The sequence below is a fragment of the Salmo salar genome, chromosome 20 (genome assembly GCF_965601325.2).
Source record: "Salmo salar chromosome 20, fSalSal1, whole genome shotgun sequence".
NCBI lineage: Eukaryota > Metazoa > Chordata > Actinopteri > Salmoniformes > Salmonidae > Salmo > Salmo salar.
In genome coordinates, this window is record NC_138310.1 from 45,809,754 (window position 1) to 45,953,932 (window position 144,179).

A 144,179-nucleotide genomic window follows, 5' to 3' on the forward strand; every position below is an offset into this window, starting at 1 on the left:
CTGTTCAAAGAGCAGCAGCCTATGAGCCTCCTGCCAGAAGTCTCTAACATGCAACGTGCATCTGTAACTATGATGAGAACACTGTCCAAAAAGCCATATTCTAAGAGTGCCGACAATGTAAACAGTATCGATAAACGGACTGCGCCTCCCGTTGTTTTGTCACAGACAGTAAAGCCAAGTGCTAAAGTAAATGCTCAGTTGCCAAGAACAACAGAGAAAGGAGTTACGTTTTCCACAAAACGTATTTCTGAAACCACAAGTAAGTTAGACATTTATGTGTCCGCCATGATGACAACAACAACACACGTCGATGTGAAAAGGTCAACCGAACAAAGACTTGCAGTAGGTCGCGGTGACATCAAGTCGAGTGGTGACACCTTTCGAATCTTTGCAGACAGTGCTGGGAACCTTGAAACACCTAACGAATTGAAAAATGTGAACATACTAAAGCTGAAAAACAACAAAGGACAGGAGTCTGACTTCTCTCAGCCTCAAGGTTCTCTTGAGGAGGTGACAGAAATGACAATGGACAAGAGCAGTACTGTTCACCATGGGATAATGAAAAGCACAGAAAGACTGGCTAGAGAGGAAAAACGCACGTCTGCAAACATGTCTCCCTCCCATCTTTTAATTAAACTGTTGGGAGCAACAGCACACAGAGACATTCATCGGGCTGAAAATCTCTCTGAATTGCTGGAAGAAGAAAATAAGTCATTCTCCAGCCAAGCGCCAAGTCATAAAATGCCAGTGCAGACTGTGATAACCCCAAGCCAGACACTATCACGAATTGTATCTTTTAATAAGAAACCACATATTGTGTCTAAACCACAACAATTCTCTACCCATAGGGTCACGCTTACAAAATATGCCAATGCATCAACAAAACATAAGCAAAGCAATCAGCAAAGACACTCAACAAAAGGAAAAAAACAAGTATTTATGACGACTTTCTCGCGAAGCACAGTCCCAGGCCCTCCAAATCAAATCAGAAATGTGAAAGTAACATTTAACGACTCTCCAGAGATTGTGAAATCAACATTTTCTACACCTAACAGTGTTGGAAATCTGTATTCACTTACCGCTGCAAAATCATTAATCACAGTTGGGCAGTCAACTATTCAGCCTAATATTGCAATAAAGACGTCTAATTCCCACACATCAATAATTCAACATGTTTCAGCTCGAAAGCATCACATAAGCATTTCGACATTAACAACATCAGGAAACTCAGTCTCTCAGTCCATAACTGTTGGAAAACATCTGCAACGTGAACGACCGGCGACACCTCTCTTTGACATTGCTAAAGAGGACATCGTGACCTCTGACATCACTGAGGCATTAAAGGGGAGTCACCTTGTTCCCCTTTTACCGCCTCGTCCATATAATGACACATCAACTAGTCCACCCACCGACGATTACTCGCCCACAGGGCCACTTACCGCCAGCCTGGCTTTGCATCATCGCCAAGGGCAATCTTCTTCTGAGATAATGCCTTTCGACGCTCCATCTCAAAGCCAATGGGACTCGTTTACAGATTCGGAGGAGAAAGTGGAACGGCATTCAAATGCCTCACATGCTTCTGCCGATAACGAGCAAATAAGCCCTTCAGAGGCTCCAATAGTGCATGAAGTGAAAAGTGAGCAATCTGGGTTTAGCACATGGCCGGCGCTGTTCGCTGCCGATAGTTCAGCTGGCACCAGCCACATTAACTTAACCCAATCACGACCTGATGAGACCATGGGATTGAGGGCCAAGGAACACACCCTGCCAAGTGCACTACTGCACCAGACCACTAATGGGGTCGGGAATGACCATGCTTTGTCTGGAGTAAGTCCAGCGCATGAGTCTGGTAGAAAGCTCCTGGGGTCTGGGAGTGGGTCAGATCCATTGGCCTTGCACCAGAGGATTGGGTTATCATCCCCTGATCTCCTCACTGGGTAATTATCACAGGATACTTAATTTAATTAACAAATTAATTTATTATGACATTAAAAAGTGCATTCTAATATTAACATTCAACATTCGTTAATCAAGTTATTTGAATTGAATTGGATAGGTAGTAACACTTTACCTTAAGTTGCCCCTATACCTTAAGTTGCCACTATACCTATGCAACTACACAGTAATACCAATATTTTTTTTAACATGTATTTGCATTACAACTGCTTTTAAATTATAGGTTTCATGTTTGTTCTAATCTGTTTTCAGATTAGCGGTAATTTCCGATGATATTTGTGGCACTGGCAACTACACGGCCGAGATGAACTTGAACCTGGAGCACGACGTTCTGCCCGGAGACTTTGTCCCGGCTCTGGGGATTCTCCACGTGGTAATCAAACTGAAAACCAACAACAGCCAGGTGAACCTAGAGATAAAGTCCTGCTGTCTCTCGCCCACTGTTCAGCTTGATGAAATCAACACCACTTGTTGTGTGTTTTCCAGGTAGGTGTTCATATTGTTGTGTTTCATATATGGAATATCTCCAGCAGCCCTACTACCAACAGCTCCAGAATGGGACTAAACTGTCAATACTGACTAACATTCCAATCAAGTAAAATAATGTCCTGGAATCAAATCAATCCCGCTTGATCCAGGTTAGCAGGCATGTGTTGAATGTTGGAATATTTTTTTCACCATATATAGACAGCACCTCCAAAGGCTTGCTTGCTGATTGGCTTATTGCAGTTAAGCAGCATTTTTGGGATGGATGGCAAATGAAACACTTAGAGAGCGCATAGCAAAAAAAAAAAATGTCTACCAACAGTAAATAAACTCTTTAGCTGTGGACTACCACCACTGCCTATATATAAATAAAACTTCCTACAGGGAAGTTTTATTTACTTGGAAAAGTGTTGACAAGAAAGAGGGGTGTCTTTTTAATCCCCCAGTTAGGATGAGGATTGAAGGACAGCGAAACATGTCTCCTTGCGGTCAGGTTTGCTCCCAGACCATTCGGAACTCCGCTTTAGTCGGCTGAGTAGCCTATGGTTTCCAAAGATCCATCTTTTAAGTCTGAAAAATCCCTGAATTAGTGCTGAATATGCTTTTATCAAATGACTTGTCTTAAGATCATATCACATAAACACATCCTCATAACAGTTTTAGGAGAGGGGGCATTTAACCTCAAATGGCAAGGCCGTCACGATCAATATGAACAGGACGTCAATGATAACCACCAAATCCATTGTTCCACTCTTCTTTACTTTGTGTTGACTTGCTGTTGTCGGAAACATTTGTGACCCTTGCTATTTGAATTACACTCACCGTCAAATTCACTTCAAAACAAAGTTCAGTGTTGTTCCTATCACACGTCCTATCATGGATCCCATGTGGCTCAGTTGGTCGAGCATGGTGTTTGCAACGCCAGGGTTGTGGGTTTGATTCCCACGGGGGACCAGTACAGGGGAAAAAACTAAAATAAATGTATGAAATGTATGCATTCACTACTGTAAGTCACTCTGGATAAGAGCGTCTACTAAAATGTCCTGTGAATGTTTTTCTGCTCCTGTCGACCGATACTCACCCCCCCCTCTCAGTCCCACAGTTGTTGTGATTTGTTGTGTGAACTTCCAGGTCACCACTGAGCCCGCGAGGAATCAGGCTGTTACCCAGCATCCTGTCAAAACGTGCCAGCTTCACCATCAGTCTCTTCCAGATGATTAATTACTCCATGGCATACCTACACTGCGATCTGAGCATCTGCCTCAGGAACCATACCGAGTGTGAGAGGGTGAGACTGGGATGCTAGTAGTAAGGCGAGGCAATTTTATCCCTTGCACCGGTCAGTTAAGGAAGAGGTGGGGGGTATGGGATGTAAGAGAGAGGAAGTTGTGCAGAGTAGACTACGGTTTGGGCACACAGGTCTGAATGTCACGTTGTGGATGATAGGGAGACACGAAACAAGTCTGTGTGATGAGTGTTTCGTGGGGGAAATGGGGGAGCATGTGTTGATATTTTGTGAACTGTATGACGTAGACAGGGAGAGATTGTTGTGAAAGGGTTAGAGATCCTGGACAGGGTTGGGGTTTGGGTGGTGTAGTGGGGGGAGGAAAGGGGAGGGAAGCGGTGTCTAGGGCTCTATTTCACTTTTCTTAGAGCCATTGGGGGAAACAAGGAAACTTACTGAGATACTGAGATGGAGATGTCCCGCCCATTGGAATAGCTGTAGATGGCACATGCTCATAAAGCTACATTTCTCTCAATTTCTATTGTTTAGCCTGTAGCCTAGCCTAGCCTTCAAGCTGATAATAGGCCTTTATGTGTTGTTTAGTATGTTGCCTAGCATATGACCTAGTGTGCTGCCTTCAAGCTCAAAATAGGCCTTTATGTGTTGTTTGAGGTATATAGCCTTGCATGTAGCCTTCAAACTAAAACCTCACTATTGTTAGAAGATTAATTATGTGTTGTATAAAATTATTTATTTCCAGTGACATTGATATCAAACAACAACAGCTGAGGCAACATGTTTGAGGCATATTAATAACAGAGGAAGGATGTACAATACACCACGTACCTGGAAAGAGACCCAGAAACATCGTAATTACCGGTTATCTCCTCCAACTCATCGTTTTCCATGCACACACGCCATGTTTTTCTCTGTTCTAACTGCAGCAGTGTCTTCAGCCCAGAGATCTCTTCTCTGAGGAGGGTCCAGAGGCTATCACCAATCTGAGGAACCGCATATCCTTTGGTCCCATGTTGAAAGGAGCAGAGAATTCTTCTCTCCCAGGGGAGATGGGTAATTATTAGCGCGACTAAGTAATAAAATGTGATCAGTCTTTGATAATACGCTCAAAAGATCCTTATCAGAGAGGAAATTAGTGCCTGCTGTGTGTAGACTGTGGATGCATCACAAATGGCACCCTATTCCCTATGGGCCCTGGTCAAAAGTAGTGCATTATATAGGGAATAGGATGGCATTTGTGACGACTTGTGTTACTGTATGAATTTCAGACACAGCAGCAGAGATGGAGATTATGCTTGTCATACTGGGGATGGTGGTGGGGTGTTCGCTGATGACGGGGACACTGCTGCTTCTCTGGATGGCCTATAGACGGCGGCGGGCCGATTGGATGGTTTACTCAGAGTCCAGAGCGTGCTGCGGCTGCCTGCGTAGAGGAGACATGATCTTACCATAGCCAAGTAGGAGACGATGGTCAATCACGTCAGCCTGCAGACCAGACCAGACCCTGGCCAGAATCAATCCAATTCACTCCTATCACACATGACACCCGGGCAGAGCTTCTGTGGTCCCATATCTCACTCCCTTCACCGACGCAGTGAATGTCTTACCTTTACACTGTAGTAATATGACACAGAAACACATGTACAGAATACATTACCTGATGGTGGATTATCTCGGTCAATTTTTTTGCATGGCAACAATTGCTAATTCACCAAACAACTGTGCACAGTGATTCAAGATGAATTGATGATCGAGAATGTTTTATGATCATGTGAATTTAAACATGATGTGCGTATTGTGTAAACACCATATTATTATTGCTAGTCTCTTGTACTAAGTCCTCTAACCCTGCTACTATCTGGAAGTAATTGTTTGTTAAAAAAGTTTATTATCCTCTCAATGATTCTCAATCTTCATCTCAAGCATGACGCATATTATCATTCCAATTCTGGCCAAATGCTTTTAAAAACAATACAGATCACTGGCTACTCTCACGAAGACACAAATTACACCGACAATTCATTAACATCTCTGTCTGCACTACTTCATCATGCACCATATTACCTAAAATGCTACAACAATTTGTTCCTGATTTGCCACAAGCTCAAATGATTAAACAACTTCCACAATGCTCAGATAGATGCGTGGATGACTGGTCCTTTCATACACATGCATGAATAAATGCTAATTAATATCCTTGTATGCAAAGCTCATATACAGTGTTCACTGTAGCATTGCCAACAGAACAGAATATGAAATGTGTTGGTACGTAATTCATCACTTCTTAATTGTGTTTGGGAAAGTAAACAGTTATGTCCCTGTGCACACCATGTAGATGAGATACAGGTACCCTACTCAACAACCAATTAGAGTGCAAAGGAGGACTAGAAGCCAGGGGCCTTACCCAATCAAATCTCCTTGCATGAAAGAGCTTGTTTTAGTGATTGACTGAGGTTTGTATCTAAGGACACACCCCTCAGGTAGCCTCTTACGACTCTGCGAGATTGGAATAATCATTGGCAGATCCCTTTGGTGGATCGTTCAGAAGCCAATCCCAATAGTATGTTAGCAAGCTGTATTGTAGCCAAAATGTACTTTTGTAGGATAGCTGGAGGCAAAGTCTGTTCAGAGGGAGGTCTGCCATGGATGCCCTGGTGACAGTTAGTACAGAGATAGCCAAGGCCCTGAAAATAAAAGGCATGATGAATGTTGTGTATTTTGACATTGAAAAAGCTTACGATACCATGTGGAAGGAAGGGTTGTTGATCAAGTTGAGTGCGTTGGGCATTGGAGGATGTCTGTATAACTGGATCATGGACTTCCTGTTTGATCGGGTCATACAGTTGAGGGTGGGGTCAGAATTGTCCATGTGGTTTGAAGTGGACAATGGTACTCTTCAGGGAAGTGTGGTTAGTCCAGTGTTGTTCACCCTGATGATAGATTACACATTTAAGGAGGTGGAACAGGGAGTGGGTGTGGCCTTGTATGCTGATGATGGGGCTATATGGAAGAGAGGTGGGAATGTGAAATATGTGATGAGGAAGATGCAAGAAGCTGTGGGAGTTTGGGAAGATTGGTCTCTAACATGGGGGTTTATGATGTCTGTGGCCAAGTCCTGCTTTGTGGTGTTTTCTATGAGTACGGTTAAATATGTTAGGCTTCAAATATACGGCAGGATATAGGCAGGGTGTCTGAGTTTAAGTATTTAGGTATGTGATTTTACGAGAGGCTTATATGGAAGAGACTTGTTGAGTATATTAAAATGAAGTGTAGGAAGGTGCTGACCCTCATGAGGACAGTGGCAGGATACGATAGGGGGTCAGATAGACAAACACTGCTGTGTATGTATCAGGCATTGATCAAGTCATCTTTGGGTTCTGGGTGCTTTGTATATGGATCGGTAGCCAAAACGGTACTACAGCGCCTGGATAGGATACAGTCAAGGGCCCTGAGATCGGGTGGCAGGTAGCCTAGTGGTTAGGGCGTTGGACTTGTAACCGAAAGGTTGAAAGATTGAATCCCCGAGCTGACAAGGTAAAAATCTGTTGTTCTGCCCTTGAACAAGGCAGTTAACCCACTGTTCCTAGGCTGTCATTGAAAATAAGAATTTGACTGACTTGATTAACTGACTTGCCTAGTTAAATAAAGGTAAAATAAAAAATAAAAAAATGTGTGTGGGTGCCTTCAGGATGACATCTGTTGAGGCATTGCAGGTGGATTGCAGGCAGAAAGTTGTAGAATATGGACTGGGGGAGAGTGAGATAGGGCTGGCAATTGCATTGGGGAACATTCCTCTGTGGCTGTTTCTGAAACCAAGTGTGGATGTTATTGACGGTAGGAGAGACGGTGTGTGAAGAAATATACAGTATAGATTAATTGGTTTTATTAGTTTTTTTAAGGACATATACAGATGGTTCAAATGATTCAGTCAGTGGTAGGGCAGGGGTGTATGTCCAAGATTTTAATGTTAGAGTATGTAAGCGGTTAACTGATCATGTGTCAGTGTATGCGACCGTGTCGATGGCCATGATGATAGGTTTGAGAAGCATGGAGGAGGTGAAACCACTCAAGAGTGGAGATCTGTTCTGATTTGGCTGCAGTGTTGAGTAGTGTGAAGACAGGCAGGTTGAATAGGGGAGACTTGTTTGTGGAGATGATGGTGCTGTCAATGGGATTGGAGAGGATGGATGTGGTAGTAAGCTTTTGATGGGCTTCTGCCCATGTGGCTATGGAGGGTAATCAGAAGGCTGATGTGGTGGCTAAGTGTGCGGTGAGGAGCGAGTGGGTAGATATTCAGGTCACGTTGGGCCGCAGGGAGGTTAAGTCCTTGATCCGGGCAAAACGTCTCAATCTTTGGCAAAGGGAGTGGGATGCTAGTAGTAGTTTATCCCGTGCACTGGTCAGTAAAGGAAGAGGTGGGGAGTATGGGATGTAAGAGAGGTTGTGTGGAGTAGACTACGGTTTGGGCACACAGGTCTGAATGTCACGTTGTGGATGATAGGGAGACATGAAACAAGTCTGTGTGATGAGTGTTTCGTGGGGGAAATGGGGGAGCATGTGTTGATATTTTGTGAACTGTATGACGTAGACAGGGTGAAATTGTGAGAAAGGGTTAGAAAGGCTGGACAGGGTTGGGGTTTGGGTGGTGTAGTGGGGGGAGGAAAGGGGAGGGAGGTGGTGTCTATTTAACTTTCTTAGAAGAACAGGACTAATGAAGAGAATTTAATGTAGGTAGGTCGTGACTGGCCTCACACTCCAGTACAGTAGGTGGCGGTGTATGCACCTTAAAAGTTGGATGCAAATGTAATCTCCTCCTTCAGTAGTCTTCTTCTTCTTCTTCTTCTTCTGTGGACTTTATATGGCAGTTGGCAACCAACTTTAAGATGCATTACCATCACCAACTGGACTGGAGTGTGGACCTCAGTTCATCTTTCAATCACCCAAGTGGGTATATGCGCCTCAAAACCAATGAGGAGATGGGAGAGGCGGGACTTGCAGTGCGTGAAGTTTCAAAAATAGAATCAAGTTCTATTTTAGTGCCTGGCTATGCAGACACTCATTGACGTGCGCCAACAGTTGAGATGAAATTATTGAATACATTTAAAAAATTTTTTTAAATGTATTATTGAATAACATGTATGTGTACATTTATTTAGCAATACTCGCGCTCGCAACGCTGGCGGTGTGGTCAGCATGTAACGTTAACGAGCTAGCGTTGCTAACTGAGTTGTTTTATAAGAAAACGGCTGAGGTGACTCAAACCCTTTAGCTAGCTAATATTAGATGTGTCTTTTACATTTAAGATAACTTTCATTGAAATTGGTGGTTACTACTGGTTCTAGATCCGATGGGAGAGAAATTGACCGCCATTGTTTGGTAAGGGCTCGAAGTGATATCACGCACCCAGAGGACTCAAGCAATCACCAAAGGATAATAATGACTTTGCCTCGGGCTATCCTACGACAGGAAATTTGGCATACAGTAGTTGGCAATTTGAGCTAAATGTGTGTCTCGAGTAACCTGGGGAATGGATGTAAGGCTGGACATTTCATTTGTGGAGTATTGGCAAAATGTACTATTTAAAAGATATATAACAGTTTTGAGTTTGGACGTTTATTACCTACCAATTGACAAAAAAGTCCCGGAGGTAGCAGTATCCCAATGAAAAGCTATTTGTTATCTCATTGAGTTGTTTAATGATAGGCCTATCACTCTTCATTATTTTTTTCTATTAATAAAGATGGATCACATTGTATCTGTCTCTCATGCATACACCCCTTTCAAATTAACAGCTGCCATGATCCATAGCATCCCGTTGTGAGACAAAGTTTTGAGCCAGAATTGCATAAAGCGTCACTATGTGTTTACTCTCTCCCTGGACAGGCAAAGATAAATGAAAAGCAGCCAATAGGCAGACGTCGCCTTTGAGATAGAGTAACTCCATATGTAAAACACAGATCGCACACACACACATGCACAGCGCATGCAAGAACACGAACACACACACACACATACACACACACACACACACACACACCACACACACACACACACACACACACACACACAAAGGGAGACCAGCGCAGACAGCCTGGAGGGAGAAGAAGCTGAGCAGATTTAGGAGGCAAGGGGAAATTGTGTTGAAGAGAATTTGTTAATAAAAAAATCCTTAATGGCGTCTTGTAATTGAAAGGGTGAACAAAGTGTGCGCAGCTGGAATCATAAAAGGAGAAATAGTCTCAGGATCCCAACCTCCAGGCATTTTGAGACACATGAGCCCAAGTCCAAATGAATCAAGGGACCGTTAATACGAAAGCTCCTCAAAACTGCACTGCAGGGAAGGAGACGGATGCAAAAGAGAGACGGAAGGGAAGATGAAAACAATCTGAGTGTGGCAGAAATTTGGAATGTGCTTTCAGTAGTTCTGAAATATCCTGAAACTGATCATTTTGTTTTGTTAACGTGTGAATTAAAAACAGCAGGAGGTCATGGTGTACAGTACCACAATGTATAGGCCTCTAAGCAAACCTCTCCCCCATACACATAAATGTAGGGGCCTATCAATAAGATAGGCCTATCAATGTTACATTTCTAAATCGTTCACAAAGACCCACTCAGTCTCAGACAAATATACCTTGTAAAATGTTACAAGAGTGTAAATATGATATAAATGTGCAAGCCATAAGCACAACAACATGGGTGATAAAAGGATAGCTCGAGGAGGATATCTTTATTTGATCATCTTCCTGAATTGACTTCACATGCCCCCGGGCCACTCATAAAGGATATCGCTTCACACCTTTCCTGAAAGATAGGCTAAACTAATGGAGCAGAAAGGTAAAGACAGAATGTTTGTGCCAAATGTCACCCTATTCCCTATTTAGTGCACTACTTTTGACCAGATCTCTATGGGCATCCCCTATTAAGCCCTGGTCAAAGGTTGTTCTCTATCTAGGGAATGACATTGTTATGATGGCATTGTTACGATTGGAGACTGGCGCATGTGCAATCCTCCTGCGACAGCCTCTGCTGCATCACCCGAAAATCTGAATATGCAAAGCACAATGATGTGCAATTTGCCCAGCGCTGTATGTGCTGTCGTCCAATTAGTTACCAGGCATGTGCGTAAAGCTTCCGTGGGGACTTTTCTTTTGACTCTGAGTGCAGTTCCTCTGAGCACAGAGAAGACAAGTGTCATACAAATGAAACGCGTCTCTCTCTAGGAAGATTCCAGACAGGAGAAGTTTCACAATGTGACATTGTTTTTGTTCATTGTGCAGAAGAGGCCCCGGCTATCAAGGATGACTACGCATGTGAAGTCTGAGAATAAATTAGAGTATAATATGAGATAATGTGTCGGTGTCCCACAGAGTCTGAAAAATCATAATGAGCATATATGCTCTCTCTAACAGGTTTTTGAATGTCGTTTTCAGTTGGTCCAAGAAGCTGACTCTTCAGCAAGTAGTTCATGTATCATTACAGGACAAAATCAAAGTTTGATCAGATGTTTTCAGACTTAAAACGTTTTCTTCTGATAACATACTTTGACGTCCGAGGCCGTCTGTTTTGTAGATCCAGCGATATGACACAATCCAAAATGAGTGGAAAAGAGAATAGCCATATAATTTCCAGATTATCTTCCTCATAGCTTGAAAATGTGAATTCATTTTAACATTGGACCACTTTTCAGGTGAAAATGGCAGATTTTTTCGTGTGATGTTCCTTTCATGCTGTGTCATCATGCAGAACATGAATGATGGTTTCATTTCCATAATCGTAAAGTAAAGTATTGCTGGCAATCAAGTGTCAAGTCAGGCAATTTTTTTTCTGCTGTGCACACAATTTCTCTTAACCTGCTAAGGTCGATGTCCTCTAATTAACATAATAAAAAAATTCCCATACAAATCTGTCAGTTTAAGCTGGAAATACTGTAGCAGTTGTTTTGCATTGGATGCATCTCAATCCACCACATCCACATCTGCAGTGAAGGGTGAGCGGTGTTTGTCAGACCATGAGACATTCTCACAAAATCATCTATAGCATCTGAACGGCCTACAATATATTATGACCCATCAATAGAAAGATGAGACTCTTACGAACATGATGGTGCTCTCTGTTTTCCTCCACGACCCCCACAAGTGTATTGGGACTCGTCTGAAGTCGGTACAGCCGATCTGACAACTTCTGTCTGTAGCGTCCAAACCGTTTGGGCTACACACTAATATGACCCCTCTGTGTAAAGGTGAGACTCTCATGAACACGTACTTGTCAGTTGTTTTGCTCTAGGGAAGTATACAGTATGTGGAGACTGTTTAGGGAAAAAACAAGGCATTAAATACATGTAAAAAATATATATATAACATTTCCTGATCTTATATCTTTCATATTTAGGATAGACACTTCAGAACAAACTTCCTTTACATTTTTTTGGGGGGGAACTATCTGTTCTTCTATGTAGTGAATCTGTTATTCAATGCGTTTGAATGGGCAAATAGCAGTAAGGCCAATTATCAAATCATTTTTGAAAATATTTTTTTTATACTTCAAGGGATCTTAAAATGTATATATCAACTATCAAAATTGTCATAAGGATGACCTTCTTAAAACAATTAAAACAATCCCTCCCCCCGGCTTAGACTCTTATGGGTTTTTAATTCTGACCGTTTTTTTAATTCTTCCTGCCTGATTGCAGTCCCCAAACGTAAAGTACTGCTGGACAATACATTTATCACACAGTAATATCTGTTTGGATGGATTGCATTGGATACCCTCCAAAAACGGAGAAAATGGCTATGATTAGAAAAAGTACCCATCATTATGGATGTCTCTATTGTGATTGGTTGATACTCTGTCAAACACTGTCAAACACTCATGCGCAAAAGCTCATCATAGCACTTGAGTGAGTATATACACTACAGCATTCCAGGTATTAGAGCTACCTGGTTTATCAGGTTTCCTTCTGTCTCTGGTGGGAACATAAGCTATTTTCTTGGCAGGTAGTGCAGTGGAAACCGGTCTTGTTACATTGCTATGCAAACAAGCAGTGACATGGCACCTCCCACAACCCACCGTTAACCACTATCAAGTCTTAGACACACTCGTTCGCTGCTTCGCCTCCTCAGTAGTTGTCTACACACTTCATGGACAAGGGAGACCCCACGGAGAAATTATTCTGAGTTGGTGTGAGATTAGAGACGGTGTTGTGACACACAGGAGGAGCTCTGCCCCCATGGATCATGTTGAAGGGGGCCTGGAGAAGTTCAGGATCTTCAGGAAGGAAGACTTTGAGGCTGACTGGATTAAGGTGACGGAACGCAGCTTTGGCCAGGTCTACAGAGTGAAACTCAAGCTTTGGAGGGAAAAGTGTGCCCTGAAAAGCTTCAATACCACTCTTACTGGCACCAGTCTCTACAGGTATGGTTAATGTGGCTTTATTACAGGCCTTGAAGATATACTCTAGAACAGAGCAGACATTTCACCAAATAAATCACATCATTTAATTGCCAGTTTTTAATGGAATAACAATCACTAAAAGAGAGCACATTTGGGCGTTTGAATAATTAGCAGTTTGCAGTAGTGGTCTAATTACTGGGAAAATAAATGTGTTAGATTAGAAAGGTTGAAAGTGACAATACAAATCGTTGGGCTGACGCTGCTCAGGTGTGGAAAAAACCTGTCAACCCCCCTTACACTTATCTTTTCTTTATTTGTAGGAGAATGATAGAGGAGGCATCCAAGATGGAGAAAGTGACATTCAAGTACATTGTGTCCATCTACGGGGTGTGTAATGACCCTCCCTCCATGGTGATGGAGTACATGAGTAATGGCTCCCTGGATCGTCTCCTTAACAGCCACATGTTGATGTGGCCCAAGAAGTTCCAGATGATTCACGAGGTCACCATGGGCATGAACTTCCTTCACAGCATGAACCCTCCACTTCTCCACCTGAACCTGAAGCCTTCAAACATCCTTCTAGACGATCACCTCCACATCAAGGTGAGGATAGCTCCACAGAGATGCTGGTATGCCGTTTAAGCAGCTATTCCTGTTTAAAAAGTGTAATGAGTGAGACGAGGGTCCTTAATGATATCTTGACTATCTTTTAATTAGGCATGCAAACATTAAAAAGTGTAAGGCTATATCTGAATAAGAGTGCAGTGGTACGTACACAGTAATGATTATCTGTCTGAAGAAAATTTCCCTCCAAAGATTTCAGATTTTGGCTTAATTAAGTGGGAGGAGGCTGGGAACAAGAAGGAATTCATTGAAAATTTGACTGCGAGAGGAAACATTTTCTACATACCTCCAGAGACATTCACCCTGTGCCCTGAGCATCCGGGAACCAAGTTTGATGTTTACAGGTGAGGTAGTTGCCAAGGACGAATTCCTACAAACTCTCACACACGCCCACTATAGAACTGTGTTAATAGGCTAGTTTTTTCTCTCTCTGTAATAGAAAGATTATGAGTTACTAACTAAATATTTCAATAATTTCTTCAGTATTTGATCCTAAAGTCATAGATTGTTTTCAATATAGTTTCTAATGATGTATAATCTTTGATAATGTAATTTAGATTTAATGTACTCTGAACAAAAATATAAACGCAACAGGTTTAGTGTTGGTCCCTTGTTTCATGAGGAGAAATAAATTATCCCAGAAATGTTCCATACGCACAAAAATGTTCCATATGCTCAAATGTTGTTCACACATTTGTTTACATCCCTGTTAGTGAGCATTTCTCTTTTGCCATGACAATCCATCCACCCGACAAGTGTGACATATAAAGAAACTGATTAAATAGCATGATCATTACACAGGTGTACCTTGTGCTGGGGACAGTAAAAGGCCACTCTAAAATGTACAGTTCTGTCACACAACACAATGCCACAGATGTCTCAAATTTTGAGGGAGCGGGAAATTAGCATACTGACTGCAGGAATGTCCACCAGAGCTGTTGCCAGATAATTGAATATTAATTTCTCTACCAACGTCGTTTTAGAGAAATTGGCAGTAGGTCCAACCGGCCTCACAACCATCCCGCCCACATTCGGCTTCCTCACCTGATACCAGCCACCCGGACAGCTGATGAAACTGTTGATTTGCACAACTGAAGAATTTCTGCACAAACAGTCAGAAACCGTCTCAGGGAAACTCATCTGCATGCTTGTCGTTCTCACCAGGGTTTTGACCTGACTGCAGTTCGGCGTTGTAATTGACTTCAGTGGGCAAATGCTCACCTTTGATGGCCACTTCTCCACGCTGGAGAAGTGTGCTCTTCACAGATTAATCCTAGTTTCAACTGTACCGGGCAGATTGCAGACAGCGTGTATGGTGTTGTGTGGGCGAGCGGTTTGCTGATGTCAACATTGTGAACAGAGTGCCCCATGGTGGCAGTGGGGTTATGGTATGGGCAGGCATAAGCTACAGACAACAAACCAAATTGCATTTTATCTTTGGCAATTTGAATGCACTGAGATATCTCACCCATTGAGCATGTTTAGAATGCTCTGGATTGACGTGTACGACAGCGTGTTCCAGTTCCCGCCAATATCCAGCAACTTTGCACAGTCATTGAAGAGGAGAGGGACAACATTCGACATCCTGATCAACTATATGCGAAGGAGATGTGTGGAGATGTGTCGTGCTGCATGATGGTAGTCACACCAGATACTGACTGATTTTCTGATCCACGCCCCTACTTAAAAAAAAGTTATCTGTCACTAACAGATGCATATCTGTATTCCCAGTCATGTTCGGCTATGAAAAGCCATCTGACATTTACTCCTGAGGTGCTGACCTGTTGCACCATCTACAACCACTGTGATTATTATTATCTGACCCTGCAGGTCATCTATGAACGTTTGAACATCTTGGCCATGTTCTGCTATAACCTCCACCTAGCACAGCCAGAAGAGGACTGGCCACCCCTCAGAGCCTGGTTCCTCTCTAGGTTTCTTCCTAGGTTCTGGCCTTTCTAGGGAGTTTTTCTTAGCCTCCGTGCTTCTACATCTGCATTGTTTGCTGTTTGGGGTTTTAGGCTGGGTTTCTGTACAGCACTTTGTGACATCTGCTGATGTAAAAAGTGTTTTATAAATACATTGATTGATGTGAAATCCATAGATTAGGGCCTAATAAATGTATTTCAATTGTCGGATTTCCTTATATGAACTGTAACCCAGTAAAATTGTTGATGTTGCGTTTATATTTTTCTTCAGTGTTATTAGATATATGGAGAAAGAACCACATTGAGTGGTCTTACGTGTTCCTTGTTTTAATTTAGCTTCTCTATTGTGATGTGGGAAATCCTGACCCAGAAGAGACCTTATCAAGCTGGGAAACGTGAGTAGTGGTAATGCATTCTGATTCAAGTATCAGATAAAAAAATAAAATAATCTAATCACAGACACAGTAGTGTTTGACAAAGTTCAGGTAGTTAAACTATACAAGCTTATAATCACATTTTACATTGAGAGGACATTTTTGAAAATCATTTCTCATCTGAAAAAACATATAACTTCCTGTGTCACAGCAAGCAGTACAACGACAGTGCTGATGAAGGTGGCATCAGGTAGAAGGCCAGGCTTGGAAAAGATCCCTGATGACAAGCCACAAGAATGTGAGCAGATGATCACAATAATGCAACGGTGCTGGGATCAGGATCCCAGAGAGAGGCCAGATTTCTCAGGTAACACTCACCTGATTCCAGATCTATTTGTGCTATAAAATACTGTAGAATAGAATAGATACGTTATTGTCCATTTGGTTAAAAAGAAAATTAGTATTCTGCTTTTTTCCCTACCTCAGACACACCCACATGTTGAGAGGCACATGGTCAGCCATTGTGCAGTGCAAGATGGAGAGATATTTTTGGGGCTAAGTGGCTTACTCAATGGCATAATGGTAATGATCTGACACCAGCAGCCCTACAGTAGCAAATTCAGCTCACACTTTTCCATTGCCCGGCCTGGAACCTTTGGTTACTGGTCCACCTCTGTCTACTTACCGCCAAGCAACTCTTATGGTCATTGTCATCAATGCCAGACATAGGAAAATATCTTAGATCAGGCTGGATAACATTGTGTGTCCCTCTCCATACCAAACCGCAAAGAACAACAACAAAACAAACTATCTTCGAGACAACAAAAGTGGGAGAATAGCCACCCCTTGTTACGATCAGAAACAGTATAGAAACAGAATGGACACCACTTTTTAATCAGAAAAAGTGAAGAAAGAAATTATGAAGGGCCTCCTTTGTTGTTTCCAAGTGTCATAGGCTTCCCTTTTCAAAGAAAAATAAACCTTTTAAGCCTATAGCTATACACATTACCCATGTGATTGCTCCAGCACATTGTTTCTTCAAAACAAGGCAAGCCCATATGTTGGAGATTGACACAATATGGCTGAACATGTTGTGTGGACTTTGTTCAGTAAACGATCTTACACCGGCTGAGGCCCAGTGGCGATTTTAGCATAAGCCACTACACAATACAACACTAAACAATACATTCATTGCACTACAACCATAACAAACGGTGCCCACAAACTATTAGGGCCTACATACAGCTGTCCCAACAGCAGAGTCCCAACACCTTACCACCGCTACACCTGGCTATCAGCGGAGCCTTGTCTGGCAGCGAAACAGTTCATTCAGCCTCATTTACTGCCTTCTTAAAAAACATAGCTGATATGGCTGACTTGCTTCAACAAATGTGGTTTCTACTGACAATTCAGATGTACAAACTCTGGCATAAGGGAACGACGAGCAAATAAGAGGCAATTTGTAATTTCGATTAAGACATTAATGAGCAAGCTAGGACGGACGTTGTCAATATAACTATTTGTTCAGCACTTTTGAAATGTACAGCAACAGAATTCAGAACATGTTCCATTCTTACAGAGTTCTCCCTGTACACCAAGTCAGAACTGTAGGATAAATAACTGGGGCATATAAGCAGACAATGAAAGCTCTTACAATATCCAATGATTACGTTTCTCTACAACAGGCTACATGTGCACGTGCACCACCAAGTCAGAAAAGTAGGCAAAATTAAGATTATTAGCATGAGGTACATGGGCTACTAACAGCTCACTACACAACATACACATAGTATTACTTTCTTAGCTACAGTATACATATCTCTCTGGCATATTACATAATTTATGCAGGAGCATACAATACATTTTTGGACTCACCTTGTTGTGCTGTGCTTACTTCCTTCCAAACCACTCATTGTTGAATTTGCAATTTACAACTTGTTGTGTAATGTTTATGTCAAATGGCCGATGAGCACCAATACGTTTTATCTATCATTTCTCTTTATTATTTGACAAGAATTTAAAAGGATTTGCCAGTAGATTGGCAACTTGATTCATGATGAAGACTGCTATCTAAGATTTTGAAAGTATGATGTTAACATGATCAGTCCAATCAAAGCTACTGTATATATAACGTGATTTGATGTCATTTTATCTGTGGCCAATGACCTTGAGCCTTCTTGGATGGGCACTTCTAATGTAACTCTATGTCAGCACCCAAAGGGCTAGAATTTTCGAGGTCTTTGCGGTGACGTAGTATCCCCATGAGTGACAGAACTCTGAGCCAATCATGGTGCAACGTTCCATATTTTCTGCTGGCTTGCCCCACCACCACAGAAAGCACTGAGCTAGGCTGAAACACCTGCATGTTGGAGCTGCTTTACTCAAGTTAACAAAAAAGAGACCATATTTGAATGCGGCTTTATTAACTTAATTATTGTTTTTACGTTGTTTGCAAACTGATATGTGACACGTATTAATGCCAAAATAAGATGCAAAACAGGCAAGCCCAAAATGTGGAGCTCTAACCCAGCTGCCCTGAATGACGGGTCACCACTGCTGAGGCCAGATGCTCAGACGGGTAAATGTACCAGTGAACTACCAGAATGTTGGTAACTTTCAAGGATGTTATGGCATTTTCATCACATGACATCAAGTGGCCTTTTTGGGTACTTTAGATTATCACATGGGTCTTTAATTAACTTTGGCCCACTGTGTGGCATTATCTGTCCCACTATTGTTTGTGGAGTTATGCTCTGATGAAGGTCGACTGACAAAGTTTAGTCTTTATCAAAATAAATGTGCATCTGACTGGAAGTTTCTCCTGTTTTGCATTTTGCCTCCAGCACCTTCACTATTTTGTTTTCACATGTAAAATATATAAAATGATAAAATAAGACGATTTTAAAATAATAAATGGAACGACAAAGCTGTAATGGACACATATATATAAAAAAAGGAATACTTTATATGAATGCATTTTTAAAAAAGGTATTAAAGTATAAATGTACTAAGTTTTTTTATTTATTTAACTAGGCAAGTCAGTTAAGAACAAATTCTTATTTACAATGACGGCCGACCCCGGCCAAACCCTAACCCCGACGACGCTGGGACAATTGTGCACCGTCCTATGGGACTCCCAATCACAGACGGTTGTGATACAGCTTGGAATCAAACCTCCAGCACTGAGATGCAGTGCCTTAGACCGATGCGCCACTCGGGAGCCCTTAAATTACCATAGATTGCTATAGATGTCCTGTTAATTACCGAAATTACAGAAAATTATGGTAACTTTGGTAAATTACCGGTTGTTTATTTACCAAGTGCTCAGACATCTCTCGGACCTGAAATGCACAGCACTCAGTAAATCTGCATCTGTTTCTGCATAAAGATCATAATTATCCTGTCCAGGGCTTGTACACTGTCAGCTTTCTGATTGTAGACTTTGAGGAGACTCAGAGAGACTCGGAGAGACTCGGAGAGCACATGCTCTGTTCAATGTAATGCTCACTGATGTGAGATTTCTTATTGTAATATTCTAAAATAAAGGTCACCTATTTAGGCAAGCAATTAAGGCAAAGGGTTAAAGTGCCATGTTAATGAATACTAATAAACACCATGTGTATGCATACACTGCCGCATTGAAATTAGCAACATTACTAAGCAATTTTCCATATTACAGCATTATTATGCATAAGAATAGGTTATTTGCATTCTACTTCACATGTTATAAAATGGACACCTTAAATCTGTATGACCAAAAGTGTGCAATTGTTTCAGGGTAATTGTTCCTCATCTTCTGTGCCCTTTAGTATTGTGTTGACTACAGCAGTTACTGTATAATATGAAAAGTTTTCATAAAACTATAGTGCCTCGGATTTTACAATCTGTTTTTCCCAAGATCGAAAACACAAATGTTTGAACAGAATTGAAAATAAAAAAGTATACAGTATTCACACTTTTACACCTTGTTAACATTTTGAGTATGACGGATGCATGCACTGCATCAATCAAATCCCTCTGAATTTGAGAATATGTTTTTAATGACCAATCCTCTTTGTCTGTTTGTTTATTTCCAGACACTGTTCGAAAGACAGAAGCTCTGAGCGACATCCTGGGAATAGGTGGATGTAGCAACGGGGATAAGACACACAAACCTGATTATACCATGCTGTCGCCCAGCTTCAGAAGAGTGAGTGCTCAGTGCTGCATCCTCCATCAATGTTGAGATAACAGATACAGCATCCACCATCAATGTTGAGATAACAGATACAAAGCTCTCAAACAAAGTCTGTCTGTCTGTCTGTCTGTCTGTCTGTCTGTCTGTCTGTCTGTCTGTCTGTCTATCTGTCTGTCTGTCTGTCTGTCTGTCTGTCTGTCTGTCAACATTAACTTGTTGACGTGCTGCTATTATGATGACTACCATTAACACTTTTTCATTATATCTCCATTAAGAAATCCACATGCTCACTCGCCAACCCTCCAGGTGAGTGAATCGGGGAAACTTATGTTCCGTGTGTCGCAGTGCTTCTAGGGCTGACATTTAAAATGCAATTCTATCAAGTGTTTTCCACATATGGAAAACTGGAGAAGGTGTCGCTTTGGATCATGTGAAAAAAAATGCTTATTTAGCTCTGGCTCTTAGACTGTACAAAATGCATTGGAGGAAAGCCATGTCCCTTTAGACAAAGCCAACTTGTATGCAAATGCATGCACGCTTCAATAAACCATGGCCACTGCCACAATCAAATGAGGCAGCAGACAAATTGCTATACTGTATCAGATTGATTTGCATTGGCAATACCTCTGCCTCTGTGTCTTATCTGGTTTATGTTGTATTTCTACATTCACAGACATGAGCAACACCAGCGATGACATTCTCAATATTCTATCAAGGAAAGACTTTGAAAACTTCAGACAGGCCCTTAGGAAGGAGCATGTGTCTATGCTCTTCAAAGACAACAACACTCTTCTCCACTACACAGTGGTTAGTGGTGACACAGAGAGTGTGAAGCATGTCTTGAGTCTTGGTGCGGAGGTAAACTCCCAGAGCATCAGAGGATACACCCCTCTCATTGTGGCTGTGCTCCACAAGTTCCACGAGATATGTTCCTTACTGACGGAGCACAAGGCAGATGTTACACTCGGAGATGGGGACCAGTGGACTCCTCTGCACTTTGCCGCTCAAAGCGACGACAGCAGAGTCGTCCGTCTGCTACTGGACAGTGGCGCCCAGCCTAGCGTTAAGGAGAAAGCTGGGTGGACGCCGCTTCACCTGGCCACTCAGAACGGCCACGAGAACATTGTGCGTCTACTCCTGACGCGGCTGGGGAGCGCCGACGAGCACGAGGAGGTCCACGGGAGGACGGCGCTCCACGTGGCGAGTGTGTATGGCCACCTCGCAATCGCCAAGCTCCTGCTCAGTAAGGGAGTTGACCCCAACGGGACGGACCACTCCCTGACCACCGCTCTACACCTGGCAGCCGAGGAGGGCCACAACAGGATAGCCAGGCAGCTGGTGACAGCTGGCGCCGATGTCAACTCTCTGGACAGCCGGCACTACACCCCATTACACTTCGCCGCCCTCAAGGGACACACGGGCATCTGCAGGCTACTGTTGGGCAACGGGGCGAATCCCGACCCCAGGACCCTCCAGGGTTGGACGCCCATGCACTTGGCGGCACTGAAGGGCCACGCAACCACCGTGCTGGAACTAGAAGCCCACCAGGGCTCTATGGACCTGCCAGGAAAGGGTGGCTGGACACCCCTCCACTTGGCCTGCTACCACGGGCAAGAGGAAGTGGTGTCCAAGATGCTGTCGGCCAAGGCCAATCCCGACATGGCAGAGGATAGCGGCTGGACGGCGCTCCACTTGGCGTGTAACGGCGGCTTTTTCCCCAGTGTGCTCCAGCTCATCTCGCATCGGGCCAACGTCAATGCTCTGAACAAGAGCCAGGCCACCCCATTACATCTGGCTGCCCAGAACGGCAGTGTTCCCATTATCAAAGCCCTGCTAATGAACGGGGCAGAGAGGAGTAGTAAGGACTCAACAGGCTGCACAGCCCTATCCCTGGCCAGGAAGTGTAAGAAAGAGGAGGTAGTGCAGCTACTGGAGGAGAGTTAGTGAGCCTTTCACACTACTGTGCCGAACCGAGCCGCGCCATACCAAGCTGTACTGAGCTGAACCAAGCCGAGCCAAACATAGCTGTACTGAGCTGGTCTGGTTACATATCCACCATTGTTGCTGGAACTGTGCTAAAAATAATATTGTGAGAAGAAACTATCCGAGCCAGTACAATTTGTTTCGAGTTGGCAAGATAGTTGTAAAAAGGGTACTAGAAAGCCAACAACGGCATGTTGAAAGATAACTCTGGACAGGGTAACACTGATGTCAGGCGTAGTGACTAAGAAGTACAGTACATCACTGTTGGGAAAAGTGTATTGATACTCTATTGATTTATGTGTCTACGGTGTCTACGCTGTAATTAGGAATGTTATTCTGAATGCTCAATATTATATTACATTGTTATGCTAATTTAAATTGTTTAATTATTTTTCGAGTGCTCAAGGATTAATTTTCTTGTCTGTTGTCGACATCTATAAATATGTAATTATGACTCTGACCATGAGTGGATTATAAAATAATTTTTCATTAGCTGGCAAATAGTGAAGGTTTTTCATTCTCCTCACTGTGGTGAACAACTAACAGCACTATATCTTGTGCAAGACAAAGCTGCCAGGTTGACACATTATATTGAATAGAACTGAAATGCATTGAGAAATATATTTACATATACTTATGTTCTCATTTCCATGGCACAGGTTACCAAACATTTTTTTTTTTAAATACTCCAGCATAGTAGCCATGACCGTACTGTAACTTATCCCATGAGTCGTTGTCACAGAAAACAAACGTCGTCAGCTAGTACTCATAGCATATCAGATCTGTTGGATCTACTTCACTGACAGGTGGAAGTGACCCGAAACCTGTGTGCAATGTAATCGAAAACCTTCCCAGAACGTTTATCTCACCAGAGAGGAATGATATCAATGTGAAACATTTCAATCATTCTCACTACCACCCTCCCCCTGAGAAGATAACTCGTTTGACAGCATTTCTATCTCCCCAAACAGTATGATGATCTCTTTCTGACACCAGTGCATTTCTCCCTGATCCGCAGGATTTGATAAACCCTCCCTCATTCATAAAAGAGTGTGTGCCACACCCATCCACATTAGTTGACAGCAGACTTCCTGAAAAATGTAACTCATCTTCACCATCTAATCAAAGTTAGTCTGAATCAATGGCTCCGGCACAACCTTTTACACCCAAAGTGACACATTTCACGGTTTCCATCAGGCTATAATTCAGTTTGCAAATCCCTAACAGAATTTCTGAGGAAGGTCAGGAGACAACGTGCAACAGCAGCTAATGCCAGTTTGATTGGGCAAGCCGTTAAGGGCATTGCATCACAGCAAGGGATGCTAGTCAACGACAGGAGTTTAGATAGAAGAAGAAACACTTGCTGTCGTCCTATTTCCATGGGACATTCCTTGTAGGCGTACTACTTTCAGACAAAATGTTGCATTATTAATGAATGCGATATGTTTACACAGTCTATAGATATTAATAGTACACCAAACTACATGTACAATGGTCGGTGGTGTATTTAATTCCCCAGCGGGCTAGAGGGATATCTTTGAGTTGAGACAGCCTCTCACGGGGTTAAATGATTCACAGAGGCCTGTGGTGCTTAGCAACTGCAAACATGACTAATTCAGCCACTGAACCAGCTCCTGACCCAGGTGTGCCCCCCCCCCCCCCCCCCTCCCAAGAAAGTCTCCTCTGCCCGGGCACCTCTGGTCTTGCCCAGGTAATTGACGGGGAGTGATCTTTCAAGTCTCCAGGGTGATGATGTGGAAAACATTTTCCCCTGTCATCTTAGCCACCACTTGGCCTCTCAGTATACCAATATTTAAAAAAAATACCCCCGAGTTTAATCCCTTTTGCTGCCCAAGGTTACTATTTGGGCAATTATCATTAGTCTTTCTTCTAGCAGACCTGTCAGTATAGACACAGGTTAAAGTCACAACTGTTTTATAGGCTGATGAGTTTGAAATACTTTCACCAGAGATCCACTTGCATTGCTCAGCCAAAGATATAACAGCCTTCAGCGTAGTCTAAGTTTAAGCAGCATAGATACTGCAGAACTGCATTATAATACCAAGCAAGCCCCTCATTCTCACATTACTCAAAGCTACTTTTCCATGCCCTTGTTTTCATCAATATACAGTATATTATTGCCCTTAGTCTTCTTGTCATCATACATGCCCCTTTAAAATGATTCATATTTCCGTTTACTGCTAGCTCCTCAACAAAGTGCACAGCCCCCGACTTTCTCGCTCTTTCTCTTCCCCTCTCTCTCTCTCTCGTCTATATCTTTGTGATGGTTTTACCCATCCATTTATACCCCTTATCAATCTAAAGTCATGATATTTACTATTTCCTGACATTTTCTGAGTAGGTCGGCTTGTTTTGTGCGACGAGAGACATGCATATGTACAATATGAGCTATAGCTGCAGTGGCTACCATGCACTGAGGGACATTTCCCATTATACGATATGTTAGTGGAATAGCAACAATCAGACAGATTCATTGGTGATAACGGAGAGAGCTCCCCAGAATTGGACCCTTTGACGAATCCCTACCTGGACTTTCTGCCCAAGTGAAAATTCGGACCTTAATAAAAGACCCATTTTGCTTTCCACTTGCGGGTGGATGGAGGAGGCACGATGGTTCACTGGCTCTCTCAGCACAGGCTCAACAACCACAAACATTCAAATAGAATTTTAGGTATCAAATAGCATTTAGTGAGCAACTATGCTTTTTTAACTTTAATACCTCACATAAATTGCTTTACAGCCCAATACAATTAGGCTACATTACAGTTAGGTAATTGCTAAATGGTGTATTTACAGATGCACTCATGGATAGCTTCCAATTGGCTCTTTCATCACACCTCCTCTACCCTGTAACTACTGTATACCCTAGGTCATTACTGTAAATGACAATGTGTTCTAATTCAATTTACCTGGTAAAATAAGGCCAAAAAAAAACCTAAAAATAATAATTGCACACTTATATTCCGAAGTTTAACTTCCATGTCTATTTGTCATAGATAATAAAAGTCATACCATGACATTATGATGTATTATATGAAAGCCATTTAATTGGATCCAACATATAGAAACTTAGAAAACAATAGGCCTATTGGCAAAGTTTCCATTGCCATTCCGGTTTCTATTTTCTTCTGTTGTTTATTTTTACCGTAGCTCCCATTTGTCCGTTCCGGCATACTTTTACTGTACAGTAAAATGTCAAATGTAAGAGGCTTTCAAATAATTTGGGATGAAAGCCAACACATGGGTATACCATAATCTCCTCTGATAAATGTGTTACAGCCTTTGGTTTTTCTCTCGATTTCGAGGTTGGTTCTCTTTGGGTGTGGCCACAGATCAGCCATTATATTAACCAGATACTCAAGTGGCTGCTCTAACAATTAAAATAAATGTCTTCAAAAATGGTAGGCAGTCAGGAGGAGGCAAGATCGGGCGGGACCATTCTAACCAATGAGATGTCAGATATGTGTGTGAACAACAGTCACAACTGTTTCCACTAGTTACTAAGTTGTCTATATCATAAAAAGTCATGGTTTTAATTTAAGGTCAGGGGTTAGAGGTGTGGTTAAGGTTAGGCTTATGTTTAAAATCACATTTTAAGAAGATACATTTTAGAAATAGGCTGGGTTTATAACATTGTGGGTGTGCTAACTAGTGGTTTTTCTCAAAGTTGCCGGGATGTCACGTGTCCTACTTATATCAGCACATTCTTACAACCTAATCATCATGAGACTTCTATCAAATAAGAGTCACGTAGCAAACAAATCCATTCAATGTGTTGTTAACAAAATTAGACACTCTCATTGACTTCTATACAAAAACTCCTCGATTGGTGAGCAGGAAAAAAACGGCACATGCTGGAGAAAACAGATTTTGGGCCCAGTTAGCCCTCCCACTGCGCCTCTTCCTTTCTGGTGTGTGAGGATGATTGGAGTCATCCTCATTGACCAGGATGTGTTGCACCTGTTGTCCTCTTTAGTCAGAAGGTGCTTCACCTGTGCTAGCACAGTTGATATTTAAGGACTGCTGGCCCAGTGCTTCAGTTGGAAAAATAGATATTTTAAGGCTTGACCAGCACTCAGTAAGCCCCCCCCCCCCCCCCCCATGGATGCCTTTCAGAACTTATTTGGTCTCTTATTGGGGAACGTAACAAGTGAGACATGCACGCACACACACACACGCACACGCACACGCACACGCACACACACATGCTTAATGAAAATGCACATACTGTACACACACGTGTGCACACACACACAGACGTAACGCATGCACACGCGCATACAGGGATGCATGCAAGTCAAGGCAACACGTGACTCTTTATGTTTTCCCACTGACATTGGTCAACATTTTATCCAGCCAATGGTCTATAATGACATGTTTAGAGCATAAAGGATGTGTTTCGTCAAATTGTTGTTATTGTAATAGGAATGCATCGTGATTTACCCCCCCCCCCCCCCCCAACCTTTGTGTTTCACACATATTGTAACTGGCTCTTAAGGCATTTCGAAGCTCAAAGACATTACAACAATGTATGAAAACTACAGTTGTACAGTGAGGTACATAGGCTACAGTGAAGTGAAACTCCTTTCTCTGTCGTCTCTTCTGAAGGATTGAATTAAACAACACACAGATATGTATCTGTTTCATTTCCTCTGTCTCTCCTCTATGTCCTTCAGGCTTCAGCGAAGATAGCACCATCATGGCAGACGAATGGGATTGTTCTCCTCACGGCCTGCCAATTCCCTTTAAATATCACATCCACAACCTTTCTACAAATTCTTCGCGCACAGTCCTGTCACAATTCACACATTGAGTGGGTCCTTGCACGATGGCAATCAGACATGCCTTGTAGTCTGGATTTGGAAGGCTTGTGGATTTCACAGGACTGTCTAGAACTGGGAGCTCTTTGATGTCACGCGACAGTACTGTATGGGAAGATGGCATGACAACTTAAGACATGTTTACAGTTGAGGCAATGCATCCTAGTTTTCTGTTAACTGTCATACAGAAACGTCTATAACCAACTCAAATATGAAAGTGTTTTAATTCTTACTCGCAAATGTAAGAAGCTTTAGGAATGGAGAATAGGAAGCTGAGGATTAGAGGCTCCAGAAATCAATAGCAAATCACTTAGGATGGGAAAAAGTTAGGCTGGGCTGCCACTCCTTTTAACAATCAGTTGTCAACTGTAAACCTAATTGTCAGCAGTAGATAATATCATTACAGTTGTGAGGTTTGCAGCAGCAAAGGTTTGGACTAGTGCATTTCAACCAGAAAAACTAAAAGGAATAGAAAAATCCGGTAACTCTTAATTTTAAGGGCTCCTTATTACATTTAAATTACATGTGTAATTAGTATTGTAGTTAATTGTAATAACTCATAGTTACACTGTAAAAAATAATGTGTAACTGGTAGTAATTGCAGTCTGTCATTACAGAGGTGTAACAACAAATGCTTGTTACAAATAATTTAATTTCTTCTCAGCTGCATCCAATTCAGTAATAACTGTCACAAGGTTGTAGTCTCTTGTAGACAGATGCGCTGGGTGTCCGAGATTACAAATGTTGGAGGCTCAATAGGCTTACCTGTGAATGCGCACTCTTCAGAATCTCCACGTAGTGTTGTTGCTAGCACTTGCCCCCCAAAAAGTGTACCATCTGGGTTAACTTGGTTGAGTTTACAAAACAGATCAGATACACAACGAGTGTAAAAAACATTAGAAACACCTTCCTAATATTGAGTTTCACCCCCTTTTGCCTTCAGAACAGCCTGAATTCGTTGGGGGCATGGACTAAAAGGTGTCGAAAGCATTCAACAGGGATGCTGTCCCATGTTGATTTCAATGCTTCCCACAGTTGTGTCAAGTTGGCTGGATGTCCTTTGGGTTGTGGACCTTTCTTGATTTGGGAAACTGTTGAGTGTGAAAAATCCAGCAGCATTGCAGTTCTTGACACAAACCTGTGCGCCTGGCACCTACTGACATACCTGGTTCAAAGGCACTTAAATCTTTTGACTTTCCCATTCAACCTTCACCCTTCACCCTTTGAATGGCACAGATACTTAGTGGAGATGGTGGAAAGTTTTAAGTTCCTCGGCGTACACATCACGGACAAACTGAAATGGTCCACCCACACAGACAGCATTGTGAAGAAGGCGCAACAGCGCCTCTTCAACCTCAGGAAGCTGAAGAAATTTGGCTTGTCACCAAAAACACTCACAAACTTTTACAGATGCACAATCGAGAGCATCCTGTCGGGCTGTATCACCGCCTGGTACGGCAACTGCTCCGCCCACAACCGTAAGGCTCTCCAGAGGGTAGTGAGGTCTGCACAACACATCACCGGGGGCAAACTACCTGCCCTCCAGGACACCTACACCACCCAATGTCACAGGAAAGCCAAAAAGATCATCAAGGACAAAAACCACCCGAGCCACTGCCTGTTCACCCCGCTATCATACAGAAGGCGTGGCCAGTACAGGTGCATCAAAGCGGGGACCGAGAGACTGAAAAACAGCTTCTATCTCAAGGCCATCAGACTGTTAAACAGCCATCACTAACATTGAGTGGCTGCCGCCAACATACTGACTCATCTCTAGCCACTTTAATAATGAAACATCTATGTAATAAATGTATCACTAGACACTTTAAACAATGCCACTTTATATAATGTTTACATACCCTACATTACTCATCTCATATGTATACATATGTATATACTGTACTCTATACCATTTACTGCATCTTGCCTATGCAGTTCGGCCATCGCTCATTCATATATTTTTATGTGCATATTCTTATTCATTCCTTTACACTTGTGTGTATAATGTAGTTCTTGTGAAATTGTTAGGTTAGATTACTTGTTAGATATTACTGCATGGTCGGAACTAGAAGCAAAAGCATTTCGCTACACTTGCATTAACATCTGCTAACCATGTGTATGTTACAAATACAATTTGATTTGATTTGATACACAATCCATGTCTCAAGGCTTAAAAATCCTTCTTTAACCTTCCCTTCATCTAAACTGATTGAAGTGTATTTAACAGTTTAACAGCTTTTCACCTGGATTCACCTGGTATCACGTTTTACGGAAGACCCAGATGCAGACAGCTAGAGTCACAGATGTTAATTGACCCAAACAGGGGGCAGGAAAAATACAGGTCAAAGGAAAGCAGAGGTCCGTAATCCAGGGCAGAGTCACAAAGGTACAGAACAGCAGACAGGCTCGGGGTCAGGACAGGCAGTGGTTCGAAAACAGATCAGAGTCAGGCAGGTACAGAACGGCAGGCAGGCTCGGAGTCAGGGCAGGCAGAATGGTCAGAGCTGGGGAAACTAGGAAACAGAACTTGAGAAACATGCTGGTAAGACCTGACAAGATGAACTGGCAACTGACAAACAGATAACACAGGTATAAATACACAGGGGATAATGAGGGGAGATGGGAGACACCTGGTGGGGGTGGGGACAAGCACAAAGACAGGTGAAACAGATCAGGGTGTGACACCTATGTCTATGTCATGGAAAGATCAGGTGTTCCTTATGTTTTACACACTCAGTGTAGGTCAACCTCACTGAATGGGGTTTACCATACGGGTTCCATCCAGATTCTAATTAAACAAATACTTATAATTCATGTGTACATCACCCATTATGACAACCTGAAACTCCTTGCCATCCAAGTGAGAGGATGAACCCATAAATACATCACAGAGTACATGTAATATCCATACACGCGCACAGTCGTGAGGAAGGCGCTACATTCTGAACAGTCGTAACCTCCTTGCATCTGCAAAAACCAGAGCCTTACTTATGATTCAGTACTACACAAATTGGTTTAATTATTTATTTACTAGCTAATTAAATGGAAACACAGGATAAACATACACACTCTGCACCGGTTATTGACTGGAGACACAATACGCTGAAAACAGGTCCCTAGTGGAATGACAACAACATTGATGCTTGTTAAACCTGTTGGGGCTAGGGGGCAGTATTGAGAATTTTGAAAAAAATATTTGCCCATTTTTAACTGCCTCCTACACCAACTCAGAAGCTAGAATATGCATATTATTGTTCATGTTTGGATAGAAAACACTCTGAATTTTCTAAAACTGTTTGAATGGTGTCTGTAAGTATAACAGAACTCATATGGCAGTCAAAACCCTGAGACAAATTCTGACAGGAAGTGGATACCTGATGTGTTGAATTGCCTTTAACCTGTTGGGTCTAGGGGGCAGCATTTGCACGTCTGGATAAAAAAAATGTACCCGATTTAATCTGGTTACTAATCCTACCCAGTAACTAGAATATGCATATACTTATTATATATGGATAGAAAACACTCTAAAGTTTCCAAAACTGTTTGAATGGTGTCTGTGAGTATAACAGAACTCATTTGGCAGGCAAAACCCTGAGACATTTTCTGACAGGAAGTGGATACCTGATGTGTTGTATTGACTTTAAACCTATCCCATTGAAAAACACAGGGGTTTAGGAATATTTTGGCACTTCCTATTGCTTCCACTAGATGTCACCAGCCTTTACAAAGTGTTTTGAGTCTTCTGGAGGGAGATCTGACCGAACAAGAGCCATGGAACGTTGATGTCCCATTAGACACCTGGCGCGCTAGTTCATGTTGGGTACCCTCGTTCCAATACGTTATAAAAGAGTATGCATTCGTCCACCTTGAATATTATTCATGTTCTGGTTAAAAAAGGCCCTAATGATTTATGCTATACAACGTTTGACATGTTTGAACGAACGGAAATATATTTTTTCCCCTCGTTCATGACGAGAAGTCCGGCTGGCTTACATCATGTGCTAACGAGACGGAGATTTTTGGACATAAATGATGAGCTTTTTTGAACAAAACTACATTCGTTATGGACCTGTGATACCTGGAAGTGACATCTGATGAAGAGAATCAAAGGTAATGGATTATTTACATAGTATTTTCGATTTTAGATCTCCCCAACATGACGTCTAGTCTGTATCGCAACGCGTATTTTTCTGGGCGCAGTGCTCAGATTATTGCAAAGTGTGATTTCCCAGTAAGGTTATTTTTAAATCTGGCAAGTTGATTGCGTTCAAGAGATGTAAATCTATAATTCTTTAAATGACAATATAATATTTTACCAATGTTTTCTAATTTTAATTATTTAATTTGTTACGCTGACTTGACTGCCGGTTATTGGAGGGAAACGATTTCCTCAACATCAATGCCATAGTAAAACGCTGTTTTTGGATATAAATATGAACTTGATAGAACTAAAAATGCATGCATTGTCTAACATAATGTCCTAGGAGTGTCATCTGATGGAGATTGTAAAAGGTTAGTGCATCATTTTAGCTGGTTTTATGGTTTTGGTGACCCTGTCTTTGACTTGACAAAACATTACACACAACTCTTGTAAATGTACTGTCCTAACATACTCTAAATTTATGCTTTCGCCGTAAAACCTTTTTGAAATCGTAAAACGTGGTTAGATTAAGGAGATGTTTATCTTTCAAATGGTGTAAAATAGTTGTATATTTGAAAAATTTGAATTTTGACATTTATTTGGATTCAAATTTGCCGCTCTTGAAATGCACCTGCTGTTGATGGAGTGCACCACGGGTGGCACGCTAGCGTCCCACCTAGCCCCAAGAGGTTAAGCCTATGCCATTGAAACACACAGGGGCTTATTAATTGTTGAGCACTTCCTATGGCTTCCACTAGATGTCACCAGTCTTTACAAAGTGTTTTGAGTCTTATACTGTGAGATCTCACCGAACAAGAGCCTTGGAACGGTGGTGGCCGATTAGACTCTGGCGCGCAAGTTCATGTTGGGTACTCTCGTTCCAATACGTTTTAAAAGAGAATGCAATCGTCCGCCTTGAATATTATTCATGTTCTGGTTAAAAAAGGCACTAATGATTTATGCTATACAACGTTTGACATGTTTGAACGAACGTAAATATTTTTTTTCCCCTCGTTTATGACGAGAAGTCCGGCGGGCATAGATCATGTGCTAACAACACGGAGCTTTTTGGACATAAATTATGAGCTTTTTCGAACAAAACTACATTTGTTATGGACCTGGGAATCCTGGAAGTGACATCTGATGAAGAGAATCAAAGGTAATGGATTATTTACATGGTATTTTCGATTTTAGATCTCTCCAACATGGCGGTTAGTCTGTATCGCAAAGCGTATTTTTCTGGGCGCAGTGCTCAGATTATTGCAAAGTGTGATTTCCCAGTAAGGTTATTTTTAAATCTGGCAATCCGGTTGCGTTCAAGAGATGTACATTTATAATTCTTTGAATGACAATATAATATTTTACCAATGTTTTCGAATAGTAATTATTTAATTTGTCGTGCTGATTGACTGGCGGTTATTGGAGGGAAACGATTTCCTCAACATCAACGCCATAGTAAAACACTGTTTTTGGATATAAATATGAACTTGATAGAACAAAAAATGCATGTATTGTCTAACATAATGTCCTATGAGTGTCATCTGATGGAGATTGTCAAAGGTTAGTGCATAACTTTAGCTGGTTTTCTGCTTTTGGTGACGCCTGTCTTTGAATTGACAAAACATTACACACAGCTATTGTCAATGTACTCTCCTAACATAATCTAACTTTATGCTTTCGCCATAAAGCCTTTTTGAAATCGGACAACGTGGTTAGATTAAGGAGATGTTTATCTTTCAAAGGGTGTAAGATAGTTGTATGTTTGAGAAATTTGAATTATGACATTTAATTGTTTTCAAATTTGGCGCTCTTGATATTTCACCTGTTGTTGATAGGGTGTACCAGGGGTGGGACGCTTGCGTCCCACATAGCCCATAGAGGTTAAAGAAGAGATGGAGAGGGAGAGAGAGGGACAGAGACACTTAACATTGGTACATTCAGAAACTACTCTCACCTACAGTAACCATATACTTTAACCTGTTAGGGCTAGGGGGCAGCATTGACACGGCTGGATAAAAAACATACCCGATTTAATCTGGTTACCACTCCTACTCAGTAACTAGAATATGCATATACTTATTACATATGGATAGAAAACACCCTAAATTTTCTAAAACTGTTTGAATGGTGTCTGTGAGTATAACAGAACTCAAATGGCAGGTCAAAACCTGAGAGATTCCTTTACAGGAAGTGGCCTGTCTGACCATTTCTGGAACTTCTTTGCCATCTCTATCATTTACTAAGGATCTCTGCTCTAACGTGACACTTCCCACGTCGTCCATAGGCTCTCAGAGCCCGGGAAAAAAGAGAATGTCGTCATTCCAGCCCCAGGCTGAAACACATTATCGCCTTTCTCAAGTGGCCCATCAAGAGACACTAGCTTATGCGCGTGACCCCGACCGCCCCCGCCTTTGGGATTTTTTCCTCTGTTTGCCGAAAAGGAGATTCCCTGTCGGAATTTTACCGCTTTTCTACGAGAAAAATGACGTAAAAATTGATTTTAAACAGCGGTTGACATGCTTCGACGTACGGCAATTGAATACTTTGAATTTTATTGTCAGGAATTGCGCCAAGCGCGCGACACTTCTTTACTATTTCGGATAGTGTCTGGAACGCACGAACAAAACGCCGCTATTCGGATATAACGATGGATTATTTTGGACCAAACCAACATTTGTTATTGAAGTAGCTGTCCTGGGTGTGCATTCTGACGAAGACAACAAAAGGTAATGACATTTTTATAATAGTAAATATGATTATGGTGAGTGCTAAACTTGCCGGGTGTCTAAATAGCGAGCCCGTGATGCCTGGGCTATATACTTAGAATATTGCAAAATGTGCTTTCACCAAAAAGCTATTTTAAAATCGGACATATCGAGTGCATAGAGGAGGTCTGTATCTATAATTCTTAAAATAATTGTTATGCTTTTTGTGAACGTTTATCGTGAGTAATTTAGTAAAATGTTAGCGAATTCCCCGTAAGTTTGCGGGGGGTATGCTAGTTCTGAACGTCACATGCTAATGTAAAAAGCTGTTTTTTGATATAAATATGAACTTGATTGAACAAAACATGCATGTATTGTATAACATAATGTCCTAGGGTTGTCATCTGATGAAGATCATCAAAGGTGAGTGCTGCATTTAGCTGTCTTCTGGGTTTTGGTGACATTATATGCTGGCTTGAAAAATGGGTGTCTGATTATTTCTGGCTTGGTACTCTGCTGACATAATCTAATGTTTTGCTTTCGTTGTAAAGCCTTTTTGAAATCGGACAGTGTGGTTAGATTAACGAGAGTCTTATCTTTAAATGGCTGTAAAATAGTCATATGTTTGAGAAATTGAAGTAATAGGATTTTGAAGATTTTGAAAATCGCGCCACAGGCTGGCAGTGGATGTTACGTAGGTGGGACGAATTCGTCCCGCCGGTCCCATAGAGGTTAAACACGAACCGCCGCATGCTTTGAGTAAGAAGTCATGAATGTACCTATGTGAAATGTCTGGGATCTCCAGGGGTCTCTCGGTAAACAGGGCAGCCTTCAAAAGGGGGTTTGGCCTTTTCGCGGCACGTTTGTAAGGCTCTGATTGTCCGAAAAGGTTCCAACAAGTCTTCTATTGTTGTCTGTCTTTGTAGTTGTCCTCTATCCGGTGACTTGTCATGTAGTCCTGTACAGAACTACACAGTTGACGTTCCTTCCATTCACTCTTGAAGAGGCTTCTTTGAAGATAGGCTAGCCAGCCGTATCGATGGTTTGAGCAGAGTAACAGGATGGTCCTACTTAAATTCGCTTTCGAAGATACTTTACTTAGGACAGCTAATCAGCTATATCAATGATTGTCCGAGAGGTGAGTTTATCATCTCCATTCAAAGTTCAAACCACTTTAAACGTGCAGCTGCAGTTTCACGTTTTTCTGGTCTGATGTGTTTTTTTCTTAACCATCACTTATGCAGTTTGTTCGAAAGGGGCAGTTCCGTCAGGCTGGCACACTCCCTGATCTCACTCCGGGAGGTAACTACTCACTGTGCAAAGTTAGGTAAAACAATGATCTATTATAGCTTCTCAAATCACATCCCTCTCTTAACTAAAACACTTTCATCATTTTTTATATTACATTCACAACGCAAAGTATGGAAACTTCATATATGTATTGGGTATACTTTCTAAGTTACAGTATTTCCTTTATAATATTTTTAATGACATCACAAAATAACAAAAAAAATAACATTAGTGTTCTATAGACCGCCTCTGACCTTTCCCCACATTCTATGTTAGAAATATTGTTCCAAATAAGCTCTTTTGAACATGTTAGAGTTTCAGCGGGAAAAGTCTGTTGAAACAAAGTACATTATTTTTGGTGAATCTTGAGAGCGCAGGCCTGAATCTTCTCCCTCGATTTTCTTCCCCCTCTAGGGTGAGAGGCGGTCTGCTTTAAGTTATTAATTGGAAACCTGGTCTGACCTACTTCTCGTGGACTGATTGCGTTGACGGCAGTAGTACCTAGAGCAAATAGTGACCCTATGGCAACACCTATTGAGAGTAGCGCCCCAACAAATCGTTTTCCTCGCCTGGGCTCTGCTAGTTCTGACTGGGATACTGTGAACTTTTGGAGTTGGGCCAAAATATGGGCAGTATCCAGCTGGGCGTGCTTATTAACTGCCTGGGAGTTCCAGTCAGCCCTGGACCAAATCAAATTTGCCGCAGGTGGAATGTGTTGGCGGTACACATTCTCTGCATCTTGGCAGACACACACCATCTGCAGTTGGTTATAAGGAGTCCTGGATCATCGCGGAGAATGATTCTCATAGGGGGTCTGCTCATGAGTACATCTGCTGGGTTGATTTTGACCAGGGCGCAGAGTGTCAGGATCAGCCAAAGGAACCAACCTACAAAAACGCATAATTAGAGATATTGTATGTTTATTTCAGTTTTACATTTTTTTTTAAGAAAAACGTTTTGACACAACTAATTTAGCTGATTTTCCTATTTTGAACAGCACAACGCAGGACAATATCAACAGTGACAACGAAACGTATATCTTGTAGCTGGGAAGAGTAGAAAAGATGTTAGGTGCAACATACTGATCTCCTGGGAGGGATCATCTGAGGGTACATGAATATTTTTTTTGTACCTCTGATTTGCAAGGGTTCTATCTATTTGGGACTGACTGTCCCCCTTCTATTCCCATGGTGGGAGTGTACAACTTGATTTGGTTCCTGTGGACCAACTTGAACGTGGTGTTGTCACAGTTGTCGTAAGAACAGGACCAAGGCACAGCGTGTGTAGAGATCCACATCTTTATTCCAAAGTGAAACTTCAAGCAAAAACAAATAAATCGAATAAATGAACAACTAAACGTGACTACATGGCGCACAGGCACAAACACAAAACAATATTCCACAAACACAGGTGGGAAAAATAGCTACTTAAATATGATCCCCAATTAGAGACAACGATTATCCACTGCCTCTAATTGGGAATCATACAAAACACCAACATAGAAAATATAAACTAGAACACAACATAGAAATATTAAACTAGACTACCCCCTAGTCACGCACTGCCTACTACACCATAGAGAAACAAGGGCTCTCTATGGTCAGGGCGTGACAATACACCCCCCCCAAAGGTGCGGACTCTGGCCGCAAAACCTGAAACCAAATGGGGGGATTAGGGGGGGTGACTAGTGTCAGCTCCAAATGGGGGGGGTTAGGGGGGGTGACTAGTGTTGGTGGCGGCGCCGGTGCGGGTCGTAGCCCCTCCCAGACCCCGGATCCGACCATGGCGCCGGGCTGAACACCATGCCTGGACTGGGCACCGGCGTAGAGGAGGGCTCCGGCCCTGGAGCTGGGTTGGACTCCGTGCCTGGACTGGGCATCGACGCAGAAGAAGGCTCCGGCCATGGAGCTGGACCGGATGCCGTGCCTGGACTGGGCACCGGCACAGAAGAAGGCTCCGGCCATGGAGCGGGACTGGACATCGTGCCTGGACTGGGCACCGGCGCAAAGGAGGGCTCCGGCCATGGAGCGGGACTGGACGCAGTGCCTGGACTGGCCACCGGCGCAGAGGAAGGCTCCTGCCCTGGAGCTGGACTGGACGCCGTGCCTGGACGCCATATCTGGACTGGGCATCGGCACAGAAGAAGACTCTGGCCTTGGAGCTGGACTGGACGTGGTACTTGGACTGGGCATCGGCGCAGGGGAAGGCTCCGGCCATGGAGCTGGAGGTTCCGGACCGTTGACCGTCGCTGGAGGTTCCAGACCGTAGACCGTTGCTGGAGGATCTGCACTGTGGACTGTCGCAGGAGGTTGCAGACTGTGGACCGTCACAGGGGGTTCCGGACTGTGGACCATCGCAGGAGGTTCCAGACTGTGGACCGTCGCAGGAGGTCCCGGACTGTGGACCGTCGCAGGAGGTTCCGGACTGTGGACCGTCGCAGGAGGTTCCGGACTGTAGACAGTCGCAGGAGGTTCTGGACTGTGAACCGTCGCAGGAGGTTCCGGACTGTGGACCGTTGCAGAAGGTTCTGGACTGTGGACCGTCGGAGGAGGTTGCGTACTGTGGACCGTCGCAGGAGGTTCCGGACTGTGGACCGTCGCAGGAGGTTCCGGACTGTGGACCGTCGCCGGAAGCTCTGGACTGGGGACCGTCGCCGGATACTCTGGACTGTGAATGCGCTCTATACATGGTGACTTATCTTTTTCCTCATTCTCAAATTGTTGGTGCTTCTGTACTTCTCTTAGCAGAACTTCTAGAGAGTATCAGTCTGCAACTTTTGGAAAAGAACATTATTGCTTTGAGTGGTGTCACACAAAACTGCTTGCAGGGTATCAAGTTGCTCGCCCTTGTTTTTAGCTAGCTAAAATGTACCTAATTTACCTAGTTTTGCATGGACTTCATCATATTTATTTTTGGCTAAATCGAGTTGTTCCTGTTGAAGACGGTTTTGTACCAGGTATTTTAATTGTTCCATTCTCAAACGCAGTATCTTTTCCTTTTCAGCTTTTGTCATTAGTTTCTGGGTTTTCTCCACCTGTCCCTTCAAAGCTTGTGCTTCTGTGGTACTGGACCAATGTCCATCTATGCTGGTGGCCATAGTTCAAGGCTAAACTGGAGAGAACCTATACAAGGTTCTGTCATTGCGATCTAACATTCTCAGCCCTAGTTTACCAACCATAGCATATTTGCCAGGTTTATCTAGCTAGCTAAATGTATCTTCTGCATTTAACCCAACTCCTCTAAATCAGAGAGGAGCAGGGGGCTGCCTTAATCAACATCTTCGGCGGGTGGGTTAACTGCCTTGCTTAGGGGCAGTACAACAGATTTTTACCTTGTCAGTTCGGGGATTCAGTCCAGCAACCTTTCAGTTACTGGCCCAACGCTCTAACCACTAGGCTACCTGCCGCCCTAGCTAGTCAAGGTTACAAAACTAGCTGCTAACTAGTGTTCTAGCAAATCCCCCAAAACTCACCAGATTTCATGCAAGTCTATTCTGTAGATCAGTAGTCACCAACCTTTCTTGATTCGAGATCACTTTCTAAGACAAAATGCCTTTTTTTTTACATCCCTTAAAAAACATAAGTCTATTCAACACTAACTTATTAAAAACAGTACTGTGGTAATGAGGTTTGTCCAGTAGGCTATAAGCCCAAAACATCCTCACTGCATATATTTGCTTTGCTTGAAATGCCCTGCCAATGCATTGTTGTTCTTCTCAGACCATTTTTTAAAATTATATTTCAATATTTAGGTCCATATAAGTGTCTTATATCGGTTGAAAGCTTAAATTCTTGTTAATCTAATTACAGTAGCTATTACAGCAAAAACATGCCATGCGATTGTTTGAGGACGGCGCCCCACATCAAAATATTTTTCCACCGGCACAGGTTTCATAAATTCACAAATAGCGATAAATATTCACTTACTTTTTGAAAATCTTCCTCTGATTTGTCATCCAAAGGGTCCCAGCTATAACATGTAGTGTTGTTTTGTTAGATAAAATCCTTCTTTATATCCCATAAAGTCTGTTTAGTTGGCGCCATCGATTTGAGCAATCCACTCATTCAACATTTTTTTTACATTTCTACAAACTTCAAAGTGTTTTCTTTCCAATTGCACCAATTATATGCATATCCTGGCTTCAGGGCCTGAGCAACAGGCCATTCACTTTGGGCACGTCATTCAGGCGGAAATTGAGAAAAAATGGGCCTAGCCCTAAGAAGTTTTAATATCCCTCCGCTCTCCCTTTCCTCTGCTGACACTGACCAAAAAGAAACACTGTCTTCCAGCTGATGATGAAACCCGAGTCACACTGCATTTTTTCTGCCTCGTGCACAACTTAATGTTGTTACCCCTATCACCAGAGAAAGTTAAATATTCCTTACAAGGTTACATTATAGAAAATTATTTTGACATATCACCGTTTTAAGTGCATTTATAAACCATTATTCAACCAAGCTTAATAGGCTTACAATTTGACAAGAACAAATAACTATCTCACAATCTTAACCATAACCTTTTTATTAATGTGTCAATTATTTTGGGATTGATGGTTAAAGTAATTGACCCATTGTCAAATGCACCGTTTAATGATTTAACAAGTATTTTTTTTGTTGTGAACCGTTTGTGAACCGTTTTTGCCATTGGGCCAATACTTGTTACAGTGTAATTACATATATAATTACACTGTAATAAGGACCCCTTAAAAAGTGTTACCAAATATCCTATTAGAAAACAGTCATTCACTAGGCATGTCAAAAACGTGATTTGTTGACATACAGTGGGTTTAGCAAGGGTAAGTGTCTTGACTGCTTGGTTAATAGATAGCTACAAAACATGGCGGGATGAAAACCCCATACAGTAATAGTTTAAACCATGGTTAAAGATGCACAATGGAAAGTAAGAATGAAGGTAACAATAAAACCACAGAGAACACAAAGGCTATTTGTACTTCAGACACAATACAACATTAATCTTAGTTCAGTTGTCACTTAGTCCCCCAACAAACAGGCCTACATAATTGTATTAACCCCAAAGTCCTTCCATTCTTATTCTCCAACAATAGTTTTTTAGAAATTGTAATGTAATTCCCAGAAGCCATTCAGCAAGTTACAAAAGAGTATTTTGAGAAGGAATGGAAAAAAGTTATGATAAGATCCGATGAACTTGCCGGATTGCTTTTCCCAGCTATTTTACTGTAGGCCTATAGTGTAATGTAGCCCTAAACTGAATCAATACATAGATAACTAGATGGCTATAGGCCTATAAGTGCCAATTATGGATTATGGAAGGCTTTTGGATGCTGGAGCAGCCTGAAAATTTCAGACATACTCAGACATCCCCTTAGATAGCATTGATCGTCCTCAGTATTAGATAGGCTACCATTGATCGTCCTCAATATTGTTTTGATTGATGTGGAAGATGGAATAGCGGTTTCGAGGCCTTTCAAGGAACAAAAAAGTGACTTCAAAAGATGTTCTCCTGTGAAAGTGAAACCATAAATTCTGTCTCAGAAACACATTTGTGATTGTGACGGAGCACGTAAATGAACTACATGTGAATGAATTAACTACATGCATCAGTTGTAATCAAAGACAACTCCCATTGCAGTGAAAAATGTAATGTCTGAAGTGGAGTAAAATTTCAACTATTCATCAGATATCTGGACAGTATCCACCTTGTTATTTAACTAATAGTCTCACTGATTATGTAGAATTGTATTAAGATTCCTCAAACATGATCAAATCTCTGGGGAAATGATTGGAATAAGAGGGAACATTTAGGATGGAAATGACACACTTGTCGCAGCTGGTGCCACTTAAATATAGCTATTTCCAGAGGATGGCAGACTGTGGCAGAGCTTTTATCTCCAGCCTCAGTAAACAACAGAGGATGCACCTCATACACAGCCCAGCCCAGGTACTTGACAGTATTGATTTATACATGTGAAAAATGAATGCATAAAGGGCATCAACCAGCCGGCTCTAGTGAATAGGCAGAGGGCTTAGTGTTCGGTTGGGGCCCAGCTAGAACAGTCTTATTAACACATTAGAAAAACAAACACAACATTTGCCAGTGGCTCAGCTGTGGCAGCCTTATTCTCCCCATCACCCTGACTCTGGAGGAGGGAGGAGGCGGCTTTCGGCTTGTCTCACCAAGCATGTGATTATGGCCGGGATGCCTTGGGAGCTCTCAGAGCTCTCCAATCTTCCACCACACTCCCAACACAATTAACAACAGGCTCCACAACTCCTCTTGCAATCCCCAGCCTCAAATGAGATAGATTGTACAAAGATTTAGATTGATACTGTGCCTGTGAGGGATAAATTATTACAAACGACTCCTTCCTGACTAATTGCGTGAATTGAAGAAATTGTTCCCTTTTAAGTAAGGGTTGAGCATCTAAAGCTTAGGGACAAGTTGCCAATATTGTCTATCAGCCACAAAATCTGTCCTCCATGCTTATCTACCAAGACCTTACATATGCAGACTTTTAGGACAATAGTATGCTTATCTAATAACCCGCTAGAGTCGATTTACGCACCAGTGCATCACTCTAAGTTACATAACAAAAACTTACCCATCAAAATTTGTCTGTTTAAGATAGAGATATCATCCGGCAGTGTCACACTTCCTAATCTGCGGTGCTTAGCGGTGTTCGTCAAATCATGAGACATCCCGAAAATCAGTCTTCTCACGAAAACAACTGTGGCGTCCGAACGATTTGCTTTATGACCCTCACAAGTGTCAGGGGACTCGTCTGAAGTCGATACCGTCGATGTGCCAACTTCTGTTTGTAGCATCCAAACTGCTTTGGCTACAAACTAATGTGAACCCACTGTGGAAATGGGAGATTCTCACAAAGACAACGGTGTTCTCTTTTTTGCTCTACAACTCCCACAATTGTCACAGGACTCATCTAAATGTAACCAGTACTGGTTAAAAACAATGAATGCAATTATGAATGCCGTTTTGAGCCTACCCACAAAAGGGGTTGAACATCTGTTTTTTGATACCTAAAGTGGTCCTAAAATTCTAAATCAAATAGCTAAATGATCCATAGCTTGACCATCTTAATACAATTCTATATGTCAGCAGCTTAGCCCAACCCCCCACATGGGGTAATAGCCGACAAAACTTAACTCAACTCCACGATTTACGATGGAGCTGAGTGCCGACTAGTGTGGGTGGACTGGAGTTTTTCTCATAAACTGGAGGGACCTGTCAGATGGACCTGTTACCGTATTTGCTCTTTGGGATTGTCTAGGCCAGCTAAAGATGGTGCCGACAGAGAGGGCCCGCTACCAAGGACTGTGGTTTCTCCTTCTCCAAGGCCGAAGTGAGTAAGACATTTACGCGTGTTAACCCTCACAAGGCTGCCGGCCCTAGCCGCATCCTCAGAGCATGTGCATACCAGCTGGCTGGTGTGTTTATGGACATATTCAATCTCTCTCTATCCCAGTCTGCTGTCCCCACATGCTTCATGATGGCCACCATTGTTCCTGTGCCCAAGAAGGCAAAGGCAACTGAACTAAATGACTATCGCCCCGTAGCACTCACTTCTGTCATCATGAAGTGCTTTGAGAGACTAGTCAAGGATCATATGACCTCCACCTTACCTGTCACCCTAGACCCACTTCAATTTGCGTACCACCCCAATAGGTCCACAGATGATGCAATCACCATCACACTGCACACTGCCCTATCCCACCTGGACAAGAGGAATACCTATGTAAGAATGCTGTTCATTGACTACAGCTCAGCATTCAACACCATAGTACCCTCCAAACTCATCATTCAGTTTGAGGCCCTGGTCCTCAACCCCACCCTGTGCAGTGTGAGGAGGTGAGGGCACTCAAAGTGTTGTGTCAGGAAAACAACCTATCACTCAACTTCAACAAAACAAAGAAGATGACCGTGGACTTCAGGAAACAGCAGAGGGAGCACCCCTTGTCCACATGGACAAGACAGCAGTGGAGAAGGTGGACAGTTTTAAGTTCCCCAGGGTGCACATCACGGACAAACTGAAATGGTCCACCCACACAGACAGTGTGATGAACCTCAGGAGGCTGAAGAAATTTGGCTTGTCAATTAAAACCCTCACAATTTTTTATAGATGCACAATTCAAAGCATCCTGTCGGCTGTATCACTGCCTGGTATGGCAACTGCACCGCCCACAACCGCAAGGCTCTCCAGAGAGTGGTGCGGTCTGCACAACGCATTACCGGGGGCAAACTAGCTGCCTTTCAGGACACCTACAGCGCCCGATGTCATAGGAAGGCCAAAAAGATCATCAAGTTCAACAACCACCCGAGTCACTGCTTGTTCACCCGGCTACCATCCAGAAGGTGAGGTCAGTAAAGCTGGGATCAAAGCTGGGACCGAGAGACTGAAAAATGGCTTCTATCTCAAAGCCATCAGACTGTTAAACAGCCATCACTAACACAGTGAGGCTGCCGCCTACATACAGACTTGAAATCATTGGCCACTTTAATAAATGGATCACTAGTTACTTTAATAATGCCACTTTAATAATGGTAACATATCTTGCATTACTCATGTCATATGTATATACTGTATTTTATACAATCTATTGCATCTTGCCCCATTCGTGCCGTGGGGTATGACTTCGTGGGCTATACTCGGCCTTGTCTCAGGGTAGTAGGTTGGTGGTTGAAGATGTCCCTCTAGTGGTGTGGGGGCTGTGCATTGGCAAAGTGGGTGGGGTTATATCCTGCCTGTTTGGCCCTGTCCGGGGGTATCGTCGGTGTGTCACTTGAGTGGGTTGAGTCACTGACATGATCTTCCTGTCCGGGTTGGTGCCCCCCCTTGGGTTGTGCCATGGCGGAGATCTTTGTGGGCTATACTCGGCCTTGCCTCAGGATGGTAAGGATGAAGATATCCCTCTAGTGGTGTGGGGGCTGTGCTTTGGCAAAGTGGGTGGGGTTATATCCTGCCTGTCTGGGGGTATCGTCGGACGGGGCCACAGTGTCTCCCGACCCCTCCTGTCTCAGCCTCCAGGATTTATGCTGCAATAGTTTATCTGTCGGGGGGCTAGGGGGGCTGTTCACCGGACGTGCTCCCTTGTCCCGGACCTGCTGTTTTGGACTCTCTCTCTACCGCACCTGCTGTCTCTAACTCTGAATGATGAAAAGCCAACTTACATTTAGGTGCTGACCTGTTGCACCCTCTACAACCACTGTGATTATTATTATCTGACCCTGCTGGTCATCTATGAACATTTGAACATCTTGGCCACCTCTCAGAGCCTGGTTACTCTCTAGGTTTCTTCCTAGGTTCTGGCCTTTATAGGGAGTTTTTCCTAGCCACCGTGCTTCTATATCTCATTGCTTGCTGTTTGGGGTTTTAGGCTGGGTTTCTGTACAGAACTTTGTGACATCGGCTGATGTAAAAAGGGGTTTATAAATACATTTGATTGATTGATTGATTGATTGATTGATATGCCGCTCGGTCATTGCTCATCCATATATTTATATGTATATATTCTTATTCCATTCCTTTACTTAGATTTGTGTGTATAAGGTAGTTGTTGTGGAATTGTTAGATTACTTGTTAGATATTGCTGCACTGTCGGAACTAGAAGCACAAGCATTTCGCTACACTTGCAATAACATCTGCTAACCATGTGTATGTGACCAATAAAATTCGATTTGATTTGAAAGGGGTATTCAAATCTCTTACACTACGATGTCTGAAATACTGCTGCTTTTCTGTTCTAGCTGAAAATGAATTGCACCCACCTGTTGTCCCTTTGTGGTAGAGTGACCAGACGGAAGCCACTCCTCAGTAAGGCACATGACAGCCCACTTGCAGTTTACAAAACACTCTCAAACCATGAGAAACAAAATTCTCTGGCCTGATGAAACCAAGATTGAACTCTTTGGCCTGAATGCCAAGCGTCACGTCTGGAAGAAACCTGGCACCATCCCTACGGTGAAGCATGGTGGTGGCAGCATCATGCTGTTGGGATGTTTTTCAGCGGCAGGGACTGGGAGACTAGTCAGAATCGAAGGAAAGATGAACGGAGCAAAATACAGAGAGATCATTGATGAAAACCTGCTCCAGAACACTCAGGACCTCAGACTGGGGCAAAGGTTCACCTTCCAACAGGACAACGACCCTAAGCACACAGATAAAACAATGCAGGAGTGGCTTCAGGACAAGTCTCTGAATGTACTTGAGTGGCCCAGCCAGAGCCGGAGAGACTTTGAGAGACCTGAAAATAGCTGTGCAGCAATGCCCCCCATCCAACCTGACAGAGCTTGAGAGGATCTGCAGAGAGGAATGGGATAAACTCCCCCAAACGCTGGTGTGCCAAGCTTGTAGTGTCATACCCAAGAAGACTCGAGGCTGTAAAGGGTCAGAATACTTACGTAAATGTGATATTTCAGATTTGTATTTATCTATAAATTAACAAAACTTTTGAAAAACCTGTTTTTGCTTTCTCATTATGGGGTATTGTGTGCAGATTGATGAGGAGGAAAAAACGATGTAATACATTTGTGAAATGTAATACGCATGTGAAAAAGGTCAAGGGGTCTGAACACTTTCCGAAGGCACTGTATGCCCATTTTCTAGCGGGCTTCTCTTGAAACCCTTTAGACTTTGCAGCAGTAATCCAGAATAGAGTGCAATTCTAATGACGAAAGTTACACCTCTCTCAGGATATCTGTATCCAGTAAATTGATTTCTGGATGAACTGCTACAGTATTCCTCCTAATGGAATTGACCACCATGGGCCAACCATCTCCGACTCTGAAAACTCTCTAATATGTGCAGCGCTATACCAAATGTGCAGCGCTATACCATTACAGTTATGTTGCTTTATACATCACCTCTCGTTTACTTTTTGTCTCCACCATGCAATTTGTGGTAAAGTATTGAGGAAAGTCTTTCAAATAAATATTAAATGCGGCTTATGCCGTGACTCAATACAATGTGAATGCATACAGCAGTAGAAAGAATGGGTTTTTGGGAGAAAAAAAGTCTCTGAATTTCTGTATTTATATATTTCAGTGTTTTCTGTATTTAATATCTCTGTTCTTTTTATTATGTTTTAATCTGTGCCATCTCTGTCAGGAAGACAGTACAATAACAATCCTAAAAGTCCAGGTAGTAAACAACATTTATCATTACTGATAGAAAACAGTGATAACAACATTCCCAAGATTATGTCCTGGGATCCTGGCTGACTAAGATTGATACGTACAGTGTGATGAGAAATGTATCCACTCAATTTTTGTCACTTGCAATGCACAGTAGCCTTAAGTAATCTTTAGTGTTTTTCTGAAGAGCGAGCTGGGCCTATACCTCTGTTATATCTCTATATCTACTGTAAAATTTCAGCTAACCCTGTCTAACCCTGTCGTTGCAAAGTCATGTCTAGGCCATCATTACTGATGAACTGGTCTGAACTGGATCTAACTCCATAGATGTAGATATGTGCTCTTCAGTTAATGAGGAGAGATGAGACAGAGAGGTGAAGTCAGTTGCCATTCAAAACATCCTGTTAGGTTTGAGTTCCACAACGCAGTAGCCAGGATGCCCCGTCTCTGACAGGCAATCATCCATCCACCATACTCCCTGCAGCACAGAAATCACTCGCCGGAGTGGCACGACTTCACAGCTCACGCTGGAGGTAAATGGCAATGGCTGATGATCTAACAATCACATTGGAAGCTCTGACACCAAGTCCATTAAGAGGCTTTCAGGCCGCCTGATCACAGCTCGGGTGTGGAAGCTTTTCAATAATGCAATACCTGGCAAGCCATCTTGACTCAGTTCATTAAAGGGCCCCAGTGTTGGAACACACACCACCACTACTACTTTATTTGAACATGCCAATCACCGGGGCTCAGGCAAGCCTTAGGGTGATAGCAGGAGAAAAGTCGCTTCAGAGATCAGAGGAAGAGGGATATACACTGGAAGGAGGCCAATCCCTGTCCTCCACTGATGGTTTGCATTAGAGCGGTGCAGAGATTATTCAGTGTTTCCAGTTGTCCCTCGAGGTAAGTGCTTGTCAAAAGTTGCAGTTGATATGAAGGAAACTTGAGGAGAATCAATGTCACAGACGGTTCCTTAAAGTGTAGACAACACTGTGGGGGCCTGACTGTGTCGTCATCACGGATGGAGGGGAGGACATTCAGATTGACAGTGACTGGGGATAGTACATGTATGGTTGGTATTGGGGTCATTGAAGGTGGTATACCATCTGAAGAACAGGATTTTGAAGACTCAGGGTGCTGTTTGAATTGGGGCTCTGGGGAATGTGACATGGTGCCAGGGGTTTGACGGTGGTTGTAGGAAATGTCTAGTGTTTAAAATCGTTTCTAAAGGAAGCTTGCTACAGACCAAGGATGAGGAAAGAGAGAGGTAGATTCTCAAATGGCTCAGGCACAGAGGAACCATGGCTAAAGTGTAAATCAAAGTTCCCATTATAACACAACAGCCTGCGATGAGACGTATACTGTGACGTCAGAATGTGTCCGAATGCCAAACAAATTCAGACAAGGTATACAAAAGCACATCACTTGGTCAGAAAAAAACCCATCAACACCAAGGTCATGGGTTTAAGTCCCACAGGGATGACAAAGACATTCTAAAAGTGAATGCACTCATTGTACTGTAAGTAAATTTGGATCTGGTAATTGGCATACTATCCTACCTGTACAATAATGGGGTTCCGTATGTGAAATCTATTACAGCTCTATTCTTTGCCATTGTTGGTGGTATCAGGCCAGACAGCCAGGGTATACTTTCAGTGAAGTGGGGAGACATCTCATGGGATAGTGATGAGGTACTAGATATGTCAAAACAGGTAACTGGGGGGCAGAAAATCCACGGAGAGAGTTTAAGATGACATATGAATAGGGGAAATATTTTTGCTCTGTTGTCAGAACCTATGCCTTTGATCTTCTATTGAGAGACTCTAACCACATTCTCTGATAATGGTTACCATGGGGCTAATGACATTATAATATCCTACGAGATGGGGCCTGTACATCAAGCTGTGTCATACCACATAAACCATAGACAGGGCCTAAAGGGCATTAACACTAAAGACTTGTTGTTGATTTGTCTTTTTGAACTGGATATATTGTATGCGATTTTTCGTTGTAATGGAAATTAAGAAATAGTCAAACATGTTTACTGTGCTGTTTTGAAATGCTGTTTTGAATTAAAGAAAATTGTACCTATACTCTGAAGAAGGCTATAAAGCCAAAACATCTGTGTATGCTATCCCTGATGCAGTAAAAAAAAAAACAACGCTTTATACAACATATTTTTGAGTGTGAACCCATTACACCTCTTTGTTGGAACTACTTCATTGCCATATAATTTTTTGCAGTGGATTACCAGGAAAATAATCAACACCGTCTCGACCAATTATAATAGAGTATTCAGCCTAGTAGTGGTATAAAGTTTTGCATTGTACTATTGTATTAGTTATTTATACAGTATTACAGTATATAAACAGTATTTAGAGTATCAAAGAATAAGACATTTACATGTCTCATAACTCAATTTATTGGACATATTCACTTTTTTTTTAACTTACATTTCATGAGAATTCATGTAAAGGAGCAATGTAACATGCATCACATTTTCATTGCAGGCATATAATCACATAGAATGTGTTTATAAAAAGCATCTACAGGAAATGTAAATAATAATTGTACAAAAACCTTATTCATGGTCCTTCCGAGCCAGATTGGAGCAATTCACCAGTGGTGGCTGTAGAGGGTTTTTGTATAATAATAACAATAATAATAATAATAATCATACTATTATTCATAATATTTCAATTTATCACAAATGTGTGGCTGCCTCTCTTGCCAAGCGGACCAGTGAGAAAACTATGAGTCAAAATGTTTAATCTCTATGTAACACACATTCCATTCTGTGGGTGGTTTAAAGATGCAGAGCTCATGGATGACCAGTTTAATATTATCAGGTTTAATACTGAGATGAACACTGATTTGTTGATATCTAGTTGTTCTTTGCGGGATTCAGCCATTATCAAAAGACATCATATACACAGATTAAATAGCTGGCTTGCTTTAGTATTTTTTTTAAACATCTTCTTGTGTTTTCTTTACATTTCTTTACATGGATGGCTCTTAAGTGACAAGCATGATGGTTAAGACCAATATGAAATCTCCAAGAAACAGTTCATTGATAAAGATGTTACTCCTCGATATACATTCATGTGGGAGAACATGAGTCCACCAAATAATCCACAAAAGTCCCCAAGACTTCATGTGTGGCATTTACTCAGTCTCTCCATTTGTCAAAGATCATCACCGAGATGAATGGTCATGTGCGCTGTCCTCACGTGGATGAGGTATATTTTAGTAGGCTATAAGTGACGCTTTTCTTCATTCCAGCTCCCTTCTCAAATGCCAACCTTAGCAATGCAGGATCTTGATGAAAGCTTTTCTGAACTCTATATTGAAAGTGGTGTATATGATGGGGTTCACCGCGCTGTTCACATACCCCAGCCACGTGAAAGCGTTATACATCTCCGCAGGAACCTTGCATGTGGTGCAGTGGGTGTTCAATATATGAGTGATGAAAAAAGGTAGCCAGCATATGATAAATACACCTGAAAAGAGAGAGAGAGAGAAGACAAAATGTGAAAAGATCAAAGAAACCAGCTAGTACCATGTTACTGGATTGATGTGAACATTGAATCATGTCCTGAAGATAAACTTGATAAATATGTATTTCTCATCAATGAAAATTAAAAATGTTTCCTTGTCTGACTTTCTGCCTGTAAGCTATTTTCAAGTTAAGGATTACTAAGTGAATACAATATATCTATACAGGCCATCAGAAAACTACAGCTAGTAAAATAAAGATATCAGCTACATTTTATTGAGTTGTCTTATCGCTTATGATGTGTGAAAGTAAAATTAACTTTACCCCAATGTCTCTGTATCCCTCCTCTCTCCTGAAAAGTTCAACAGTACATTCAAACATTCAAAGTGGTATTCATGTTAACAACTTACCCAGGACTATGGCTAACATTTGAGTGGCTTTCTTTTCCTTCTGTTGGGAGATCTTCCTCTTACTCATGAGAGTGGGCTGCTGCTTGATAGATGTCTGGGTTTTGCCGTTGGGCAAGGCCTCGGTCTGAAACGCTTTAGCCACTTTGGGCACTTCTGCCAGTATGTCCTTCGAGTCGCCGTTCTTCTCCACTTTGATGGAGCTCTCAGGCGGGGAGGGGGGCACAGAGGTGGGGCTGGCGTTGGACTTGGTTGACGGGAGGAGCTGGTGGCTGACAGGCGTGGCGGTGGCATTGTCCATATTCTTCTGTTTCTGAGGGTTGCAGTTGGTAATCTCGTCCAACTCTATGTCGTCCCCTTCGTGGGCCACCTCTTTGATGAAGATCTGCTGACAGAGATCAACAACAATGTTAAACAGTAGTAGTAGTAGTAGTAGTAGTAGTAGCAGTAGTAGTAGTAGTAGTAGTAGTAGTAGTAGTAGCAGTAGTAGTAGTAATGTAGCAGTAACTTCTATAGCTTGCTTACAGGGAGAAATGGGAACAATAGAGGTGACACCTTGTTAACTGCCTTTGAAAGTAAAGACATTCCCTTCTGAGAGTTACTCTGTAAAAATAGCACAACAAATACTTGACACACCACTTTTTTCTTGTTGACAGGAAAGCTCCCATTAGGTTTCACAATCACAGTGCACAGCCTCACATCTCCTGGGTGACTGCACTTCTCCTGAAACAACAACAGGGGAGAGAAGCTAGCACACAGTCACTGCACAGGCACCAAATGGTCTCCGAGTCGCTCTTTGAGAGGGCACAATTCTAAAGAACAATTAACAATAAACAAAACCAATTGTAATTCTATTGAGCGTACGCCGTTATTTGATTCCCATTCGAGTCATTACGTCCATAACACTCAATAGAGCAGAAATAAAAAGTCACGGACTTAAACTGACAATATTGTTTCAGAAATAGTTTATTGACTCACAGTATAAAAGTGATGAGGACTATTTGCCTTGCAATTGCCTAGTACGTTCTGAATGTATTTTATTTGCCCTCTCCCTTCCCCACACCAAGACAAAAGGTATGCATGTACATGAGCAATGTAGAGAAACACAGCTTCTTTTCCTGTATTGATCCGCATTAATGTCACTAAAATCAATATCCAGAAAAGGAAAAGGTCACGAAAAGGTACATCATAATTACTGTTGCATTTCAGCTCTCCTGCCAATCTAGTAGGCCAATGAACAATGGCCAAGTGGAATTTGTCATGTGAAATGACCAATTACAGCAGAAAATGTTGCTAATAATCTCAATACGCGAAGAGAACCCTCTTAAAACGCCTTAGGATAATTAGCTTGTGCCCTTTTCAATCCTGGCTAGAATTCTATCTACTGTGTTTTTCTTGCCCCCCCACACAAAATCATTATCTATGTGTTCGGCCTCTCATTTCTGGGAATAGCAAGCACTTTATGGACAATATTTAGCTTCCTCATTTTTGACTTCAATTCTCCAAAAACACATGACACGTTGTTGACAATGGATTTAATTGAATTGTCTCTCCTAAGTGTGTCAAGCACTTCCATTTTTTAAAAACACGATATGCAGCCTAGTCACCTTTAACGTGGTGCCTGTGTCGTGGTCGCCTGTCCCTTGACACGAGCGCTTTGTGTTCACCCGTTTCCGCCGCTTGCGAAGCACCACATAAATCTGCACGTAGACCAGCAGAGTGATGATGAAGGGAATGTAGAAGGACACAATGGAGGAGTACACCACAAAGGCCGGATTGGCAATGATGCAAAGGGACTCGTCGCGAGTCGCTAGGGAGGAAAACAAAATGATGCACCGGTCAATACAGACAACAATAATACCAATCAAACCAGTAGCCTTGCACGAGCGAGCAGGAACAGCTCATTGGAGCTGGAGCCATTCTCTGTAGCATGACGCAGCTTGATGTACAAGTACAACCCCTGGACAGGACACTAGTCTATTGCAGAGTCTTATCCCCAATGTACCTCCTTAATTCTGAGTGCCAAGCTGAGACGCATCGGGTCCCATTTATACAGGCTTTAGTATGACTAAGGCCGAGGATCAAATCACTCAACCTTTCGATCTCAATGTGGACACTAAGCACAAGGCCACTGAGTTGGTCAGTACAGTGCATAACGCCTAAAAGGGTCGTTTTGGATGAATACACAATGTGTATGAAAAAGGAGCATTCAAACTAACCACCACACTGTTCGCCTCATTCACAGCAGTCATTCAATTTAGTATCACCTATCATTGTCATACGGAGTCTACTCCTTAGTCCCATAAAAGCTTAAATACTGTGGAAGCACAGAGCAACGGCAAAGATCACAGTGCAACAGAGCAAGGTAGCCCAGAGTTCCTGCTATTACCTGTGTTATTTAGGCCGAACAACAGGGGGCATGATATCGCAAAGGACAGAACCCACACCACCGAGATCATAACAGTGACTCGTCTTCTGGAGCTGTAGCGCGTGTTGTACAGCATGGGCATGGCAACTGCTGTGTATCTGTCGTGGAAGGAAGCAGAGGGTGAGGAAAGACAAGGGACAAACACCGTAGGGTTAGACAAACTGCCAGACATGATCCGATTGCACAAGTACACACACACATTATGCCACATTTGAATATGGCTTTTCAACTGTGCAGACTAGACGTGGAGTGACAGCAAACACCTGTCTCTATATTCTCTTAGTAGGGACATCAGGGATGTGGGGGTAAACTCTGAGATGACGGGAGACGACTAACGCGCAGTAAACGATAATGATAAAAATGATAATTTAGCGTAACAGGTGCATAAAGGCTATTCAGGAAACAGAACCCAAACTATAGGCTTGTTTTACTCCAATGTTTGTAAACAATGTAAGTGTAAACAAACATTATATATAGTCTCAAAACATGGTTAAAACTATAATTTTGGATGGACAGTCCTTGCATCCATAGCTCTGTCTATGAATTTGACAGTGGTTACATTTTTCCAGGCCCATCCATCAGCTATTTACCACAACAGAGGCGGTTGGCCACTTTGTTATTGTTTCAATTAAGGACTCTAGATTTAAGGGTACTCTTTATTCAGTAGTACAGATTTAATTATAAACATGCATGAGTCTTATCTTAACAACCTAAAATAAGCATCTGCAGTATAAACAACTCAAAGATATTCTCCATACATACTAAATGTACAGACATTTTGTATTTAAATACAAATCACTTCAATAAATATTTAAATTACCTCTGAGCTAAGTATTCACATAACCAAGGTGAATATTTGTTCTGTACAGGCATTTGAGTGACACAAAAATCAGTGAAGTGGAAAATCATGCAAAATGAAAGTGGCATACTGCATAGTCCATAAATAATGGAATTGGTATTCAATTAAAAGTACCAGATGGGTTTGCAAGTAGGCCTTTTAGGCCCAGACGCAACTGAATTTTCTTAAAGATTTTCAATCTCAAGATTTTCACTGCAAATCCACAATGGCACCTGCCTTCAGCCAAGATTCAACAATTTCATGAGCACTTACCGATCAATGCTGATGGCACAGAGATTGAGGATGCTTGCAGTGCACATCATGACATCTAGGGTGACAAAGATGTCACAGTGGATTTTACTAAACCTCCACTCTCCCACCACCTGAAAGAAAGATGTTCCAACATTTAGAGACAACAGTTTAATCTTCCTCAAGCACTGACTCAAACACTGACTGTTTTTCAGTTGCAGTTCAGTCAGACACTAAAAATCCCACCCTACATGTTCCTAAATAGATTGTCTTATATTTTCATCTGTTCTCATGAATCTTCCAATGCCTGCTCCATTAACCACAATTTCCCTGTCACTTATATCAGAATCAATCAAAAAACGGTGTATACAGTAGATAATGTATACACTGAGTGTACACTGTTCTTTCCACAGCATAGACTAACCAGGTGAATCCAGGTGAAAGCTATTATCCCTTATTGATGTCACCTGTTAAATCCACTTCAAATCAGTGTAGCTGAAGGGGAGGAGACAGGTTAAAGAAGGATTTTTAAGCTTTGAGACAACTGAGACATGGATTGTATAGGTGTGCCATTGAGGGTGAATGGTTAACACAAAATATTAAAGTGCCTTTGAACGAGGTATGGTATTAGGTGCCAGGCGCACCGGTTTGAGTGTGTCAAGAACTGCAACGCTGCTGGGTTTTTCATGCTCAACAGTTTCCCGTTTGTATCAAGAATGGTCCACCACCCAAAGGTAATCCAGCCAGCGGCAGGCTAGTGATTGAAAACGGGAGGCTGACACGAATTGTGCAGAGCAACAGACGGGCTACAGTTAGTTAACTGACAGTCCAGTACAACATTGGTGCCTAATGACCCATAAAAGAACGCCCACTCGTCGTACCTTGATATGAATGGCAGCCGATAACCGTAGAGTTCCACTTCTTTCAGCGGAAAACAAGAAACTGCGGTTGCAGTGGGCTCAGGAACGAAAACACTGGACACTGGAGAATTGGAAAAACATTGCCTGGTCTGATGAATCCTTTGTTCCTGCTGTTTCACGCTGATGGGAGGACAAGGGTATAGAGAAAACCACATGAGCACATGCATCCATCATGCTGTGACTCAACATTGCAGGCTGGTGGTGGTGGTATGATGGTGTGAGGTGTGTTTTCAGGGCACACACATTGGACCCCTTGATTAAAGTGGAGTAACGTTTGAATGCCACAGGGTATCTGAACATCATTGCCAATCACGTGCATCCCTTTATGGCAGCAGTGTATCCATCTGAAAATATAATTTTCTTTACAATTTTTTTCTGCATTGTTGGGAAGGGCCCCCAAGTAAGCATTTCACAGTTAGTCTACATCTGTTGTTAACAAAGCATGTGACAAGTAAAATTAGATTTGAACAGCCTGAATCCTTCTGGAATGGATGCTATTTTCAGATATGCTGTGACATTTTAAACGTTGCTCAATTGCTATCAAGGGACCTAACGTGTGCCAGGAAAACATTCCCCACACCAATACACCACCGCCACCAGCCTCTATTGTTACCCCCAGGCAGGATGAGGTTATGGACTCCAAATCCTGACTCTGCAATCAACATGACGCACAGAAAACGGGATTTGTCAGACAAGGCAATGTTTTTCCACTCCTCAATTGTCCAGTGTTGGTGATCGCAATGCCCACTGGAGCCGCTTCTTCTTGTTTTTAGATGATAAGGGTAAAACCCGGTGTGGTTGTCTAGCCCACCCGTGACAAGGACCGACGAGTTGGCGTCCCGAGATGCCATCCTGCACACTACTGTTGTGCTGCGCCGATCTTTGTCTGTCTGTGGCCCGCCTGTTAGCTTGCATGACTCTTGTCATTCTACTTTCGGCCCACAGGACTGCCGCTGACTAGATGTTTTTTGTTTCTTGCATGATTCTCTCCCTTGACACTGTGAAAAGCAGAGGATGCTGGCTGAAATAATGGAACCGGTGCAGCTGGCACCGACGATCATGACAGGCTCAAAGTCGCTTAGTTCGCTCGATTCTAACGTTCATTCGAACAGTAACTGAATGCCTTGACGTGTGGCTGCCTGCTTTATATAGCAAGCCACATGACTCACTGTCTGTAAGAGCAAACCATTTTCGTGAACGGGCTGATATACCTAATAAACTGGCCACTGAGTGTATATATACTACAAAAGTATGTGGACACCCCTTCAAATTAGTGGATGTGGCTAATTCAGCAACACCTGTTGCTGACAGGTGTATAACATCTCCATATACAAACATTGGTAGTACAATGGCCTTAATGAAGAGCTCAGTAACTTTCAACTTGGCACCGTCATAGGATGCCACCTTTCCAACAAGTCAGTTTGTCAAATTTCTGCTGTACTAGATCTGCCCCGGTCAACTGTAAATGCTGTTATTGTTAAGTGGAAACTTCTAGGAGCTACAGTGGCTCAGCTGCGAAGTGGAAGGCCACACAAGCTCACAGAACAGGACCGCCGAGACCTGAAGCGCGTAGCGCGAAAAACTCGTCTACAACACTCCCTAACTGCCTCTGGAAGCAACATCAGCACAAGAACTGTTCGTTGGGAGCTTCATGAAATGGGTTTCCATGGCCGAGCAGTCGCACACAAGCCTAAGATCACCATGCGCAATGCCAAGTGTTGGCTGGAGCAGTGGAAACGCATTCTCTGGAGTGATGAATCACGCTTCACCATCTGGCAGTCCGATGGACGAATCTGGGTTTGGTGGATGCCAGGATAATGCCACCTGCCCCAATGCATAGTACCAACCAATATTGCCTTTCATTTTTTTCGGCACTGAGCAAATTTCAGGTCCGCTGAGCGCAAACTTGAACTTGAAAGCACCCGCTTTAAGTTACAGTTTTAATAGTGGCCATGTAGGCTAATGTGGCTATTCGATCATAACGTAGACCTACCCGAGTGGCCTTCCGTCAAATACAATGGAGAAAATCCATTGCATAGCATTTTAACATGGAAATAGCTGTTCTATCATTCAGCCTAGAGTGGCAGCCAATGTGTGGTGTTCAATGTAGGCCTACATTCCATGAGACTTTTGAAAAACATGCAGGGCTTGACATTAACCTCTTTAACCACTTGTCCTTCTGACAAGGAGGTGACTGAAAATGTTGTTGTTGTTTGATGCAAGAAACCACTTTACAAACAGCTCTGGTGGACATTCCTGCAGTCAGCATGCTCCCTCAAAACTTGAGACATTTGTGGCATTGGGTTATGCTTTTTGTGCGTATGGAACAGTTCAGTGTATTTTTCTTTTATTGGGCTGATGGTGCATGCATCTGATGGTCAGTCTCAGCAGAGGGAGAGAGCAGCAGACTGAGGGTTTGCCTCTCAACATCCCTCCGCTCTCCCTTTCCTCCACTGACACTGGCCAAAAAGGGACACCGTCTTCCAGCTGATGGCGAAACTCGAGTCGCACCTCATTATTTCTGCCTCATGCACAAATTCATTTTGTTACTCCTATGAACAGAGAAAGTGAAATATTCCTCAATATTAATTAAAAAAGAGCTAATAATAATAACAACGCAAGCCTACTTTCCTACTCATGGAAAAAGGAAGAACACACATTTTATGGTTTATGAATACAAAGTGTTGACAATGCTGAGTAAGAAGTTAAACATGAACTCATTCTTAAAAACTACATCTCTTTGTTGTATTCATTGACAGTCTCTCTCCAGTCATGGTTTTAAAGTTTAGAAATATCACAGTATCAACTTCATTGTAGCTTTCTGTCATGCCTGCTACGTTACTACAGACACGGTCATCTCAGCCATCCGATTGGCCAGCTATAGGTCTATAGTGTGCTTGATTTGCTCTCTAGGCCCTCCGGGAAGGCAGAGTTTGTACCTTCAGACACATGAAATGGTTAGAAATGGCAACAGTTCGCCTACCCGGGATGCAGGGCAGCTGAATCAGGTGCACCTACCGCCAACAGCCTGAGACAAAAAAAAAAATAGGAACACAAGGCTTTATCATTGGGTTTTTTACAGAAATGTTTGACGATCGACCAGGAATGCCTTGGAGATCAACCGGTTGGTGACCACTGCTCTAGAAAGTAGAGTGAAGTTCAATCTCGTGCTTGTCTCTGTGGGCTGATATTTCTGCACAGCAATCCCGGAGGGAGCTGCGCGACAGTCTTGGGCTACTGCGCGAGAGGGAACATTGGTGCCAATTGTAAAGTTTGGTGGAGGAGGAATAATGGTCTGGGGCTGTTTTTCATGGTTCGGGCTCGGCAGTGAAGGGAAATCTTAATGCTACAGCATACAATGACATTCTAGACGATTCTGTTTCCAACTGTGTGGCAATAACTTGGGGAAGGCCCTTTCCTGTTTCAGCATGACAATGTCCCTATGAACAAAGTGGGATCCATACAGAAATGGTTTGTCGAGATCGGTGTGGAAGAACTTGACTGGTCTGCACAGAGCTCTGACCTCAACCCCGTCGAACACCTTTGGGATGAATTGGAACGCCGACTGTGAGCCAGGCCTAATCGCCCAACATCAGTGCACAACCTCACTAATAGTCTTGTAGCTGAATGAAAGCAAGTCCTTGCAGCAATGTTCCAACATCTAGTGGAAAGCCTTCCAAGAAGAGTGGAGGCTGTTATAGCAGCAAACTCCATATTAATGCCCTTGATTTTGTAATGAGACCAATTCCCTTTTTCCACATTTTGTTACGTTCCAGTCTTATTCTAAAATGTATTAAATAAAACATTTTACAGCCTCATTTTTCCTCACACACAATACCCCATAATTACAAATTGAAAACAGGTTTATAGAAATGTTGGGAAATGTATTCAGACTCTTTGCTATGAGACTCAGAATTGAGCTCAGGTGCATCCTGTTTTAATTGACCATCTGTGTTTCTACAACTTGATTGGAGTCTGTGGTAAATCCCATTGACTGGACATGATTTGGAAAATCACACACCTGTCTGTATAAGGACAGGTGTGACTGGAGCCAAGGTTCACCTTCCAACAGGACAATGACCCTAAGCACACAGCCAAGACAACGCAGGAGTGGCTTCGGGACAAGTCTCTGAATGTCCTTGAGTGGCCCAGCCAGAGCCCAGACATGAACCCAATCTAACATCTCTGGAGAGACCTGAAAATAGCTGTGCAGCGACGCACCCCATCTAACCTGACAGAGCTTGAGAGAATCTGCAGAGAGGAATGGGAGAAACTCCCCAAATACAGGTGTGCCAAGCTTGCTGCGTCATACCCAAAAATACTTGAGGATGTAATCGCTGCCAAAGGTGCTTCAACAAAGTACTGAGTAAAGGGTCTGAATACTTAGGTAAATGTGATATTTCTGTTTTTTATTTGTAATATATTTGCAAAAATTTCTAAAAACCTGTTTTTGCTTTGTCATTACGGAGTATTGTGTGTAGATTGATGAGGAAAAAAACGAACAATTTAATAAATTTTAGAATAAGGCTGTAATGTAAGAAAATGTGGAAAAAGTCAAGGGGTCTGAATACTGTCCGAATGCACTGTATGTATGTATGTATGTATGTATGTATGTATGTATGTATGTATGTATGTATGTATGTATGTATGTATGTATGTATGTATGTATGTATGTATGTATGTAGTACATTGAAAGCAGGTCCTTCCACACAGGTGTGGTTAATGAGTTAGTTAAGCAATTAATATCCCATAATGCTTAGGGACATGTATAAAAATGCCCAGTTACCCATTATTAATTCTAATTTATGTTTTTGCGCAATATTCCAAATACCTGTATCGCACGAATCTCGTGTTTTTGTATTTTTTCATGAGCGTTTATGTCCACTTGTTCTCATGTTGTCTTTTTAGTCTCGTCTCCTTCGTGCCTTCTGTGCTGTGTGCACCTTCCCATTTACACCAGAGAGCTGTATATAATGACGAGACGCACGTCTCTGCCCTAACCATGGGAGTTGTTGTCCCAAAGGAGGGAAGAGAGGCGACAAGCTTAGGTCCAAAATAAGCCCATAGAAACGCATTGGCCTTATTTTGGACATATTTTAGCGAGAGGTTTGCTTCGCTTCATCCTCTGGTTACAAACACACACACCCTTCCACTCACAACAGAGAGAACCCATTCTTATTAACAAACCACCTCCACTCTCCACAAGAACAGGGCTCCTGTGGTGTAGCTACTAGATAACATCCCCGCATGACTGACAGTGCGCTTCGAAGCCCGCCCATCGTGGCAGATCCTCGTTTCCCCTACACCACTACTGAGAGTGGTCCTTTGCTTCTCACTCAGTTTCTCACTGAATTTTATTGGAGTCGTCAAGCCCAGAGTTATCCGCATCTCACCTTTTTTCTTTCTTTTTTTTTAAAACAGCAAGAGCTGCGAAGCTGGGCTCATAGAGACCTGTCTGATTAATCTCTGTTCTGAGGCAGTGTATTATTAATTATGCCAAGCTCAGGCTTGAAGAGGGTTATGTCTTTGCTCCTGGTTGTCTGTCTGCCGCCCTGCCAGTGATTAAAGAATGATCTGACAAGCCTAATGAAAGCTCCTCTATACCAGGCTCCACACATCAGCCTATTAACACTCCTCCCTAACTCGTGGGAATGGAGCTCATGGCTAACACCCATAGACATCATGGATCATGGTAAGGGCTTATTGGAAACATACATCTACCTCCACCATGATGTTAGCGGAGGGCTGCCCTGACATTGGTGACATCGTAAATGCAACACGGCAAGAAACCCAATTGCTATGTTAATGCCGACTACGGCCCGATACATATTTTCTCATTTGGTCCTGGTGTTTTGTTTTTCTCATTTTGCGTCGAGATTGTACATTAGATATCACACTTTCTCAGAAATGCCAACATTTAATTTGCAATCTGCACAGACACTTTGTTTAACATACTGGGAGGCTGGCTGGGAGGAGAGAGGCTAAGCATCTTTCCCAGCTGCTCATCAAAGCCAATAAACATCTCAAGACCTAAGGTCATCTAGCATATGCCAAGAAGAGGCTCTCAATATAGCACATTTGGCATGGTCGAATGAAGGCAAAACGTATTCATAATTAATGCAAATTTAGCATTTAGCAAGAAAGGGCAACAGTGCTCCTGCAGCAGACTGTGACAAGCACATTACCACGGCTTGTTATTGGACTACCTGAACCTGAACAAGATCTCAGCAAAATGAAAAAAATAAAATAATGGTCTCGCAGCAAATTGCAATGGTTTCCTGGGAGAGGGACGATAATCCGAACATGACATTGTAATAGCAAAAGATCAATGTGCTTATTTTTGTTGTGTCAAAGCATAATCCTACATAACATCTCTTTTCTCCGCTAGAAATCGAATGTTTGAAGAGTGTGAATCATCCAAACAAACGCAAATCCACCCATTTCACTTGAAGGCAGTGCTTATTCTCATGTTAACAATAAGCCCTTATAATGTTGCCAAGCTGCAGCCTACTGTGTAAGAGGCACATATTTTAATTTGTGCCATTTCCAAAGGCTGGTTATGCTACTATTAGTCTGTAAGACAAAATGAATGGGATTCGTGCACAACAAACCTTCAAAGCTCATTCGTTATATCCTTAACTTCTTGTTAAGAGTGTACTAATTGACACATGACCTTAAACATGGTATCCTTTGTAATACAATTGAGAGGCCTGTTTGAAAAGAGCTGAGGGTCACTGTGGAAAGGTTGTGTAATGAGTTAGCCTACTGTATGTGGCATTTCTCAACCTTTTGTCAGAAGTAGCCTAGCGGTTTAGAGCTTTGGGCCAGTACCCGAAGGTTCGAATCCCTGAGCCGACTAGGTGAAAAATCTGTCTATGTGCCCTTGAGCAAGGCATGTAATCCTAATTGCTCCTGTAAGTCGCTCTGGATAAGAGCATCTGCTAAATGACAAAACAAAATGTTTTAATGTAAAATGAAAGTACACCATATAAACACAGGAGAATCATTCTGGTTTTCTTCGACGCTAGACGAAGAGATCGAGTCACAGTTTCTCTCCAAAGCCCATGACAGACTATAGATTGTAGTGTAATTTGATAGCCCTGGTAATCAGGAGGCAGGCTCATTGATACACACACAGGATGATTATTTCACTGCAGTCTTGGATGGCCTCTCATTTCACTGGCCAAAGACCATGGTCAAAAATAACATCTTAAACCTGTTCAACGTCCTGCTCTCAATTGATTTGGTTGAATGAGGTTGATTGTGTTGCTGCCCAAGGCTACCGTTCTGCTGCTTTACATCGCAAATGTCACTGGGCATTGATTCAACCTTATGCGGTTCTTCACAGCACACACCTAGATCACACAAGACAGTTTTAAAAGTCACATCACAAAATAATACATAATAATTCACCGATGTTGTCTAGCCTAGCTACAGTATAACTGGGGAATGAGTACACACGTTTTACATTTTGACATTGCCAGTGCTGCTGCTCCACATACTAAGCTAGATAGCTTCGTAGGTACAAGCGCCCCTTTATTTTCATGATGTGAATTTATTAATTTCCTCACTTTGCTCAAACTTAATTATCTGACCTCCTGTCTACAGTATCAACATTACATCCTATTTGCTAGAGCGATTACTTTTTTATTGAGTGACTCGTTAAACTGTCAGTTCTAATATGCAACGCTATTTCCCACAATTTAATGCTGATGCCATCTTAAGTCTTATCTATTAAATTCCACAGTTACATTGCATGGGACCATAATTACCTACAAGATCATTTCTTGTTGACAGGGAAAAACTGTTTGATGGATTAAAACTTGAATATTTTATCGCGTGGTAAATTGGCATCATAAAACGTGATGACGTGTATTTTCTTCTCATGCACTTTAAAGCCATGTAGTACATTTTTTTTAAATATATTTTTTAAACGTATTTAGAATTAATTTTGTTCAAATTAATATCTTTAACCAGTTATGTGGAGAAGATACACTGAAAACAGACACACATTGCATTCACATTGTTCCAGCAATTATAGCTATTGTCTTTATCCTTTCATTTACAATTTCTTGTCAAAACCAATTAGGCCTATGTTTGCATAACGCTAAATTCTTCAATGACAGACACCTTGGGAAAGTCGTTCCGTAACCAGACCATTAATAAAGAAGTACTTTGAATATATTCTTTTTCAGATCAACAATGTGGCCGTTATGATTTGTTTTCATTTTGGAGGACTGAGTGGGAGGGTCAATGCAAGGGCAAAATCAAAGAGGATGGGTAAAAGAAACCCTGATTGGCATAAGTGTAATCAAACAACCCGTTGTGTGTGTTTGTTTTGCTTCAGCTATGATTATGTACGCAATTTGCTGTGAAAACTTCATGGAAAAGTAAACTACACTTCACCTTTAAGCCTTTTAGGAAATGACAAATGTGCCTGGCTGTACAGGTAGCCTACCTCCGGCAACCACAGGGTAAAAAAACGACACTGTATCTTTAGCTTCAAGCCTTTCTGCCAATGAAAGAGCATGGGTGGGTGTGTAGGTAACCTACCTCTAGATAGACCACCCAGGGCATAACCAAGGTGGCCACCAGCAGGTCAGCCACAGCCAGGCTGACGATCAGGTAATTGGTGGTGGACTGGAGGGCCTTCTCCCTGGACACGGCCATGCACACCAACACATTGCCAAAGACAATGACGAGGATGAGCAGCGTCAGGAGCATGGCATAGTAATTGTACGGGTGCTTCTGCCCACTCTCCGTGTCATTGAAGCTCCCATTCCCATTGTCCCAGAAACTCTCATTGTAGGCATACTGTGTGAGGACATCCATTAGCTGTGAGTGACGAAGGCCGAGAACGGGCCCTGAAATGGACACAAAGAAAAAAGGGAGAGAATTTACATATTCAGCTTTAATTACAAGAGCTATGTGTTTGTGTGTGGGCGTGTGTGTATGTGTGTGTCAGCTAAAATACATTATTGATGAATGTGCATTTACATGATTGTCTTTATCTCTTTCTCTATGCGTGTGTCTGCGTTTTTTTTTGGCGAATGTGTGTGCGTGTGCGTGCATTCGTGTCTGTGTGAATGCCGTCTGTGACTACGATGGTGCGCACTGTACGTGAGGAACTTTCTTTAGGGGTTTTCTATCTCCCTCTCTCGCTCCCTTCGTCACGTGCTCCTGCCTCCTGCCTATCTGAAAGCATTGCCCCGGGGACACAGGCCTGTGCCTTTACCCTGCAGATGCCCTGTGCTGTCTGAGCTCATTTATTGCCCGCTCCAATTCTTTATTTATGTGAGATTGTTCTCACTGCAGTACTGAAAGCTTGTGTTGGAAGTGGTTGTCCATGCAGTGCTCACTGGGGCTGTACCAGCCTTATCCTTATACCTGCTGTGCATCACGTACGCTTTATCCCAAGTTGCGAGATAGGAGCAACGGCTAGCTATCTCCCAATCGTATACACAGTTTCAGATACACATCGAGCTCGGGGTGTGCTAAGAAGTTGAAGTCAGAGGGATACTCCTGCAGGTCATACAGGTGAAACTAGTGGAGTTTGTATTGTGTCAAGATATAACCAGATATTGAGGCCTTACGCTCCACTAGGAGCTCAAATGAATAAGCCAAGTCAGATATGACTATTGACAATCCATGGATTTACAGAATTATTAAAAAACACAGTCTGGAAACCACAGAGATACAATATCATACATTCGATTTAACTGTATTGCTGAAACCCTTTTATAAGAAACACACATTACACAATAGCCTATTATCTCCCTGTCTGCCAGCTCACTGAGAGGTTATTAGTGTCTTCTCTCTGGCATTGTATGACATCAAATGACTCCATATCCAATCATAAGCTGACCTTATAACCCTCACTTCCATCATCCATGAGTAGGTGACCTGCCCTGAAGTGCAGACCTGGATGAACACTCAACAACCCCCATCTAGCCACAAGCGTCAATACTCCCTGCATAGCCTACGTCATACTCCCATAGCAGCACAGCTGACTGAAGGTTAGATGGAAGACGATGATTGGAATGTGTGTGTGTGTGTGTGTGTGTGTGTGTGTGTGTGTGTGTGTGTGTGTGTGTGTGTGTGTGTGTGTGTGTGTGTGTGTGTGTGTGTGTGTGTGTGTGTGTGTGTGTGTGTGTGTGTGTGTGTGTGTGTGTGTGTGTGTGTGTGTGTGTGTGTGTGTGTGTGTGTGTGTATGGAATACAAGTGTCTGAGACTGGGAGAAACCTCCAGTAGATACCACCTCTGTCAATCTGGAGTAAAAGTGTTCGATCTTATTCGGAGATAGCAGCTATTTTAATTTGTTTTCTATCTGCCGCAGGCCTCTTTGATGCTTGGTTGAAATCATTGATGGCAACTAGCCAATTACAGGCTGTGAATCCTCAATTGGCATCTGTTGTCACGGTCCAAGTACCTACTGACACATAAGTATTGTAGGTAATGTGGAGAGGGAAGCCTCCGCACACTTTGACCCATGCACATTTGAAGTTCACAGTACAGCATAAACAAACACAGAACGCAGTCTTTTTTCACAGAAACGGATTGGCTGCAGGGCATTTAGGGCAAATGCCATATGGGCTGATCTTTTTTTTTTTTCTCAGCAGAATGAAAAAAATATAACGGTGTGGGGGCCTCAAGTAATAAAATGGTCCAGTGTGTTAGAAATGCCCGGGTTGATTTCTGGTTCCAGTCCGTCCTTGTCCTATATAGTCATTATATACCCATTTTGCCTCGGTCTGACTGCCTACTGACATGCTTTGGGTAGGTAGTCATCATTTAGCCATTTTCTAAGCAGGGTTATTGCACCTCTACCGTGCAGAGAAGAGAAAGCCCTCCTGGCCTGCATACAGTAGCACTTAGTGTCTCTTCCCTTTATCTTCTTCTTTATCTTCTTACTGCAATTATTTCCTTCAATAGTTACATCCCTAAGAATAATTACCATCCTTGCCCTCTAAATGTGAATCTATTTCTGTTTGGAACTTTTCCCAGATATAAAAAAAATGTTAAAGGAAAAATGTTGAACAATAGAGAATTGATTGAGTTCATAAAATAATAAAAGCTGTTCCAGTTACAAAATTAATTCACCGTAACATTTTCTAAAACAGTGGGGCTCCGATAGCCACAAGGACAGGGATAATAATTCAGCATTTCTCAGGCTCCAACTAAAGTACGACCTGCAATTTCAATGACGCTCTTCCAAGGTCCAAAAGCGTGTGGCTCACAAATTGATTCGGATCCAAGAGGCATTCCTGTGTACAGGTGGTCAGATATGGGTGAGTAACTGTTTAAGGGGATGTTTGAGGGGGTGATTCGAATGACAGTTGCATAACATCAACAAACCTCCCTTTGATATCTTGAACATGAAGTAGCACTTCATCACCCTATAAAATGTTTATGGAAGAGATTTGCATGTCACATATTTTAGAGCTAGGGCAATTGTTTGTTTACCTGTTTGAGTTGCTAACACTGGTGAATGCTGCAAACACTGAGGAAGGAAAATGCTCATATAAATGCTTTACATTACTTACGATTGATACAAAGTGTGCCCAGTAAAGGCCAGTAAACATTCCAATACACTGACAGCTAAAATTGTATGTTGACCATATTTGTGAGAAGACAATATAGGAATAAAAGGCCTGCACTTTTGATAGAATCCTACTAATGAAATATTTACCAACCTCCAGATGGGTTCAAGAAGACAGCAAAGTTCACACCAGTTGAACTGACTCATAGATTATATGTTCATCCATAAACTGCAACGTAAGCATTGGGAACCAATAACCTTCTAAAAACAATCCTAACTTTAGGCATGCCCAGACATGCTATCAGAATATAATAGAAACCAGGTAGTTGTTCTACTGATGTTAGCAACTAGCTACTCAAATAAAGTAATGTGGGAAGCTGTGGAGCATCTGCCTGTTGGAGGAAGCAGAGAAGGGGGACGTTAACAAGCCTCCAACTGCCTCATTAGGTAGTGGGGATGCTCTTTCCTAACAACAAGCCATGTCTCTGGTGAGGTTCTTTGCCTACTTTCCTACTCAGCTGTCTGCATAGGAGACCCAGGTGAAGCTCATGCTTGTAGGTAAAGCCCTAGCAACAGAGAATGACATGCATTTATTTAAAATGTTGCATTCAACCTGTTTGATATGTTTGCCATGGGTTTGTGAATAATGTATTTTTTTATTTTTTATTTTACTAAAGAGTTTAATTCGTGTACGTAGTCATGCTGCCACAATACATCTCCCTTTACAAGTTTAGCTTTTCTAAGACGGTTTTCCCTTTGTTAACTTTTAAAGTTTCCCTTTGCCATGTTTTTTCTACTTTCCCCAATGCAAATTCAATAAATACCCAGCATGCTATGGTAAATTCATTGCATCTTGCAACTTGTACATCAAAACTCACTCAATTGTCTTGCAATGTTGGAAGAAAATCCGATTTGCAATTGTGCTTGATGCCACGGTGCTCTCCACAAGTCGCACCAAAGACAAAAGAAAACTGAACAGCGTAGTCCCTCATATCTAAAAGGTCATTAGTAGTCTTTCAGATCTAAACAAAATAGCTACACTGACTATCTGAGTTAACCTTTTTATTTCAGTATTTTGCACTGTCTCTATGCACACTCACAGGGCCCTACACACACGCGCACCCCATGTTCTCACTCACACATAATATGCACTTACATGTACATTTATACTAACTCCACACACACACCAACTCACATACAAGCTGTTGCTACTCTCTTTATCTTATATCCTGTCGCCTAGTCATCTTACCCCTATACATATTTACTTACAGTACATCACTCCAGTATCCCTGCACATAGCAAATATGGTATTGGAACTGGCCCTGTATTAGGGATGTCCCCGACCAAAAAATCTGGGTTGACCAAGAGTCATCCTGTTCTTTCAACCAATCGATTGGTTGAAATGTTTAAACTTATTTTTTCACATGTATATATACAGACACCCTATGTGTTTGGCTAAAATCAACTACATATGCACTGATCTTGTCTGATGCTTTAAGCACACTGTTTGATTAAATAATTAAGAAACACAAATAACTCAAAAAGAGCCCGATGGTAACACAGTGTTAAAAAAAATGACATCGAGTGTGACTGGTGCACGTTGTCTTGCTCTCTTCCCTACTGTGGCGAAAAGGCACCACGGCACAGCTAGTGTTTATTGCGCTGTCTGTGCTGAAGCTGCAACGTACATTCAGCCATTTAGTTTCTTACACAGTATGCCTACAAATCCCTAATTTGTTTAGGAAAATAAATCCCTATTCCCCCAACCCTTGCTCTCTGTACGTGAAACATGTAAGCACCACATGCATGTGACCAATAGGGTCGGACCTACAGCCTATCACAATCACATCAATAAATTGGTTATAACAAACTCCGAACACAGTAACACGTGACAGCAAAATGGATGCGGACGACGTGACAAAGAAACTCGAAACGGGTGAATGTTTACTGGTTGCTCAGGAGGGAAAGGGGAAGTCAGATCTGTGGAAGACATTTGTCTTAGTTGTGGAAACTACTGGAGATCCAGATAAAGGAGGGTATAGGATCAAGCATTGCGTGAGCATTATGTGTGCCAAACAGTTACTGTTATATTACAATATTATACTTTTTCTGACCATTTGGAACAGTGTAAACACTAAATAAATAAGTGTACCAGAGAGTCTGTTTTAACGAAAAAATATCTAAATATATAAAGCCTTTATTACAGCAGACTAAAAACAGTTGCATGCATTCGCGAATTGCAGTTTATTTCTTGTTTTAGGCGAAATATTCACAGCTCCCTTTGTTATTTAATTTTAAAACTAAAATGCTTCCTTGCATTTCAAAACATGAATGTCTCATATGCTGTGTGATGGCATGAACTAATTAATGACTGGTTGATTGATGGATACAGTAGGCTATTTAATGAAATATAGGCCTAAGGATGTTATGGTATTAAGACTACCTATAGTCTTAATACATATAGAGGCCTATAGCTCAATGGTGGTTATACAAGGCTACTATAAAAAAACGAATAATGATAACGACATTACTTATTATTACAATGATGATCATAATAATAATTGTAATAATAACAATAAGGAGGAGATCAAGAAAAAGGAGGGTATAGGAGCGAGAGCTGCGTGGATATTATGTGTGACAAACAGGTGCTGTGAGATTACAAAAACATATATATGGTTTGGAACAGTGTAAACAACACTAAATCAATTATAAGTAATACCAGTCTGTTCTAAAGCTAAAAAAATTGTAAAGCCTTTATTACAGCGTAGCAAAGATTAAAAACAACCGAATCTCTGAAACTGCTTTATTCTACATTCTTCCGTTGCACGAGGCTTGGTGCTGATGGAATCAGTAGGCTATTAAACAATCACTCAAACAGGCAACAGAAGCAGGATCTGTCTTATTTCTGTAGATATATATGGATGATTTATAAAGCCAGGCACATTTAACAGTTAGGCTATTGATTATAGATCTAATTAAGTAGGGGTTTCCACTCTACTCAATTTTCTTAGACAATTAGGCTAAGGCAAGGGCTGTTTCCTCATCTCTGCTGCTGCTGCCTCCGCCGCATTGTTCTCAATTCCAATATGCTGGTTAACTTTGATATTATGCACGTTGCCACATAGGGAAAGGTGCCAATTCTACGGCGCACTGAAGGCTATGTTTCAGAAGCGCGGACAGCGACCGTCTCCAACGTGGGAGAAAGCGCATTTGTTCTAAAATAACATTCGATTTATTTGTGTTGCACCATTATTTTTACATAATATAACCATATACAATTTCAGTATCACGTCTTAGAGTGATGGACTGTGCCATCCCAATGGCCTCCGTAATGGATTAGACCACTGAGACAGGCGCAAATCATGTGTCGACCAGTCGACTAAACGGGGTCAGCCCTACCCTGTATAAAGTATGCTTACTTACTTACTTATTGTGTTCTTTATATTTCTTCTTATTTCTTGTGTGCTTTTTTTCTAGTATTACATTGTTATTGATTATTGCATTGTTGGGTTTTGAGTTTGCAAGAAAGGCATTTCACTGTGTGACATTAAAACTTGAAACTTGAAACTCCAGCTGTGTGTAGGAAGGTTCAATCTGAGAGAGAACAAGGACAAAATGATGAAAGGAGAGCCTATAGAGACTATGAATCACATAGAAGTAATTACAGAGATATTATTGATTTAACAACACTAAACCTTTTAATGAATGAATGCCCGTTATGTTAAAAATGGGTACATGCTATTTTCAGATGTAAACCTTTAGTAAGAGCATATTTGATTGGACCATTACTATATCGAAGCCCACAGTGAAGGTTATATATACAGCAAGGTTTTGTACCAGTTTGGGGAAAAATTCCAAACTGCAATTCAAAAGCTATTTCAACTATACACACTCACACTGTGTAGTCTAACATTTAGACCTTCTTGAAACGTTTCTCGACTACAATCACAAAAAGAGAGGTTCTGCACTTCAACGCTGGGTAAATGTTGTTCCCTACACACCTCAGGTCTGTCAATGTCCCCAAACATCTGTTTGCGCCAAGGCTTAATCTAAAGCTAGTATTTCTGACTAAATGTCTAAGGGGACCCGCCCAGATCTAGTACCACATTCACAGTTAATGGTCCTTTGACTGAACATGTCGCACACTGAGATAATTGTTGAGCGATTTCATGTCTCTCAAGCACTTTTCTTTCTTTCGCTCTTCCTTTCTTCCCCCTCTCGTTGTCAATCTGTGCACAATAGTCAGTCATTTGGACAATCGTCTCGAACCTGTAGGTAGTTCCTTGTGGAGCCTAACGTATCTTTTTGTTCATCTTTTACCTGTGCACTGGCATATACAGTTGAAGTCGGAAGTTTACATACACCTTAACCAAATACATTTAAACTCAGTTTTTCACAATTCCTGACATTTAATCCTAGTAAAAATTCCCTGTCTCAGGTCAGTTAGGATCACCACTTTATTTTAAGAATGTGAAATCTCAGAACAATAGTAGAGAGAATGATTTATCTCAGCTTTTATTTCTTTCATCACATTCCCAGTGGGTCAGAAGTTTACATACACTCAATTCGTTTTTGGTAGGATTGCCTTTAAATTGCTTAACTTGGGTCAAACGTTTCAGGTAGCCTTCCACAAGCTTCCCACAATAAGTTGGGTGAATTTTGGCCCATTCCTCCTGACAGAACTGCTGTAACTGAGTCAGGTTTGTAGGCCTCCTTGCTCGCACACGCTTTTCAGTTCTGCCCACACATTTTCTATAGGATTGAGGTCAGGGCTTTGTGATGGCCACTCTAATACCTTGACTTTGTTGTCCTTAAGCCATTTTGCCACAACTTTGGGAGTATGCTTGGGGTCATTGTCCATTTGGAAGACCCATTTGCAACCAAGCTTTAACTTCCTGATCAATGTCTTGAGATGTTGCTTCAATATATCCACATAATTTTCCTCCTCATGATGCCATCTATTTTGTGAAGTCCACCAGTCCGACCTGCAGCAAAGCACCCACACAACATGATGCTGCCACCCCGTGCTTCACGGTTGGGATAGTGTTCTTTGGCTAGCAATCATCCCCCTTTTTCCTCCAAACATAACAATGGTCATTATGGCCAAACAGCTCTTTTTTGTTTCATCAGACCAGAGGACATTTCTCCGAAAAGTACAATCTTTGTCCCCATGTGCAGTTGCAAACTGTAGTCTGGCTTTTTTATTTTGGTTTTGGAGCAGTGGCTTCTTCCTTGCTGAGCGGCCTTTCAGGTTATGTCGATATAGGACTCGTTTGACTGTGGATATAGATACTTTTGTACCTGTTTCCTCCAGCATCTTCACAAGGTCCTTTGCTGTTGTTCTGGGATTGATTTGCACTTTTTTCGCACCAAACCACGTTCATCTCTAGGAGACAGAACGCGTCTCCTTCCTAAGCGGTATGACGGCTGCGTGGACCATGGTGTTCATACTCGTGTACTATTGTTTGTACAGATGAACGTGGTACCTTCAGGCATTTGGAAATTGCTCCCAAGGATGAACCAGATTTGCGGAGGTCTACAATTTTTTTCTGAGGTCTTGCTAATTTATTTTTATTTTCCCATGATATCAAGCAAAGAGGCACTGAGTTTGAAGGTAGGCCTTGAAATACATCCACAGGTACACCGCCAATTGACTCAAATTATGTCAATTAGCCTATCACATTCATCTTCTGCACATCCTACCATTCCAGTGTTTAATTGCTATATTGTAATTACTTTGCCACCATGGCCTATTTATTGCCTTACCTCTCTTATCCTACCTCATTTGCACATGCTGTATATAGATTTTTCTACTGTATTATTAATTGTATGTTTGTTTATTCCATGTGTAACTCTGTGCTGTTGTATGTGTCGAACTGCTTTGCTTTATCTAGGCCAGGTCGCAGTTGCAAATGAGAACTTGTTCTCAACTAGCCTACCTGGTTAATTAAAGGTGAAATTAAAAAAATATATAAAAAATCAGAAACCATGACATTATTTTCTGGAATTTTCCAAGCTTTTTAAAGGCACAGTCAACTTAGTGTATGTAAATGTTTGACCCACTGGAATTGTGATACAGTGAAATATAAGTGAAATAATCTGTCTGTAAACAATTCCTGGAAAAATTACTTGTGTCATGCACAAAGATGTCCTAACTGACTTGCCAAAACTATAGTTTGTTAACAAGAAATCTGTGGAGTGGTTGATAAACGAGTTTTAATGACTCCAACCTAAGTGTATGTAAACTTCCGACTTCAATTGTATATATAATGGTGTCACGGCATATGAACTAACAGGTTATAGAGCAAACAACAATTATCACAACACATACTGTAGGTTTCAATATGGATTTTTTTCCTGGCTTGGCTTCCCTGGTGATTTGACCCACGCACCACTACTGTACCTGTGATACTTCATCTTGCCATGCAGAAGTAACCATAGAGGACATCCACATTAATGTGTGTGCACGGTTGTGCGCACGCGTGTGCGTGTGTGCATATGTGTGTGGAGAGAGCTTTGACAATTTAGCCTGACTGTGACTAAAGGAGTTAAACGTCTCCCAGGGGAGCATTGTCGCTTTATAATCCTGCAGTGGATGAGAGAGAGATAGAGGGGGAGAAAGGATCTCCACTTCTAAGCACCCAAAATAACCAAGAGTGCTTGCTTACGATAAGGCGAGGATTTCACCATGGACCATTTGTTTAAATAAGGTTTGTCAGGAAACATTTCAATCAAGTGTGACGCCAGATGTATGACGTTTTGATCAGCTTAGGATAAGAGTTCAAAGGGACCAAGGGCCATCTGAAGGTTTATACAGGCATTTGCACAATAGGGAAGGTTATCATGGGAAGATCTCAATTGCATACTCCTCGCATCCTCTCTCTTCTCTCCTTGTCTCCTTCTCAAAACCCATTCGACGTGAAAGACAGAGGTCCCTCCCCTCTGACCTTCTCCTCCAATGGGTTTAGAGAAGGATACGAGGAGAGAGGATGTGAGGAGTATGCAAAAAGTTTCAATAAGAAGGGGTGTTATCCAAACAGTATATAGTAAATGGTATTTTGGAAGCAACAAATACTAGGGATACTGTACATCAGACCTGGGTTCAAATAACATTCATTTTCTATAAAATAATTGAGCTGTGCTTGATTAAGCTTGCCTAAAAGTGCAAATCCTGCCCAACTGGCACTCCAGACAATCAAACACTTTGAATTTGGAAGAAGACAAATGCTATTTGAACCCAGGTTTGCCTGAACACATCACACATGCTATAAAATACATAACATGCTCATTCCTGGTCAGACACTTTACACCCCTCCATTATGTTGACATCAACAGCCCCTTAATGACCAGATATACAAGAAGACTGTAATCTACACCATCATAAGTGGACCATATCTTTTATAGGTTTTTGGACTTAATTGCCTCCTCCATCTCCTTTCCTTTCAGTGATTATTGCTCACAAGAAATGTCCGGCAGTTGACACACTCGGAAAAAGGGACTCAAAGTGGGAATATCATTCTAGTTGTTGGTTACAAATTCCAATTCCAAAACAATTCAATGACATATATGTGAAAACCCCAATGTAACGAGCTTTCAATGTCACATAATGACTACCACACCAGAAAACTATGCCTTTAATGTGTTATTATTTGAAGGTTGTTGTTATCGAAACTGAAGGTATGCAAACATAATCCATGGTGTATTGGCAGACTACAGTACAAGTGTGTTGATGTCTCAACTATTCAATGGAGGTCTTCATAAATAATGGGAGACAGCTAGCTATCTGTCAGGGGGACATCTGCTGAAGCCTACAGTCTACCTCCAAACAAACCAACCATGACTCAAGCATGGAAACAAAGCCAGATTGATTCTAAGAAGTAGAATCATTCTCGTTCAGAAACAGCTAGGGTAGGCCATCTATACGCAGGGTCTCCCAAACTCAGTCCTGCCCCCCCCCCCCCTGGTATTTTCCCCAGCACTACACAGCTGATTCAAATAACCAACTCGTCAAGCTATGATTATTTGAATCAGCTGTGTAGTGCTAGGGCAAAAAAACAAAATGTGCACCCAGAGGCAAGGACCGAGTTTGGGGTCTATAGGGTAATTTCAGCAGCTTCGATTGCCATCAGCAGCACAAGAGTGAGATACAGTACAGAGTAACCAGAGAGCTGAGAGGATCGTATTGAGATGGTATGGAGCTATAAGCTTCCGACCTGCCAGTAAGCAAGGCAATGGACAGCACAAACGGAAATAATCATAAAAGAACCATAACATAGCTTGATCAGACCAAAAATCACTGCAATTCAGTTGCGATAATGGTTGTTATTTTCTGTGGCTTAAATAATTATAGCACACAGTGTGTACATTTCTTCCCGTCTCTCCACAGTTTGCATTTAAGGATGTTCCTCTGCAGTTGGAGAGTATTGAGTCATTTTAATTTTTGGCACCATTCAGGCTAATTGGTATTTCTCAGTAATTGTGTAATTGTTTTAAATATGTACCAAAAGCCTGTCGGCATTTTGTACTAAAAAAAGTGAATTGTTAAATGAGCAAGAATGAAAATAACAATTATTATCATTATTGTCATCTTTGGTCATGGGTAGGACTGCCGGCTGTGGATCACACCTTATTTTCATCATTGCTCATCCAATCATTTACTTGTGAGGGACAAAACACTGTTTTAGCTAAATCAGATTTTTTTTTAAACAGATAAAAATACACCTTATGGGACAGTGGGGACTGTGAAGAGACATACACACAGGCACAGCCACATGCATACACACACGATAACTTACGCACTATACACACATGTACACATGGATTTTGTGTTGTAGATATGTGGTAGTGGAGTAGCGGCCTGAGGGCACACACTTACCTTGTAGTGAAATCTGTTGTGAAATGTATTGTAAATTATATAACTGCCTTAATTTTGCTTGACCCCAGAAAGAGTAGCTGCTGCCTTGGCTAGTAGATAATAAATACAAATGCAAAAATGGTATAGTATAGAGTATAGTCAAAACACAACCCCTTACATGTATAACCCTCATTGATTTAGATATATCCTACTGTATAATGTATGTACTTATAGTTAATATGCTAAGGCAACACATTTAAGAAATACTGAAGATGGTGCTGCTATTCTCAGAGGCTGTTGATAGGAACAAGAAGCTGCACGAGAAGAACTGGCAGTTCCTTCATAGGATCACAGACACACACACCATCTATGGAGCAGAGCAGACCATAAACATTCAATAAGTCTTTAAATGGCTTACTAGTGGTGAGTGCGTGTACAATCATCCGTTTGCTTTGTCCTTTCATCGAGGCCTTTGAAGAAGACCAACAGGCAACCTTTGCATGCTGTATTATACCTGTGACATATTACACAGAAATGATCCCTAAATCAAAAAAATGGATGCAGAGAGCATTCAAACAAACACACACACACACGCGCGCGCGCGCGCGCGCAGGCACGCACGCACGTATGCACACACACACCACAAACTTAAGCAAGCAGACTCATACATATTTATGCATGCAGGCACGCTCGCAAAAACACACACATAAATGCGCACGCACGCAAACTCACGCGTGAAATGTTATAGCCTGGAGCACATAATTTAGTTGATCATGAAACGATCACTGCCATACAGCATATGGTCTAACATAATAAATGACTCAATACCTCATCAATTTATACAATTCAGGCTTGCGCACATTGTTACTAATTGAAAACTTAAGTGGGAGAATCATTCACTAAATGCAATAAAAAACTAATAACTATATTATGATCTTGAAATATCACTTTAAGCAACTGGATCTAGTCTACACTTTCCTTCATAGTGCAGGCATCGGGTAGCCTATGTCTACTCTTCAATGTGGACACCGTGTCAATTTAATGAGAATTATACCTGTGTTTAGGTGTCAGAGCAAGATATGCTCTTACCTTCACGCCATAAGTTTGATTGAGTCACTGGTCTTATAGGGATCCGTCTTTTAAATCCAACGATATCCAAATTCACCGCTTTTGATGTCCTCTGTTTGGCTTGAACATTTTGCTGACAGTTCTCAAATTGTTCATCGACTCTGGCTGTTCAGAAGCAAAGGAGAAGTTGTGCCACCAAAGGCACTACCATATGGTCTGATGAACGCTCTTCACAAAAACATTGTTTTATAAAATCCTACTCAAGCTTTTTTTTTTTACTTAAATATTTTACTTAAGATTCAGGCTATCTTAATTCAGCCTCTTTGATGGCGTGTAGCCTATGTGTGAGAGCAGCGAGATATCCGTCTCCTCCCCGCACCGTTTACCCACTACGCAAGAGGTAATCTTCAACACTGACAGTGGAACAGTCGCTCCAACTATTGGGAGCAGAAATTCAGACTGTGTATCATTAAGGCGGGGCTAGTTCTTAAACCTTTGAAAAAAAGCAGATCTGCATTTTTCTCCTAAAATGACACAGTTATCTTTAGTTTATGTATACTGCCGGACAAATCTGACTTATTGGTGGGGGAAATTCTATATAATTTTTTTTAAGGAGATGTATAGGCTATCCAAAAATAAGCAAATAAATCATGACCTTTCATTTATCCAACTATGGATATCACACACATGTTGGTGTAAATATTTGGAAAAAATTACTTATTACGTCTTTAAATATATGTTAAGGAGTCCCAAGTAGTATTAAGTCAGACAATGATAGAGATGCCTGCAAGTTGTTTATCACTATTCAGCTATTTAAGTTGTCAAGTAAAGGTGCAAACAAGTTTAACATGACCAATGATCTATTCACACCTCAACTGAGAGACAATGCCAACATTTACAGGTAGTGGGAGTCTTGGATCACAAGGTCAGCTTTATTATTTCATGTGAAAATAAAAGTGCATATTTACCAAGCTATGCCAGGTATTAACAAATTCTATGAATAAAAGGGGACCAGGTGAGTGTTTCAACAAAGTTGAAAAGTGCAGTGCATGCCTAAAACCCCTTTAGAGAACCATGCTCCAGTCAGCTGTACCTTTTCCACACATGTAAAACAAAAACTCACACACACATACTAATGCATGTTAACAAACACATGTACTTACGCGCGCGCGCGCGCGCGCGTGCACACACACACACACACACACACACACACACACACACACACACACACACACACACACACACACACACACACACACACACACACACACAGACACACACACGTAAGGCAACTGGAAGTATTCTCTAAAGAACAGAATAAAGCCTTTTTCTAAAGATTTCAAATGCTTTCTAATATGCCACTCTTACTGTAAAAGGCTTTTTACCGTCCCATAGGATTACAGAGGTTCCTACATGTAGATTATATGGCTGTGTTGTATTTTGAATGCTCATGTATATATATATATATATTCCTAAATTCTATTACAATCTTTCTATCCAGATGTCTATTTTTTATACCCCCAAGCATCTATTTTTGTAGGCTTTACTTTTCAATAGGAAGTAACTAAATGCCCCCAAAATTTCTCAGATTTACTATATGTCATCATGATGATACCTAAATGCTATTTATCAAGTTTATTCTGCTGATCTGTGTATTTGTATATGTATTTGTATGTACAGTGCATTCGGAAAGTATTCAGACCCCTTGACTTTTTCCACATTTTGTTACGTTAACAGCCTTATTCTAAAAATGGATTAAAACGTTTGTTTTCCCACTCATTAATCTACACACAATAACCCATAATGACAAAGCAATAACAGGTTTTAGGAAACTTTAGCAAATTGATAAAAACCAAATATATATATCACATTTACAGAAGTATTCAGACTTTTTATTCAGTACTTTGTTGAAGCACCTCAAGCTCTGTCAGGTTAGATGGGGTGCGCCGCTGCATAGCTATTTTCAGGTCTCTCCAGAGAAGTTCGATTGGGTTCATGTCTGGGCTCTAGCTGGGCCACTCAAGGACATTCAGAGACTTGTCCCGAAGCCACTCCTGCGTTGTCTTGGCTGTGTGCTTAGGGTCATTGTCCTGTTGGTAGTTGAACCTTCGCCCCAGTCTGAGGTCCTGAGCACTCTGGAGGAGGTTTTCATCAAGGATCTCTCTGTACTTTGCTCCGCTCATCTTTCCCTTAATCCTGACTAGTCTCCCAGTTCTTGCCACTGAAAAACGTTCCCACAGCATGATGCCTTGACCACCATGCTTCACTGTAGGGATGGTGCCAGGTTTCTTCCAGACCAAAGAGTTCAATCTTGGTTTCATCAGACCAGAGAATCTTGTTTCTCATCGTCTGAGAGTCATTTAGGTGCCTTTTGGTAAACTCCAAGCAGTCTGTCATGTGCCTTTTACTGAGGAGGGACTTCCTTCTGGCCACTCTACCATAAAGGCCTGATTGATGGAGTGCTGCAGAGATGGTTGTCCTTCTGGAAGGTTTTCCCATCTCCACAGAGAAACTCTGGAGCTCTGTTAGAGTGACCATCGGGTTCTTGGTCACCTCCCTGACCAAGGCACTTCTCCCCCGATTGCTCAGTTTTGCTGGGTGGCCAGCTCTAGGAAGAGTCTTGGTGGTTCCAAACTTCTTCCATTTAAGAATGATGGAGGCCACTGTGTTCTTGGGGACCCCAAATGCTCCAGAAATGTTTTGATACCCTTCCCCAGATCTGTTCCTCGACACAATCCTGTCTCGGAGCTATACAGACAATTCCTTCGACCTCATGGCTTGGTTTTTGCTCTGACATGCACTGTCAACTGTGGGATCACATATTGACAGGTGTGTGCCTTTCGAAATCATGTCCAATCAACTGAATTTACCACAGGTCGACTCCAATCAAATTGTAGAAACGTCTCAAGGATGATCATTATGTAAGTAAGGTATTTCTGTTTTATTTTTATACATTTCAAAACATTTCTGAAAACCTGTTTTCACTTTTTTGTTATGAGGTATTGTGTAAAGATTGAAGAGGAAAATGTTGTATTTAATCAATTTTAGAATAAGGCTGTAACGTAACAAACATGGAAAATGTCAAGGGGTCTGAATACTTTCAAAAACGTTTTTTTTTTATTACCATTATGTACCGCTTTCCCACAGGTGTGGACAATTGTAATTATCACCTAGGCACCTGAATATAAAAAACAATGGCTTTGGCACTTTTTTTATGCTCTGATGAAGGCATACAGCCGAAACACGTTAGCCTGTCCGGGCGAAAATAAATAGGTGAAATGAGGAGACGTCTTTTAGTCCTTTTTTAAAATAAAATTTTTGGAATGCTGCATTTGCCTACAAATACAATGACTGGCATATAATATTATAAAATGTAGAATTTAGTCTTTAAATAGTATAGTAAGTATCAGTGGTGGAAAAGTACCCAATTGTCATACTTGAGTAAAAGTATAGATGCCTTAATAGAAAGTTACTCAAATAAAAGTAAAAGTCACCCAGTAAAATTCAACTTGAGTAAAAATCTAAAAGTATTTGGTTCTAAATATACTTAAGTATCAAAAGTAAATGTAATTGCTAAAATATACTTAAGTATCAAAAGTAAAGTAAAAGTATAAATCATTTAAAATTACTTATATTAAGCGTACCAGACAGCACTATTTTCTTGTTTTTAGAAGTTATGGATAGCCAGGGGCACATTCCAACACTCAGACATTATTTACAAAAGATGCATTTGTGTTTAGTGAGTCCGCCAGATCTGAGGCAGAAGGGATGCCCGTGTGTTGTCTTGACAAGTGCGTGAATTGGACCATTTTCCTGTCCTGCTAAGCATTCAAAATGTAACAAGTACTTTTGGGTGTCAGGTAAAATGTATAGAGTAAAAAGTAAGGTTTTTACTTAAGTACTACACACCACTGGTAAGTATGATGAATATGCAATGTTTTTCTTCCAGTGACAGAAATGTGCTCCTCCTCAGTTGCAGTGACTGTGCTTTGCAGTCATCACATCAAATACTATACAGATGACAGTACATCAAGCAGCTCAAATACTTACATCCATATTACCAAGGAGGTAGTTGAGCTAATACGTGCCATTCCTTATATAGGTGACATAATGCTGTCAGGATTGTTATGTATGCAGCACTGCAAGCGCACTATAGAACAATCACATATTAAAATGTTCATGTCAGAACAAGCACATGATCCAACAGATTGTCAAATCAATCACAATCAGCCAATAGAAAATCAAGAAAAAAGAGAGAAAGAAACCATTTCTTATATATGACATTCATCCATCTCCCAGGGGGTGCAAAGGACACATAGGACAGAGACAGGTTGCGCCCCTAATGGCACCATGTTCTTTATGTAATGCACTATATAGGGAATAGGGTGCCATTTGGGACGCAACCATGGTCAGAAACACCTCATGGCTTTTAATGTCCTTGTCATGAGAAGAACAGTGTTCCGATCAATCCCCCTGTCTTCCATTTCCATCCCTGGCCATGGGCACTAACAGCTCACATCCGGCCATAGTGCCATGGGGCTGCCATTAAAGCTAGGCACTACTTCCAACAACCTCTATTAACTTGGGCTGATGAGATGACAACTGTAGAATTAAAAAAATAAATCACAGCAACAACTGATTTCAAGCATCAGCTCCTTATTTATATATATTTTTTTAATTATTTGTTTATATATATACACACTACTGTTCAAAGTTTGGGGTCGCTTGGAAATGTCCTTGTTTTTGAAAGAAAAGCACCTTTTTTGTCCATTAAAATAACATCAAATTGATCAGAAATACAGTGTAAACATTGTTAATGTTGTAAATGACTATCGTAGCTGGAAACGGCAGATTCTTTATGGAATATCTACATAGGCATACAGAGTCCCATTATCAGCAACCTTCACTCCTGTGTTCCAATGGTACGTTGTGTTAGCTAATCCAAGTTTATCATTTTAAAAGGCTAATTGATCATTAGAAAACTCTTTTGCAATTTTGTTAGCACAGCTGAAAACGATTGTTCTGATTAAAGAAGCAATAAAACTGGCCTTCTTTAGACTAGTTGAGTGTCTGGAGCATTAGCATTTGTGGGTTTGATTACAGGCTCAAAATGTCTAGAAACAAAGAACTTTCTTCTGAAACTCGTCAGTCTATTCTTGATCTGAGAAATGAAGGCTATTCAATGCGAGAAATTGCCAAGAAACTGAAGATCTCGTACAACGCTGTGTACTACTCCCTTCACAGAACAGCGCAAACTGGCGCTAACCAGAATAGAAAGAGGAGTGGGAGGCCCCGGTGCACAACTGAGCAAGAAGACAACTGCATTAGAGTGTCTAGTTTTGAGAAACAGATGCCTCACAAGTCCTCAACTTATGGACAAAAGAAATGAGCTTTTCTTTCAAAAACAAGGACATTTAAGTGTATATTTAAGGATTTTGTATGTTTATTGGATAGAGAGAGACAGAGGTGAATGATTGCTGAAAGAGCAGTGAGTCAGATTTGAAGCCATGCTGGCAGCTGTACTTTGTACAAGTGCTCCAGAGGCAGCTGCTTAGACCATTAGACCTTCCCAAGCCTCTACTTTTGCATATTAAAATAGATTTTCTTCTTTAGTACAAACCAGCAAAATCATGCCTGGAATAGAATGTAAGGATCGTCATTATTTCTCACTATATTTCTATTGAACAGTTCAATCTGCCTGCTCGACGGACATTCATCTCCTTATTTAATAACGGACACAGCTGCAAAGTCTCTCCAGGCAGTTTTGATGCACTGATACTCACCATATCGTTTGGCTCAAAGCCTGCCTGTCTAGTCCCAAGGGACTGTAGGGTCTGTAGTGTGTCTTATATAGGCAGTTGCTACGGTGTGACATATAATAATGCAGTCCTCTGAAGGGACTCATTTCTACATCTTCAGTCCAGCACTCCATCTGTCTTTCTGCTGCACTGTCAGGAAATGTTATTGTCCTGCCCATATTTCATGGACACACACTTTGCATGAACTCTCTCATAAAGCATTTATAATATATTTAACAGCGCCAAATAAAATGTCACAACTGATAGATACCACAATATTTAAGTTTTATCTATTTTTTGGGCATATGTAGTTTGCAAGCAGCCATTTGTGTTGTGCTACACATAAAAAGTCACACGAGAGAGAGACAGAGAGAGAGAGAGAGAATGTGGTAGAGAAATAGAGAGAGAGAGAGATACAGAAATATTCAGAGAGAGAGATAAAGAGAGGGAGAGAAAAAGACTACACAGAAAAAGAGAGAGAGATCTGGCCCCGAAGACAACAATGGAAATATTTGAGCGGCTGCTTCCTATTGGGACTAGAACATTATCAATAATAACATAAGCTACTATGTAAGTGTGGTGCAACAAACCACTAGGGCTTGCAGCCATATGAAGTCCCCTTCTGCATAGTCATTAGATGCGTTGTTGTAGGCTGATACACTGCCTCTATCTGTCTTCATATAGTGAATTTTAGCCCACATTAATAAAGAGGCAGAGATAAGGACTGCCTTAATGAGGCAAAGGAAGGCATTAAGACACTGGTGCTGGCTAAGGGAATTCAGATTAGAAAAATACTCTAATTAGATAGAGGGGAAATAAACCAAGTAAAGGAAAGAGGCGTACTACAAACATGTTAGCCCGTGAGCCCTTCACAATTTCAAAGTACTTCCTCACTCAGACAAAACAATTATTTGTCTGCCATATATCAAAAGAGAAACAAGTAGCATGGGAAAGCAAATGCCAAACGTTGTCATTTATTTTTGACCTCATTTGTCAAACACGGAGTTGAATACCAGCATACTGAAACGTTTCTCATTTTTGGGGGATGTTTTAAGTAATGTTGGTTGTTCTATTTAGTCCGTGTGTCACCTCATTTTGTTTATGACACCATTTTCTGCACCGTTGGTCTATGTTAAAAGTCATATGAAAGTGTGGGTGGTTTTGAAATATGAAACATAACGCAGCAAACTGTAGGAGGGGAAATGTAGTAAATATCTCAAAATCATACGTTTTCAGCTATATCTTTCAATGTGTGGTGGAGGAACGCAGAAATACAGTCAATTAATAGGAAAGGAGTTGTGATATATTGATGTAAACACACAGGAAACAGCGAGGGAGTAACAGTTACTAATCATAATAGACAAGGCCCTTTGCTATTGAATTGGCTAAATGTGAACAGCAGGTTAACCCTTCAAGGTCCTATAAGTCATACTTTTGACTAGTTCACGTTTGTGACGTTTGTGACAGTTTACTAAAACAATGTCTTTTTGAATACACATGATTTCCTTTTGTAGGTTGTGTTATGAAATGAAGCTATAATCCTCTCCTGTAAACGATTGTTCTGTAATAGAGGTGAAGCCTGAAACGGCTGTTGAAGCCATTTTTGTTCAACTGTGGATGCACAAGTGTAACCGCTTAATTTGAGTTTAAGACTTTTTGGGGAGACACAGGTCATGTTATCTTAGAAGGCTTCAGTTATGCCTCCTTTGGTACAGCCATTCTTAGTTGAGTCCCTGCGTCTGGGAGAGTTACATGAATCATAAACGCGGCTTTTATTAAATCACAGAGAAAGTTCTCCCGTTTTCTGTTCTGACTTACCATTTTCTCACAAGCCCTTTAAGAGATCCTTGAAAATCCTTTACCTGCTCCACTTGCATGAAACACATCAACAGGACGGAATGTCTAGGATTAGCTTTGCTATTCTTTATGTGTACATCTGCCAGCACTAGTTTCCCCAGGTCCTGAGTGTCATGCACTGCTCTTTGACCTAGAAAGCCGGCAACGTTCAAGCTTTTCTTTGTTCAACACCATTGCACTGTGTTCCAGAGTATGGCAACTGCACTCAGCTAAAAATGTCAAGTGAAGGCTAGTTTAGTATTCCAGAGAGACATACAAAGGCTGCAACACATCATTTTTTAAGGCTTTAATGTGCCTGTTCCAACTACGCCTCTATAACTCACAAGGGCATCTCACTCATGACAACAAAGTTTGAAAATTAGCGTTAATGTAAATTGCGGCTTGCGTAACATCATCACTCAACAACCTTTCGGTGTTAATAAGTATGTAAACGCATGAATTGTGCTTATCTAGAAGCTATTTCTCTTTAATATGTTAGTAGACACCCTTATCCAGGGCAAATTACAGTAGCGATTACATTCTTGTTGATACTGGTCCCCCATATGAATTGAACCCACAACCCTGGTGTTGCAAGTGCCATGGTCTACCAACAGAACCACACGGTATTGACATTTTTTCACAAAATAATTACTTAATCCTAACAGGGTAGCAATTTGAACAGGCCCTCTGGACCAAAGTGACACTCCATTTCCATGCCAATGTCAAAGTTGGAGTCATTAGGAAGATCTACACATTTTTCCTCTCATATTCTCTTTGGCAAATAAAATGTTCCATGTGTCTTCAACATCTTCTTATATTGTCAAAGACTTCAGCCATCCTAGTCATAGTCTGTTCTTTCTGCTACCACACGGCAAGCGGTACCAGAGCGCCAAGTCTAGGTCCAAGAGGCTTCTAAACAGCTTCTACCCCCAAGCCATAAGACTCCTGAACAGGTAATCAAATGGCTACCCAGACTATTTGCATTGCCCCCCCCCACCCCTTCTACGTTGCTGCTATTCTCTGTTATTATCTATGCATAGTCACTTTAATAATTCTACCTACATGTACATATTACCTCAATTACCTCGACACCGGTGCCCCCGTATATTGACTCTGTACCGGTACCCCCTGTATATAGCCCTGCTATTGATATTTACTGCTGTCTTTAATTATTTGTTATTCTTAAAACTGCATTGTTGGTTAAGGGCTTGTAAGTAAGCATTTCACTGTTGTATTCGGTGCATATGACAAATAACATTTGATTTGATTTGATGTACTGCTCAGAAAAAGAAGGAGCTGGGGTATAGAACTTTATGTGAGCTCAGCATTTTCAGACCATTATGCTCATCATTGTTTTCATTTTCCTGGGGCTATGACTGGTCTCACCATTTCAACTAACTCGTTAAAAATGATGTCTAACACCATTGGAAAATGTACGGCGTTTTTGTAAGATAGGATCACCTTTTTACAACGTATTCTCAACAAAATAGCCTAGTGCTTTCTTCGCAGGACTTTATCCCCCTAAGGTCGATGTCGGCGCCCCAGCGGAAATCGAATTAGCATAATGAAAAAATCCACATAAACCCTCCCCTCGGCTTAGACTCTTATGGGTTATAGTCTCTTCCCACAGCCGAGGCATTTATGGCTATTGAGTTGTGTTTCAGCCTTGTATGTGTGGGCCAAAAATCCCAAAGCAACACATAAGCTCCCATTTCACGGTTTCAATCCACTTTGTAAGCCCACGCTACAGTAATCAACTCCCCACCGTTTCTCAAAAGACTTCATTGTACACAGTAAGAGATGGCATTTCCAGCAAAAAGCAGTATTTACAGTTTAACTGACAGTTCTGGTGCCAGAATTCTAACTAAAAAATAGAATTGCTTCGTATCAGGGTTGAGGTCCCCATAAAACAAACAGCAGAGGTCCCCATTAAACAAACAACTCTAATAAAGCAATAAAGCAGTCACAGCAGTGACAACAACTTTCGAGATTATTGTTTTTTCTATGATGAAAGAACTGGTGCTGTGATTGAAAATCGTGACTACCCTGTCTTGGGACTTGGTGGTGATTCGCTAGCCTGCGCATGTGCAAGTTGCTGATTTAACTGGCACTGTTCTGACCCAAAAAGATGAATCGGTCTCTTTGAAAATATTGAATTATCTTTGAATCTCCTCAACAACGCTTCTATCATGTTTTCTTTCTCTCTCAAGTGGGCAGAGGACTTCATGCTGTACACTCTTTGAAAGAAAATAGTAATTTGGCTGTCCCCTTAGGAGATCTGTTTTTGGTTCCAGGTAGAACCCTTTTGAATTCCATGTAGAACCTTGCATGTAGAACCTTCCTACCTGGAACAAAAAGGGTTCTACTTGGAACCAAAAAGGGTTCTTCAAAGAGTTCTCCTTTTAGGTTTGAGATAGCACCTTTTTTTTCTAAAAGTTTATCTTCGTGGCGGCACTGGAAGACGTGCACACTTGGAGCGCGGAGAGTGCAGAGACAAAGGAGAGGAACTGACTGAGAGCTTTTGAATTAATGAAGGGGATGAAGTTGGAGTGTTCCCTGAGAATTAGGAGGGCCAGGGTTCTTTATTCTCAACATGCCAACTATTGGCCTAATTGGGAGCTAGCGAGGGCCAGTACAGTGAGTGGAGGATGTGTTCATTAAGCTGGCGAGGAGTTGGAATTCACTTCACAGAGGGAAAAGTGTGATTTATTCATGACTCCCGATGATACTCCAGTCAACGGAGCATGATGGGGTGAAGTCCCATAATAATTCATTGGTGTCAGAGATCCTAAGAGGGTACAGAGGGCATCCGTTCTCTGTAGGTTTGTGTGGGTTAAACTTAAAGACAGATATTAGTACCCAAGGGATTGGTTCCCTGAGATCCAGACAACGTGTGGTATTCAGAGAATCTGGTTATGGCCAGGTAAAGGGATTGGTGTTTGGTGTTTGGTATTTTATTAGGATCCCTATTAGCTGCTTCAAAAGCAGCAGCTATTCTTCCTGGGATCCACACAAAACATGAAACATGACATCATACAGAATATTAATAGGCAAGGACAGTTCAAGGACAGAACTACATCTGTTTTAAAAAGGTACATGCAGCCAACATATTTTTATTTAACTAGGAAAGTCAGTTAAGAACAAATTCCTATTTACAATGACGGCCTACCCCAGCCAAACCCTAACCTGGACGATGCTGGGCCAGTTGCGCACCGCCCTATGGGAATCCCAATCATGGCCGGTTGTGATACAGCCTGGAATCAAACCAGGGTCTGTAGTGACCTCTAGCACTGAGATGCAGTGCCTTAGACCGCTGCGCCACTCTGGATCCCATATCAATATATACACACAAACTATAGAGGTCAAGTAGGGGAGGGGCATTGTGCTGTGAGGTGTTAATTTATCTGTTTTTTGAAACCAGGTTTGCTGTTCATTTGAGGTATATGAGATGGAATTGAGTTCCATGCCATAATGGCTCTATATAATACTGTACGCTTTCTTGAATTTGTTCTGGATTTGGGGAATGTGAAAGACCCCTGGTGGCATGTCTGGTGGGGTAAGTGTGTGTCAGAGCTGTGTGTAAGTTGACTATGCAAACTATTTGGGATTTTTAAAGCATGAATGTTTCTTATAAAAAGAAGAAGTGATGCAGTCAGTCTCTTCTCTCAACTCTTAGCCAAGAGACACTGGCATGCATAGTATTTATATCAGCCCTCTGGTTACAATGAAGAGCAAGACGTTCCACTCTGTTCTGGGCCAGCTGCAGCTTAATTAGGTAATTTCTTGCAGCACTTGACCACACAACAGGACAATAATCAAGATAAGAAAAAACAAGAGCTTGCAGGACTTGCTTTTTGGAGTGTGGTGTCAAAACATCTGAGCATCTCTTTAGTACAGACAGACCTCTCCCTGTAAGGATCGATGGTTGGTAGAGACGAGAAGCAGGTACATGGAGTGAACATTTAATGGCAACGGACATGGAACAGGATAGGACAGCGTCTGGACATGAACACATAACGACATGAATGTAGACACAGAGAACAAACGATGGAGCAGACACTTATAGATGGGGCAATCAACAAAGGGAAGGAGTCCAGGTGAGTCCAATGAGCGCTGCTGCGCGTAATGATGGTGACAGGTGTGTGTAATGAAGGGCAGCCTTGCACACTCGACCACCAGAGAGGGAGAGCGAGAGCAGGCGTGACATCTCCCCAGCTTTACAACCATTGAATATATATGTTTTTGACCATGATAGTTTAGAATCAAAGGTAACACCAAGTAATTTAGTCTCGACAACTTGTTCAACAGCCATACCATTCATTACCAGATTCAGCTAAGGTCTAGAACTTAGGGAATGATCTGTACCAAATACAATGCTCTTAGTTTTAGAGATGTTCAGGACCAGTTTATTACTGGCCACCCATTCCAAAACAGACTGCAACTCTTTGTTAAGGGTTTCAGTGACTTCATTGGCTGTGCTTGCTGATGCGTATATGGTTGAATCAAAAGCATACATGGACACACATGATTTGTTTAACTTCTTCGGGCTAGGGGGCAGTATTCGGAAGTTTGGATGAATGAGGTGCCCAAAGTAAACTGCCTGTTACTCAGGCCCAGCAGCTAGGATATGCATATAATTGGTAGTATTGGATAGAAAACACTCTAAAGTTTCCAAAACTGTTAAAATAATGTCTGTGAGTATAACAGAACTGAGATGGCAGGCAAAAACCCAAGGACAATCCATCCAGATTTGTTTTTCAGCTCACCTCTGATTACAATGGCTGGGAATGGGAAAATAAAAGAAAGTCCTCCCAGATTGCAGTTCCTAGGGCTTCCACTAGATGTCAACAGTCTTTAGAAAGAGTTTCAGGCTTGTTTTTTGAAAAATTAGCTAGAATTTGTAGTTTTTCTAAGTGGCTCCCATTTTGGCTGTAGTGTTTGTAGCGCGTTCCGATGAGTGCACGTACTTCGTTATTTATCTCCGGTAATGGTCTCCGGTATTCTCTGTCTTAAATTTTATTGTTTATTTACATAATAGGGTACCTGAGGATTGATTAGGAACTTTGTTTGACTTGTTTAGAAGAAGTTTATTGGTAACTTACGGGATTCATTTTGTATGCATTTTGAACGAGGGAACTGGTGGATTACTGAGTCTAGCGTGCCATTGAAACATACTTTTTTGGGATATAAAGAAGGACTTTGTCGAACAAAAGGACCATTTGTGATTGCAACCAGATGAAGATCTTCAAAGGTAAGTGATTTATTTTATCGCTATTTCTGACTTCTGTGATGCATCTGCTTGGTTGGAAAATGTATGTAATGCTTTTGTGTGCGGGGCGCTGTCCTCAGATAATCGCATGGTGTGCTTTTGCCGTAAAGCCTTTTTGAAATCTGACAACGCGGCTGGATTAACAAGGCGTTAAGCTTTTAAATGATGTATGACACTTGTATTTTCATGAATGTTTAATATTACGATTTCTGTCATTTGAATTTGGCGCTCTGCAATTTCACCGGATGTTGTCGAGGTGGGATGGTGGCATCCCAATGATCCGTAAGAAGTTAACGCCAGTGGCAGGTCACTGGTAAAAATAGAAAGGCGTAGAGGGCCTAGAGAGCTGCCCTGCAGTACACCACACTGTACATGTTTGGCATTAGAGAAGCTTCCATTAAAGAAAAACATATTAGTTCTATTAGATAGATAGCTCTAAATCCACGATATGGCAGAGGTTGAAAAGCCATAACACATACAGTGGAAGTTGGAAGTTTACATACAACTTAGCAAAATACATTTAAACTAGTAAAACCTCCCTGTATTAGGTCAGTTAGCATCATCACTTTATTTAAAAAATTTGAAATGTCAGAATAATAGTAGAGAGAATGATTGATTTATTTCAGCTTTTATTTCTTTCATCACGTTCCCAGTGGGTCAGAAGTTTACATACACTCAATTCGTATTTGGTAGCATTGCCTTTAAATTGTTTAACTTGGGTCAAATGTTTCAGGTAGCCTTCCACAAGCTTCCCACAATAAGTTGGGTGAATTTTGGCCCGTTCCTCCTGACAGAGCTGCTGTAACTGAGTCAGGTTTGTAAGCCTCCATGCTCACACACACTTTTTCAGTTCTGCCCACAAATGTTCTATATGATTGAGGTCAGAGCTTTGTGATGGCCACTCCAATACCTTGACTTTGTTGTCCTTAAGCCATTTTGCCACAACTTTGGAAGTATGCTTGGGGTCATTGTCCATTTGGAAGACCCATTTGCAACCAAGCTTTAACTTCGTGACTGATGTCTTGAAATGTTGCTTCAATATATCCACATAATTTTCCTCCCTAATGATGCCATCTATTTTGAAGTGCACCAGTCCCTCCTGCAGCAAAGCACCACCACAATATGATGCTTCCAACCCCGTGATTCTTTGGTTGGGATGGTGTTCTTCGGCTTGCAAGCCTCCCCCTTTTTCCTCCGAACATAATGATGGTCATTATGGCTATTTTTGATTCATCAGACCAGAGGACATTTCTCCAAAAAGTACGATCTTTGTCCCCATGTGCAGTTGCAAACCGTAGTCTGGCTTTTTTATGGCAGTTTTGGAGCAGTGGCTTCTTTCTTGCTGAGCGGCCTTTCAGGTTATGTCGATATAGGACTCGTTTTACTGTGGATATAGATACTTTTGTATCTGTTTCCTCCAGCATCTTCACAAGGTCCTTTGCTGTTGTTCTGGGATTGATTTGCACGTTTCGCACCAAAGTACGTTCATCTCTAGGAGACAGAACGCGTCTCCTTCCTGAGAGGTATGGCGGCTGTGTGGTCCCATGGTGTTTATACTTGCGTACTATTGTTTGTACAGATGAACGTGGTACCTTAAGGTGTTTGGAAATTGCTCCCAAGGATGAACCAGACTTGTGGAGGTCTACAATGTTTTTTTCTGAGGTCTTGGCTGATTTCTTTTGATTTTCCCATGATGTCAAGCAATGAGGAACTGAGTTTGAAGGTAGGCCTTGAAATACATCCACAGGTACACCTCCAATTGACTCAAATTATGTAAATTAGCCTATCAGAAGCTTCTAAAGCCATGACATCATTTTCTGGAATTTTCCAAGCTGTTTAAAGGCACAGTCAACTTAGTGTATGTAAACTTCTGACCCACTGGAATTGTGATACAATGAATTATAAGCGAAATAATCTGTCTGTAAACAATTGTTAGAGAAATTACTTGTGTCATGCCAAAAGTAGATGTCCTAACCGACTTGCCAAAACTATAGTTGTTAACAAGAAATTTGTGAAGTGGTTTAAAAATGAGTTTTAATGACTCCAACCTAAGTGTATGTAAACTTCCGACTTAAACTGTAGGATTTTTCAACAACAGGTTATGGTCAATAATATAAAAGGCTGCACTGAAATTTAACAGTATGCTCCCACAATCTTCTTATTATCAATTTCTTTCAACTAATCATCAGTCATTTACGTCAGTGCAGTACATGTTGAGTGCCCTTCTCTGTAAGCATGCTGAAAGTCTGTTTTTAATTTGTTTACGGAGATATTTGGTCAAACAGCAAGCTGATAGGCCCACTTTGCCAATAAAGTATTAAATAAAATAATTGGCATCAAATGGTTTTGTAATGAATTAGCCATCTGATTCGATGAAAGATGGAGTTGAATTTGTCTTTCTGCCCATCATTTTCATTTTCCATTATTCTTTATATTATTGATCTTGGCTTCATAATAAAGTTTCTTCTTCTTTCTGTTGAATTTAGTCACATCATTTCTCAATTTGCAGTAAGACAGCCAGTCAGATGTACAGACAGACTTATTAGCCACTCCTTTTGCCCCATCTCTTTCAACCATACCGTTTTTAAAATCCTCATCAATCCATAGAGCCTTAACAGTTCTAACAGTCAGTTTCTTAACAGGTGCATGTTTATCAATAATTTGAGGAAGCAATTTCATAAATTCATCAAGTGCAGCGTTTGGATGCACTCAGGCCAACAAATATTTTTAACGTCATCCACATAAGAGTCACAGCTAAATCTTTTGTATGATCCCTTATACACTATTTTAGGCCCAGTTTTTGCAATTTTGGCTTTCCTGGATATAGCCACTATATTGTGATCACTGGGTACGAATACAGTTTTAGAACTAAGTTCTAAAGTATTAGTAAAAATGTGGTCGATACATGTGGATGATCTTTTTCCTGTAGTGTATGTAAACACCCCGGTAGGTTGATTAATACTCTGAACCAGATTACAGGCACTGGTTACAGTGAGAAGCTTCCTCTTGAGCGGACAGCTTGATGAAAACCAATCAATATTCAGGTCCCCAAGAATGTAGACCTCTCTGTTAACGTCATAAACATTATCAAGCATTTCACACATATTATTTAGATACTGGCAGTTAGCACTTGGTGGCCTATAGCAACACCCCAAAAGAAAAGGCTTTAGATGTGCCAAGGGAACCTGCAACCACAACACTTAACACTTGACATGAGATCTTCTCTAAGCATTACAGGGATGTGGCTCGGAATATAAACAACAACACCTCCCCCATAAGAATTTAATGTAGATGTTATATCCTTGTATTGCTACTGCTGTACCATCAAATGAACTATCTAAGTAAGTCTCAGAAATGGCTAATATATTAATGTTATCTGATGTTAGCAAGTTATTGATTTTGTTAACCTTATTTCTAAGGGTACATACATTAATATGGACTATTTTCATAATTTTCATGAACGGCTTCTAATCTGGCACGGTGTGGAGATGACGATTGGCTACTACTGTTTTGCCAACATGTGCTATCCTTTTCCTGGTAAAATGTTTGTAGCTTTATTACTAACAGTGTTTTATCTGTTCTGTATCATATGTCTTCGGTGTTCTTCAGAAAACAGAAACACTAAGACATAATCAAGCAATAACTTACTGTAATTGTGGGCTTAAAATGCTCTTATTTGACTTCTATCTCTTGGTTCAAGGGAGAAAGTGGAGTGCTACTTTAATGAGCAAGCTATCATGACTCTAACAGATGAGCGGGTCCACAGACCCTAACAGACCTGCACCTCATATGATGATACAGTAACGTATGCATGCTTTGCTCTAACTAGCTACAGTGCATTCGGAAGGTTTTCAGACCCCTTGACTTTTTCCACATTTTCTTACATTACAGCCTTGTTCTAAAATGTATTAAAAAATGTAATTCCTCATCAATCTAAACACAATACCCCATAATGATGAAGCAAAAACAGGTTTTCAGAAATGTTTGCTAATTTATTTTTAAAAAAGTATTCAGACCCTTTACTCAGTACTTTGTTGAAGCACCTTTGGCAGCGAATACAGCCTCGAGTCTTCTTGGGTATGACTCTACAAGCGTGGCACACCTATATTTGGGGAGTTTCTCCCATTCTTCTCTGCCGATCCTCTCAAGCTCTGTCAGGTTGGATGGGGAGCATTGCTGCACAGCTTTTTTCAGGTCTCTCCAGAGATGTTCGATCGGGTTCATGTCTGGGCTCTGGCTGGGCAACTCAAGGACATTCAGAGACTTGTCCCGAAGCCACTCCTGCATTGTCTTGGCTGTGTGCTTAGGGTCATTGTCCTGTTGGAAGGTGAACCTTTGCCCCAGTCTGAGGTCCTGAGTGCTCTGGAGCAGGTTTTCATCAAGGATCTCTCTGTATTTTGCTCCGTTCATCTTTCCCTCGACCCTGACCTGTCTCCATGTCCCTGCCGCTGAAAAACATCCCCACAGCATGATGCCTTTACCACAATGCTTCACTGTAGGGATGGTGCCAGGTTTCTTCCAGACGTGACGCTTGGCATTCAGGCCAGAGTTCACTTTTGGTTTCATCAGACCAGAGAATCTTGTTTCTCATGGTCTGAGAGTCTTTAGGTGCCTTTTGGCAAACTCCAAGCGGGCTGTCATGTGCCTTTAACTGAGGAGTGGCTTCCATCTGGCCACTCTACCATAAAGGCCTGATTGGTGGAGTGCTGCATAGATGGTTGTCCTTCTGGAAGGTTCTCCCATCTCCACAGAGGAACTCTAGAGCTCTGTTAGAGTGACCATTTGGGTTGTTGTTCACCTCCCTGACCAAGACCCATCTCTCCTGATTGCTCAGTTTCCAGCTCTAGGAAGAGTCTTGGTGGTTCCAAACTTCTTCCATTTAAGAATGATGGAGGCCACTGTGATCTTTGGGACCTTCAATGCTCCAGACATTTTTTGGTACCCTTCCCCAGATCTGTGCCTCGACACAATCGTGTCTCGGCACTCTAAAGGCAATTCCTTCGACCTCATGGCTTGGTTTTGCTCTAACATGCACTGTCAGCTGTGGGACCTTATATAGACAGGCGTGTGCTTTTCCAAATCATATCCAATCAATTGAATTAACCACAGGTGGACTCCAATCAGGTTGTAGAAAAGGGTTTGAATACTTGGTATTTCTGTTTTTTCTTTTTAATACATTTTTTAAAAATTCTAAAAATCTGGAGTATAGTGTGTAGATTGCTGAGGATCTTTTATTCATTTAATCAATTTTAGAATAAGGCTGTAACATAACAAAATGTGAAAAGATTTAAATCTGCCAACCTCTAAATATTTCATTAGGAAGTGAAGGTCATCGTTTCTCTCAGGATGGTGTTGCATAATGCTTTGCTCCTGCAAGTACTGGAGTCTGGGACTGTGACCAAAACAGACTTTTCCACAGAAGGAGTAGGCAGACAACATTTTATGTTCTAAACGAACCACGGAATCAAGCTCATGTGAAGGATGGACCCCGTGACACATTCATCATTGCCTACAGACATGAGTCAGAATCTACTGTAGACCATAAGTCTCTGAGAATTCCGAAGTGACTTTTAGGGATGCTGTCAAACAGGGGTTGAATTTCACCGTTAATATACTGCACTCCATGTTCCATGACTGCAAATAACTAGGTTATTATGATAGGTATTTTCTGAGAAAGCAGATTTTTTGTTGTTGTTGTCCCCGTTCTATCCAATGGGATCCGGATACCATTAGGAATTGAAACGTGCAAGGGGAACAAAAAAACACTGATGAAAACAGCTGAGTGGAACGCAGCCACTGGGAAGATCGCAATTGCATACTCCTCGCATCCTCTCTCGTCTCCTTCTCAAAACCCATTAGATGAGAAAGGGAGGTCCCTCCCCTCTGGCCTTTTCCTCTAATAGGTTTTGGCGATGACAGAGGACATGAGGAGTATGCAATTGAGACTCCCACTGTAATGGATTCCTTTGCTGACATAGCAGGAACTAGCCCTGTCATCAAACGTAAAAAACACAGCAATGCCAAAAGGATCCATGTCTAAACAGCCTGATCCCACAGAGACCCTTTTATACAGTAAAGTACATACACTCTATCACTTTCCCAGGGAGTGAAAAGGTACTGATGGACCTTTCAAGTAACGGGGCCATGCATAGATCTTACCTGACAGCATAGCAGCAGCACTCTCCTGTTTGGACTCTCAGTTTCTCACGCTTAGAGCACAACTTTGATCCTTTCCGTTTTATTTCTCTTGTATTCTATTTCTCAATGACTCATGGATGGTGTTTTGTTAGACTTCAGACCAAAAATATATTTTTGAGGTCATTCACTTGACCCCAAAAGGCAGGGAGGGAGTTGTGATACACATTTGCATAATACGTCTGGTTCAGGCACGGGCTCTCCTTGCCCAAGGCCTGGCAGTTGGTATCTTCACACAATTTTTCTTATAACTCCACAGATCTCTAGAATACATGCTGGCAGGCAGCTAATGCAGTGCACAGTGCTTGTGTAACCTGTCACCTTATGGTTTAGATCAAAGCATGGCCTGACAAACCACCACTTTCTCCTTGACTCAGTACTGTTCCAATGTCACTGTTGTGTTGAGTATTGTGTCCCATGTCTTTTCACACATTGGCAGCTCAATGTCAGGAGTCACTGATGTCAGTGTGAGTGATGTCACCGGTGGTGACAGCAGAGGGGAGCTTTCAGTATGACCTCCCATTAGGGCGAAGTTGGCAGGTTGCTTCCTAGCTGTCATCTTCAAGAGCCAGAAAATGAAAAGCAGAAGCCACTGCAGGATCTAGGGTGACCCTACTCTACTGTAGCTCTGAGGGCTATCTCAGACCCTATAGCTCTCTCCAGCCTGAAAGTCCCCAGCCCTTGCTCAGGCTGGCATACTACACAGCTGCCTACAGAGCTGGGGGGCAAACTCAGTCGGGGGGCGGGAGAGGACCATGAATAATGTGAATCGACACCACTGAGAAAATATCTGAAGTACCCTGCTGCCACCACTCACCATGGGCCAGGAGGAGAAGAAACACCTCTGAATTTCAATCATTAATTTACTCATGGCGTTTCCACAACATTAATCAAATATTGGGGCTCTTTTGGGATTTCAAATCACCCAAGTAAACAAGAGCGGAGTCGGTGGTTGTAAACTGGCAACAAATTAGTTTTGCCGAACAGAAACTCTGTATATTAGAGCGCATGTGCAGTGAGGCAGGTTCAATACATACAGTAGATTCTGTTCTCTTTTGAACCTCTCAGTGATGTGGTCTTTAAAGGGGAATTTCACATTGGCTCTGCCACGGCATATAGTCATTACTATATTAACAACATTACGTTTTATTCATAAACATCAAAATTATCCAGACCACAAGCTAGAACTAGCACATTTTCATTTCACTGGTAGATTCGGGAAGTTTTGACTCCTTGTGTATTCGTCTGCCCATAGTGAACCACAAAGTCCGGCATTTATAGCAAATGCTTATACCGCCCGCTTGGTAGAGGGGGCGTGCCAAAAACTTGAATAATGACGTTGTTCACTGCGAACGACCAACACACAGTAAACTTTTAAAATTTCTCTAGGCAAGATTTTTTTGAAAACGTTAGTTTTTACTGTTTGTCATCTTGCCCGTGTGGTGTTCTGTGTGGCGGTTGCAGAACTCAGCAATGAAGGCTGGGTCCAGGATGTTCCCAGCAGGGACCCAGGGTCTCTACTCCTGGCCATATCCCTCCTAGTCAACCAGGTACTGGAATCCCCTGCCCCGAGGAAACAGGAGACAAAGGGCTGTGAGACAGAGGTGTAATCTTAGACACATGGAAACTGGGATGTCTACGGAGGGTGCGGGGCAACAGAAGAAGTACAGCAGTGGGGCTAAGGATTTTAGAGATGGGGAAAGGGCCGATAAAGCAGGGGGAAGGTTTACGGGACTCCACCCTGAGGGGGAGATCCCGGATGGAGAGCCATACCCTCTGCCCGAGACGATATCCGGGAGCCGGAGTCCGGTGGCTGTCCGCCTGTCACCAATACCTGGAGGTGGTCTTAAGAAGAGTGGACCGGGCTCTCTACCAGGTACGGCAACATCGGCAGATGAACATCTGGGCAGAGGGTATGCTGACTTCTTCCTCTTGCTCAGGGAAGAGTGGAGGCTGGTAACCCAAGGAACACTCAAAGGGAGAGAGACCAGCGGCCGAGCAGGGAAGGGTGTTGCAGGCGTACTCCACCCACACAAGTTTCTGGCTCCAGGTGGTGGGTTTGGCAGAGACGAGGCAACGAAGAGTTGGCTGATTGGCTCGCTCCGACTGATCACCCAATCAGGGTGCAGAATGTCTTCCAGAACCTGGACGAGAACTGAGGACCACGATTGGAGACCATGTCGACCGGAAGTCCATGGATCCGGAAGACGTGCTGCCCCATAAGCTGGGCCATCTCCTCGGCTGAGGGCAACTTGGGAAGGGGAATGAAATGTGCAGCTTTGGAAAACCTATCCACAACTGTAAGGATGGTGGCATTGCCATTTGAAGGGGGGAGACCAGTGACCAAGGGGCGGTAAGGAACAGGGAGTGATTGAAGGAGGCCAGCCGGAGCTTGCCTGCTGAGTCTAGTTCTGTGCATACAGTGCAGGCGATGGCGAATGCAGAGACGTCAGGAACCATGGTGGACCACCAAAAACGTTGCCGGATGAAAGCCAGGATCAGATGGGAGCCGGGGTGACATGTAAGTTTAGCGGAATGAGCCCATTCCATGACGAATCAGGGACTAACATCCAGTTAGCCAGGGCCCCCCCGGGGAACACGTCGCCTTGTGGACCAGGCTCTCGATATCCCAGACAAGTGTAGCTGGTGGACAGGAGGTAGGGAGGATGGTCTCTGGGTCAGAGGGTGTAGCCATTGAACTATACAGGCGAGAGAGGCTTAACATTCTTGGACTCAGGGCAGTAGGAACCGAGTGAATAATATCAGAGCGCAACGAGCCTGCCTTGAGGCGTTTGACGGTGTGAAGATATTCTTGATTCTTATGGTCGGTCCACACTAAGAATGGGTGTTCCACCCCTTCAAGCCAGTGCCTCCACTCGTCCAGGGCCATCTTGACCTCGAAGTTCCCGATTACCATCACAGTTCCTCTCAGCGGGATTAAGGCGATGGGACCTGAAAGTGCAGGGATGCAACTTTTGCTCCTGGGCAGAACGTTGGGACAGAATGGGCCCCACTCCAACATCCGAGGTGTCAACCTCCAACACAAACTGTTGGGACGGGCCCAGATGGATTAGGATGGGGGCAGTGGTGAAACGATATTTAAGATTCATAAACACCCGGTCAGCAGCTGGGGACTACATGAACGGAACCTTGGGAGAGGTGAGTGCAGAGAGGAGAATAGCCCGGGTGCTGTAGCCCCAAATGAAGCAGGAGTAGAAATGTGCAAATCCCAGGAAACACTGCAGCTATACTCTGGATATGGGTTGGGGCCAATCCACCACCACTCACCTTGTCAGGAACCATCTGAACGTTCCCTGCAGCGAGGACGTATCCCAAAAAGGAGATAGTGGAGTGATGGAATTCACATTTCCCCGCTTTGACAAACATCTGGTTCTCCAGGAGGCACTGGAGAACTTGTCGAACGTGGAGTACATTCTCTTGAGCCGAACGGGAAAAGACAAGGATGTCATCAAGGTAGACAAACAAACCCGTTTAACATGTCAATGAGCACATCGTTGACCAGGGCCTGGAACACCACAGGAGCGTTGGTCAATCTGACCGGCATACCCATGTTTTTTCCACAAAGAAGAACCCTGCGCCCCAGCAGGGGAGGTACATTTACATTTTAGTCATTTAGCAGACGCTCTTATCCAGAGCGACTTACAGTAGTGAATGCATACATTTCATTTCATACATTTTTTTTCTGTGCTGGCCCCCCGTGGGAATTGAACCCACAACCCTGGCGTTGCAAACACCATGCTCTACCAACTGAGCTACAGGGAAGACCAGCACAGAAAAAGGATGAATGCTCCCTGCAGCCAGAGAGTCCTAAATGTACTCTGACGTGGCCTTGGTCTCTGGGCCAGACAGGGAATAAAGCCACCTCTGAGGCGGTGTGGTGCCCGGGAGGAGATCAATGGTGCAATCGTAAGGACGATACGGCAGAAGGGATGTGGCGGGAGCCTTCCCGGAGGTCCTGGTACTCCGCGGGAACAGCGGAGAGATCCGAGGCTTTTCCCAAGCCCGCAGGAGGATGTCCCGGGGCAGGCTGCACTGCCTTAAGGCAATGTGCATGGCAGAACAAGCTCCAACCCAGGATAGAAGCAGTGGGGTTGATCAGGGGGTTGTGCCTCTGGAGCCACGAAAATCCTACAACCACAGGAACTGTAAGGACTCACTGTGATTGCCAGACACTCACAGGTTAATGGGAACCATACTGTGAGTGACCCTGCCAATGCTCTGGCATCCATGGGAATAGAGAGGGGTTGTGTGGAGCTTCCCAGCTCAGATACCAGGGTAGCGTCCATGAAGCTCTCGTCTGCCTCAAAGTCAATGAGCACCCAGAGAGATTTAGACCGATCACTCCACAGCAGGATAGCATGGAGAGGAGTATGAGTAATAGGAGTTTGGAGACCCCCAGTATGGCCCACCAGCGTACCTACTGATGAGCCTAGTATTTTACTGGACAAGTGGATATATAATGTCCTGTAGTACCACAATACAGGCAACGTTGGAGCTCAGCCTGCGTAAACTTTCATTAGTAGACAATATAGCCCTGCCCAGCTGCATGGGCTCTGGCGGAGACGAGTCGCCAGTCCCCGATGATTCCCAAGAGAACTCGGGTGACTTCGGATTCTCTGGGGAATGCAGGCGTTGGGGACTTCCGGGTATTTTTGGAAGCGAGGTAGAAACCGAGAACAGACCTCCTCTCCCTCCTGCATTCCCGTAGGCAGTCATCGATCCTTATGGTAAAGGCTATGAAGGAGTCATGGTCCATGGGTAACTCCTGAGCTGTGAGCTCATCTTTAATTTCCTCAGAAAATCCATGAAGGAAGGTGTCGACCAGGGACTCCGGGTTCCAGGCACTCTCAGGCGGCCAACGTTCGAACGTCTACCACGTGGTCTGCCACACTACGGAAGTCTTGATGTAGTTGAAGTAGCTTCAGAGCCGCCTCTCTCCCGGACACCGGAGAATCGAACACCTTCCTCACCTTCTCTACGAAATACTCCAAACGAAGGCATACAGCGGATTGTTGCTATCTCACCATAGCCCAGGCGAGCGCCCTTCCAGACATCAGTGTTATGAGATACTCTATATTCGAACGATCTGAAGGAAACAAAGAGGGCTGCATTTCAAAGATGAGGGAGCACTGGGAGAGAAACGCCCAGCAGGTCCCAGGATCTCCAACATAGCGCTCTGGATGTGGTAAGTGGGGTTCTTGGGAAGCCGGGGTAGGCTGGGGGAAAGCACCATTGGTAGCAGGGTTACTGAGCGTCCGGGAGGTTTCCGTAGTAGCTTGCTACCCTATAGATACTCCACGGAATTTCTCCAGTAATGAGTTGAAACCCTGCATTCAATCAATCAATCAAATGTATTTATAAAGCCCTTCTTACATCAGCTGATGTCACAAAGTGCTGTACAGAAACCCAGCCTAAAACCCCAAACAGCAAGCAATGCAGATGTAGAAGCACGGTGGCTAGGAAAAACTCCCTAGAAAGGCCAGAACCTAGGAAGAAACCTAGAGAGGAACCGGTCAATGAGTGGTGGCCATTCCTCTTCTGGCTGTGCCAGGTTGAGATTATAACAGAACATGGCCAAGATGTTCAAATGTTCATAGATGACCAGCAGGGTCAAATAATAATAATCACAGTGGTTGTCGAGGGTGCAACAGGTCAGCACCTCAGGAGTAAATGTCAGTTGGCTTTTCATAGCCGATCATTCAGAGTATCTCTACCGCTCCTGCTGTCTCAAGAGAGTTGGAAACAGCAGGTCTGGGACAGGTAGCACATCCGGTGAACAAGTCAGGGTTCCATAGCCGCAGGCAGAACAGTTGAAACTGGAGCAGCAGCATTGCCAGGTGGACTGGGGACAGCAAGGAGTCATCAGGCCAGGTAGTCCTGAGGCATGGTCCTAGGGCTCAGGTCCTCAGAGAGAGAAAGAGAGAAAGAGAGAAAGAAAGAAAGAAAGAAAGAGAGAGAGAGAGAATTAGAGAGAGCATACTTAAATTCACATAGGACACTGGATAAGACAGGAGAAATACTCCAGATACAACAGACTGACCCTAGCCCCCCGACACTACTGCAGCATAAATACTGGAGACTGAGACAGGAGGGGTCGAGAGACACTGTGGCCCCATCCGACGATACCCCCAGACAAGGCCAAACAGGCAGGATATAACCCCACCCACTTTTCCAAAGCACAGCCCCCACACCACTAGAGGGATATCTTCATCCTTACCATCCTGAGGCAAGGCCGAGTATAGCCCACAAAGATCTCCACGATGGGACAACCCAAGGGGGGGCGCCAACCCGGACAGGAAGATCATGTCAGTGACTCAACCCACTCAAGTGACACACCCCTCCTAGGGACGGCATGGAAGAGCACCAGTAAGCCAGTGATTCAGCCCCTGTAATTAGAGACAGAGAATCCCAGTGGAGAGACGGGAACCGGCCAGGTAGAGACAGCAAGGGCGGTTCATTGCTCCAGTACCTTTCCGTTCACCTTCACACTCCTGGGCCAGACTACACTCAATCATAGGACCTACTGAAGAGATGAGTCTTCAATAAAGACTTAAAAGTTGAGACCGAGTCTGCGTCTCTCACATGGATAGGCAGACCATTCCATAAAAATTGAGCTCTGTAGGAGAAAGCCCTGCCTCCAGCTGTTTGCTAAGAAATTCTAGGGACAGTAATGAGGCCTGCGTCTTGTGACCGTAGCGTACGTGTAGGTATGTACAGCAGGACCAAATCGGAAAGATAGGTAGGAGCAAGCCCATGTAATGCTTTGTAGGTTAGCAGTAAAACCTTGAAATCAGCCCCTGCCGCCAGTGTAGAGAGGCTAGCACTGGAGTAATATGATCAAATGTTTTGGATCTAGTCAAGATTCTAGCAGCCGTGTTTAGTACTAACTGAAGTTTATTTAGTGCTTTATCCGGGTAGCCGGAAAGTAGAGCATTGCAGTAGTCTAACCTAGAAGTGACAAAAGCATGGATACGTTTTTCTGCATCATTTTTGGACAGAAAGTTTTGGATTTTTGCAATGTTACGTAGATGGAAAAAAGCTGTCCTTGAAACAGTCTTGATACGTTCGTCAAAAGAGAGATCAGGGTCCAGAGTAACGCTGAGGTCCTTCACAGTTTTATTTGAGATGACTGTACAACCATCAAGATTAGTTGTCAGATTCAACAGAAGATCTCTTTGTTTCTTGGGACCTAGAACAAGCATCTCTGCTTTGTCCGAGTTTAAAAGTAGAACATTTGCCGCCATCCACTTCCTTATGTCTGAAACACAGGCTTCCAGGGAGGGCATTCTGCCTAGGTATGGAGTCCTTCCATAAGGTTCTGAAGTAGCTCCTGTTTTCCAATGGTGGCTTCTTACAGGCAGACAGTGATGCAGAGCTGGTCCGAGTCTGCTGGGTCAGTCATGGCCAGTTCGTACTATCACGACTCAGGATATGACCCAGATGCAGACTCAGGAGGCGGCTGGTAAGACATGACAAAACATACTGGTAAGACGTGACAAAACAAGATGAACTGGTAACAGACAGACAGAAAACGCAGGTATAAATACACAAGGGATAACAGGGAAAATAGGAGACACCTGGTGGGGGGTGGAGACAAGCACAAGACAGGTGAAACAGATCAGGATGTGACACAGACAGTACTTTGAGATGAAGAAGGGGTTTTTGGTTGTGCAGGGTTGTGCTTAAACAGCAAATGTATTGCGAATGACAGCGATTGAGGTGCCATTTTTCCTCAATCTCCCATACACAACAGTTCATACTGTATTAGAAATGCCTTCCTAAGACATTTCACACCTTCACTTTGTTGACTGATCTTTCCTCTCAAAAGAAATGTCCCCTCATTGTCCCTACACAATACACTAGCCGGTGGTAATAGGATGATACCTTTACCAATAAAGGCGCGTTGCCCTACATCCCTTCCACAAAAAGTGTAAAATGCTAACACCACAACCATGTCCTTCCAGGAGACGTGCAGTACCAGCAAATCTTCTGCAAGAGGACCAAGCAGTTGGTAGTTAAGTAGCCCTACACCACTTTCGGCAGAGTTTTATCCAGCTGGCCATTCACTGCAAACAGGACAAGCCTATCGCCATCAGCACAAAGAGTCTCCGCCTCCCCTGCCCACCATTGCCAGTGTACCGAAGCCGTATGAAGGACTATGGCTGCGTTTACACAGGCAGCCTAATTCTGATCCAGTGTGGCCCAGCATAAGACCATGTAGAACAGGGGTCTCCAACCCTGTTCCTGGAGAGCTACCCTCTTGAAGATTTTCGATCCAACCCCAGTTGTAACTAACCTGGTTCAGTTTATCAATCAACTAATTATTAGAATCACGTGTGCTAGATTAGGGTTGGAGTGAAAACATATACAAGAATGGGAGCTCTCTAGGAACAGGGTTGGAGAGCCCTGATGTAGAACCACCTTAAAATAAATATTGATATTTTTTATCAATCTTAACCCCTGTGTGAAAAATCCTATTCTCATTAGCATAACAAAAGGTAATACCTTTTTTTTCCCTTTTTTTCCCAATTATATCGTTTTATAGATACACCTCTCCTGAATCGAACCACGTTGTCCGATTTCAAAAAGGCTTTACAGCAAAAGCAAAACATTAGATTATGTTAGAGGAGTATATCGTAAAAGTAGCCACATAGCCATTTTCCGACCAACCACATGCATCACAAATAACCAAAAAACAGCTAAATGCAGCACTAACCTTTGACAATCTTCACCAGATGACACACCTAGGACATCATGTTACACAATACATGCATTCTTTTGTTCGATAAAGTTCATATTTATATATAAAAACAGCATTTTACATCGGTGCGTAACGTTGACTAACTATTTTCCCTCAAATGCATCCGATGAAACAGCGCTACAATTTACTAAATTACTATTCGAAAACATTTTAAAAATGTAATATTGTCATTCTAAGATTTATAGATGAATATCTCTTGAAAGCACCTGTAATGCCAGATTTAATAATAACTTTACTGGGTAATCACACTTTGCGATAAAAGGGGATGCGATACTCAGATCAATAGGCTAGCAATACAGGTCAGCGCCATCTTGGAACAATCGCATATCAAATCTAGTCTTGTATACTATTGTCAATAATCCCTTACCTTTGATTATCTTCATCCTTAGGCACTTCCAGGAATCCCAGGTCCACAACAAATGTATTTTCGTACGAAAAAGTTCATCCTTTATGTTCCATTAGCTTGTTGTTGTTAGCGCGTTCTGAAGGCTGCACCAAAAGTTCCGACGTGCGCGGGGCTACTCTTTCAACAAAATGCTTTTTTTTCTTATTTAGGTTCGTTCAAACATGTCAAACGTTGTATAACATAAATCTTTAGGGCCTTTTTCAACCAGAGCTCCAATAAGATTCAAGGGGGACGATTGCATTTTCTTTATAAACGTTTCGAAAGGGGAGGGTAGCCAGGGGCGCCGGCGTCATAATGGTGATGGCCCTCTCCGTGTGACCACGTTCCACAGCATGTCATTCTGTCAGTTTTCACAGTAGGAGACTCAAATCACTTTGTAAAGACTGGGGACATCTAGTGGAAGCAATAGGAAGTGCTCAATGAACCATAGCTCACGGTGTGATTAATAGGCAATGTGATGAAGTTGAGTCCGCAATTCAGAATTCCACTTCCTGTTTCGATCTGTCTCGGGGTTTTGACTGCCATATGAGTTCTGTTATACTCACAGACACCATTCAAACAGTTTTAGAAACTTTAGGGTGTTTTCTATCCACAAGTATTAATTATATGCATATCCTAGCTTCTGAGTTTGAGTAGTAGGCTGTTTAAAATGGGCACAAATTTTTTTCAAAATGCGCTGTGGCGCCCCCTATCCTAGGCGACCGTCAAGAGGTTAAAAATGTGTCTGCCCTTATGGATTCACAGAATATATTTATATAAGCTGTACAGGGCTTTGTAGCATCAAACATACGCTAGACATTCAGATATCCAAAGAAAATGTAAAATACAGGAGAGTGTACACTATTAAATAGTAACAAGAGAACTGGGTTTCAACAACAATGGTATATGGTATACCAAAAAAATGTACGAACAGTGTAGTACAGTTCAAAGTGTCTGAGTGTTTCTCAGGTGTAGAGACACACAAGTGCAGAGAAGTGTAGTTACAGATTGTTACACCAGGTTATGTGATATACCCAAAGAAATTTGCCGACATCTTGTCTATTTCTAATCTTCTCTTATTGATCGAGACAGGTGGGTGTCCACCCCAAAGTGCTGCATGTTATGATGACAGAGACCTGTCTTGATTAAAGAGTGAGAAGACTTGAAATAGACACGATGGTGGCGCACATATTGTTGGACAACTTTATGGAGCAAAAAAGTATAACGGTGCATTTTCTAAATTCAAACTGACCCCCTGCAACTGGACATGGACATTTTATCAGACTCCTGTTTCCCCAAATCGAGGACAAAAACGACATCGCTAAGGTCAGTAAAAATGTCTCTGTTCTACACCAAGCAGTACCTATCCTGTAACTCCCAGTAATGGATACCAAACATCTTTGGTTAGATCATATTACTGGTGTAACAATATGTCGCTAAGAGAGCTGGTGATCAGCAGTCATAAAGAGTCATCTGCTTGAAATCTAGCATAATGTCTAATCCCTCGAGAGGGATACAGGTCACGGGATACAGTTCTGCTACAATTACACACGCAGGCAAAGTAATTATGTTTCTGTATCTAGAATTCACTTCAGGAAGAAGCCCAGGCACCAAACAGTGTTGTCTGTAAGACAAAAAAAACAATTATACTCTATTGTACAGATTGAAAACAGTTGAACCGTGCCAGCATAACATCAACATTAGGGTAGATGAGTTGAACATGCATTTGCACAGGCATAGAAATTACATTTACCACAATATATAGCCTTATAGCAGTGGAGTAAAGTACTTAAATAAATATACTTGAAAGTACTAATTAAGTAGTTTTTTGGGGTATCTGTACTTTAATTTTCTATTTATATTTTTGAGAACTTTTACTTTTACTTCAGTACATTTCTAAATGGGGTACTTTTTACTCCACACATTTTCCCTGACATCCAAAAGTACTCATTATGTTTTGAATGCTTAGCAGGACAAGAAAATGGTCTAATTCACACACTTATCAAGAGAACATCCCTGGTCATCCCTACTGCCTCTGATCTGGCGGACTCATGAAACACATGCTTTTTATGTAAATGATGTCTGAGTATTGGAGCATGCCCCTAGCTATCCATAAATTTTAAAAACAATAAAATGGTGCCATCTGGTATGCTTAATATAAGGAATTATAAATGATTTCTGCTTTTACTTTTTATACTTTTTTACTTTTACTCAAGTAGTATTTTACTGGGTGATTTTCACTTTTACTTGAGTAATTTTCTATAAAGGTATCTTGACTTTTACTCATGTATGACAATTGGGTACTTTTTCCACCATTGACTAATAGAAAGAAATATGGCATAACCCTCAACCTTTGCAGTGATCAAATGAGCCAAAGTAGGTAGGTAGGCAGTATCTACCTACAGCTATGTATATCAGGCATACTTAGGCAAATATTTGTATTTTTTTTATTTAACCTTTATTTAGTTAGGCATTTCAGTTAAGAACAAATTCTTATTTACAATGACGGCCAACCAAAAGGAAAAAGGCCTCCTGCTGGGACGGGGGACTGGGATTAAAATAAATAAATAAATACAATATAAATATAAATATAGGACAAAAAACACATCACTACAAGAGAGACAACACAACACAACACTACATAAAGTGAGACCTAAGACAACAACATAGCAAGGCAGCAACACATAACAACACAGCATGGTAGCAACAAAACATGACAACAACATGGTAGCAACACAACATGGTAGCAGTACAAAACATGGTACAAACATTATTGGGCACAGACAACAGCACAAAGGGCAAGAAGGTAGAGACAACAATACATCACACAAAGCAACCACAACTGTCAGTAATAGTGTCCATGAATGAGTCTTTGAATAAAGAGATTGAGATAAAACTGTCCAGTTTGAGTGTTTGTTGCAGCTCGTTCCAGTCGCTAGCTGCAGCAAACTGAAAAGAGGAGCGACCCAGGGATGTGTGTGCTTTGGGGACCTTTAACAGAATGTGACTGACAGAACAGGTGTTGTATGTGGAGGATGAGGGCTGTGGTAGATATCTCAGATAGGGGGGAGTGAGGCATAAGAGTGTTTTATAAATAAGCATCAACCAGTGGGACTTACAGAGATGACCAGTTTACAGAGGAGTATAGAGTGCACTATAAGTGTCCAATAAGGAGCATTGGTGGCAAATCTGATGGCCGAATGGTAAAGAACATCTAGCCGCTCGAGAGCACCCTTACCTTCCCATATATAAATTATGTCTCCATAATCTAGCATGGGTAGGATGGTCATCTGAATCAGGGTTAGCTTGGCAGCTGGGGTGAAAGAGGCGAGATTACGATAGAGGAAACCAAGTCTAGATTTAACTTTAACATGCAGCTTTGATATGTGCTGGGAGAAGGACAGTGCACCGTCTAGCCATACTCCCAAGTACTTGTATGAGGTGACTACCTCAAGCACTAAACCCTCAGAGGTAGTAATAACATCTGTGGGAAGAGGGGCATTCTTCTTATCAAACCACATGACCTTTGTTTTGGAGGTGTTCTGAACAAGGTGAAGGGTAGAGAAAGCTTGTTGGACACAAAGAAAGCTTTGTTGTAGAGCATTTAACACAAAATCCGAGGAGGGGCCAGCTGAGCATAAGACTGTATCATCTGCATATGAATGGATGAGAGAGCTTCCTACTGCCCGAGCTATGTTGTTGATGTAAATTGAGAAGACCGTGGGACCTAGGATCGAGCATTGGGATACTCCCTTGGTGACAGGCAGGGGCTGAGACAGCAGATTTTCTGACTTTACACAATGCACTCTTCGAGAGAGGTAGTTAGCAAACCAGGCCAAAGACCCCTCAGAGACACCAATACTCCTTAGCCGGCCCACAAGAATGGAATGGTCTACCGTATCAAAAGCTTTGTCCAAGTCAATAAAAATAGCAGCACAATATTGCTTAGAATCAAGGGCAATGGTGGATATTTAAGGTTGCAGTGACACATCCATAACCTCAGCGGAAACCAGATTGCATACCCGGGAGAATACTATAGACATCAAGAAAGCCAGTCAGTTGATTATTGAAAGGTTTTTCCAACACCTTTGATAAAATGGCAAAATAGAAATAGGCCTATAACAATTAGGATCAGTTTGATCTCCCCCTTTAAATAAAGGATGAACTGTGGCTGCCTTTCAAGCAATGGGAACCTCCCCAGAGAGGAGAGACATGTAAAAAGGTTGGAGATAGGCTTGGCGATTATAGGGGCAGAAACCTTAAAGAAGAAAGGGTCTAAACCATCTGACCCAGATGGGTTTTTGGGGTCAACTTTAAGGAGCTCCTTTAGCACCTCGGACTCAGTGACTGCCTGCAGGGAGCAACTTTGTAGCGGGGCAAGGGAAAAAGTGGGAGAAGCATCGGTGCTAGTCGCATTAGAAGGGGTGGGAGATGAGGAAATGTTGGATGGACAAGGAGGCATGGTTGAGTCAAATAGGAATCCTGACTTAATGAAGTGGTGATTAAAGATTAAAGATCATCAACATGAAGGGACATGGGCAGCTGTGAGGAGGGTTTATTCTCCAGGTCTTTCACCGTTTTCCAGAACTTCTTGGGGTTAGGTCCACAGAGAGAGAACTGCTCCTTAAAGTAACTATCTTTGGCCTTCTGGATAGCTTGAGTGCACTTATTTCACATTTGCCTGAACGATAGCCAGTCAGCCTGAGTATGTGGGTGCCGAGCCTTTCGCCAAATGCAATTCTTGAAGTGAAGTAACTCTGCAAGATCACAGTCGAACCAAAGGCTGAACCTGTTTTTAATTCTAATTTTCTGATGGGGGCGTGTTTGTTAACAATACCACTGAAAATATAATAAACGAAGGTCCAAGTGTCTTCGACAGAGGGGATCAAGCTGATTCTATACCATTTTACAAAGATGTCTATATTTACCTTTATTGTCAAATAATTATGGGAATCATCATGGGATTGTCAGTCTTACCCCTGTTCATTACCTCCTGCGATTGTTTTTATTGTACATTTTGTATTTGTGCTCTTTTTTCTTTTTTTCTGACTTTTAGTCTATTTAATCTGTTACCTTTTTTTGTGTCAGTTGGTGGAAATGCACAAAGTCAGTGTGTCGTTTTAGTTTCGTTAAGAAAAGTTCTGTAGATGTGGATCATAAGATTACGCAGACTGGAAAGTGACTTCATAAAGGAAGGCTTGCTCATTAAAGTTTTTTAGCAAGCGTCTATGACAAATCAGGACAGGTCGTTTCACTGAGCAGCCATTACGAACACAGGCTGTAAAACTAAGGTCATTACAGAAAACACCAGACTGATACCTATCAGGATTATTTGTGAGGATAACATCGAGGAGAGTAGGCTTTTCTGGGTGTTTGGAGTCATACCTTGTGGAATTGGTAATAATCTGAAAAAGCTGTAGGGAGTCCCATTGCTTTAGGACTTGGTGAGGTGGTTTAAGCATGTCCCAGTTTAGGTCACCTAGCAGGACAAATTCAGACTTAGTGTAAGGTGCCAGGAGAGAGCTTAGGGCAGGTAGGGTACAGGCCGGTGCTGATGGAGGACAATAGCACCCAGCAACAATCAACAAAGAGCTATTTGAAAGTTTAATGCTTAAATCCAGCAAATCAAATTGTTCGGGGACAGACTTGGTAGAGACAATCGAGCACTGAAGGTGATCTTTGGTAAAGATTGCCACTCCCCCACCTTTGGAAGATCTGTCTTGCCAAAAAAGATTAGAACCAGAAAGGTTAACATCAGTATTCAAAACAAAACACTCTTCGAATTCTTGTTGATGAGACGAATCATTGGTCAGTTCTTTCAGTTTTGCCCAAAGGATTGTTGTTAGTGTCCGCATCCTTTAAGAAAAAGCGGGGGCCAGAGCACGACGCACCACACAACACAAGGTGTAGTCTTTCAGAGACTGGAAAAATGTGTTTGATTGTATATTTAGCAATGAGTCCACCGACAGGAACATCACTGAAAGACGTCTATGGCTCTATCGAACAAGGACAACCATATCTACACCCACAGAAACATATGGTGCGATCAGTATAACATAGAGCCTTCGCGAAATGCCTCAAAGCAGGACCACATGTATTTTTAGGTCTTGCCCCCCATCAATACACCGGAAGCTGTCATAGGGTGTATGATTCGGACTGCAACAGAAGGCTTAATATAAACTGAGTGTACAAAACATTAAGGCCACCTGCTCATTCCATGACTTAGACTGACCAGGTGAATCCATGTGTAAGCTATGAACCCTTATTGATGTCACTTCTTAAATTCACTTCAATCAGCGTATATGAAGGGGAGGAAACAGGTTAAAGAAGGACTTTTAAGTCTTGAGACAATTGAGACATGGGTTGTGTAAGTGTGCCATTCAGAGTGTGAATGGGCAAGACAAATATTTAAGTGCCTTTGAATGGGGTATGGTAGTAAGTGCCAGGCACACCAGTTTGAGTGTGTCAAGATCTGCAATGCTGATGGATTTTTCATGCCGTGTGTATCAAGAATGGTCCACCATCCAAAGGACATCCAGCCAACTAGACACAACTGTGGGAAGCATTGGGGTCAACATGGGCCAGCATCCCTGTGGAACGATTTCTACACCTTGTAGAGTCCATGCCCTGATGAATTGAGGCTGTTCTGAGGGCAAAACAGGGGGGTGCAACTCAATATTGTGAAGCTGTCCTTAAAGTTTTGTACTCTCAGTGTATGTTCTCCCTGTCAAATATAATTTCTTGACAGGTGTGTATTATACTATAATCCTACTTTATTTAAAGGTGCTGAGGGACAGAACTGACAGAAGTCATTATTACTTAGCTGATATGATGGACTGTCACTTAGCTGATTCCTCACAGTCATCACAATTCATTACTGTCTCTTTCAACATGCTGCTACTACAGGACAGTTTGTTTCAAGGACAGAGTCTCTGATATAGGGTTTTGCAGATTAACCGACCAACCTATACACTAAGATGTAGGCAGGATAGATGGCAAGAATGTTGCGTGTGGAGAAAAATGAAATCACGTTATATTGAAATCAAATTTTATTGGTTGCATACACATTTTTAGCAGATGTTATGTAGCGAAATGCTTGTACTTGGAAAAGTCTCTGGGATAAGTGGAATTGCCTTGGGGGGTACGAACAAAGGGTCAGATTCATGAAAGTCGTTTTTCTGGTCGAAATGCTGGTGAGTTACCGCTGCTCTAATATCCCAAAGTTATTTCCGGCTGTATATAAATAGGCAAAGGAGCTAATAATGTGAGAAATAACACAACAATAACAAACAAAAACACTGCAAAGTTGCTTAAGAGCCATGAACAGGGTGACCATGTCTATCGGCGCCATCTAAACAAACAGGTTTTCTATCCTCTATCCTAAGAGTCAGCCTGGATTCAAAATAACACAAAGAACAACATCTATCGAAGAGATTCTTTTCAGGGTATTGGATCAGAGTAGCCTGGCTCTCAGATTCACGTAACAACTATCCTATCCCATCTATCTTTCCCTTATTTTTCCACAAACATTTGTTTAGACTCTGAGAAGTAGGCAAATGGTGCATCTACATGGCGATACCTTCAACTTGAAGCATGAATTCCTTTTAAATATTGATTCCTTACTTCATATTCATATTTTTTTTGTTCTGGTTCATAATTCCGCAACTCAGACCACATGGAATATGCTATCAGAGACAAACCGACCATGCCACACTGTGTAAAGAAATCAACACCTTTTTGTTGCACCACACTGCACTCACTGCACTAACATCCTGTCCAGAGAGTGTACTTGTACATCAAGATTCCTCACGCTACAGAAACAAGAGATAGGCTGCTGGCCTATGGGCCATTCTGGCATTGGCAAGGCTATTTACTTACTATACTGCACTTGTCACTTTCTCTCCATCTCTTCAGTGTCAGTCTTAGGATGACCATCCCACAAACACCTGAAAACAAGGGGTGCATTTGTTTTACCTCATCTGGTGCACCACAGTTTGCACTTTAGGACCATGAAATAGGATTAAGTTAAGTAGGGCTCATTAATAATACATTGAGTTGAGGGAAGGTGATTCAGGAAGTTACACGCAGGTGAAATATGATGAACTTTAAGCATACCTCACATATTCAAACCATATGACCATATGCATTCAAGTCAGAACAGGCTTGCACAGCATGGATTTCAACCCAAAGCAGAATGTAAAGAAGAGCTATCTATTGTGAAAGTATTTATGCTGTATGAATACAAAGCAGCAAAATGCTAAGAGACTTGAGAAATGTACACCCAAAGCAGGACCTTTGATATCCATGTGAGCAAAAGATAAGCAGCATTCTCTTCGACACAAGTTCAATTCACAGTTAACCACAAATTATTCTCTACAACACAATTGCTATCAAGGGCATTTGGGAATATTGAATGATAAACCGGCTCCCATATATTTACATCCGAAATTCGTACTTAATTCTTATCCTTATTTGAGTTTGGTTGTGTACCTTTGGGTCATAACAAGATGGTGTTGAGAGGTATCCATTCGGTATTCAGCTCAAATGAGACATATCCTTCTGGTACTCCATTATAGCTTTGAACATGTTAGTTTATTCTTGGACTTTCTGTGCAGAAGTAAAAGGACACAGTATAATTTGTATTAGTATTTGTATTCATGTGACTGGAAAGAGTAATGAGGTTTAGTGCCTGCCAAGCAGAGATAAAAAATAACAAATGCTCTATGACACCTGACTTCTACCCTCAATACGAAATTAATTCCGAACAAGGAAACACTTTGTCTTTCATCAAGCCAGTATTCAGGAACAATTGGTAAGGAAATGTGTTTTTTCCTCCAATCATTTCAGAACGGTAAAGGTCTATCACATGATCTGTCTCCACGGACTGGACACACAGACATAGGCATGCATGCACAGACAGACAGAGACACACACACACACACACACAAACACACACAGAGATAGACATAATCAGCTGGGTTCTGATAAGCTTTCAATTGTTTGGGGGAATAAAACGCTTTGACTGTTTAATTCAATGATCAAATAACAGACATCTGGGTGTTTGCATCCGAAGCCAAGATATTTTAAGATGAATTGGATTATGGCCTCTGTTGAAGTGCAATAATTTGAGTTTAGTCTATCCATCTATCATTTAGGCAGGCTATCGAAATACACAATATCAAAGCAAGAAGAATCTCGAACAAAAAAACTACTGCACTGTTGGGTTGGCTGCTTTGCTCCATATTGAACTTTGAAGTAATCTTCTAATTCAAGGGCATAGGCAGGTTGTGTTTATAGTGGTGGATGCAACTTCCATGCACAAAAATGTTATCTTAGCTTATCGTGTCTCTTGCCCTAAGCCAAGGCAGATAAGGTCAACTTTTGCCACTGGTATTGCTTCTGGATTCTGAAAGCAATAGTGGCCAGTAGTTCAATGTGTTCATTAGCAGGCTTTCCATATGATCACTTAAAACAAAGGAAAATGGTCTTATATGTCTTTGCCAGATAAGCTTGAGGTGAAGAACAAAACTGAGATACAGTGGCTTGCGAAAGTATTCACCCCCCTTGACATTGTTGCCTTACAACCTGTAATTAAAATAGATTTTTGTGAGGTTTGTGTCATTTGATTTACACAACATGCCTACCACTTTGAAGATGCAAAATATTTTTTATTTTGCAAAAGAAACAAGAAATAAGACCAAAAAAAAAAAGTGTGCATAACTATTCACCCCCCCCCCCCCCCCACCTCCCCAGCAATTACAGCTGCAAGTCTATTGGGGTATGTCTATAAGCTTGGCACATCTAGCCACTGGGATGTTTGCCCATTCTTCAGGCAAAACTGCTCCAGCTCCTTCAAGTTGGATGGGTTCCGCTGGTGTACATCAAACTTTAAGTCATACCACAGATTCTCATTCGATTTAGGTCTGGGCTAGGCCATTCCAAGACATTTAAATGTTTCCCCTTAACCCCTTAAACCACTTGAGTGTTGCTTTAGCAGTATGCTTAGGGTCATTGTCCAGCTGGAAGGTGAACCTCCGTCCCAGTCTCATATCTCTGGAAGACTGAAACAGGTTTCCCTGAAGAATTTCCCTGTATTTAGCGCCAACCATCATTCCTTCAATTCTGACCAGTTTCCCAGTCCCTGCCAATGAAAAACCTCCACACAGCATGATGCTGCCACCACCATGCTTCACTGTGGGGATGGTGTTCTCGGGGTGATGAGAGGTGTTGGGTTTGTGCCAGACATCGCGTTTTCCTTGATGGCGCAAAAGCTACATTTTAGTCTCATCTGACCAGAGTACCTTCTTCCATATGTTTGGGGAGTCTCCCACATGCCTTTTGGCGAACACCAAACGTGTTTGCTCATTTCTTTCTTTAAGCAATGGCTTTTTTCTGTCCACTCTTCCGTAAAGCCCAGCTCTGTGGAGTGTACTGCTTAAAGTGGTCCTATGGACAGATACTTCAATCTCCGCTGTGGAGCTTTGCAGCTCCTTCAGGGTTATCTTTAGTCTCTTTGTTGCCTCTTTGATTAATGCCCTCCTTGCCTGGTCCATGAGTTTTGGTGGGCGGCCCTCTCTTGGCAGGTTTGTTGTGGTGCCATATTCTTTCCATTTTTTAATAATGGATTTAATGGTGCTCCGTGGGATGTTCAAAGTTTCTGATATTTTTTTATAACCCAACCCTGATCTGTACTTCTCCACAACTTTGTCCCTGACCTGTTTGGAGAGCTCCTTGGTCTTCATGGTGCCGCTTGCTTGGTGGTGCCCCTTGCTTAGTGGTGTTGCAGACTCTGGGGCCTTACAGAACAGGTGTATATATACTGAGATCATGTGACAGATCAAGTGACACTTAGAATGCACACAGGTGGACTTTATTTAACTAATTATGTGATGTCTGAAGGTAATTGGTTGCACCAGATCTTATTAAGGGGCTTCAAATAAAAATCCATTTAAATTACAGGTTGAAATGCAACAAAATAGGAAACACGTCAAGGGGGATGAATACTTTTGCAAAGCACTGTACAGCTGTGAAAATATTTGAATAATGCAAACATGTAGAAGGACTGGCCATGCAGCGCTAGATTAGTAGAGGCTGTAGTTTAGCTTTATGTATTTCCCAAACTAATTAGTCCCTTAAGGTTTGAACAATTTTGTTTTAACACTGTTTAAGCAATCACATAACAATGTACTTTTCACAAACAAGGACCTGCTTGAGGTAAAGTGGAAGACTAAAATTGTGTGGTCATTATCTTTATGTAATTATTATTAACATTACTCTCATCATGTTGAAAATGCAGATGATCCTTGGGTTTTTATTAATAGAATGTTGATCTTCAGAGGTGAGAACTGGGGATAGGCCTTTCGTGCAGTGTGTCCTTAATGTTGAAGCATTACTTGTTATTTCTCGTCATGGGCCCTAAGTAAATTCTGGATTTAGGATTTGTTTTAAGTTATATTCGAGAGGAAACAGATAAGCTACTTTTTGAAATGTGGTTACCTGAAGGTAAAATCACATCATTAATTGTGTCTGATTGCGTCTAGCCTCACTTTGGGCAACTGTCCTCATGACTGCTTTATGGAAAAGTATAAGAGTACTCAAAGAAAGCTTCTAAACTTTGTATTCGGTCTCCTAGCCTTTACATTAATGTATGTCTCATTAATATTTAATGTATATGCACAATATTATGTATCTCATTAATATTTAATGTATATGCACAATATTATATCTTATTATTATTTAATTACTGTATATGTCTGGAAAGAATGATTTGGGAAATTTGATTCATTGCATATTTTAAGTAATTGGTTCATGACAAATTAACATTTTATCTATGTACATTAAATAAATAATCAGAAGGCCTACAGGAAAGCACCAGCAGATTGAGCACAGTTACAGTTAGTGTAATTCAAGAATGTGGTATCCAGGTGGGGCTAAACATATCCCAGTGATTTAGCAAGTCGCTAACAGCCAGGTGTTCATTTCACTAACAATGGAGCTACGACGTCACTCAGAGCCGACGCCAGCTCGGTTCTCTAATCACGCATGATAAAGCAGCCCCAGCCATTGATTCACTGTGGATCCTGACTTGTTAATGCTCTTTTTATTTAAGGCATCCCTTTGTGCGCATAATCAAAGATGTCTTGTGTTTGAAGTGCAGGTGAATCAAATGGTGGGGAGGGAGAGGGGGCTAGTAGAAAGTAAATATGGGTGGACAGCCTTTTGGTTAATTCATATCTCCAAACGTTGTATGGGGAGAGATGATTGAAAGTCGGCATAGTACGGTGGCCCTAAGAGGCAAAACAGATTTTTAAATGATAGGAAGATATCCATCCCTCTTTTGATTATATCTTGTTGGAATGAATCAGTCAAAATATCAGAATGGAGTACATTTTAAACTTTAAACTTTCATGTCATGCTCAATCTTGTTCTTTGACCAGGAATCTTTATTTCTCCTGTCTTTGCTAAAACTGCTTCATTATTTTCCAATGCAGCCGTTTTTATCTCAATATCAATTAATTTCTGGGTAACAATTAAGTACCTTACTGTAAAAAAAGCTTCTTAGCAAAGAGCAATTCTCAATTATTTTGCTAGGACTGAGTGGTCTGAGTGGTGAGGGGAAACTGAAAACTAGCTGTTATCAGGGAAAGAGGGCTGCACCTCTCTGAATCAGAGAGGTGCGGGGGGCTGCATTAATATTGATCTATTAAATAACTGGTGATGTCACAAGGCAGGCCAAAACTCCATCAAACCAAATCAGTCTTTTCAAACAGCTCTTACACTAAAAGGGCATTATCATAATTTTCACAATTTCACAGTATTATTACAATCTCACAGTGTGGAAATATATACAAAACACGTTTTTGACTGCACTCGTCCTTTAAAAGTAAAAAATGGGTTTCGGCACTTGGTCTTCATTTGTGTTTTTGCTCATTTTTACACATTTTCCCTCACGTTTGCTTATACAGTACTTGTAGATTATATTACACTGTGGCTTTGACTCATAGTAAATTCATAATGAATCCGGGATATTCAAAAGGTGTCCCAGACCTAATTTATTTACTTCATACCTGTCATAACCATGGACGCCCTCACACTCAGAACTGCTTAAGACACCCTTGTGACTTATTAGTCAGTCCATGGCAATGACAAGTTTCATCAAATTACGGCAATGTCAAGTTTGATCAAATTAACTTAAGCCCTCACGTGACACACCTCTGAAAATGCAATCATTTGCATTCCTTCAAGTCAGATGAACTTTGTGTGGATTTGAGAAGAGCTTCTGAGGTGCTCTGTTGACTACTTAAGCATAATTTAGTGTTGCGCTGCAGACAGTACTTACTTGAACATGCTGCCATTTTGCCTGTGGGTTTCTTTCTCACGCTGACACTATGACGATGTCCAGGCCAGGGGAGATGTGACGAGGAAGAACATCAACGTGTCTGTTGTTTCTTTTATGGAGTACTGGCAGTCTGGGAGAGTCAAGGAGATTCATGAAAACATTTTCCATTTGAAAGCATTCCTAGTTGAAAGTCCACATCTGCTGAGATGATTTGAGGGAGGAAAGTGATTTCTTATTTACTGAAGCAGGATGTAAAAGAGAGACTTAAAAACGAATGTCACCATGACATGACAGGCTGCAAATTGGCACTAGGCTAAAATTTCCGTTTGCTTCCATATTTTACAAAAGTTTCCTCCCAACTTCAGGTAACAGTTAATTAACTCTTAGCATTCTGCTGCGCAATGGGTAAAATGTGAATCGATTACTGCTGATCTCTTGCACTCAGATGTAATTCTAGTTCTCACTAGGCTTGAAATTCACTTCACATACAGTACCAGACAAAAGTTTGGACACGCCTACTCATTCAAGGGTTTTTCTTAATTTTTGTACTATTTTCTACATTGTAGAATAATAGTGAAGACATCAACCTATGAAATAACACTTAGGAAATGATGTAGTAACCATTTTATTTTTAAACAAATCAGAATATATTTTGTATTTGAGATTCTTCAAAGTAGCCACCCTTTGCCTTGATGACAGCTTTGCACACTCTTGGCATTCTCTCAACCAGCTTCATGAGGTAGTCACCTGGAATGCATTTCAATTAACAGGTTGTTAAAAGTTAATTTGTGGAATTTATTTCCTTCCTAATGCGTTTGATCCAATCAGTCAATCTAGAAAATGTCAAGAACTTTGAAAGTTTCTTCAAGTGCAGTCGCAAAAACCATCAAGCGCTATGATGAAACTGGCTCTCATGAGGACTGCCACAGGAAAGAATGACCCAGAGATACCTCTGCTGCAGAGGATAAGTTAATTAGAGTTAACCACACCTCAGAAATTGCAGCCCAAATAAATGCTTCACAGAGTTCAAGTAACAAACACATCTCAACATCGACTGTTCAGAGGAGACGGTGACAGGTAGCCTAGTGGTTAGAGTATTGGACTAGAAACCAAAAGGTTGCAAGCTCAAATTCCTGAGCTGACAAGGTAAGAAACTGTCCCTGAACAAGACAGTTAACCCACTGTTTGAAGGCTGTCATTGAAAATAAGAATTTGTTCTTTGCTGACTAGTTAAAGAAAGGAAAAATAAAAAAACTCTGTGCATCAGGCCTTCATGGTCAAATTTCTGCAAAGAAACCACTACTGAAGGACATTAATAATAAGAAGAGACTTGCTTAGGCCAAAAAACACTTGCAATGGACATTAGACTGGTGGAAATCTGTCTGATGAGTCCAGATTTATGGTTCCAACCACCATGTCTCTGTGAGTTGCAGAGTAAGTGAATGGATGATCTCTGCATGTGCGGTTCCCACCGTGAAGCATGGAGGAGGAGGTGTGATGGTGTGGGGGTGCTTTGCTGGTGCCACTGTCAGTGATTTATTTAGAATTCAAAGCACACTTAACCATCTGGTTTGTGCTTAGTGGGCCTATCATTTGTTTTTCAAGAGGACAATGACATAAACACATCTCCAAGCTGTGTAAGGGCTATTTGACCAAGAAGGAGAGTGCATCAGATGACCTGGCCTCGACAGTCACCCGACCTCAACTCAACTGAGATGGTTTGGGATGAGTTGGACCGCAGAGTGAAGGAAAAGCAGTCAACAAGTGCTCAGCATATGTGGAAACTCCTTCAAGTCTGTTGGAAAAGTGTTCCTCATGAAGTTGGTTGAGAGAATGCCAAGCATGTGCAAAGTTGTCATCATGGCAAAGGGTGGCTACTTTGAAAAATCTCAAATCTGAAATATATTTTGATTTGTTTAACACTTTTTTTGGTTACTACATGATTCCATATGTGTTATTTCATAGTTTTGATGTCTTCACTACTATTCTACAATGTCGAAAATTGTCAAAATAAAAAAAAATCCTTAGAGTCAGGCTCTTTCTTCGAGTCCAGGCTCTGTCGCAGCCGGCCGCGACCGTGAGATCCATTGTAAGGCGCACAATTGGCCCAGCGTCATCCGGGTTAGGGAAGGGTTTGGCCGGCAGGGATGTCCTTGTCCCATCGCACACTAGCGACTCCTGTGGCGAGCCGGGCGCAGTGTACGCTGACACGGTGGCCAGGTGCATGGTGTTTCCTTCGACACATTGGTGTGGTTGGTCTTCTGGGTTAAGTGGGCATTTTGTCAAGAAGCAGTGTGGCTTGGTTGGGTTGTGTTTCGGAAGACGCACGGCTCTCGACCTTCGCCTCTCCCGAGTCCGTACAGGAGTTGCAGTGATGAGACAAGACTGTAACTACCAATTGGATACCACGAAATTGGGGAGAAAACGGGGGTAAAAAAAAAATTATATATAAATAAAATAAAGAAAAACCCTTGAATCAGTTGGTGTGTCCAAACTTTTGACCGGTACTGTATATTTCCAATAGGTAGATTTTTATCAAGCCTTTAAGCAGAGTATCATTGTTTAGCCATTATCACACTTTGGCTTAGATAGAGGTACAGTGTGTGGGTTGTATATGGATACACTCACACACACACACACACACACATTCACACACTGGGTGGGGTGTGTACTCTAATCAATAACATCAAATTAGCAAACACAATAAAGAGATAATAAGGTTGGGTAAGGTTTAAACCAGTTATCTTCTCTCACCATGCCACCCATACAAAATCACAGCTCCTTCATTAAACAGGTACACTGCCCTCTTACGGCCCTAGAACCATATTGCACTGTCTCATCCAATAACTAACATCCACTCAGACAGAACTAATGCACTCAAATATTCTACACCTGGGGCAAAATATATTATTCGGTCTTCCGGGTTTTTGTCGATGATCCATCAATACTTTTTTTCTCCAAAAGGGATCTTTCAGAGCCACGGAGGTGCTTTTGAATATAGATCAATAATTGCATTTTGGGGAGAGGGAAAGAGGGATTGTCCCTACAGTCTCTGAGCTGGGTCAGATGTTAGCAGTTGTGTGAAGTTTGGCTCATTAAGGGACTTAACAACTTAATCCAGCGTGAAATAGGCTACTTTATATTCTCGTAGAAATCGGACTAAATAAATTGTTTTATTCAAGTAGGCTACTACAATAGTGATAAGACGAACTATAACAACAGCTCTATAACAACAGCTCCACTTACCCTTTTTCATTTTTTGATTGTCCATAAATAGTATTTTATAAGACCCCCCAACTACATATCAGGTTGAATAACTTGGTGTTTATATATATATATATATATATATATATATATATATATAATATATATATATATATATATATATATATATATATATATATAAATATATATATATATTTGTATTACACTAGAGGGAGACAAAGAGCCTTTGTAGATGTTATAATTGACATTACCTCATCCTGTTTTCTTAGATGTTATGTCCCATTGTAACTAAATTCAGAGTAAAGTGATAGTAAATTGAGAGGAAAAGTGATAGGAAGTATGATTGGCAGAGCACATGATGACATATTTGTTAAGTTCTTTTGTTGTTGTTATCAAATAAAATTTGGTATTTTGTATTTATTAGGATCCCCATAAGCTGCTGCAAAAGCATCAGCTACTCTTCCTGGGGTCCACATGAAACATGACATAATACAAATTGTGTTAGTCACTTGCACACATTTGGCTAACATTATTGTGGTTGTAGCGAAATGCTTATGATTCTAGCTCCAACAGGACAGTAATACCTAACAATATAAAACACTACACGCAAATCCCAAAACATTTAAATAAAGGAATTAAGAAATGTTAAAATATTAGAACGAGCAATGTCAGAGTTCAGAATATAAATATCTATGTATATGATGGTGTGTATAGACATTATGGACAGTATATGAATAGAAAAGGTGTGTACATCAGTACTGATATAGGATGAGCCCCGACTGGAATACAGTATATACATATAAAGTGGGTAAAACAGTATGAAACAGCAGTCTCTAAAGTTCAGGGCAGGCTACTATGCCAACTAGTGGTGACTATTTAACAGTCTGATGGCCTGGAGATAGAAGCTGTTCAGTGTCTCGGTCCTTTTGATGTACCTGTACTTGCACCACCTTCAAATCCCCCCCCAAAAAATAAAATTGGGGGCAGGCGCAGTGGTCTAAGGCCACTAGAGATCCTGGATTGAGTCCAGGCTCTGTCACCGTGCACTAGCAGAGAGAACAGTCTATGACTAGGGTGGCTGGAGTCTTTGACAATTTTTAGGGCCTTCCTCTGACACCGCCTGGTATAGAGGTCCTGGATGGCTGGGAGCTCAGCCCAGGTGATGTACTGAGCCACACACACTACCCTCTGTAGTGCCTTGCGGTCGGACGATGAACAGTTGCCATACCAAGCGGAGATACAGTCAGTTAAGATGCGCTCAATGGTGCAGGTGTAGAAATTTTGGAAGATCTGACGGCCCATGACAAACGTTTTCAGCCTCAAAGAGGCATTGTCGTGCCCTCTTCACGACTGTGTTGGTGTTTGGACCATGACATGTCCTTAGTGATGTGGACACCGAGGAACTTGAAGCTCTCGATCCGCTCGACTACAGCCCCATCGATGGGAATGGGGGCATGCTCGGCCTTCCGTTTCCTGTAGTTCACAATCAGCTCCTTTTTTTCACCTTTATTTAACCAGGTAGGCTAGTTGAGAACAAGTTCTCATTTACAACTGCGACCTGGCCAAGATAAAGCAAAGCAGTCCGACAAAAACAACAACACAGAGTTACACATGGGATAAACAAACGTACAGTCAATAACACAATAGAAACATCTGTATACAGTGTGTGCAAATGAAGTAAGGAGGTAAGGCAATAAATAGGCCATAGTGGCGAAGTAATTACAATTTAGCAATTAACACTGGAGTGATAGATGTGCAGATGAGGATGTGCCGGTAGAAATAGTGGTGTGCAAAAGTGCAGAAAAAAAATTATATGGGGATGAGGCAGGTAGTTGGTTGGATGGGCTATTTACAGATGGGCTGTGTACAGCTGCAGCAATCGGTAAGCTGCTCTGACAGCTGATGTCTTGATCACATTGAGGGAGAGGTTGTTGTCCTGGCACCACACTTCCAGGTCTCTCATCTCCTCCCTATAGGCTGTCTCATCATTGTCGGTCATCAGGCCTACCACCGTCATGTTGTCAGCAAACTTAATAAAGGTGTTGGAGTTGTGCGAGGTAGTGGGTGAACAGGAAGTACAGGAGGGGACTGAGCATGCACCCCTGAGGGGCCCCTGTGTTGAGGGATAGCATGGCATATGTGTTGTTGCCTACCCTCAGGGGTGAATGCGGCCCATCAGGAAGTCTAGGATCCAGTTGTAGAGGGAGATGTTCAGTCCCAGGGTCCTTAGCTTAGTGATGAGCTTGGAAGGCACTATGGTGTTGAACACTGAGCTGTAGTCATTAAACAGCATTCTCACGTAAGTGTTCCTTTTGTCCAGGTGGGAAAGGGCAGTTGGGGCGGTATGCAAATTATAGTGGGTCTAGGGTGTCGGGTAATGTGGAGATGTTATGATCCTTTAACTAGCCTCTCAAAACACCTCATGATGACAGAAGTGAGTGCCACGGGGCAATAGTCATTTAGTTCAGATATCTTCACTTTCTTGGGCAATAGGAACAATGGCGGACATCTTGAAGCAAGTGGGGACAACATACTGGGATAGGGAGAGATTGAATATGTTGTTGTTGTGTAAAATGTTAATGAATTGCTGTGAGGGATTGGCAATATTCCAGCTCCAATAGAACATCAGGCATTGCTGAATTAATTTATGTGATAAATGAACTTATTTCAGAGCAGTAACAGCCTGGTATAATTATAAAGTACTGAATGTGGGTCACAATAGTGGGTTGTACCCTTTGGGAGATAGGACACTGTACCATACTCCATAGATACGCTGGTAATACAGAAGAGCATTACTGACTGAATCAGTAGCAGCACACAGATAATGAAATGTTTAACTTTCGTATCAATGTTGTAGGCCTATGCTTTAGGGTGCATTACTAGCTAGGGTTGTGATAACCCTTATGCCCTGTACTGTGTAGTCATTATCTTCATATCTCGCTAGTGCATGACCCGCACAAATGTTGCATCATGGCATGGTTACGTCGAAGCCAACCAATCTGCTCCCTGCTCGGTGCTTGCATGGGTTGCTATAACGACAGATGCTATATCTGTCACCCGGCAGCCACAGAACAAGAACATGGAGGCGGTGAGATTGCTCTCCGAGGACTGCCCCCCCATCCGAAGGTGTTTTACACCAGCTGTGCACTGTGGAGGTGGGTGGATGGATGGTACAGATGGATGGATGGTATAGATGGATGGCTAAACCTACCTAGACGTGGCCTAATTCATTCACACTCTACGTCCTCAGTCTTAATCAGCTTGGTGCAACCACCCCCAGTCCGTCACCACCCCCGGTCCCCAGTCAAGACATGTCATCAAAACCTTGTGGGTGGACTAGTCACAATGCATTTATTGCAAATGGGATGATGCTCCCTTTCCCTGTGGTATTCGCTATTCAGGCAATAACAAAATAGTTATCTGTTATCTTTTTTAGATATTTAAAAACCGTTGCAATGCCTTCCTCTGTTATTCGTCAGACAATCAGTGAGGAGGCTGACAGACAGCTTTGCACAAATCTTATCGACTGTTGATTTCTTTTTAGCATTTCAATGAAACGCGATCTGCTTGTCTCGTCTCCGTGTTAACTGCGTAATTATATTGATTTTCAAGATCAATGTAGAAAGACTTTACTAATCAGATGAGTATAGAGAAGGGTTAGGATACATTTGGAATGCATTGTCCTTTAATAGCTCAATACAGAGATACAGTGTATAAGATATACAATGACATATATAGTATGATAGTACACAATACAGTATATACACTAATTGTAACTATAGAAGTAGGCACACATTTGAGTCTCAATAGCAATGCTACTGTAGATGAAAAAACAGCAACCTCAACAACTAGCATATGGTTTAGGACGATCAAGTTTTTGGCTATTGGGGCGTACAGTAGTTGTATTCTGCAGCATCCTTGTTTCGAACATCTTAAGATGCCATTGAATAAACTTTATAGCTTACAAAAAAGCTAAGTAAAAACAATGCCATATTGACGGTGTGAGTAAAAGATGGAGGAACCTCTGGGACCAATTACTATGTGCCAACTTTTTTTCTTCATCTTTTGTAAAATAGCCTAGTCACTCTCTAAGATCCAAATACACAACATCCGCTCATACCAGGCTCTTTCTATGGAAGAGAATTGAACTGAAAGAGGAGCTTCTGACATAGTTGGCCTTTGAGTCACAATAAGAACCAGCGAGAGGACTCTGTGTTCATACCATAAACCACAGTCATACTGTGCACTAAATATTTTATTTCACCAAATAACTTAAGTGAAGTAAACTTGAAAAGGTATGCACTCCAATTTCTGTAAAAAGAGAAATAAGAGAAAAACCTTGACCCATAATCTCGTCATATTCTATCAGTAGGGTAAAAATGAAGTAAAAATAATGTACCAGAAGTTTTTATGGGCACCCAGTTATGTGCAGCGCAGCATAATTATTAGCAATTGAACAGCATTTCACGCGTTTGAAAGTGTGAGTAATTTACTTTGAAGTAATTCCTTGGTCCTCCTCAACACTAGGTTCTGTTTTCTTTCTGGGGGTGACGTTCAAATAGCATAAACAACGTATTACTCATCAAATCACTGCTGTCTGGCACAGAGCGGTACAGAGTGAAATAACAAAGGAGAGTGTACTTGTGCATTTGAGCTAGCTCACACCACAAGACCAAGACAAAGTTGCTGAGAGGTGTTGTGACATCTTCACTGAATGTTCCCTTTGAGGACGTCAGTCTGTATCGTCAGGTGACCATGGATTGCTTGGTGCACTGCTTGGTGCACAGTTGGTCAGTACCTGAAACAGAGGACAGACCAAGTTGCTTGATTGTGTTGAAAAAAAAATGCACACATTTCAAGCTATACCGGTTAGGTACAACAACGAAACATATTCTAACTCAGATTCAGAAATGTAAAACAATAACTTGCGACAAACTTTCTTCCATTTAAAAAACAGAAAGTAGCACTCTAAAAACATGTACTGAGCCTCACACAGCCCCATAGCAATACTAACAAAAAGTGTCTTTGTCCACTTTTCTGAGAACTCAGCAGGTGGTATGTTCAGAGTGTTCAAAGGCCTCATTTCTTTCGCTGTTGCGATCGGGCCACTCTCCCTTTGAAAACGACACTTAAATCAAGTACCACAGAATCCCATGTGGAGTGTAGATTTATTATATAAAACTATTGCTTTCGCCTCATTAATTTCACTATTAGGTAGACTTTTAATATTAGTACTATGAGTGAGAAAGAGCTGATGGTAAATTAGGATAAAGCAGAGAGATGAGTGGTTGATGAAGGGAACGTTATTACTATGACGTGAGGGAGTCATGTCTTGTGGAAGAAAATGGCAGATGCAGGTGCAGCAGAAAGAGACTCGGGTTAGTTACATACAACGAGTTGAAGGGGAGAGTGATTTTCTGATCGAGATCAGATTGAGAGGCACGTTCAAAATACCGTATTGGTGTGAGACAATCACTTTTATTCTGTAACTGGAACACCCAGGTTGTCTTTATTTTCTGAGGGAATGGCTAGGTAGTTTGTCCTGTAGATGGGCGGAAAGAGAGGCAAATCTGAGACCCTGTGGTGCATCCATGGAGCATGATACTGTGTACATTTCATTGGGCCTTTCTTATTGAACTCTGTCAATGCAAAAAAATATTGAGACAATTGGGATACATTAGCGTTGGGAATGTTCCAGTTTATTCGTGACAATATGCCAACAGCAATATCGAACATAAGCCTGGATACTGACTTAGAAACTATGACGCTGATTTCTTTCAACTTTCGGATTCCCACAGCCCATGAGTTAGCCTATTTCTTAGCCATTATTCTATAAGAAAAATGTATCCAAGTAAGAGAACCATGTCAAATGAAAGTGGGAAAACAGTAGGAAATCCTGTCTCCTAGCCAACAGTCCATGATTGATGGGATTTAGGATCACTAAATGTATACTACAGATCCTTTTAATCCTGTACTGTTGAACAGCCGGTCACATATTATGGCCGGCTGCCATCAGTGTGCCTCTATTGTAGTTTATCTGCTCAAACAGCTCAATACCAATGGCTGCGTCCCAAATGGCACCCTATTCCCTATATAGTGCACTATTTCTGACCAGAGCCCTATCAGCCCTAAGTCCTGTTGGCACTAGAACGGATGGAGGTCACACCTCGCAACACACCACCGGTGGTTAAACTTAATGTAATATTCTTGGGCATTGGGTCATTAGGCGTTGCCTCTAGACTGAGTGCAAAGTGCAAAGTGTTGTCTATTTGTGAAACAACTGTCACGACCCATGTAATATAGCAGCGTACAGTATACTCTCTTCATCCGTTCAGAAGTGCATTATTTTAACCCATTTCTCAATCGATTCCATCAGGCATTCTTTCAATTTCCCAAGTAAGTTCTGAGTACATATATCTTGCACTATTGGTACTTTTAGTGTAAGGTACAGGAAATAGTGTCATTGGATTCAAACATGCACTGTATATTACCCAATATCGTATTGTAAGGTCAAAATTTGATGGCCACTATCCACTGTATCGACTTCCATCTACCGCCCAGCACCATCACCAATCATTGGGAGCTGACACCACAGGAATATATTTAAGCCTTGGCCACAGAACAAGTCAATTTCGGATCTGGCTGCAAATCCACAGAGCACTAAATTGTCTGTTTGAAAATGGTGGAACAGGAGTCAGCAGAGCGCTCCAAACAATCCAGGGACCTCAGCAGAAAGACGACTTACAGTACTGAAACAGCTGACCGACTACTATTGACCAACTACTGACCGCAGGAGCCCTCAGACCATTACACCTCCATTATACTCTTTCACAGACCGCACAACCTATACATTGGATACTGCATGGCCTAAGAGTAAATGTAAACTATTCACCAACCCCAATTTATTGAAGGGCTCATAAAATCAGCAGGGGTAATGTTACGCCACATTGTCAGTAATGCTTACAGTGGGTAAGGCCCAAACTCCACATATAGTATGAGATACTTAGCATCGTATCCATACTGTATGTGCTGATGCCAACTCTAGTCGTCTATCATTTCCCTGCACCAACCATCTAGATACATGGTTCAAAGCAACGATAGAAGACTAGAGTTGGCCTTAGTACATACAATATGGACATGAGGCTATGATATACGAGGCTACGAGACACAAGGCTACAAGATACGAGGCTACGAGTTCCAACGCTACGAGTTACAAGACCTGATTACAAGATACGAGGCTGTAAGATCTAATGCTAAGAGATACAAAGCTACAAGGTAAAAGACAAGCCTATGAGATAAAAATCTAGAAGACACATGGCTAAGAGCTACTCACGCGGTGTCCTGGGCCTGCTCGTCTGACTTGGAGATCTTCCTGTAGCAATATACCATCTCCACCAGGAGCCAGCAGGTGAGGAAGACCAGCAGGACGTACATCATGATCTCTGAGTACAGGGCAGTGGTGTCGTCACTGGCTGCCAGACAGACACACACAACCCATAGAGATGGATACAGGGCACACTTGCAAAGTCGGTATTAGCATTGGCAGCGCCATCAAAGGCTTTCACCATTTTAAAGTAGTCAGCTGGGTGGGACTACCTATGGGTTAAGGAAGGATAACAGCATTCCATCCAAGTCAGCAGAAGGGATCAGCCAAATACTTCTGAGCAAAGATTCAAGCACCACAGGTGGTAGTTAAATCATTAACTTTAGCTTTATGCCCGTTCAGACTATACACACTCTAACAGAGTAGCTGGAGGTATACACCTTTTAAGTTTGATTACAAACCACCAATAAACTCATAGAAGTAGAAGAAGGAGACACTGACTACTTTGAAATTGATATAGCCCTCAATGGTTCTGCCCATGCTGTCACAGAAGTGATGATTCGCAAAGATAGGTATGCTCTCTTTCCATCTCTATGACAAAACCCACACCGCATCTGAATGGATAGAACACTGCAAGACGACAAAAATAGACAATGTATTTCAACTGCATTGGTTTGATAGGGACTTGCACATTAATAGTGCAGGTTAGATTTATACGTTTTTTTAAAAACAGTTTATAAGCGGAAAGATGTTCCTTATATTTAAATAAGACATTCTTCCTCTCTACATGTGAGAGTTGGATCTGTTGAGAACCACTGTGTCAATGAATTGGTGCCAAACTCCGAGAAGCTTGAGGGACAGCACTTTCTGTGTGAAACTCCCAAATCGCTGCAGAAAGATATAATTATCGTAATCCCTTCTTATATTGGAATGAAACATTGCTCACTGGTCCACAGCTTTTTTCAAATGGACACTACTATGGTATGAGATGCAAAAGAAAAGTTGTATGTTTGATGTAATGTACACAAGGGCAAACTAAAATATAGTTGGTAATGACTATTATCAAATGTAGATGTATGCAGATATGAACCAGCCACTTAAGACACAACTAAGTCTGTCTATGAACCCCAGTAGTTCACAATAAGTAGGCAGAGAGAGGTATTGTAAAGTGAATGTAGGAATAATTACATACAACTATATCTATTAAATAGTATATTTGAGTAAGGTGAGCATCCAGGAACCACCCGGTAAATAGAATCCAAATGATGTACATTATCCCTTATAATAGATAGTAAAGTAGTTGGTTAGAAGAAACCCTCTCTTACTATAAGAAGGCTTCAATTAGCTTTGATAATAATAAAAACAGAATAAAAACACACAATTACTCATACAATAAAATGATGAATGTTGTTTTATGCAAATTGTAAATACAATTAACATACCTAATAGCGCCTAAGAAAAATAATACATTATACTTTTAAGTTTTGTCAAAACACATGGCAACAACCAAGGAGAAGCACATGTAAATATGCAAATCACACATCGCCAACCACAGATAGTTAAGCCTCCAGCAAGGAGCTTGAAAGCACAGGAAGTACAATTACAAAATAGGAAGAAACAGGAAGTGCTCTTACCTTCCTCTCTGACCACCAGGTTGATTACCAGGGTTTTGGTAACCGAGTGCGAGTAGGAGTCAAACTCAAACTGTCGGAACACCACACAATTGTAGGTGCCTGTGTCGTTCATTGTGACGTTGAGGATACTGATGGAGAGTTCCTGCAAGTCTTTACTTCCATTCCACACCAGGCGACCCTGCCAAGGCCCCTCCAGCTCCCTGGGGTGACCATCAAACAGGTAGATCTGAGGGCGACATAGCAGGCATGCAGGCACACACATACACACACACACAATAATCGTTGATAGCTAACTTTGCCTCATAGTTCAAAGTACTTGTAGACCATACAGCCTGACCAGGAAAAACCTCCATGCCCTAGTTATGGGCAATCATTCCCGGTCAGGTCACATGGTCAGGAAAAATGGCTGGTCCTATCATCAGGTGAAATAATTGTAATGAAATTGAAGAAGTTGGTGTTTGTGCGAATGGAGGAGACGGATGGAGGAGACCTACAGGGATGGGTCCTTCATCAGGTGGGATGTAGTACCAGTCAACGCGTGTCTCTGCACTGACCTCCTCTCTCTTCATACAGGAGATGCAGGTCAGTTTCATTGGGTTCCCAACGACTGCCTCTGTTTCCGAGGGCACATCCACACATACTGGCCTGCTCACCTGCACTGGAGATCGTAACAAACAGAGTGGCATCACACAAGCACCACACTGTAGCATGTACAGTACACATCACCCAGAGATACATAATCGTGTGTGTGTGTGTTTTTGTGTGAGAGAGGCAGGTTACTGTTTTTTTGTCATGAATATTGTTCTGGGGGCATCTCTGCAGAGTGGTCACTAGTTGGCACAGCCACAAAGTCATACAAACCCAACCCTAACCTTAACCCTGACCTTAACAACACTGCTAAACGTAATGTTTAACCCTAACCTTAAAGTAATACCGAAAAGCAAAACATTTTTTATAAATTTTTACAATATAGCCCCTTTTGACTTTGCAGCTGGCCAAAGGGAAAATCATTCAGTTCTACCTCCAAGACAAGACTCATGACATTAAACGTCAACCTACGTGTGAGAGCTGGCAGGGAACAAAAGACAACAAAAACACAAACGGATTATTCTATTCAATCACACCCTCCGCCCATCCCCCCATGGTCTGTTGTCTGAGCGTGGTGTTCTCTCTGATAACCCTGTGAACTCATTTTGTGCCAGCCTTGGATGAGCTCCCTGTTGTGCCAGTCAGACTGGCACAATGCAGTACCATAAATACCACTGTTCTCAAATCGCAACTCACTCACCACATAATACACCCTCACACCCTGGACCAAAATAAATGTCACACTAGACTGACAACTGTGGACACATGCAGCGAGCGTAACATCATCCACCCCGCTACACAAGGGCTGAATCCCAAACAGCACCATATTTCATATATGGTGCACTACTTTTGACCGGGGCCCAGGTCGAAAGTAGTGCACCATATATAGGGAATAGGGTGCCATTTGGGACACAGGTAAACCCAGTCAAACCCAGCCAGGCTGCTATATTGATTGAGGGATGAAAATATGTGGTTTTCTGCATGGCGTCTTTGTGTGACTGACTGATGAAACACAGGGTTAGTATTATGTAACCCAGAGCCCCGGGCTGTCTGTCAACATCGATCAAATCTCCAGCTCATTTTGAAGGGCCATACATGCAGGCACATGGAAACCGGGACAGTCACAGTAGTGAAAGTGACACAGAAACATACTGGGAAAGGGGACCAAGTAGAAACCTACTCTAAATGATACAAAATGTGTCAGTAGCCTAATGTTATGTATGAATTCATTTATTTCTTATTTCTGAAGGGCAGCACAGACAGACCTCATCTGAGGCTTTAACTCACTGAGAAGTGAGAAGAGGATCTACTGTATGATCTCTATTTAAGTCCCTCTATTAGTTTGTTCATGTTTTTAAAATGTTAGAATAATACACTACTGTATATATATATACAAAAGTGGAACCCTTAGTGGATTTGGCTATTCAGCCATACCCATTGCTGACAGGTGTATAAAATCGAGCACACCGCCATGCAATCTCTATAGACAAACATTGACACTAGAATGGCCTTATTTACATAGAATGCCACCTTTCCAACAAGTCAGTTCATCAAATTTCTGCCCTGCTAGAGCTGCCCCGGTCAACTGTAAGTGCCGTTAATGTGAAATGGAAACATCTAGGAGCAACAACGACTCAGCCGTAAAGTGGTAGACAACACAAGCTCACAGAACGGGACCGCGGAGTGCTGAAGCACGTAAAACTTGTCTTTCCTCGGTTGCAACACTCATTACCGAGTTTCAAACTGCCTCTGAAAGCAACGTCAGCACAAGAACTGTTCATCGGAAGCTTCATGAAATGGGTTTCTGGGTTTAGCAGATGCCAGGAGAATGCTACCTACCCCAATGCATAGTGCCAACTGTAAAGTTTGGTGGAGGAGGAATAACGGTCTGGGGCTGTTTTTCATGGTTTGGGCTAGGCATCTTAGTTCCACTGAAGGGAAATATTAAACCTACAGCATACATTGACATTCTAGATGATTCTGTGCTTCCAACTTTGTGGTAACAGTTGGGGATGACCCTTTCCTGTTTCAGCATTACAATGCTCCCGTCCACAAAGGGAAGTCCATACAGAAATGTTTTGTAGAGATTGGTGTGGGAAAACTTGACTGGCCTGCACAGAGACTTGACCTCAATCTCATCAAACAACTATGGAATGAATTGGAACGCCGACTGCGAGCCAGGCTTAATCGACCAACATCAGTGCCCAACCTCACTAATGCTGTTGTGGCTGAATGGAAGCAAGTCCCCGCAGAAATGTTCCAACATAGTGGAAAGCCTTCCCAGAAGAGTGGAGGCTGTTATTGCAGCAAAGGGGGGACCAACTCCATATTAATGCCCATAATTTTGGAATGAGATATTCGACAAGCAGGTGTCCACATACTTTGGTCATGTAATGTATTTAGAATATTTTATATAAAAATGTTGCCAAATTGTATTTTATTTTACTTTAGGGAGTGATTACCAAAATCATGTCCTGTCTGTAGGCTGTGACGATAATATGTTTACACCTTCATTTTACTTTATACAAAAGTCAAGTGAATGTTATGTCACTTGACCCTGTCAAATCATGCCACGCTAGCCTTTGTCAGACCTCTCAAAGTGGTCAGTTGAACCCCCCCCCAAAAAAAGTCACGTAAATGATGACGGAACATAAATGCTTAGCTAAGTGTTTGATCGTGATGTGCCAATTTATGTCAATAACCGTCGCATCGCAAGTATAAGATAGGTGTGATTTTCAACCATTAGAAACAAATACATAATGTAAGTGCAAACACTTACCTACTAAAACCAAAAGTAATAGAGAATGCAATATAACCCTGATTCGAGTTCTCATATTCGGTGTTCTCTGGGATAGCTGTCTTGGGCACTCTCTCCCTGTTCACAATCAAAGAAAGAAAACATACTTTAAACTTCGAATGATCTCATATTTCATCTACAGTATTTCTATGGCGTGGTGGCAGATTGCCCTAGTTTGATTAGGCTATTTGAGGAGCGTAATTTCAGGACGATGGACAGCGCACCGCTACCCAGGAGATCAGTCTTCGATAATTATAACATATTCTCCGTAGAGATTTCACAAAGTCTGAGAAAAATATCGCTTTAGGCTATGTGGTGGTCTATCAATTTTGCGTAAAGTTGTAATGTCGAACAGGTTACACAAAAGGCAACGGTTGGTTATTTGCCAGTGTCTGAAGATAACATTAATTAAATAGTATAATTGACTGGCATGTTGCCTAAAATTCATCAATTATCTGTTTGTAAACTACTCCCACATTTTCCAGTAGTAGTAACTTTGTGGTGAGAAAAAAAAATAACTCACACACTCAGTCATTCACTCGATATTCCTCGCAGTTCCGGCATGAATAAAACCCAGAAGAGACCTGTAGATTCCACACTCCGGTTAGGCCACTTTCTGTTGTGAGATGTGGGTGAGCGTCTAGAAATCCTCAATCATACAATGACAATGGATTGTAAAAAGTTTAATATGAAAAGCGAATAATATATTGGTTCGATGAAAAAAAAGGCTACTCCTTTGTCAGAATCTTCATAAAAGGAGGAGCAATCCGAAAATGACGTTTCTTCTTCCGCTGTCCGCTGCCTTTGTTTTTCACAATAAGCGACCACTTAGCGCTCCGACAATATTTTCCTTGATGCGCATGCGTAAAGGTCACTCCCCATTTACAGTAGGCCCTTCTTGTTCCCAAGCACATTGACAACAACAAGTAGAATCGACCATTAAACTATGAGAATGGTTTACCAAGGAAAAAAATTACAAAAGGACTAGTGCTCCAATTCCTTTTTACCTCAAATTAGTCCCTTTGGAAGTTTTTCATGGTAAGCCATTCTCGTGATTTTATGTCATGGTTGTTGAGCACCCCTCCTTTTCCTTTGTTTGCTGAAGTGCAAAGGCCTCCCTGAACTCCTACCATTAAACTATTTGCTTTCCTACTTTTAACCAATTGACCTTTCACTCTAAATAAATAACACATTTCAAAATGGCTATTTACATGAAACATTAGTACCCTTAAATTGTGCACTCTGATCAATTATACTTGCAGGCTATTATAATTATCTTCAAATGTATATACAGTAACAGTTAAAGGTTTGGACACCTACTCATTGAAGGGTTTTTCTTTATTTTTAGTTTGTTCTACATTGTAGAATAAAACTATGAAATAACACATAAGAATTCATTTAGTAACCAAAAAAGTGTTAAACAAATAAAAATATGCTTTAGGTTTTAGATTCTTCAAAGTAGCCACCCTTTGCCTTGATGACAGCTTTGCACATTCTTGGCATTCTCTCAACCAGCTTCCAACATTCTTGAAGGAGTTTCCACATATGCTGAGCACTTGTTGCCTGCTTTTTCTTCACTATGTGGTTCAACTCATCCCAAACCATCTCAATTGGGTTGAGGTTGGGTGATTGTGGAGGCCAAGTCATCTAATGCAGCACTCCATCGCTCTCCTTGGTCAAATAGCCCTTACACAGCCTGGAGGTATGTTTTGGGTCATTGTCCTGCTGAATAACAGATGGTAGTCCCACTAAGTGCAAACCAGATGGGATGGTGTATCGCTGCAGAATGCTGTGGTAACCATGCTGGTTAAGTGTGCCTTCAATTCTAAATAAATCACTGACAGTGTCACCAGCAAAGCACCCCCACACCATCACACCTCCTCCTCCATGCTTCACGGTGGGAACCACACATGCGGAGATCATCCGTTCACCTACTCTGTGTCTCATAAAGACACGGCAGTCTGAACCAAACATCTCAAATTTTGACTCATAAGACCAAGGACAAATTTCCACCGGTCTAATGTCCATTGCTCGTGTTTCTTGGCCCAAGCAAGTCTCTTATTTTTATTGGTGTCCTTTAGCAGTGGTTTCTTTGCAGCAATTCGACCATGAAGGCCTGATTCACACAGTCTCTTCTGAACAGTTCATGTTGAAATGTGTCTGTTACTTGAACTCTGTGAAGCATGTATTTGGGCTGCAATCTGAGGCTGGTAACTCTAATGAACTTATCCTCTGCAGCAGAGGATAAGTGTGGCGGTCCAGAGGATATCCTGTGGCGGTCCTCATGAGAGCCATTTTCATCATAGCGCTTGATGGTTTTTGTGACTGCACGTGAAGAAACTTTCAAATTTCTTTCCGCATTGACTGAACTTAATGTCTTAAAGTAAAGATGGACTTTCATTTCTCTTTGCTTATTTGAGCTGTTCTTGCCATAATATGGACTTCGTCTTTTACCAACTAGGGCTATCTTCTGTGTACAACCCCTACCTTGTCACAACACAATTGATTGGCTCAAACGTATTAAGAAGGAAAGAAATTCCACAAATTAACTTTTAACAAGGCACACCTGTTAATTGAAATGCATTGCAGGTAACTACCTCATGAAACTGGTTGAGAGAGTACCACGAGTACGCAAAGCTGTCATCAAGGCAAAGGGTGACTACTTTGAAAAATCAAAAATATATTTTGATTTCTTAAACACTTTTTTGGTTACTACATGATTCCATATGTGTTATTTCTACAATGTAGTAAATTGTAAAAACAAAGAAAAACTCTGGAATGGGTAGCTGTGTCCAAACTTTTGACTGGTACTGTAATGTTTTTATATTTTAAAGTATTCCAACAAGTAATCCAATACCTTGTTAGCCTAAGTAATGGAATTTGAATGAATGCAATACCAATATCACTGCTCTTTAGTTCACACAGAACTGGGCTACAAAAAAGACAAGCCATCTAACAAAGACGGAGGACTGTTTTTCATGTAATACAAAGAGATTTTCAGTGCAGATTGTTCCTCAATCTTCTTAAATTTCTTTAAAGTTTGTTTTAGTTATATTTATTCGCACAAAGGAAGACAAGTGAAAAGCAAAACAGTGCAGATAAAACAAGGTAAAAAAAGTGTGCAGATGAGTTTTTAAACCCAAGAGGGCTTATATGAAAACTACATTAAAAGAAAAACTATATGTGTGTGTGTGTGTGTGTGTGTGTATGTATGTATGTGTGTGTGTACAATACAGTTTGTTCAATCAATTATACAAAGTATGCTAATAACAATTGAACATGATAGATTCAGTGTACAAAAAAAACGTGTTTGTTTGTGTGTGTGTGTGCGTGAAAGTGTGAGAGTTAGGCTACTGTGCAGCTCACAAAAAAAGTTAAATTCCCATAAAAAAAAGGTTCACTATAGGTCTTACTTCCAACATTGAATTGAGATGGGAGAGCTGTAGAAGTCTTTTTCTTGCTCAACAGATCATTGATGATTTTCCAAGTTGACTTTATATTGTTTGAAGATTCTTGTAATGCTAGTAAAGTATATTTTTTGGGATATCCGACGTAGATGAGTAAATGTGTTCTTATACTATACGGAACACAAATATAAAGCAACATGCACCGATTTCAACGATTTAATTAACTGAGTTACAGTTCATATAAAGAAATCAGTCAGTTGAAATAAATTCATTAGGCCCTGATCTATGGATTTCACATGACTGGGCAGGGGTTGTGCATTGGGTGGGCTAGGGAGGCCATAGGCTTTACCACTTAGGAGCCAGGCCCACCCACTGGGGAGCCAGGCACAGCCAATCAGAATGAGTTTTTCCCTAAAAAGGGCTTTATTACAGACAGAAATACTCCTCAGTTTCATCAGCTGTCCGGGTGGCTGGTCTTAGACGATCCCGACAGGTGAAGAAGCCAGATGTGGAGGTCCTGGGCTGGAGTGGTTACACCTGGTCTACGGTTGTGAGATCGGTTGTACGTACTGCCAAATTATCTAAAACAGCATTGGAGGTGGCTTATGGTAGAAACATTTACATTCAATTATCTGGCAACAGCTCTGGTGGACATTCCTGCTGTCAGCATGCCAATTGCACGCTCCCTCAAAACTTAAGACATCTGTGGCATTGTGTTGTGTGACAAAACCGCACATTTTAGAGTGGCCTTGTGTACCTGTGTAATGATCATCCTGTTTAATAAGCTTCTTGACATGCCACACCTGTCAGATGTATGGATTATCTTAGCAAAGGAGATATGCTCACTAACAGGGATGTTTTGCTTTTTGTGCGTATGAACATTCCTGTGAAGTTTTATTTCAGCTCATTAAACATGGGACCAACACTTTACATGTTGCATTTATATTTTTGTTCAGTATATTTGTAATTGGCAGAATTCAAGGGGGGAGTGATTTTTGAGAGAAAAAAATGTACTGAGGATTTTTAGAGACCAGCTGTAAACCATGGTTCCCATAACCATTTTCTGCTCTCTTAAGAGGTCTTAACAAGGGAAAGCAGTGGTGAAATACAGAATTGAAGGATGTGAGAAAAGTCTGGTAAGCAGACTTCACATCGACATGATTATAAATATTTGTGCTCGGTATTACTGTTGTTAAATATTCTACATTTAATGCTACTTTCAATTCCCACCTGTTCTTTTCCAGCTGACAAAGAAAAGTTAAATATTTCAGTGTTCATAAAGGCCAGTATAAAGTGTACCTGTTTTTGACACATTATTCAATGAATCAGTAAAAATATGATCAATAAGGATGATTGATGAACCGGTCACTTTTGTGGGCTTGTAGATGACGGGATATTCAGTAGACAGCTCGAGTATAACGTATTCAAAAAGTCAGATGTCAGTAAGTGGTTCTCACTTTTAAATAAATGAATGTTGTAGTCACCCAATAGAAAATTATCTTAATTTTTAATCAAATCCATGCTTGATGCAATGACATCATTAAAACTACCAATGTCAGTATCGTGTGGCTTATAAACACATCCAATTATAACCTTTGTACCACCAAAAAATTTACATTATGGAATTTCTATAAAGAGCGATTGATGATATGAGATATGAGATGATATGAGATGCAAGTGCAAGGTCCTCTCTTAGAAAGAATGTAAGACATTTATGAACAAAAATGGACAAGGTCATTGACAACAGACATCCAATGTACCACCACAACCACACAAATGTTATATCAGGTTGTTTAGCATCTGTAAGGAGAGCGCTTACTCATAGCCACTAATTTAATACAGATCAGTGAAGCACATATTTGTTTCTTCAACCCCTCAGGGTTGGGTATTGTGTGTAGATTGATGAGGGGCAAAAAATATTTAATCCATTTTAGAGTAAGGCTGTCATGTAGAAAAATGTGGAAAAAGTCATGGAGTCTGAATACTTTCCGAATGCACTGCATACTCTGACCTCGTTGTGTGCAGTATGTGTTGAGGGTATGTGTAAGGCATTAAACAAGGGCATTGTCATTCTGAGCACACCAAGAAAAGCCATAAGCCTACAGAGCTTCTAATGCAACCTTCAAATCTCCATGACTCTCTCTAATATTTGGTGCTTATAGCAGGATGATGCAATGATCTTTCATCTACATAAAACATCATCTGCATTTGACACAAAGCCATAAAGTCTTCGATGCCATTTTATTCCATTGTGTTTCACTGCTTCTCTCTGATATTACCTCTGAGAGCAGTCATTATCCACCCCATCAACCACTCACCAGTGTGAAGGAAGCCTGGGCTGCATCACAAATGTCACCCTATATAGGCAATATCGTACCTTTTGAGACGCAGCCCTAAAGTACTGATCAAGGATTGGCATGATATCAAATATACCCATTATGAGTCACATTGAGTATGAATTATGTTAGCTTTCCTGGTACATTCATTCAGGAAAGACTAAGCTGTTTAATGAATTGTGAGGCATTGACATATGGAACATGATCACTCAGATTTTTACTGTAATGGATGGTACTGTGTGTGTTCCATACATTGCAGAAATACAGTACATTCTAAACCAGCATCTAAAGCAAAGATATTGTGACATTGATACGCATTCCAAAATATTCTTACTTGTATTTCTCTGTGGTACTTCAACCTCTTAAACTCTCGAATGTTCTTCAATGTTCCTAATCTGGAAATAATCCAAAGGTTTATCCAGTGAAGGCATGTTAAAGCTGCATTCAGCTTCATAAAGCAGATACAGTGTACGTGTAGTGCTCAGATTTGAAGATTCAGTGTAATCTAACAATGAGATCACAGTGTTTAATCTAGTGGCCAATGTACAGTATGTGTATGGAGGAATAAGAAAGGTTTACCTCAAAGGATACTGTAGGTTGAAGGATTTAGGTTTCCTACAATGGATTGCAAATTTAATTTGGAATATGTTGTCATTCTATATATATGGATGTTGTAAGTGACAGTTTTTCAATGTTTATATATCGGAGCACATGGCTGATGCACATGCCATCAAGCAAGTAGGCAGCAATCATAATTTGAGTGACTAATTACACGGCATATTATTTCTAATGAAAACACATAAATAACAATGAAAATGGCAGTGGAACAGAAGCAGTGTGATGTTGCCAGCAAGCTGGGTGAGTCTCAGACACAGAGTAAATATGTCAGGCCTGGTGGCTGCCACCGCCACACCACACAAATAAGGGAACCATGGTAACAGTGATGCAGAAGGACCGGATGATGGGAACAAGGCAGAGAAAAGGAAAAACCCTTAGACTAACACAGGAGGATCTCAGCTCTGAGAAAGAGAAACCAAACTGGTTTGTTTATCATGCTCATCTCCAAGAACAAAACAAATAGATGTGTTCCTACCCACTGTGCACAAACTGGTTGAATCAATGTTGATTCCACGTCATTTCAATGAAATTACATTAAACTAACGTGGAATAGACAGTGAATTGACGTCTGTGCCCAGTGGGTACTGTGTAGGGTGAAAGTCAAGTAATCCATTTCCTAATAAATGTCATGTCCTGACCAGTATAAGGGGTTATTTGTTATTGTAGTTTGGTCAGGACGTGGCAGGGGTGTGTTTGTTTTGTGTTGTCGGGGTTTCTGGGTAGTGTTCTATGTTTTGTATTTCTATGTTCTATTTTCTAGTTATTTTATTTCTATGTTTAGTTTATTGTTTTGACCTTCAATTGGAGGCAGCTGTTCATCGTTGCCTCTAATTGAAGGTCCTATTTAGTAGGGGGGGTTTTCATGGGGTTTTTGTGGGTAGTTGTTTTTGCACTGCTGTGTATAGCCTGCAAAACTGTTTAGCTGTCGGTTTCTTGTTTTTGTGTAGTGTTCAATAAAGGTTATTTTGGTCTACTCCCTACGACGGCCGTGACAATAAAGGTACACACACCGCTAAGCTTTGAGGGTGGTGGTAATGCACTCCAAGCAAATCACTGGTGGCCTATTTACAGTAAAGTAGACTGATTAGATATAGACACCCAACCGGTAAATGGATGCACCGGTAAGCTGATACTTAGGCTCAGCAGAAATATGAGATTGTGAACCTGAATTGGGATGACCGAAAATGGAAAACTAGCGAGTGGTGTTCGGTAAGGAGAAAATGTTTTTTGAAACAGAGTGAAACAGGAAAAGTACTGTACTGTAAGAAATTGTCCAATAATAAATAAAAATATGTTACAAATGTTTAAAAATACAAATGTTTTGCCTCAAATGTTACAAAAAAAACGTTAAAAATATTTAGTCAAACATTGAAAAAAACATTAAAACGCTTTGTTCCCAAAAATTTTTTAAATTAACTATTGGCCTGTGTTTACGACTGCATGGCGTCCGGGGCAACAGATTCTCAGGGATTTGGAGGGATTTCAAGATTACAACATGATTACAGCATGTGGACACTGATGGAAAATGTTGGAATTTAACCGTGAAATCTGGCCAAAAACTATAGAAACGTTTTAATTAATGAAACTCAGTGCTGAATTAATGAAAAGTAGACAATATATTTATCCCCAGTAGTGTAGTTCAGATGTTCAATACAAACATGCATATGGAGGTTACGCAATCCTATTTGAAGACGAGGCTAGATTTTGAGGGGCCTGATCTCTGTTATGGAGCATTTTTTTGGTGGCATTACTGATACACTCATCAATTTCAATATTGATGTACCACAATTAGAGATTTTAGAAATGCAACAAATAAAACTTTTCAATTGTATGTAACACAGCATTATCCCCCGCCCCCAAAATAAATCAAATAGCAACACTTACAGTGAGTCTGTATCCATGGGATCCTGAAAAATCTTCCTTATCAAATGCGTTTCCTCCAAAATGTGTGCTGCTCCAAACAAAACACTAATAACCAAACAAGTTCAAATAACATTTGGAAGAAGTATTTTGTGTTTGTATCGTGCACTGTGTAATGCAGCTATCCATTTGTTATCAACAGACAGTGATGGGACAGGAACAGTTGTGAGCTCCACTAGCAGCTGGCAAAAGGTAACATTATGCCAACCTGAGGACAAAAACATACACAGGGCTTTCCTTTCTATAAATTACATTGTAGTCATTGTTTAAGCAACTATAGCAGAAATAATATTGAAACATTGCAAGTCCTTACACGAGAAAGACGTACGCTGGTTTACACTCTTCGAAGAAAAGGTGCTACCTACAACCATAAAGGCTTCTTCGGCTTACCCCTCCACAAAGAACCCTTTGGCTACCCTTTTTCTAAGAGCACAGTGCCAGTGCCAGCTGAGAGAGGTATGACAAGTAGTCAGATAGTGGGTGGTGCGAGATATGATATTCAGTGAGACATTGTTTCTAATCTCCGCGATAGGGGCTGTCAGGCAATGGAACTTTCTATGGGGAATCACCCCACTTTAACCCGAGACTTGGCACCAAGTCGTGGGACCTGATACTGATACTGAAGATTGGTCCAGCTGACCTCCTCAATCTGCTCACAGTCTAAGCCCACCCCCCTGTAGGAATACTCAATTTCTATTAGCAGAGTGCCCTGTGGATGAACTATCATGCAGCACTTATATTGTCTAGATTACTCAGCTTGGGACGGGTCCAGGGGTTGGAGCGATGCTAATACATTTACCGCTGCTCGGAGAGAGAGGGAAATGACCATAAATGGAAGAAAGAATATTGCGTAATAAAATGTTCATAAATACTCATGAAAGGTTCTGGGTCACTTCGTACAAAGATGTTGGGCTGAAACAAAGAGAAGCAGGCGCCAGAGCAGACTGGTCATCCAATGAAACGGTGATGTTTTGATTTGACAATGGTGGCTGAAGCCTGAAAGACATGCAGGGTGATGACCTGGAAAGTATTTCCACTTGGTGACATTGTGGTAAAAGCGATGCACAAGCATAATTCATATCTTTAATAAATATCACGCCAATGAAAATGGTCAGTTTGATTAAATCCGATGTGACGAACCTATTATACATCTATTGTTCACACTATACACTAAACTGTACATGTCATCTACATAATCATGAGACAAATCACACCAAAACCACACACTTCAGTAGTATCCCATTTTCACATGCTTCTAACTGGCTTATTCCCATACATCTAGTTCTCTGAAGCCTGTTTTACCCATGCTTGTCATCTGACTGCTTGGTCCCTGGCTTTCTACTTCCTGATTGTACGGGCTCTGGTTATTGTCTAGATTATGGTTCTTTGGTACCCTGCTGTCTAGGTCTTCCTGGTCTGGAGAATGAGCGTGTTCCTCATCACCGTCTGATCTATAGTTGTCTGGCTCTGGGTGTGGGCGATCTTGGGTCTGCTCCTCTTCCTCTGGACTGTGGCCGTCTAGCTGGCGCCGGCTCATCCCATTTAATATGATTTGCAGCTCGTCGAGCCTCTGGGATACATATTGTCTCTTCAGCTCTAACATCATTGTTCCATTACGACTCAGGGCCTTCTCGGGTGTTGCACCCTGGAAGGAACGGCGGGAGAGAAAGAGTCACCACAGTATCAGAATTTCAAATGTTCAATTAAATAAAGGCTAATGATGCAAACCAGACACATTTGAGGTTTGGTCAAAGCTTTGCTGTCTCTGCTTCAGCCACGTCTTCACCTGGGTTCTCTTCTGGAGTTGAACGCTGAGCTGTAGGAAAACCTCATTCAGATGGTCCATCTCCTTCTCCAAACAGTGAGCCTTCAACAGAGAGAAGGGTCAAGTAACCATTAACTCAATTATCCTCCTGAGGGGATTATGAAGTAAGTTAAACAATATGTACAGTACAATGGCTCAATGTGGAAATTCACTGCAGGAAAACATGGTGGAACTGCAAAACTTACTTGGACGGGTGTACTTAAACATTGTTGTGAAGGTCCTGAAAAATAGATTGAGGACATTACATGGGCTTTGCAATATACAATACGTACCTAAATATATTTTATATTTGTATATTTGTAATACATATTTCTATATAGTTCAAAACAGAACAACACATTCTTACTGTTTTCACAGTACATGCATATGATATAGACCTAATATTAATCAAAACAGGTTACCCTTTTCGGTGTCCTCTGCTGGAAATTGCTTAAGATCCCGCATGATTTGCTCCACATTGAAATACTTACATCGTTGGAGTCTAAAATAAAATTGTAAAGGATTGTAAACATTTTGTAAACATTTTGTAAACGTTTTTATGAAGTCATTGTCAAAAGTGCAACACAAACCTGTCTGACAAGAGGTGGTCTGTGAACTGACTTTCAGTGGGGACACGGACATTGAGAAAGTCCTCTACTAACTTCCCAGGCGACTGGTCTGAGGTAAGGGAGGTGTCCCTCTTTGCCTGTAAAAGTAAGGCACAAGTCTGCTTGCTGCACTCAACAGTACAGTATATTTATCTGTGAATCAATGGGTTCCAGAAACTTCAAGGCTTCTTACCTTGTCTGCATCGTATCTGAAAGAGGCGTTGAACAACTGAAGGCTCAAAGCAGA

General features: G+C 41.8%; 4 protein-coding genes across 9 annotated transcripts in view; 1 reads left to right on the forward strand and 3 right to left on the reverse strand.

The window, feature by feature from the left end:
* Nucleotides 1–12,778: 12,778 nt before the first annotated feature.
* Nucleotides 12,779–22,665, forward strand: ankk1 (ankyrin repeat and kinase domain containing 1). Its single transcript, XM_045703445.2, has 8 exons — nucleotides 12,779–13,099; nucleotides 13,399–13,681; nucleotides 13,895–14,046; nucleotides 15,967–16,025; nucleotides 16,216–16,371; nucleotides 20,081–20,193; nucleotides 20,457–20,487; nucleotides 20,855–22,665. The coding sequence occupies exons 1-8, from the start codon at nucleotides 12,915–12,917 to the stop codon at nucleotides 22,123–22,125; spliced, it is 2,250 nt and encodes a 749-aa protein (XP_045559401.2). The 5' UTR covers nucleotides 12,779–12,914; the 3' UTR covers nucleotides 22,126–22,665.
* A 26,001-nt stretch (nucleotides 22,666–48,666) lies between these two features.
* drd2a (dopamine receptor D2a) lies at nucleotides 48,667–76,471 on the reverse strand. The gene is made up of 8 exons (XM_045703447.1): nucleotides 76,089–76,471; nucleotides 63,160–63,470; nucleotides 53,711–53,820; nucleotides 52,561–52,697; nucleotides 51,779–51,981; nucleotides 50,808–50,894; nucleotides 50,175–50,556; nucleotides 48,667–49,768 (listed from the first exon to the last, which is right to left on the reverse strand). Exons 2-8 carry the CDS (start codon nucleotides 63,436–63,438, stop codon nucleotides 49,572–49,574), a joined length of 1,395 nt encoding a protein of 464 aa, XP_045559403.1. The 5' UTR covers nucleotides 63,439–63,470; nucleotides 76,089–76,471; the 3' UTR covers nucleotides 48,667–49,571.
* Nucleotides 76,472–124,563: 48,092 nt separating this feature from the next.
* Nucleotides 124,564–134,069, reverse strand: scn3b (sodium channel, voltage-gated, type III, beta). Of its 6 annotated transcripts, none has more exons than XM_045703451.2 (7): nucleotides 133,763–134,069; nucleotides 133,222–133,317; nucleotides 130,349–130,512; nucleotides 129,855–130,080; nucleotides 128,230–128,338; nucleotides 126,351–126,438; nucleotides 124,564–125,694 (listed from the first exon to the last, which is right to left on the reverse strand). In XM_045703451.2, the coding sequence occupies exons 2-6, from the start codon at nucleotides 133,274–133,276 to the stop codon at nucleotides 126,375–126,377; spliced, it is 618 nt and encodes a 205-aa protein (XP_045559407.1). In that variant the 5' UTR covers nucleotides 133,277–133,317; nucleotides 133,763–134,069; the 3' UTR covers nucleotides 124,564–125,694; nucleotides 126,351–126,374. The 6 variants fall into 6 exon arrangements, with proteins under 6 accessions (XP_045559407.1, XP_045559406.1, XP_045559405.1 ...); XM_045703450.2 differs by having other exon boundaries at nucleotides 128,230–128,368; nucleotides 133,767–134,068; XM_045703449.2 differs by having other exon boundaries at nucleotides 126,373–126,438; nucleotides 128,230–128,368; nucleotides 133,763–134,068.
* Nucleotides 134,070–142,589: 8,520 nt separating this feature from the next.
* LOC123729171 (uncharacterized) overlaps nucleotides 142,590–144,179 on the reverse strand; it is a 6,708-nt gene continuing 5,118 nt past the window's right edge. Inside the window, exons 7-12 of the mRNA XM_045703375.2 lie at nucleotides 144,126–144,179; nucleotides 143,915–144,030; nucleotides 143,747–143,826; nucleotides 143,531–143,565; nucleotides 143,307–143,387; nucleotides 142,590–143,165 (exon numbers count right to left, since the gene is read on the reverse strand). The exon at nucleotides 144,126–144,179 is cut by the window's right edge and continues 44 nt beyond it. Coding sequence (XP_045559331.2) covers nucleotides 142,785–143,165; nucleotides 143,307–143,387; nucleotides 143,531–143,565; nucleotides 143,747–143,826; nucleotides 143,915–144,030; nucleotides 144,126–144,179 — 747 coding nt within the window. The 3' untranslated portion in view covers nucleotides 142,590–142,784. The remainder of the gene's footprint in view (nucleotides 143,166–143,306; nucleotides 143,388–143,530; nucleotides 143,566–143,746; nucleotides 143,827–143,914; nucleotides 144,031–144,125) is intronic.

Bases quoted from the DNA above. Each gene is read 5' to 3' on its own strand.
- ankk1 (XM_045703445.2), top strand. From the start codon at position 12,915: ATGGATCATGTTGAAGGGGGCCTGGAGAAGTTCAGGATCTTCAGGAAG. The intron at 13,100-13,398 runs GTATGGTTAATG...CTTTATTTGTAG, and splicing joins ACTGGCACCAGTCTCTACAG to GAGAATGATAGAGGAGGCAT. The intron at 16,026-16,215 runs GTGAGTAGTGGT...CCTGTGTCACAG, and splicing joins ACCTTATCAAGCTGGGAAAC to CAAGCAGTACAACGACAGTG.
- drd2a (XM_045703447.1), bottom strand. From the start codon at position 63,438: ATGGATGTCCTCACACAGTATGCCTACAATGAGAGTTTCTGGGACAAT. The intron at 50,895-51,778 runs GTGACTAGGCTG...TTGTTGTTTCAG, and splicing joins ACACAGGCACCACGTTAAAG to GAGAAGTGCAGTCACCCAGG. The intron at 50,557-50,807 runs GTGTGTCAAGTA...CTCTGTCAGCAG, and splicing joins CTGTCAACAAGAAAAAAGTG to ATCTTCATCAAAGAGGTGGC.
- scn3b (XM_045703450.2), bottom strand. From the start codon at position 133,276: ATGAGAACTCGAATCAGGGTTATATTGCATTCTCTATTACTTTTGGTT. The intron at 130,513-133,221 runs GTAAGTGTTTGC...TACGATCTCCAG, and splicing joins ATTACTTTTGGTTTTAGTAG to TGCAGGTGAGCAGGCCAGTA. The intron at 126,439-128,229 runs GTGAGTAGCTCT...GCCCATCTACAG, and splicing joins GAGCAGGCCCAGGACACCGC to GACAAACTACCTAGCCATTC.